Raw genomic sequence first — 144,179 nt, forward strand, 5'->3', positions numbered from 1 at the left:
TAACTATTATGAAAGTTTGAAGCCAGCTCCTTATCTTAGTCCCACCTTCCTGGCGTACATAAAGAGGAAATTGATGGCCAACCTATTTGGCTGACTTCCGACTCTGGCTGACCAACCATCTTGGAAATACAATGGTAATGCTTTAGGTAGACTTTGCAGTTATAAGAAAGAGGATTTTTCACATCTGATATGCAAATGTTTCTATCTTTATACAGCTCGTGTTAGCTTGCAAAAACAAAAAGGCTTGAATGCCGGAGGTATTCACACATGTAGGGAAGCAATAATAAAAAGATTTGATCCAGCTAATCCCCAACTGAACACTAAACTGATGAAATATTATTTGTTACATGAACAATCAATTCCCAATCATTGCAAGGGGAAAACAACAGTGTGCCAGGAGTAGTATAGTTGTTGGTTGATTACCCTAGGCAGTCTTTCAGCTGGTCGCTATGGTGACTTCACCCTGTTTTACTTTCATCAATGGTTACCTTTGTTAGGATGATTAGTATTCAAAAACTGATGTTAAGTGAAGGAATTAGTATATTTTAGTGGTTTTATAATATATGAATGATTTTGTTATTATTATCTGTATGAATTTATGTTGATTGTCTTACTGCACAATATATTTATATTATGTGCTCCATGGGTTTTAATTAACTAAACAATAAAGGTTTGATTTCATTTGATCTGTCTTTCCTGTCTAGGCTCCATCCTCACTACAGGGGGTATGCAGCCCTTTGTGTGTGGACAGGACACAGCTTATTCAGGTGTAAATGAGTCTCTGGCCAGCTCCTCCCTCCCATCCTGCCAGGATGGCACACCTAAGATCCCACCCTGTGTGGCTGTCTAGGGAAAATACACAAAACCCAGCTGTCACCCACCCCAGACATGTGAGCAGAGACAGGCAGAAGACACCAAATGGTAAAAGTAAGAAAATTCTGAATTTCTAAAAGTGACATTTTCAGAATTGCAACTTAAAATCCGACATCCCATTAAGTTGTGAGTTTAAATTGTGATTCCGGAGATACCAAACTTGGAGGTCTTATCTCTTCCCAATTGGAAATTACATATATAAAATGTAATAAGGTAATCCCGATGTTATACTATGGGATAGACAGGCCTTGCAGTAGTGAAAAACAACTTTTGGATTTTTTTTTTTACGATCAGGACATGTAAAACTTAAAAGTACATGTCCTGCCTTTTAAAGACAGTGCACCCTGCCCTGTGGGTTGTCCAGGACCTGTAGGGTTGATTTATATGTATGAAAAGGAAATGTTTGGACCTGGCAAAAGGTTTATTTTGCCAGGTCAAAATGACAGTTTAACTGCACACACAGGCTCTGCAATGGCAGGTCTGAGACATGGTTAAGGGGCTACTTAAGTGAGTGGCACTATCAGTCAATCAGTGCTGCAGGCCCACTAGAGGTATTTCATTTGCAGGCCCTGAGCACATGTAGTACATTGTACTAGGGACTTATAAGTAAATTAAATATGCCAATTGGGTATGAGCCAATATTGCCATGTTTGGAGGAGTGAGCACATGCACTCTAACACTGTTTAGAAGTGGTAACGTGCTCAGAGTCTTAAGGCCAACATAAATGAGGTCAGAAAAAGTGGAGGAGGAAGGAAAAACTTAAAGGTTTACCCTGCAGAAAGGGCCATTTTCCAACACTGGCCATTAACACAAATCTTATCATCAATTCAATTTAGGGAAGGACAAACCGCATCACCTCTTTTGTGCAAACATCTTTGCTTAATAAATCATTCTTCTCAAGCGTGTTGCAGTGTGCAGTTTCTCAGTACTGTCTCCTGGCTTTCCCTGCTCCTGAGCCCCACACACCCACACATGGGGCTGCATTGATTTAGAACTGTAGCAGTTCCACTTGGGATCCGGCCAGGATTAATTACTTCTGAAGCTTCACAATGCTTCCAGGGATCTGAAGACTAGAGAAATTGATTTATTGAAGCGCTAGCGATGGACGGAGATAGGAACCACATGACCATGAGGGAATGGGGAGTGGAAGAGGGAGGAAGAAAGAAAAAAGAGAGAAAGATAGATCAAGAGAGAGGCAAAGAAAGAGGCTGTGAGAGAGATAGATACAGCTTGAAACAAAGAGAGAAAAACAGATACAGAGAGAAAGAGAGAGAAAAACAGATACAGAGAGAAAGAGAGAGAAAAACAGATAGGGAGAAGACAAAAAGAAACAGAGATAGATGAGGGAAGAAAGGTAGAGAAAAAGATGTTTGTGTGCGAGCAGCTTACATCAAATGAGAAAGAAAGGACAGAGAGGCAGCAAGAGAGAAACACAGAGAGAGGGAGATGGGAACGAGAGAAAGAAACAGACGAGGGAAGAGAAATGAGAAAATGCCCGTGCGGGTGGACAGGTTAAAGGGCCCAAGAAAGATAAATATATGCCTAGGCATTAGAGGGCGAACAATGGAGAAAGACAATGAAAAATGAGCTCTTGATTTAAAATTAGAAACCAAATCTGTATAAAAGTTTTAGAAATTGTATTGCATGGGCCTAGCCTACGTTTGAAAAACATTTCTGACATATTTGGATTTCATAAAGGACTTTGCCAATGGTCCTGGTATCATCAGAGTGTTTGAGCATCCCAGAGTAGTCAAAGGCATAATTATTTATCCATCTGGGGATGTAGCAAATGAATATCATACAGGACTTAATAAATTCAATGGCCCGGTGTAATGTTAATTTGGACTATTCACCGACTTAACTCTAATTCAGTCAGGACATACATGACATGCCAACATATAACGCATGCAAAGGACTCGATTGCCCTTTCGGACAACATACTCATCTTGGAACCCCTGAATATTCAGGATGTTATGCTACATGGAAGGAGTGAGGGAACTGTCCCTGTAGTCATGTCTACTTTTGCACCTATTTAAGCCTCCTCTCTTCCCCGCCCTGATGAAAGCCTTGGACCCTTTGGACTTATGGGCTGAAACATGTCGCCTTTTATAGGGTGTATGACCATTACTTCCATAGCCACCCTTCCCTTACAATTGTTAATCATACCAGGAGCACCAAGAATAAGGGGATACTAGGTGTTCGGGGGTATTTTTATTGTAGAGACCCCGGCAGGAAAATATCCAAAGTACTATCTGGAATATGGTTGAGCCCCTCCTGGTTTCTAGGGACCAGGATGAGATCTGATGATGCGGCATGACACCAATAGGGTGTGTGAAGATCTAACAAACAAACAAAAAAGATTGTGGACTTGTGACAACTAATCTTCCATTTTATTTAGGATACCTTGTTGTGATATATGTTTAAAATGGGAGGACATACCCTAGGGCTCCTCTCTCTTCCCCATATAGCATTTGAGTGACATACTGATCTCTCCTTTCCTATATATTCTTTTGTGGTGCTAACATAGTGCACACATGGCTTCAGGCCTATCATTGCAGCCTGACTGTGTCAGTTTAAACACTGTAATTTGACCTTTTGACAGGTCAAAACATCCCTTTTAAAAATGAATGTCACCCCTACATAGGCCTTGCAGCCCTCAAGGCAGGGTGCATGGTATTTAAAAGTAGGACATATAGAAATGTAATGTTACCATGTTGTTACAGTGACTAGCACCCAAAAGCTATTTTTCACTGTGGCAGATCTAGCTGCCCTATGTGGAAGATCCTAATACTAAATCTCAGGAATGGAACGAGCTAGAAAAACAATTAAAGAACTGTTTTAATAGTTATTAAAAATCCAATTTAATGGCGTAGTCAGATTTTAATACATACTAAGGAAAAGTATTCCCTGTCTGAAGTTCCAGGAGGCTAATTTGCATTTGCTCTCAAACCTCTCCCACCCATGGATTAGCAGTTAAATGGGTGTGAAAAGCTTCCCAGGAGCAAATAGTAGCCTGACCTGAATGGGCAGAGATGACTCATTTCAACCTCACAGAATATGCAGGGTGTAGGCTGTGAGCATCCTTTTTGACATTACAGTATTAAATCCTGCTTGACGGGTCTGCTGGATTTACATGTGACATTGGGATGCGCTTGAAAGGCGGAGAACAGGATAGCAAGACAATTATTATGTATCCACTATCTAGATGCTGATGAACCCCTTTTTTCTACTAGATTTCCGTCTCACAGTTATTGTGGGAATAGTGTCTGCTTTAATCTAGATTTTAGTGTCAGGTGAAGGAGGACACTAGGATTACCATAGTATGCTCTCCACATAACCCTCAAATTTGGTGTGGCCAGACTGTCACCATCCTGAAAATACCCAGACTGGGTACAGTTGGCCCCAGGAACTTCTATCTTGGTTATGTGGTGCCCAGGAGTAATTTTCACCCAATAGCTCATGTCAGACATAAATGTGGCACCTCTAGGAACTAAGGGCCAGATGTAGGTAGCCAAAAATTTGCGAGTCGGAAATTGTGAGTCTTTGCGACTCGCAATTTCCGACTCGCAAACAGGTATCCAACAAGAAGAAGCTACTTCATTTTGCGACTCGCAAATGACGTTGCACCGCAGATTGCGAGTCCGCTGTTTGCGAGGTTGCTTTTTGCGACCTCGCTAAAAACGAACACGCAAATTGCGAGTGGGTGTCGCAGATTGCGACTGTGCCGCAAACTGCATGCAGGTGCAGCAGAACACTCTGGAAAACACCTCCTGGCTCTTGCTGATGACATCACAGCCAGGAAGTTTACAAATACACCTGGGAGGAGGGAGGACCGCACCCATTTCCAACTGCTGAACAACCACCAGGAGGAACAGCAGCAAGAATGGAGGACTCAGGCAGGAAGAGGAAACTAACATTTTCAGAGAAGGAACTGGAGGTGCTGACAGGTGAATTCTGCCAGCACCATGACCAACTATGTGGCATGGCCGCCTCAATCGTCCGCCTGGCTGTGAATACAACAGGGCTGTCACGCCGGACAGTCAGTTTACAAGTGGACATAGGCCACTTTGCAGGCGATGTGGCTCGTGGCCTGGGACGGATAAGCCACGCTGTGGACATGATGGAGGCAAGACAGGTGGCTAGGGGCACGGCAGACACACCTCAAGATAGTGAGGAGGGCTCCACTATCAGTAGTGTATCTGCCACGGACACCAGGGTATTGAGGAGTGGCAGTGCACGGCAGGGATCTGCTGACGCTCCAGGCACTAGCCATGCTGGGCGTCCCAGGCGTAGGAGTTGAGCTACGCACTTACGGACAATTGAGGCACATGAGGTGAATGTGTCCTCATAGCAGGTGGACATTGACAGCCCCTGACCAACAGTTCATTTCTATAGTTATTTGGTTCACTTAATAAAAGGTCTTGTTTGTTCCACTTCACACCTGGGCTCTTTGTGTGTGACATTCGTGTGTGTGGTGACAGGCAGCACATACCTTCCAAAGTATTGGTTTGCAATGTGGTCCCTTCTCTGTCTGCCTTGATTTGCAATGCTTCTATCCCCATGATGGCGATGTGGTAGCTCTTGCTCGTCATCCTCCGAATCTGGGTCTTCTGGGGTGAGATGTAGACCACGTCTGGTGGCAATGATGTGCAGTATAGCGCATGCGCCAACGATCTTGTATGCTGTTATTGGGGCATACTGGAGGGCACCTCCACTTCTGTGGAGGCATCTGAATCTTGCCTTCAACAGTCCAAAGGTCCTCTCTATAACATTTCGGGTCCTCCTATGTGCACTGTTGTATCGCCTCTCAGTCTCATTGCTGGGTGTTAAGTATGGGGTAAGTATCCATGATCGTAGCGCATATGCACTGTCACCTGTTTGGCAAAAATGAACAATGTTAGCAGGGCACGGATGGTTTCCACATTGACCTGTGTGTATGTCTTCAAGGTGTATTCAGCTATACCTAGGAGATATCCATCTCCAAACTCCCCACGTTCTAGGCATTGGTGTATCCCACTGTGCCTGAAAATGTAAGAGTCATGTGTACTTCCTGGAAATTTGGCTACCATGTCAGTGATGACATAATGGGCGTCACATACCACCTGGATGTTCAGTGAGTGGGTACACTTCCGGTTGCGGAACAGATATTCCAGATTTGCAGGAGGGCATATTTGTATATGTGTCCCGTCTACACACCCTATTACATGAGGGAAGTTGGCAATCCTGTAGAATTCCAACTTGGTGCTGTTGATTTCTGCCTCATTCCTGGGTAGGTATATGTATCTGGACATGTGTGTGAGTATGGCATCTAGGAAACATCTGAAGAACCGTGAGAGTGCACTTTGGGATACCCCACCTGCCACTGCAATGACCACCTGATAGCTACCCGAGGCCAAGAGGTGCAGTGAGCATAGCACTTGCACATGTGTAGGGATGGCGCTGCCGCGCACAGTCTGGCGTTGCAGCTGCGGATTGAGTAGATCTATTAATTCTAATATTGCTGCACTGCTGAGTCTGTATTTATCATATATCTCCTCCTCTGTTTGTTGGAAAAGTGTCTGCCTGGTTCTGTATATCCTCTCCTGTCTCTGGCTCCTCCTCCTCCTCTGCTGTGCGGCGTGGACTCTCCTCCTCCTTGCTATCACATTTATCTCCGCCATCTTGAGTAACCCAGATGCCTTCTGGGTCTCCTTTTATACTTTGGTTCTGGTTACCACCTGCTCTGAGTTAGTGGTAAATTGGGTGTGCAAAATGGGCTTTTTGTGACTAGTCGCAATTTGCGAGTGGCTTTTTCATATGGTTTGCGACTTGCAAATTGCGACTTCCTATTTGCGGGTCGCACAATGGGGTCGCAAATTTTGCGAGTCGGTAATGGCTCGCGTCGCTATTTGCGATTTGGAAATGGGGTTTTTGCATCCCATTTCCGATTTTGCAGGGTCGCAAATAGCGATTCAGGCCATTTGCGACTCGCAAATTTTTGCTACATCTGGCCCTAACTTCCTAACACTTCCTGGGCCTGAGGAAGAACAGAAGAGGACTGTACCTGCTGTCTGTGACCTGAGCCCTGAAGGAGCGGACCTGCTTCTTATCGTACCCAGGACAGAGAATTCAACTCCAAGCGTCATTAGCCTGACCTCTTGTTCAAGCTTCAGGCATACAATAAGCTACAAGAGGTCTTTGCTGCAACTGCCCAGCTGACCAGTTCCAACTGGACCTGGACTGGACCTGCAGTTCACCTCTGCCTGACACCCTGTGAGTCTCTAAGCACTTACCAGGATGTTGAACTCAGATTAATTTAGATACTTTAAAGGTTCCCCGTGACAATGGTTGTGTGTATTCCTTGAATCGGGTAGTCACTCACCCCAAATAATAATCCAATTTCTTACACCTTTTAACCGGTAATGAGGGCCTTAATGGCATACTTTTTTCTGGAGTAGCACTCTTCCCGTGAAACCTTTTAGCATATGTAGAGGGGAGTATTGTTCAATTACAATCAGTTTTCCTAACTCTGCTACCAGATACCTGAGGCATCTATTTGGAGCAAAATGTATTTGGAGAAATCCAGGAAACCAACAAGGGATAGTAACATAAGGCAATTTTTGGCAGATTTATAAAATAGTGTATATTAAGTGATAGCTCACCATACTTGGGGGCCTAATTTAGATATTGGCAGACAGGTTACTCCGTCAAAACGGTAATGGATATCCTGTCCGCCGAAATCTACATCCCATTATATTCTATGGGATTTAGATTTCGACAGACGGGATATCCATCACTGTTGTGATGGAGTAATCCGTCCGCCAATATCTAAATCAGGTCCTTAGTTTGGAGAGGTAGACAGTATTGTGTTTCTCATGACAGCAGGTACTGGCGTGGCGGCGCCAACAGGGACCCACTCTTTGGGACTTGAGCTGCTGTTCTGGCTTGCCAGATGGGGATCGTGCTGCAGTACATCCAAGCCCCATGGCAGGGGTTTTCCCTGTGACCCCCTCACTCAGCTGACAGACCGCGCTGTCATTCCTCTTCGTCATGAGTCTACCTTTCCTTGCCATACACTTGTCTTATTCATACGTCGATCGCATATCGGCTTCCTCCCCAGTCATGACCCTAGTCACTTTGAGGCTAGTCGTGGGAGAAACTGCCAAAGGAGGCCAAGATCAAACATATAGAAGGATTACTGCATAGCAAGTTTAAGACAATTTATAACTTATGTAAGGCCATTCTTAAATGACTTCCAGTACCTTCTATAAAAACCCCAACCCAAGATGGACATCTTCTAATTCTTTAATTTTCCCATTCCAGTAGAACATTGAGCAGCTTCCTCTTTGGCAAGTTCCTGTTTCCTCTTCAGCAATATATATGCAGCCTCACACCAGTTTCTCACTGCATAACAATGGAGAAGAGGTCCTGTTATATAACAGTTTCCTTGGTTTTATTCCTGAGTTCCAGTTTTCTGGTTAGAAATTAAGAACACCAGCCTACTGTTTTTCTTTAGACATTTTTGGAAATGAGTAACAACAATGATTAGTTATAAATAATTAACATTGAAAATGTTTCAATTCTGAAATTGTGAGACTATGAATTAAATATTGTTGAGGCCTGCGGAAGGAGTAGGGCCTTCAGTTATTTGTTCTTTAATGTTAGATATGCTTGCCCTATTTCTCTTCACATCTCATCCATCTGCACATTTTCAACATCCTCTCTCCTCTTCAGCACCCTCCTTTCACTCTCCCCGGAATGCACTCCCTGCATCTCCCTCATTTTACCACCCCAAACATACATTGCACTCATTCACATATAAGCACTTTATTTCCTTTTGCTTTTGCCTTCTAAATATTATGACCTCTGTGCATCCTCTTCACACACATTTACACTAAGTGCCAGATGTATCAAGGTTTTTTGCATTCGCAAACGGTGCGAATGCCCGTTTGCGAATGCAAAATGCCAGTTCAGAATGTAAGAAAGACATTCTGAACGCAATTTTAAGGAATCGCTAAAATAGCGATTCCTTACAATTGCGACCCTGTTTAGAGAGTTGCAAATTGCGACTCTCTAAATAAGAAATCGCAAACAAGGATTCCTTATTTGCGATTTCCTAGCACATGTATGAAGCCATTCCTAAATGTGATTTGGGCATTTAGGAATCGCTATTTACCACCAGGTTGAACCTGGCGGTAACCATGTGCAAAATTTAAAAATGCATTTTAAATGCATTTTTTAAATGTACATGTAAAGCACACATCCCTTTTGGCATGTGTGCACCTTACAAGTCCCAAAAAATAATTTTGGGGTGCAGCAGAGGGGGCTTAAGGCCCCCAGCACCCTGGGGTTTTGCATTTCCAAAATTGCGCTTTCTGGTTAAGAAATCGCAATTTTGGAAATGCAAAAAATTTGCAGATATGGGCCAACAGGCCAATAGGTGCGAATGGGGCCGGTATCGCAATTTGCGATTCGGTAATAGCATTTGCGATTTTTAAGAAATCGCTATTACCGATTCGCAAATGTGATACATACCATTTTGCGAGTCGGAAATAGCGATTTCTTAAAAATCGCTATTTCCGAATCGCAAAAGGCCTTCATGATGCATCTGGCCCTAAATATCAAATGTAACTGGAAAACGTGACCATTGTTCTGTGTGCTTTGTGAAGACGCCAACACAATGACAGGCACTTTGCTTTACCTTCAGCCTCAGCACCAGCACTCTCAAAGAAAGCCCCTCATAAACACCTGGCACGAATCAAAGTGTGCACTAGGCAAGACGGAAACAGATCATGATGAAACAGCTAACTCTCTTGGTGAAAGCAACATTAATTAAAACATGTGAAATAATAGTAACTAAATCACTTTTTAATATTCATTGTTTGAATATCAATTCATGTTTTTGGCATTAATGCTAAGGGCATGATGATAGGGACAGTTTTAAGGCCATACAGCAGATAAATGCCTTTACTGTAAGCACATATTTCTCCCTTTGTGCTTGAATCCAATATTTGGATCAATTTTGCAAGGGAACAAGAACCATGCTCGTCTTTTGGATCAATTTCATGAGGGAACAAATGCAGCACCTCCACTTCTAAAGGAGCCAGCGATTTGCAGCCAAGGCCTGGGGCATCACAGTGGGGGAGGTTAGTGTGGCAAGGGGTCTCAGTACCATAAAGATAACATAAGACTAGCATTATAACACTTACCATTACCCAAGACAAGACACCAAGTTACTCATGCTTGCATCCACTTCTACTGCGTGAGGAATGGGGGAAAGAGTGGGCTCTATGTCAGTGAATGTTAGACGGCTGGGATGAAGACGTTTCAGTGATAAAAGGTACACGTTTATTTGAGCTGCGGATTACATCACGTCATTAGTCTGCAGAAGAAATAAAACGAGCATAACGAGCCATGATAAATTACTGGAACCATTACTGCCTTTGAGAGACGAAATCACCTACAGAGGCAGTGAAAGGAGAGCAGAGCTGAGAGAACAGATTTTTTTCCTATTGTCTGTAAAAAAGATAGAGCTCCAACTTACTTGTGTGCAGGGTTGTCTTTGGCATATTTATGACTTGAGGTCTTCAGGTCACACTCCTGTCTCCCAGAGAGCCCTGGATGGAGTTATTTATTGTATTTATTCCATTTCTCTGCCACAGACTGCTTGTAATGCAGGAAAAGGGGATTTTCTTTGCGCAATGCCACATTCTTTTAATATAATGTGACCTCTGGTACGTAGACCCTTCTGATCACACCCCACCATTTGATTAAATAGGAAAGGGTGGATAATAATATCGGAGTGACATGAAGTTTTCAGAAACCCGGGCTGAACAAAAAATGCTCCAGGCTGTTTACTATCAGGGCTTCTGGTGGAGGAGGAGATAAGCCAGGGACATCACTGCGTTCTGAGAAAACGTAAGGGCTTTGAGCCCTGTCAGCCCTACTGTGCAGCTTTCAGCCACATACTGACGCAGGCGCAGTGGGGCTTTTCAAAGTGCACAACTTTCACTCGGAAAATGTTGTGCAGAAAATGTTTTACTTTCATCATGTAATTAAATATATGCTTCACTAGAGAGGCCAGAAAAGGCTAGGGGCGCAGCCCCTTAACCCTTGAACACCAGCCGCCCCTGCTAAGACCCCTGCATAGAACTGGCCACAAGGGCAGCTCGACCGCATCTGTAGTCGCATCATTCCTAGGGTGGAGTTTCTAAATTGCCCAAATGGCTCAGGGTTGGATCTGCCACGGCTGTGCTATAATGATCTAATCTGGGCACACAATGGACAGTGCATTAAAATAGTCCATTTTGGCAAGACCTGTGGACCTGATTAAATCTCCTTAGAGTGCCTTCCAAGGAAGCATTGGCAAATCCAATTGGTCTCAGTTTAATGCGCTAACACTACATGCAGTTGGGAGTGAGTCAGTTTAGAAGACAGACATGCGTTAGTAGTAAAGTAATCCCTCAGGCACCTCAATAAAACCACTTGAATAGAGGTCGAACAATACACTCAAACAGCCAATAGCATTACGTGAGAGACAATTGCTCCGCTGGGCTGAGCCAAGATGTGATGCTCAAATAACAAAGCCAGTGGCTGAAAGAAGGTGGTTGAAGAAAGCCAGTGGTTGAATGGGTAGGATATAAAGCACACTCTGTGTATACTATAAGCAAAAGGTCTGGCCGGCAGCTGCACCTTCAAAATCCAAACCTAAAAAATGTAGAAAGGTTTTTTGCCAGTGGTAGCAACAAATTAGTGGTCTTGATCACCTCATATATTTTCTTCTTCACTGAAAATCCTTGTTGAGCCATACTCCCATATCTTTCACTGGAAATGTAAGTGGAGTTTCAACGAAGAATGCGACCAAGAGAAAGACAATGTTCTGGTGGCTACTATTCACCACCGCGATAACTTCCATCCTGGCTTTGTTCAATGCCAGCCACCTGAACACTAGAGAGATTGTTGATCAGTTTAAGGTTCTGAAGTTTCTGAAGTTTTGCTTCTGCTACTTTCAGTGAGTTGCCTCCAAATCTGAATCTTTGCCATCACGGCCAGACTGGGGAACCAAAAGCAGCCCTGGCAAAAATGGCCAAACCAGCCCCATTGCCTTTGTCTCCTTGTGCAATCTCTTTCCTCCTATCCATCCATTCTCCCTCTCTACTCTCTCCCCTCCGCTCTAAAAGATTTCTCTCTTCTTTCCCCTTCATTTTCTCTTCTCTCTCTTGAAGCCTCATATGCCTCATATGCCCACTGCAATTAAACCATTAACCTCGAGGAGCTGGGGAAAGTGGCACAGGCACCAGGAGCGGCCCGAGGCTTTTTCAAAACCAGCCTCCAAGGTCTTCAGCCCTGTGAGCCATATAGTGATGATCAATTTGTGTTTTGGTGCCTGAGCGTATGGGAGTGTCAAGTGGCTGGAATGTGAAGAAGTCTGGTAAGCAGTTGGGGGGTTTTCATTGGTTGCTTTCCAAATTGTTGCTGATGTTGAACCACACAGGCAAAAACAGACAAAAAGTGAAAATGACCCTCCCAGCTTGATGATGCATGCATGCGCTAGCATCATGACTCATGTGCATGTATGCAGGATGATACTGCGTGTAAATGTTTTTTCTTTCAGCGTGTTGGCATATATGCATGCATGTGCACCTACGTAGAACATTGTACATGCACAGTTTTTAATTTACCCTTCCAAGATGGCAGGCACCCATCTTGGAACAGTAAATTAAAAATAGAAAGTGCATGAAAATGCAGTATGGAGAAAGGAGTGGTCTGATAGCAAAAAAATAGAAACATAATGGACGGGAGATCAATAGAAGAGCAAAGTGGGAAGCAAATGAATGCCACAGAGTGGCAGAGAGCGATAGTGAGCAGAGAGGGGGGAAGGCAGCAGAGGGGATGGAAATGAAAAATGTGAGAAAAAGCCAAGTGGGAAGGAGAAGGGAGGGGGAATCAGGGAACTATGGGCCTGAATTTGAATTTGACGGACTAATTAATCCGTCACAACGGTGACCGATATCCCATTCACTGAAATCTAAATCCCATTATATATTCTATTGGATTTAGATTTTGGCTGATGGGATATATGTCACCGTTGTGATGGAGTAATCCATCCGCCAAGTTCTAAATCAGGCCCTAAATGTGAGAGCCACATGGATAGCGAAAGGGGGAGGGGATATGAGGGGGAAAGCAGCACACAAGACAGCAAGAAAACACATGCACTCCCATGAAGTGCTTAAAAGAAAAGAAAAATCTTGTTTACGGAAGGCAAGCAGTGGAATGATACAAGTCATTCAATTAAAAGGATGGTAAAAAAGCTATGTTTCAAAGGTGGGACAAAGAGAAGAAAAGGAAAGAAATCATCAAGCGAATAAGATTGACAAGAAAACCAACCAATGATTAGCAATGCATTGACGCGATGGCCACTGTAACTATCGGTACAATGATTCTTTCGATAAAGCTGCCCATAGGTGAGACCTATAAAGGCCACTTCAATCTAAACTGGCGATTTAAAATGAGAGAGGGTGTGGCGTTAGGGCTAGAGCTGCCGAAATGGGGCCTAGACAACCGGTTCGAGTCCCAGCATAGCCCTAAAAAAATACGTTATGTAATATAACTGATGCTCACGTAAAAACCTCCAATGCTGCTATAAAAAAACGGCAAATAATATTTTAAAAGCCCTGCGTTTACTGTATCACATTGTTAGTCACACTGTGTTATAGGCTAACATGACACCTAAAGAATGCATTATTATGCTGGGACCCCGGATGTCCCATTAGATCCCATCCACCCGCCTGTGCCAGGACCCCGCCCCACCCGACAGCATCACCTTGGACTTCCTTCTCCCTATCACCTGCCCGACTGCCTTTAAGTGACATCAATATCTATGTGTGGTGCGTGGTTAGTGAACTAATTGGAAGGGAGGAAAGAGAACAGCCCTTGATTAATGGCATCATTAACCCTGACTCACTTTCGGCAGCGCGGGGAGGCCGGGCGTGCCCCCGCAGAGCAGGTGTACTGCCTCTTGACGCTCCCCCGTCCGAATCTGCACCCCCTACGTCAGAGGGTGCTTTTTCATTCAGCTGCTCAAGTGGCAGTACAAGGCAGTACAAGAGGCAGTACAAGAGGCAGTACAAATACATTTCCCAGCGGGTCGCGGAATGGGAGCACTTTAGTCCCTGGCGGAGGAGTGGGACGTCTTTACGAACACGTTGCAAACCGGGGTGGAGACGGTGTTGTGCTTTGCAAGGTAGGTTTTGGGGGGTGGGGGGGCGTTTTAGGATTAAAGTTTCTGACTTTTACGTGGGTTCATTGACTTTAAACTGATTTTGCTACTTCCCGGAAGGAAACGCCCCCGAAGCGCGAATGTTGTTTTACAAAAATACCCAAAGAGGGGGTGAGGTATGACTGGCACCTGTTAATACCCAGATAACTCCAGGCCAGCCACCGCCCCTCATAAAAAGGTACCCCAAGTACTCAATCTTTGACTGAAAAAGAGATTCGGGCATTTAACAGGAAGATCTCATTGAATTCCATGGAAATATAACTGTTTTGGGAGTGCTCATTTTGAAGCTAATGGATGTATTTCCGGCTTATTGGGAAGCTGTTTTCATAGAAATGGGATCCTGTTCTGCAGCCATGGTCATAATAAGCCCCTTTTACGTCGAGCCTACCTGACAGCAGGACACATTTTGATTAGCAATGAAACTGTTTGCCTTTGTGTGTCATTTGTAAAAAGTGTGTGACATAATTGTTTGCCCTTTTTAAAGTCTTTCCTTAATGGTTTAAAACAACTAAATTATTATTGTTATTTTGTTTATTGTGGTTTATAAAGCATGAACATGACCACCACTATATCAGAGCGCTGTACAGAGAGAGAGAGCTGACGATGGTTGCTGTGTAGAAAGAACATCTGTTATTTAAGATGCGCTACACATAGAATTCGAAGAGCAATGTATAACACAATGGGATACAATCTTAAATATGGTGACATAAACGTTTCAAAATAGTTCTTTTATGCAAAATATCTTTCTAGTAGTATAGCTTTAACTTCTTTAAAAGTGTGAATGAGGTGATTGCTCTCTTTAAGGAGTTCCACATTTTTGGGGCAGCTCGGGTGAGCGTGCAACCTTGAGTTTATTATTATTATTTTTTAATTTGGGTGGTTCAGCACTTCTGGAGTCCTATATGCCTCCTGCTAGCTTGGTCCTATTCGTTATGTATTTGGGAGCAGAATTGCGAAGTGCTTTGTGTGTTATGCTGCAAACTTCAGTTGTCTCCTGGCTGCAAGTGGGAGCGAGTTGAGGGCTCTGAGAGATGTGGAGCGACGTGTGCCTGTTAAATCTTGCTGATCCATTTATTGTCGCTTTCGTTGGGGCTAGGCTGGTTGTAGGTACACCTGTGAGTGACATTCCCATAGTCCAGTTTTGGGAGCACTAGAGATTGAACCTTTATTTTTGGGATTATGAAGAGTTGTAATTTTCTTAGAAGGTGCAGATGTCGTTTAGCACCTCTAGTAGCATCTTGTATGCAAGCTTGCATGTTTCGATTTGAGTCGTTTGTGATGTCTAGTGATTTTACAGATTCGCATATGGTTGGTGTAAGTTGAGCGATTTGATGTTAACAGCAATTGTTGGGATTCAAGGAGGGGAGAAAAAAATGATTTCGGTTTTCAGGGGGTTTAGTTTTCGCTGGTTGTGTGCCAGCCAGTATTGTGTATCCTCGGGGAATCACCCAGTCTCCGGATGTCCTCTTGAGAGAAGAGTTTGATGTAGAGCTGGGTATCATCGTCATACATGTTGTCTGAATTTTTTGATTGTTGAAGAATTTCCGTGAGTGGTTCCATGTATGGATTGAAGAGTGTTGGTGAGATTGTAGATCCTTGTGGAACGCCCCTGTTGATGTCTGCTACATCAGCTAGGATGGTCCCTATTGTGACTTTTTTGTTGTCGGTTTTGCAAGATAGAAGTGAACCAGTTAAGGACGGCTCCTGCTAGGCCCATTCTGAATTCAAGAGTTTATCTGAGGCATTTATGGCTGACCGTGTCAAACACCGCAGATTGGCCTAGGAGAATTAGGAGACCAGATCCGTTTTGGTCTAATGATGTTTGTATGTTCTAGGATGATTAGCGTGGGGACCTCTGTGTGTGTGTCCAGTCCTGAAACCTGATTAGTGTTTATCTAGCAGGTCGACATTCTTGATGTGTTTGTTTAGCTGATCGTGGGTGCATTGTTCTACCAATTTAGCCAGGAAAGGCAGATTGGATAAAGACGTGTTTACAACTTTCGTCAATAAGTGAGTGATGGATTGGAGGATCTCTTTCAGTCAATGTGAGGGAATGGAATCATCTAAATGTGTGGTAGGTTCCATTGTCTGAATGCTTTTCTCTGTTTCGCCCTCAGATAAATATCTAAAATTGTTTCAAAAGGCTCTGTGTTTATGTGGGACTGTTGGGGCATATTGGTCAGTATTCTGGCTGCGTGCTGTAAGAGTGGGGTTGATGGATTCTCTAGGTTGTGTACTATCTTGGCTGAGAATAGATATGCATGTGGTTGTAATTTTATCTTTAAAGAACGTGAAGAAAGCATTATAGGTGTCCATTGAGCTGTTTGCAATTGTGGGTTTGCAAGTTTTCCTGATTGTAATCGTATTTATATAGCGCTTACTACCCCTGACGAGGCGTCTAAATTGTTGTGGTATTATCTCAAAGAGTTTTCTGGGCCTGGTTTTCGGTTTGTCTTGTTGAGATTTGAAAGCTGTGGCATTCAAGATAGCCGTTTTGTATCAAATTATTTGCATTCTTTACTGCTCGTTCCAGGTATCTTAGTTTTCTTCTTTCATTATTTATGTATTGGTCGAACCGCAGTATTGAGTTTTTTTCTTCCGCCTTTTTACAAGTGGTGGAGCAGCCTTCTAAACCATGTTGGCCATATTTCTGTTGTAGAGGTGCGTCATTTCTTAATCCAATGTTTGGTCCATCCTAGGCTCCAAGGCGGTTTGGCATTGCCACACCAATTCTGTTCTGTTGATTGCATTTGTAATCCCTAATTTTTTCCCTTCTCGTTTGACCCTTGATTTTAGTTTGTGCGGATATTTGGAAGGGAATTTGATGGTGATCTGACCAGTCTGTTGGTCAGATCACTTTTATAAATCATTTCGGTATGCGCATGATTTAGTTTCATAATGTGATTGATTAATTACGACTGAATTTATGGCGGATGGGGATTTGCTTTCATGACTGCCTACTAGACAGCACTTGCTTTCATGGCACTCTTATTTGCTTAATTAATTTTCAGTGGCTTACCTTGTCCATCTTCTGTCTGTCCCTCCCCTAGAGCCTACTCTCTTTATTCATATCCTATCACTGCTCACTTTTTGGGAACTACTTTTTTCTTATCGCTTAAACGCTCTGAGAGAGTTCATGTTTTTTCCAGATGTATGCTTTTCTTCCCACACTTATGCTTGTGTTGTTTCCCCCTCGCTCTCCGTGTTGCTTCCCTCTCCGTGTTACGTCCCCTTCAGCCTTGTTGCTGCTTCCACCCTGCCTTCGGTGTTGCTTCCACCCCTGCCCTCCTTGTTGCTTCCCTCTGTCCTGCCAATTTTCCCACCTCCATGCGTGATGTGCTGCTCCGATCAATATATTTTATTTGAACTTTGGGAGTTGTAATCATATATATTTCATTGTAAAGCAGGATAAGTCCCACAATTCAAAGGACAAAACCCAGACTGGAAAAGGACATAAAAAAATGGACCTTTGAAACTTAGCATCCATGCACACTCTGTATTGCTTAATCAACAGTCTATGTTGCTTCCCCGCTGTCTTCTGTGTTGTTTCCCTGTCGCCCTCTGTGTTGTTTACACCCCTCCCTCCGTGTTGCCTCCCTCTGCCCTGCCAAGTTTCCCAAGTCCAAGTGTGATGTGCTGCTCCAGTCCAGGTTTTTTCTTTGTGCTCTGGGGCTAGTAATATTGTATAGTCCATTGTAAAACTGGATAAGACCCAGAATTCAAAGGGCAAAACCTGGACTGGAAAAGGACATCACAGATGGACCTTTGAAACTTGGCTGCTATGCACCCCTTGTGTTGCTTCTCCCACGCTGCCCCCTAAGTTTGTCCCTCGCCCCGTGTGTTGCTTTTCCTCTGCCACCCTCTGTGTTGCTTCCCCGCCGTCCTCTTTGTTGCCACTGCTCTGCCCTCTGTGTTGCTTTTCCCCACCTGGTTTAGTAAAAAAAAAAAGTCTTCTGTTCCTTTTTTTTTTTTTTCCTTCAATTTAGCGAACTGAGTTGGATTAGTAATTTTTTCTTAAAAAAAAAAAAAGTACCTGCGTCATTCTGTAGCCGAGCATGTGTGGTGATGTTTCTGCTCATCTACAAAATAATGCGTTCTCCATGAGAGTATATTTTTTCTCTTTAGCCATGCTGCATGGCATTGGTAATGCTCTACAGAATCACTTAAAACCATTGGCAAAGCCAGTATATCCCAAAGAGCAGACTATTTGCCAGTGCTTATGTGTCTGATATTGTCATTACCAACTTCCCAAATCCAACTTTAAATGAAGTGGCGGTTAGTCCCTTCAAAGATAAAAGTTTCTTAACTGTTCATATCTGTTTCTGGGGTTAAAAAAACAACAAAGAATCCAAGCTGGTAAAGTGCTCTAGTTCAGGAATGATGTGGCTGGAGTTCGCCTTTCAATATCTTAATGCGTCTCCTATTTTGAGAACAAAGAGTTTCAATTTCACTCCTCAGTATTCCTGCTGGCTCAATCTCTTCTGTGAACCTTATGTATCTGGGAACCTAGACAGCTTTTATTCATATTTTACTGTCTTTTTCATAGATATGACCTGCATCAATTGAAACCTTGGTTATCCCTCAATCCCCTTAGCATTGGTCCTCTACACAGCCATCTGGTATATCCCGAAATCCCTTGCCCAACGGGAGGGTTCTAGATGTGCTACACAAGCTTGGTTTCATCTAGCTAGCAAATGCAGACTAATAAACCCCTTCTGACAATGACATTCTCACACTTGATGAAACCCTCAACTCCTCTCGCTCTTCCACTCAGTTCACTGATCCGCTTCTGCCCTGTAATTTATATTGTTTAGCCCATTATTAATGTGGATTCACTTTGCATCTCTTGCCTTTCCCCATACCCCTTCCTTATTAGAACCTCCTTCCCTTCCTACCATGCTTTGCTTGTGTTCCCCATTTCCTGGGATCATCTGCTTGCAAGAGAAATAGAAGAAAGTCCTCTGTAACCTTGTTTAATTCTTCAATCGTTCGTTTTTAGGTTTTGCCTAAGGCAGCGTATGTGCTGTCTCTTGCAAGATATATTATTTCCTAATAGGGGGCTGCAATTGCTTACCATTAGTTTGCTTCATTGTCACTCTCATTTACTTACTTCGTATTGATCAGCTGCTATAGGCTTTCTTCCTCTGTTTGTTTGTCCCTTCCCTGGAGCCCGGACATGTTGCTTGTGTCCTTCCCCTGCTCATTTGTTTTAGGTACGCATGTTTTCTTTGTGTTTAAGTACACTACCAGAATACTTTGTTTCGGCTGTCTCCCTTGAGGAGTTTCCTTCTCCCTCTGTGTTCCTGCCCCCTGTAAGCCCTCTACTGTCCATTGTATTCTCTCACCAGCTGTTTCTCTGCTGTCTGCATTGCCCCCACTACCCTACGTCCCTCTGTTGCGTGTGTTGCCCCACCATCTGCCGCCCATCTATTGCTCGTGTTGCCATTGCCATGTGCCTTCCCTCTAGTGCCTGTGTGGCAGCCTCCATCCCTCTGTTTTTGCTGTGCTGTATCTGTTGTCCGTCGTGCCCCCAGCAACCTCCCTCCCTCTCTCTGTTGTCTGTTGCCTCTTGCACCTGCTGTGTCTCTCCACCTCTCTTTTCTCCGTTGCCTGTGTTTGCCTTGTCACCCATCCTCCTACCATTTTCCACATTACTCCTGCCCTTCCTCTGTTGCTCGTGTTGCCCCCACCACCCGACATGCCAAAAGATTGTGCTATGACACTGCTAGTGCTGGTGGTGTCATATTGCTTTTTCCCCACACCCACCATTGTCCATATTGTGCCCCATGCTCCCTTTCTCCTGCCCCAACCCTCCCTCCCGCAAGCTACAAAAAAAAATAATTGCTTTACTCTAAAGAACTTTTAAACTTTTAGTTATGCTTTGCAGCAGCCATACAACATGACTAAAAGAATTGACAAAGTGAATACCCATCGTAGGTGAGATCTATTGCCTTGCCAATGCTTGTTTAGGTTAGCCTACCAGACAGCACAAGCTGTCTGGTTGTATAAGATCTAATGATTAAGAAGCTACGGGGGCTAACAGCCTACCCATTGCTTACCAATGGCTGGATTTATTGTCACTCTCATTTGCTTGCTTCTTATGTTTTTTTTTTTTTTGTCCATCATGTTTGTCCCTCCCCTGTAGCATAGACTCTTTACCATCTCACTGTTTGGCTGACGTTTCTCCTTTCACTGTTCATTTTTGGGGAATTGCTTCTTCCTTTTTGCGTAAGCACTCCATGAGAGTGTATGGGTGTTCCAGCTCTCTCCATTGTGTACTTTGGATACCCCCTGCCAAACAACCCACGCTTCCTGTTGCGGTCTCTCTCATGTTGCTATCTCTCTCTTGTGTGCTTCTCCCCCAGGTGCTGCCCCTCTTGTGCTGCTTTTTCCCTTCCCTGCCCACTTGATGTTGCTCCCCCCACTTCCTGCTCCTCCTTTACCCTCCACGCGCACCATCTTCTGTTTTTTGAGGGGGTGTGAAGACCAGGCTGCAATTTGCTGCCTGCCCCACTGCCTTAAAAACTCTTAAATCGTATTTTTTAATGTACCAATGTACCAAAAACACAAGCCTTTGTTTGCACGCGTGCATAATGAGTGGGTATGCCATCAAAATGGCATGACTGCTGTTGGCTCGTTGCTGAGCCTTTGTTTTATAGGTTGTTTGTGTTTGGTTTTTAAACTTGTGGCCTATGGTCTTTGCCATGCTTGTTCCCAAGGTGACTGTTAGTTATGTGGTCTCCCAAATGAAATTTCCTGGCACCTGCACCGGTCACTGTATATAAGGGCAACTCGGATGATTTGTAAAGGTAGTGTGATCCCTGATATAAACAATTAATTTTGTTTTGAAGATTAACGGAGAATATGGGGTGATGTGTTTTATTGAGGAACCAGATTTTTACCAAGATGCATGTATTGTTTAATTGGAAATGCTAGAATGATTCACTTTTTTATCATACATACAGGATACATGGCATTACATAGAATGTGAAAGGCTAATTTCTCTTGCATGCCACCTCTCCTTCCCCTCTGAAAGGTCGCACACCGCAAGGAACTGGGCTTGCAGCTGCTGTGATGTAAGGTGCTATTTTTAAAGGCATGCAGGCAGGCTGACAGCTGCCCTAAAATACTGCAGCTGCCCCCATGGTTCCTCATTTAAAACAGCCTTTGTGGGAAGAGACTGATATACGCTTCCCTCTATAGCAGTCAGCCAAAGTTGGGTCTTATTACATTTTTTAATTACCTATTTTTTAGAATGTAAATACACGTGGTGCTTTGTATGTTACTGTAGATGGTCATATTTTGAACAAACTGGTGACTGGAATGCCCTGAATTCCTTTTGCACAGGCCATCTGGCCACTTTGAATTAGTCAAATGTTTTTATGTTTTAATATTATATTGGTTACTTTAACACAGCATGTCATACTTTCAGTACATATTGTACAAGCACACCAATGGCCATGGAATAAACACACTGGGGTGGCTGGTAAACTTAAAAAGTGGTGGGGAGAGCAAAGTGCCCCACCACTTCCCAAAAAATAAAATAAAACACCCCCTCCCTCCAAAAGCCCTTAATAAAACACCCCCACCCTCAAAAGCCCAAGATAATATACCCCCTCCCTTTAAAAGCCCATAATAAAAAATAAAATAAAAAAACCCTCTTTCCAAAACCCCATGTTAAGTTAAATTAAAATGTACTTACCGACCGCAGCATGTCCTCTTCGGTGTTCTGCAAACTGCAGTCTGCAGTGGAGCTCCTGTGACCAGCCAAGACACTGCTCTCATGCTGTTAACCAGTATGAGAGAACTACCTGTATTGGATGGAGCTGGCTGGCTGGACGCTCCTTCAGGCCCTGGAATCCTGTGCTCGGTGTCCACCCAGCTGTCTTGAGAGAGCTGAGTGGAGAGCTTCAAAGAGTGCATGTCACTTTGGCCAGCAAAAAACTGCCGGCCAAAGTAACATGCGTACTTTAGAGCATCCAGCTGGCCACTGCTCCAGTCCTCTGCTGCAGAAGACACCCCCCAATGTCTTTTGCCTCCGGGGCACTGCAGCGGTCACATTGGCGGTGTGCTATCTCGTAATGGGTCCGGGGGAAACATGGTCTCCGCCAGCCTGTTTGTGCCATCTTACAGCCTCTCCTCTCATATGAGTACCCAGCAATTGTTACACAAATCCTAATACTTTGAAGTCCAAGAAAGAAAAGTAAACACCTAGCTCCTTCTGCCAGTAGAACCTGACATTTGACCTCAGTCTTCGAATGCATAGCAAATGTGACAAGATAGGAACAATATTTAAAGGTCTGTTTAGGCCGTGGAAGAATACAGTAAATAGGCTATGCTCTATTGGAGGGATGAACTCCAGCTGGACAGCCTAAAACAAATAAAGCCAGCAAATGGAAAGCAAGAAAATATAAGTAAAAACCATAAATCCAATGGTCGGAATGCATTCCCAAGGAAGCTTTCACAATGGCACCAACATGTTGTTAGCAAGCCAGATTACTACGCTGTCTAGTAGGCTTCGACCTACAAATTACAAATTGCATTGCACCCACTGTAAAATATCAGTTCGTGGAAAAGTCATTGAACTGTACTATTTTTTTTTTTAAATCAATTCGATAGTCATGGCTCCCGCCACAGAAGTGAAATCCAAGCGCATTCTTGTGACTGGTGGATCTGGACTGGTGGGGAAAGCCATAGAGAGAGTGGTGGCAGAAGGGGAAGGCCAGCCGGATGAGGAATGGATCTTTCTCTCTTCCAAAGATGCTGACCTAACGTGAGTACCTTTTTTGTTCAGTTATTTTCGTTGTTACTATGCATTAACTGTACCTACTTCCCCAAAAATCATATGTCTGTGTTCGACTGACAAAATCTACATATATTTTGTTCATAATGTGCTAACATTACACAGCTTATTGACTTAAAGCAAGTAGCATAGATATACTATAAAGCAATAAATACTCCTGTTTTCTGTATTCCAGCTGAAACATTCATGTTTTCAGAAGTGGAACCCGGCCATTTTATATTGGCATTTGAAAAGCTAATAGTCTTGCCTTTTTGTATAATGAAACTGTTTTGTCACACTAGTGCAATACAACTCTCCTGCGCGTTGTCTAGTTTGGGTTAGAGGTGCAAGGTAGGCCATGCCCTTTGGGGGTTTGAATGCTTTACTGAATCATGTTACTGTATAAGCACTCACTCTTCTGTGGATCCCATTCTCTGATTGCTCCTGTCTCTACTCCGAAAACTCAAACTGATTGGAAAAGTTGCACTGAATCTCATGTTTGCATTCAGATCAGTCATGCTACTGTAAGTAATTGTACACGTATGTCCAAGTTCTGCGCTCCTTTCAAGAACGTTTATCCTAACCGTGTACTCTTACACCTACACTCAGCATTTGAAGACTTATTCGACGTGCCAAAGCTGTTCCCTGTTGTATCTTAGTTTTCTTTCTCAGACAACAAGTGTCTTCTCAGCGTTTTATCTATGTGATTAATCTATTTTCCACAACCGATCCAGTCTATTGTAGCTTCTCTGTCCCGTCTATTCCAATCGGATGTTTACTGTCCCATTGGTATGTAAGAAGAGAGACAATAACGGGCTTTGGTCCTGGCTAGGGAAGAACTTATGAGACTTCGTTAGAAACATGTACAACTTCTGTTTGCCACCCCCAACCTCCACTCCCTCTTAGAATTTAGGTTGAGGAATTCCACCCAGCCTGGAGTTTGATTATGGGTCCTGAACGTATTCTCACACCCCTTCAAATTCAGGGAGTGGAGCCTTATTTAAAGTCACTTGTTTGCATGTTGGCAGAGTCTCCTCTAGAGGGTGGAGATCTGTCTATGGTAATTATAGGGAGATGATTAAAAGTTAATTAAATTAAAAAGAATAAAAATACTTTTGTGATAAATATTAATGTAAATGAATTTCAAATATTTATTTAAATGTAGGAAAACATATAAAATGCTACAGCTTTGACTTAGTTTGTATATAAATATTTATTTTTTTATATTACATTTAATTCATTCTTTTCCCTGAGGCTCAAATACGATTTGTATTTGTTTATTATGTAGAAAAAATAGTTATGTGCACAATAGAACTTGCGCCCTAAGGTGACTATAAGTCACGCCCTCGCCATGCACAGTTTTTTCCTTCAATAATTTGAGTTCGCTAGGATTTCTTAGAGAAGAGGCTCAAAGTTTGGAAGGTAAATGCAGAGCTTTTGAAGGTGTCAGAAGGGATGGCTTCTTCAGCAATAGTTCATTCTGCTGGCTCCAGCGTATCCAATGTAGGTCAAATCCTAATGCAACCAGTTAATCATTCAGTTGATTTAAAGGCTCGGTATCACAGAACATTATTGAATTGGAGCACTCCTATCCCCTGTACTGGTATCTGTTACTTAACTAGTGCTAGTTTTCTGAAGAGTCCTAATTGAAAGTGTGGAAATGATGTTGGATTAGCTGATCCAACTTGTCTAAGTGAAAATGTATTAGCATAGGACTTGAGTTAAGGACTTAATCAAGCCTCTGGCATTATGCAGTGTCATCCAACTTCCCACAAGAAGGCTCTCTTCTCCTTTCCCTGTCCTGTTCCCTGTCCTGTTTCCTGTCTATTACTATGTGTCATCCTTCTCATACTTGTTTCAATAGTTCGACTTAAAGTGCATTGCACAGCCTTCTGTCCTAAATCTCAACAACTACACGAATGCTGTACTGGCCATAGTCTACTTGGACGGTCCATCATTTTTGCTAGTTTATGATTATCTTCACCAAACCAAGAAACATTTTAGTATCTGTTGGTCTGTCTCCTTAGATGAGACAGTGGAAAGCTAGAGAGATACCTGATCAAGTACACTTTCAAGGCAGGAGTTAAGTTTGATCAGTCATTTAAACTCCTATCTTCAGGTAAGAAAGGCAAATGTTACTCAGGGAGAAACACCGTCCATTGTTGTTGAAAGCATTCTACGCAGCGGTTCCCAACCTGTGGTCGGGGGACCCCTGGGGTCCGCGAAGCCTCCTCAGAGGGTTTGCGACTGCTTAGAAAATTAAATAATATTAATAGATTAGGTCCCCATCTTCCAATAATGACTTGGTGGGGGGGCGGTGGTCCCCGTAATCCAATAAAATTTCAGTGGGGGTCCCCGGGCACCAGTAATGATAAAGTGGGGGTCCACAGAAGTCAAAAGGTTGGGAACCACTGTTCTACGGCACAAAGCCTGTATCATGGGGAGGAATGTACACTATTATAAAATTACTTAGTAAATTTGCACCCCACCCCACCCGCACACAGCTGTCCAGGCCATGTTCAGCTCTGTACACTAAATAATGTTTTGGATTAAACATCCAAAGTAGTGTATTAATCAATCAATTGGCATTTGTATAGCACAGCTTATCACCCGGGGGTCTCAAGGCGCCATGAGGTCAAGCAGTCCTCTACTGCTCGTCTTTTAATGGACCGACAACAGAGTTTAGGCTTGCCTTCTATATTGTGAGTGTTCAGTCGTTTAATTGTTCTGGTAAGATGCCATGGCATTGCATCAACATATCTGCGCCCTTAATTTCAGGGAGAAAGCCCAAGCTTTACATTATAGTCATCCATAACAGGTGACACATTTTTCGAGTTCTTCTAAGAATGCTTGATATTCACAAGCCTACAGTGAGCTTAATCCAAAAAAAACCTGGGCATCCACAGAGGAAGATACACTTCATATTGGTATACTTGACAACAGCAATTTTGGACAGATGACGACAGATTTAACTCAGACAGATTATGGATTTCCAGATACTTTCTACAGCGAGTAGTGTTAAAACGGAGATACCCACTGAACCAAGAACAGCATGAATAAAATTGATATTTTCACCCTAAATCCCTGAACATGAGACACACATCCAGCTGGAAGCTCAAGAGCCTGACTAGACAGTTCATTATCAGTGGGGCGGCAGGTACGTGGCACAGCAGTGCCTGATACAGGGCAAGATCTGGGGGTAGGTTTATAACTTTGCATTTTTGCTCATATTTCTAAACTACATAGGCATACCATGGACCTTTCCTGCCCTTGTATATAAGAGGATAAATATCCAGGATCAAGACCGGTTCAATGGCAAATAGTTGTTAGACTGCTCTGGGTTAGTTCTGGATTGTCATTGAATGGCACTATGTATGTGGCTCAGTTCGTGGGTTCTGAGCTATTCAGGGGAGTGTTTAGATATGCCAGTTGTTCCACTGCCTTGAATCAGTACAAGATAGAAGTGTTACTGGTTTTTCTACCATGCCACTCGCTTTATCTTCAACTCTCTTGGTTTTACTTTGTTCGCTTGCTCTCACTTATCCTGCTTTCAGTACTGTAGGCCACTTTTGCTAATGTGGCATTCCACCTCACTGCCAATCCATTACTCTTCATGGTTGCTTTCGGACTTATTACAGTTCCAGGTGGTAAGCATCCACCATTGTTAATCATACTGCTCTTAGGTAGACTGCACATGCACATACCACCGCTTTCATGTACCTGTTGTTCCTCTCAGCACGCACATACATTTCCAAACAATAATCAGAACTCTCCTTGTGAATTATGCTTCCTCCCACTGTAATCTGGCCTCGTTTGACCCCCCCCCCCCACCCCCCTTCATGCATCACAAAACATTTCCTGACAGCACTTTTACTGTTATCCATTGTCTTAAACTCTATCTCAGCCCAGGACACTCTTGTAACGTGGCTACAAGTATGATTTCACCTTGCCCTTTCCTTCACCCTCTCAGAACCCCTTTCTCTGCCAACCTTTGTTAATGCCACCCATCAATCCACTGAGCAAAATTTGAGTGAGATGTTCCAGGTAATGATCAATTTCATAAGATATTACTGTGATAGTAAGTGGATTCTAAACCTTCTTTCATTAAGGAATAACACACTTAAGAGCACTAGGAATTAACATATATATTTTAAGGATGTTATTTAAAAGTCAAAATCTTAACTTATATAAATTGACACTACAATAATGATAAACAGAATGGTAGCTACAACGTATACTAAAATTACAAACAGCAACAAATACTCCAACATTTGTACTGTATAACCTTTTAACAATCCACCCCGTTCTTCTGTTTACTAAGCTTTTCTTAACACCAAAAGGAACAGCTAATTTGAGTCTTGGAGGCGGTTCACACCTGCATACCTTATTGGGCAATAAGGCTTTATATTCAATATAATAATAGAGCCTGCTATTCTCATCTTGTGCTGGCAGCTGGACTGATAAGCTCAGAAAGAGAAGGCTGAGTGCCTTTTCGTTAGCCTTCAGCCAAACTAGGTGATACGATTCTGCACGATTTGTTGCCCTGCACAAAGTTCCTCTCTAGCCCTTCACACAATGTGTTTAGTTTATTTTACATTTAGTTGTTATTGAATCTTTCAAGGTAAACAATTAGCAGAAAGTGGCCTGATACCCTCTTGTTTTCATTTTACAAGCCTGTGTTCTTTGAGCAATAACAATAAACAACATACAAATATAATTTTTACATGAAACTTTGTTCACAGCTTAATAACAATTACTTAGAACTGAAAAGTTAGCTCATATCAAATATTATGAATATATTCAAGCATTCTTGTTTACTGTTTCAAAGAAAATGACAAAAGAAATGCAGGTAACCTGTGTAAGCTAAACGAGGAATACCTAGCATAGAAAAAAAAACATAATAATCATAATACTTCCTCATCTTGAACGCTGCAATCATAATCATAATCCTCCTGGGTTGGATGCAGCCTTAATACCTGATGAAACTCTTTCCCACATGCCTCTTCCAGCTGAAAATGGTCACAGACAGCTTGTGATTTTTTTCGCCCCTAAAGAAATGGATCATAACAACATCACACAGAACCTTTTAAACTGGTTGAATAATAATTTGATCTCATTCTCAATAGTTCACAATCACATGAAAACAATGGTCAAACAAACAAACAAAAAAACACCTGCAACCTTAATTATGTGTTTGAAGTTTCCAACAATTTTGGTCCTCGCAAACATAAAGGAAAAAAGGCTTAAATATTCTTCTCACTGGTTCTCAAGTGACCCCTTTTTTTTATGTTTATTAGTTTATCAATGATATTCGAGTCTTTACTTTAGAACACTTCAATGAACAATCCATCTTTATCGCTAACGGCACCGAGCCGCATATAACTAGACAGTGTATAGCCAGTCTTCTTTCAAAGGCTGTCTCGTGACACAAGCTTATAATCATCTTTCACAAACAGTAAACATAACCATCATGTGAAAAACATAAAATTTGTGGGACTGTATGTTGTGGCAGGAAGAATTCTCTGCGATTGGTAGTGAAGGGGGAGTATCCAGATCAAGGGTACTCGGGGAATGTGGACGGCAAAACACGTCCAAGGACATTGAGTACATTTTGGCCTCTAGCGAGGTTTAAGTGTCTAGTATAGCATGTAGGATCTTCTCGGAGTGGCTGTTGAGTGTGGATTCAAGATGCCGAAAGTTATCCAAGTGTTTGGGTAGTTCAGATGTGGAGACATCATCTGGCAGCGCTGCGTCTCCCGCTGTTTTGGTGGGACGTCTTTCCCATGGCGTTACAGGTGGGGAGGGTGACCGCCACTTCACCACCACATCCAAGTCGTCCTAAAGGGAGCTCCCTCCCCCAATATGGGCGTAGCGAAGGAAGAACTACCCTACACAGTCACACCTTAATAGTCAATTGAGCCCCTTAGCCACCTCTGGGTGCGCTGACTGTAAAACCCAAACAGCAGTGGTAGTTACCGCCTATCAAGTCATTCCCATCAGGCAGGGTGTTAGCCAAATGTCTAAAGGGACTAAGGTGCTCCCCTCCTCCAATGCCCCACGTTGTGAAGGCTCTCCGGGCTAGACCACCTCACCCTCTCTGGGTGCTGCCGTATCTTCCTGGTTGTCAATGCAGTCTTTACCAGCACACCAGACACTCCCTGTTCGGTTGCCATTGCTCGGGGGTCTCACCACTACCACCCGCAAGTCTTCGCCACGTGGTCAATGGCCTCCTCCCATTCCTCGTGCTTTCTATATGCCCCCAGTGAGCCGCTGCGGCTGAAAGCGGTTGCGAAGCTCATCTCGCCTTGTCTTTCGTCCTCAAATGAGCACCAATGGATCCATACGGTCTTGGTTGGATCGCGATCCGCCTGCTGCGGCAAGCGTATCCTGTGGTTCATCGCATGGTCCGCTTCCAAACCATGGATGGTCGGGCGTTGATCCCACGCCGCCTGCACACCCACCACTGTCTTGCGATGGTCTGGTCCCGCTTTACCAAGTATCCATCGGTTCCCCACCGGCACACTCAGGACTCAGCCGAGCTGGGCACCACCTACGGACTGTGGGGTCTGTACTGCCTCTCACAGTGTGTCGTTGGCCCGAGGTCTGACGAGCCCCACTGTGCGGCCCTCTGTGCTGCTGATTCAAGCAAATTGCATAGGTAGTCTCCCTGGGCGCTTTGGGTCTCCACACTGCAACAGCGGGACCCTTCTGCTACGGTAAACATGATATTTTACTGGGCCCAGTGCAGCGCTCTCTAATTAGCGTCCGACGCGGTCGCCATCCTGGCCACACCCCTCCTCAAGTGACCTCTTTAATGAAAGAAAGTGATTATCAACCCTGGAAAACAAGTGGGAACAGATGCCTTTCTCATCAACTTATAAAACTATATGGCTTTGAGAAGGAGGTATTACTTGGAAAATATCTTCAAGACTTAGCCCAGCTACCTTAAATCTCTGGTCATCACCACCAAGAAGCACCCAAAACAGTTCTTCAACTTTGAGGCATAAAACAAGTCCATTCACACCCCAAATAAGTTTGAGAATGCTGCTCCCAAAGCTGAAGAATTTGCCAGTCAACACCATCAAACTTTCACTTCCCCACCTCGAAGACTCCTGGAATATCTCAAATCTCACATGCAAAACCAAATCAAAATCACTTACATTTGACGCTTTCAAAGAATGGTCTTTTGAAAATTATTCGAAAACGTAAGCCTTCTAATCATTAAAACGACTTGATTCTGAAGTACATTACCAGATACACATTATACCAACTTGTGCCTTACTTTAAACAGTTAGTGAACCTCTTTCCTTCCCGAAGAGTATTTTTAAAATTGGGCAAGTCTCCACTGTACTGAAGAAACAGCAGGTAAAGCAGATTTCAACAATTTTGATCCGGTCTTAGTGCTGCAGTTTTGGCGAAAGTGCTAGTGATTTGCATTACTATGCAACATACACAGCTTATTGCTCAAAATGATCTTTTCAACCATATCCAGTTAGGGTTTGGAGAGAGATGCTGCTCTGAAATTCTCCTGTTTCAAGTAGTAGCTGAAACACTTCATATCCTCATCTCTGGCAGCTCCCTACTCTTTGTGGTCCTTGAACTCTCAACAGCATTTAATACTATAAATCATTCCTTTCTAAGGAAAAGTCTCAAAGTATAACATTGGCATTGAGGGTGCTCACCTCTTATATGTCTAACCAGGTATAGCAGGTGAAAATTGGACAAATTGTCTTATAGTGTGGTTGCCCTCTCATTGAGTTTCCCACAATGCTCTGTACTCAACCTCACTCTTTTTAAGCTGTACATAGAGCATATAGGTGTTCTTCAAAATCACCTACAGACTTCCATCACATGGGTTTATCTTACCTATGGTCCTTCAACCTCAACCTTCTAGTTAACCCAGACCACCCAGTGCCATCTCAAAAGTCCAGTACTTCCACCTTCTAGGCCCTTTGCAATGGAACTTCCTTACACTACACAGTGCTATTCCCTCATTAAGAGAGCTGAAAATAGGTCTGAAAAGTCACCTTTTCAACTCCAAACAATACTGACTACTGTCCCCTCTCTGTTATAAATGTGTATATATTTAGCCTGTAATATTCTGGTAGTGAGATATTTAAAAGCACTACTCAACTAAATGTGTTATTTGTGTGTCTTCACACTATTACAATCAAGCAACTAATAAAAAAAAGAATTCTATAGAACATCCATTATTCTTAACTATGGTAACCACTCCATGTCCCTCACCTATGTACAGTCCTTGCTACTATTTAAACCACTTCTTAGCGAATTGTCAATGCTGCTCAATAAGAAAACAAACCCATTGTCTGATTGCACCATTTGATCTTAACCCCTGGACTTAAGCATGAAGTCCTATTTGGGGGTGTGATACTTGGGTCCATGTGCCCTGGGCTTTTTTACTTCACCACCTGTGCACCTGTTTGTGCATTAATTTGTCTTCTGTATCATCCTTAACAAGGATCAGTCATTTCTGCAGGGCCCCTTGCACAAGCCAGTGTTCCTCGCATGCTGAGGGTACGAAAGCAGTGAATTAACAATTGCTATTTGGGAAACTAGGTCCCCATTGCTTTTTGAGTGTTAGCATGGCTTCCAAAGTTCTTAAGCTCTAAGTTGGCATGCTCCCGGCTATGGGGCATCCCTCCGAAGATAACCATCCTCACTGGATGAGCTACTGAAACCTTGGAAACCTCACAGCCTCTTGTCATTATCTGAGAAACCTCGCAGGCCTCTGGTCATTGCTTAAGATTGTATAACTACTGTAAGATTGGGCCTAAGAGAGGCCATGATTTCTTCCTTGGGACTTCTGTTTGATGTTTGGGCACCACCTATGAGGATGTAATTGGGAAATGAGTGTTCCTTGCAGCTACTAGTCTGACTATGGTATTTTTTTTTTGTCCATCACCAGTAATGCAGCAGATACCAAGGCACTGTTTGACAAGCACAAACCCACCCATGTCATCCACCTGGCTGCGATGGTGGGCGGCCTCTTCGGGAACATGAAGTACAACCTGGACTTCTTGGTAAGTGCTTACCTTTTGCAAGGCTGGGATAATGACGGGAAAGATCCTCGCACTCGGAGAAAGTAGGAACTTGTTAGAGTTAGATAAGGGTGGAGAGGCATCATGTAGTGGATTAAAGAGGCCTATGGTGGTTTGAAGACTGCAAAACCTTGGACTTCCAAGCAGAGCGTTGGCCATCAGCGCTCATTCATTTACAAATCAAGCACTTATTTTTACTACTCTATTGGCTTGAGGTTTAAAGATACATTCATTCCAGTGAACAAGATTTTCCAACCCATGTGTTTTTCCTGTCTCTTCTTTTGCACTGTTAATTAGCTTCATTTTTATTTAAAACCTTGTTTAACTTTTGTTTTTGCAATGCTGTCTCTATTGAGTTGTGCTAGGCATACAACTTTGTGAGCGCACCACAGTATTCTTCCTACAGTGAGTAGATTTAGATCTGTGGTGTTAGGAACATTGTTGCTCACTTCTGAAGGCAGATGGCACTGGGGATAAATGCTTCTTTCTGAGCAGAGGTGATTGGCCACTTTGTGGGGTTTAGTTTGAGGGAAGTAGCTTAGGGTGTGGTTCAGCTAATTTTATGGGTGAATCTGAATTTCGATTTAATGGGAATGGAGCAACTTCAGCCTTGTGCCATCCAGTTTCTCCTATTGAGTCCAGTCACATTGCAGTATAACAAACAAACTAGAGCGAGAGAATCCATTCTCCTTATTGAGTTCCATCAAGAAAAAACTGTGAATTGATGCTCAACACATCATCGTCCTTACAGCAGTTAAGGGGAAATGTAATCTCCATCTTCCAACAAAGAATAACTAAGGAAAATAAGACAAAGTTAAGAGGGATAAGCACAAGCGATATTCCTGACTCCTTCCGTGGCTGGGGTGATTCATGCAATGACAATCTGTCCACCAATGCATGCGCGAGAGCCAGTGAGGACCGGCTGCCACGCCTCATGTTTGCACCCTTCTCCATAGGCGCTGCAGAAAGAGCGGCAAGGAGACTGAAGACTTCTGATTTCACTCTACTCTTTGGGGAGAACGTCTGCCTCCTTCTCTCTCAAATATTGTGGGTTAGTTCAGACTTTGACTGACAGCTTGTGGCTGTGTATGCTGTTTTATGAGTGCCCCAACCTTTTCCACCGTTTTCTCATTCCTCACCCACCACCCTCCTGATGAGTAGTGAATGTAGCTCTTACATGCACTCTGCTATATGATCTGCCTGGTGACCTGTACCAGCATGACTGGGGCTGCAGTGTATTGGCCCCCCTCCTGCAGGTCTGATCTGGTGCATACTCCTGCCCAGTACCCCTTCACCTTACTCTGTATCCGTGATTGCAGCTCCTCTTTATGTGCTCCCTGTCATGTGAGCACATGTCAGCTGTGTGGCCAGACGGGCACACCTATCCCACAACTCCCTCCGTATGCATGGTGTGGGCCATTCTTCAGATTTTTCTTCCCCATGTGGACCTGTTTGCTAGTCACCCTTTCTGCCCAATTTCTCTCCCTTCCAACCAAGTTTCTCCACCCCCACCTTCCCTCCACTTTTCTCTTCCCTCATTGCTACTCCTCCATGTGCATATTAGGGACTACTACGCACATGGAGGAGTAGTAGGGATTATGAGCTTTTTGCCCCTTGTGTGCACTACTCAGTAACCCGGGCATTGCTCGCATCTCCTTCGTATACATGAGTGTTGGAGGTCTTTACAGGCTCCCTGTCCTTTGAGTACAGTCCCCTCACCTGCCCCTACATTGGTGAGATTGGGGCTGCCAGGTGACATGTCTGCGATACACTCCCCCCTCCATATGCTAAGTGAACACCTCTATTTACTTCATTTTTTAACTTTTTTAAAAATTTATTTATAAACGTTTCTATAGCTCAAACATGACCCGTGATGGTATCAGAGCGCTTTACAAATGCTCGGAGGAAATGAACAAGAGTAGTAAGCAACAACCTAATCAACAGAGGTGCAGAATATAATAGCTCACAAATTGAGGAAAGATAACTCCACAGGACCAAGCCGATTAGTCATCGGACACAATTAAACTTGTGAATAAGTCATGGGTGTAGACACTATCATATTGTGTGAACTAGAGCAGAAATGTGTTCATAAATAGTACTTTAGCTTCTTTTATTAGTACTTTAGCTTCTTTTATTAGTACTTTAGCTTCTTTTTAGAATAATGAAGTTAAAGTTCACGTGGCCCAATTCCTTCCCCTTCCATAATTTAATAGTCCAGGATTACATTCACCGCCTCTTTAATCTTCCAGGCCAAATGGGGATAGACTGCTGTATTCATGTGATGGTCAGCCTGCCCTCCCCCAATGTTCCTGTACCAACCCTACAAACTCCAGTGGCATCCTGTTTTCTTGCCACAGGCACAGATTAGACTTGCTTGCTTCTGTTAATGGCGAGCCTATTTCACCCATGTAGCCTTTAATCCACTGTTCATAAACTGTGTGTTCCAGTCTGGGGCCCCTCCCCAGCTCCCTTTCTCTATGTTCAATTAATTACCCATTGGTGCAGTTTTGTGCTCTTTAGCTCAGGTAATAACATATATATATATATATATATATATATATATATATATATATATATATATATATATATATATATATATATAATAATAATATGTGTTATCGAAAGAAAAGAATGCTGTTCGCACACTCTGGGCTCAAGGAAAAGAAAAATAATTTAATCACAAACACAATGCGTTTCGACTAACACAGCAGCCTTGGTCACGTGATAATTACCACCAGTAAGCATTTGCTAAATACTATCATTTCATAGACCTAGAGATGAGACAAAAACATATAACTAAAAGAAACAAACAGACCACTACCACATTGCATATTCAAAAATAATAGCTTGTCTGACCCATAATATTAAACCTACTGCAATTATCATATCCTGGTACTTTATATATGAATGTTAATATATATTGTCCAAAAAGGGGGTGGCGGGGGAGGGGTGGGGGGGAGTGTAACATTACAAAGTTTATACTCCACTGGACCATAATATAAATAATGAAATATCGTCAATTCAAGCCCAAATGGAAATAAAGACAAGCAATGAAAAACACACCCTCTAAGCCAGAATTCCTAACCCAAAAGGACCCAGTACTGATCCTAACATATGTACTCGCAAATTTATACTAAGGGTCAATAATAATAGGACAGACTAACCATAACAATATGAATAAAATTAATTTTCTTATCTGTGAATCTGCAAAGAAATATCACCCAATAATAACGTGCAATATAGAGAAAGCGATGGCAAGCAGGTCTCAGTAGTTTTCCATCTGACCCATTATATCTGAAAAAATATATAAATAAATAACCACCACATATATACAAATCAAGTCATCTTCTAAACGCAAAAAATTAATTCATAAGCTTAATTAAACACACTAGAATCCACTATTTGTACACTCAGATGATTCACAACAACCCCAAATCCATTAACCCCTTAGCTGCTGGGCCGTCCCCCCCGTGCCCCCCAGTGCTGAGCCCTTTTTGGCTATTTGGGGTAGTTCGCGCTTAGGCCTTCATAACTTTTTGTCCACATAAGCTATCCACGACAAATTTGCGTCCTTTTTTCCCACCATCCTAGGGTTTCTAATGGTACCCAGAGTTTGTGGTTTCCCCTGGAGGAGGACAAGAAATTAGCCAAAATACAGTGCAAATTTCTTTTTTTCCCAAAAAAATTGGAAAAAAGGGCTGCCGAAGAAGGCTTGTGGTTTTTTTCCCTGAAAATGGCATCAACAAAGGGTTTCTGGTGCTAAAATCACCATCTTCCCACCTTTCAGGAACGGGCAGACTTGAATCAGAAAACCACATTTTTCAACACAAATTTGGCATTTACTGGGACATACCCCATTTTTACTATTTTTGGTGCTTTCAGCCTCCTTCCAGTTAGTGACAGGAATGGGTGTGAAACCAATGCTGGATCCCAGAAAGCTAAACATTTCTGTAAACTAGACAAAATTCTGAATTCAGCAAGGGGTCATTTGTGTAGATCCTACAAGGTTTTCCTACAGAAAATAACAGCTGAAATAAAAAAAAATTGAAATTGAAACATCAGCCATTTTTCTTTATGTTTTACTCTGTAACTTTTTCCTGCAATGTCAGATTTTTTAAAGCAATATACCGTTATGTCTGCTGGACTTCTGGTTGCAGGGATATAAAGGGCTTGTAGGTTCATCAAGAACCCTAGGTACCCAGAGCCAATAAATGAGCTGCACCCTGCAGTTGGTTTTCATTCTATACTGGGTATATAGCAATTCATTTCTGAAATATGAAGAGTGAAAAATAGGTATCAAGAAGACCTTTGCATTTCCAAAATGGGCACAAGATAAGGTATTGAGCAGCAGTGGTTATTTGCACATCTCTGAATTCTGGGGTGCCCACACTAGCATGTGAATTGAAGGGCATTTCTCAAATAGACGTCTTTTTTTACACACTCTCTTATATTTGGAAGGAAAAAATGTAGAGAAAGATAAGGGGCAATAACACTTGTTTTGCTATTCTATGTTTCCCCAAGTCTCTCGAAAAAAATGATACCTCACTTGTGTGGGTAGGCCTAGCGCCCGCGACCGGAAATACCCCAAAACACAACTTGGACACATCCCATTTTTTGACAGAAAACAGAGCTGTTTTTTGCAAAGTGCCTACCTGTAGATTTTGGCCTCTAGCTCAGCCGGCACCTAGGGAAACCTACCAAACCTGTGCATTTTTTAAAACTAGAAACCCAGGGGAATCCAAGATGGGGTGACTTGGGGGCTCTGACCAGGTTCTGTTACCCAGAATCCTTTGCAAACATCAAAATTTGGCCAAAAAAACACTTTTTCCTCTCATTTCGGTGACAGAAAGTTCTGGAATCTGAGAGGAGCCACACATTTCCTTCCACTCAGTGTTCCCCCAAGTCTCCCGATAAAAATGGTACCTCACTTGTGTGGGTAGGCCTGGTGCCCGCGACAGGAATAGATCACACAACGGTCAATGTTGGTCCTTACATGAGGCAGCTGTTGACCCTGGGGGGATCCATTCCTGACGCAGGCACTAGGTGTAGGCACTCAAGTGGGGTAGTGTTTTTATCAGGACAGGTGAGGAATCACTAGGTGGTAGGAATTTTGTGGATCCCAGCATATTCCTGTAGTTTGTCTGACAGAAATGCGAGAAAAATAGAGTTTTTATTCAACATTTCAGTTTTGCAGGGTATTCTGGGTAAGAAAGCTTTTGGGAATCCACACAAGTCACACCTCTGTGGACTCCCCCCGAATGTCTAGTTTCCAGAAATGTTTGGGTTTAGTGTGTTTCTCTATATGGCCGCAGAACCCAGGACCAAAAACACAGGTGCCTGCCTTACAAAACCAGTTTGTTTTGCGATAGATAATTTTGATGTCTCCACAATACGATTTGTGGGGTGGAATTTGGGGCTGAACTAAATTGGGGAGCTCCCAAGAGAGCGCTCTCTCTCTCCCTCCTCTCTCTCCCTCCTCTCTCTCCCTCCTCTCCCTCTCTCTCCCCCTCTCTCCCTCTCCTTGCCGCCGCATTCACCTGCTCTCTGGGTTGGGCTAACCCACTATTACCCAGTTGCACAGACTGCTTGCGAAGGGACAGCAGGACTGTCCTCATCACCTCTCTCATAATGTACTGAAAGAGGAGTTATCGAATGGGACTCCTCCGACTGAAAAATCACTCCCAGAGTCTGCGCCGTTGTCCTATCCCTCAGATGCTGTCTCAGTATCTGATGTCTCAGTCTCTGATCCTATGTCAGAGCTGTCCTCTATCACCCGAGTGACGGCAGCAGTCATCCATCAAGATGCCATCTCTGCTATTGGCTAAACTGTTGCTCTAAAACACTAGCCTACGTAGACAGTCACAAAATCGATGGTGTGTGTGAGATACGTGCAACAGTTAGAGGCCACCTTACCTGCGCTTCTTCCCTCAATCAGCACGTTCTTTCAAGACACTCAAAAAACCCCTTGTCACATACCATTCGTCACAGTCTTTAGCACCTCCTGCGCCCAGTCCAACAATCATTATTGGTGCTCCCACTCCCTCCTCCTTGGATTCCCTTATTACCACCCAGCAAAAGTGCCCTTCATCTCTCCATAGCCGCCCTCCACCCCGCACATACATTTCATTTGTATTAAAGCGCAGGTAATGGCTGACTTTACTAATGTACTCAGCTATTTACATAAAATACAGATTTGCTCTTTGCAGTAGGCATATAAACCTTCTGCGCTTCTTTATGGCACTAAAACTGCAACTAGATAAGTCTGACCCTTTTGTAGCAGAAACATAATCACAATACTTACTTGACTTTTTTATTGCTGCCTAAAAGCTACAGTTGAAAAGCGGCAGTTGAAGTATGTGCATTGCTTTGAAGACGCAAGCTGCAACTGCAAGACAACTGGTGGCAAATCTCTCTCTCTCTCTCTCTCTGTATATGTATATGTATATATGTGTGTGTGTGTGTGTGTGTATATATATATATATATATATATATCAACTCCAACAGATCCAAAAAGGCGCGCTCTTCACATGTCGGTGCCTGCATATGGGAAGGACCTATTCCGATCAATAATATTCACACCAGTTTGACAATTGAGTCAAAATTGCGGCACTCACAGGATTACAGCAGGTTACTTTTATTTCATGACAGGACCCCAAACAAACTAACACCAACGCGTTTCGACCCTCACGGTCTTGATCACGGTAATTAACCAATTCATTACAAGCACTATTTATACTAATCCTCTAAGCCATGCCCTTAAGTGGCATTCTGGGAAATGTAGTCTATACAATGTGTGTTACTTCTAAAGCCAAACACGAAGCCTATTACACCCTAACGTGTGTTTCATATACAAACAAAACTAAGAAATAAATGAAAAGAAAGACTTAGTGCACATAAACAATACTATTGAAACACAATGGACCGAACATAACAACAGCTATTCTATTCATCATTCCAGACCATTTTTTGTACCACTTTACACTTTGCTTGCAATCCCCCGTCAACAATGTCCAATTTTTATTCCAAATAATTTCTCTTTCCCCATTGCTCTGTAGGGATTCAGTTCCCAATTACCATTTCACTTATTCAATTAATACACCTCATTCAATTTTCCATTAACAATGGGAATTAATCCATGTTATACAACCAGGTTTTAAAGATGACAATAGAGTTCCTCATCGTAATTTATCCCAAATGGCATCTTAGTCTTTAACCTAATAATGTATCTGGATTCCAGCCGTCTTAATCTTTGAACCCTGTCGCCACCCCGTTCATGTTTTTGTATTGTTGCAACACCATAATACTTCATGGACAACCAGTTGAGTTTTGAGTGAGGTTTTTAAATGTTTGGTCATTGCATATGTGGTATCCTCATTACAAACCGCCCTTATATGTTCCAAAATACGCTTTCTTAAAGGGCATACAGTACTCCCTACATACCTCAGACCACATTGACATTCCAACACATATACCACAAAAGATGTTTCACATGTGATTCTTGCTCTGATTTCAATTTCTCTGCCTCTGTAATCTATTACAGCTTTTTTATTCCATCCAATTCTACATGCTTTGCATTTTTTGCAGCAAAAGAACCCCTTACTGCCCTCTGATAACCAATTGGGAGATTTTGGTATCGGTAGGTGACTTCTCACTAACATATCTTTCAAAGGCGGTGCTTTCCGATATGTGATTGAGGGGCAGATACCCGCTCTTTGTCCAATGTCACTATCTTTTTGAATCAAGTGGCAATATTTCTTCAATATTTTCACAATTTGTCGGTTTTCCTTACTATAGTCAAGAATTCATCTAATCTCATTCTTTTCCCACATAGACTCATCTGATGCATTTCTATTCATCAGCACCTGTTCACGGGTCTTATTTCTTGCCTTCATCTCTCCCTGTTTAACCCATGTTGATATGTATCCCCTAATCAGGAATCTTTGTCTGGTCTCATCAAATTTCTCATTCATGTCTTGTTCATTTGGACAATTTCTCTTAATGCGAATAAACTCCCCATAGGGAATACTTTTGATCAATGATCTGGGATGAAAGCTAGTTCCATGCAGGATACTATTGGTTGCTGTGGGTTTCCTATATAATGTGGTCTGTAATTCTCCATACACAATATACACCGATACATCTAGGAATTCAATTGAACTCTCACTTATCTTGTATGTAAATTGTAATCCAACATCATTTTTACTCAAAATATCAAAGAATTCCTCAAATTCTTCCACAGTTCCCTGCCAAATCAGGAACAGGTCATCTATATATCGTAACCACATGACCACTTTATCCATATATTTGTCGTTCTCTTGACTCCAAGCTATGCATTTCTCCCACCATCCCATCGTGCGGTTAGCATAGCTAGGAGAAAAGGATACTCCCATCGCTGTCCCGCAGACTTGTTTATAAATCTGATGGTTAAACAGAAAAATGTTGTTATTGAGGCATAATTTTATCATTTCTAATAGCATCTCAGAGTGTTTTAGGAAATGAATGCTTTTTTGCCATAGAAAGAATTTCCCTGCATTAATCCCTACTTGATGTGAAATTGAAGTATATAATGAAACCACATCTATTGTTACTAATAAGTAATCAGGAGACTCACCCCTTTCTTACGAGGCCTTCCTGAAACTGTTTCCTGGCCCCCGATCGCAGCTGTGCTGCGGTCGGGGGCCAGGAAACCTGAAAGTGTTTCTTACGAGGCCTTCCCGAACGTGGGGAAGGCCGTTTGTGGCCGTTTTCCCCATCGGAGCAGGAAGCGCCACAAGGCTGCTTCCTGCTCCGATGGGGAAATCAACATTGTAATGTCAGCGTGCCTCACGGTGCGCTGACATCACAAAGGGGCGGGTGGTGCGGGGAGAGACACGGAAGAGCTTCCGTGTCTCCCAGGGCTAAAAAAAATTTAAAAAAAAATCCTCGGGTGCAACGCACCCGAGGATTTATTAACCCCCTCCCTGGTGTCGGCCACTGGTCGTGACCCGCACCAGGGAAGTAGTGTGGGCGTCGGCCAGTGGCCGACGCCTGCACTTAAGCGGTTAATGATCAGTTCACAAGAACCTATCTGGACTTTCATTATCTCATTAATTATCATATAAATGGGTGTTCAGTTCTTCACCCGTATTCAATCCTTTTGGTATCTTAGTCTCTAAATCTAAGATATATTTTGACTCTTTTTTTCCTCAATGTCAATTCTCTATTACCTCCTCTGTGATATGAAGGTACATGTTCAATACCAAAATAGGATAACAGAGTGCAGTCAGAATTGTGTTTATCTTTGAAGTGCCTCGCTACCGGGTACTGTTCGTCTATAGATGTGATAGCTCGTATATGTTCCAAAACCCGTTTCTTAACACTGTGTTTGGTACTGCCAACATACCATCTTAAACATGGGCATTCAAATATATAGATCACAAATGGAGTACTACATGTTATAAATTGATTGATTTGCGTAACTTTCCCAGGTTTACATAAAGCATATTGCTTTTTACATGATATTTTAAGATCTAATGATATTACTACTATCCCTCAACTTAGATAATCTACAAGGTTTCTTTCCTTGTGGACGTTGCAAGGCATGTCATAATAGTGTCATGCTGAAGCAATATGCTTTATGTAATCTCGATGCGGTCCCAGTGGATGGATATGGCCATGCGCCTGCCGTAGAATAGATCAAGGAGCCCATCAAAGCCTTCAAGGCGATAGGCTGGGTCATCCCAACCCCCCCCCCGTACACCATTCACTTATGGCCACTAAATGCGCCACCATTAATAGGCATAGACATCTGACACACCCAGTCCAATATCAAAGGCAGTTTCACACGCTGTAGTAAATGCCATGCGATGGGGCTTTCTGGCCCACATAAAGGAGGTACGTTTATAAATTAGGAAACGGAACCACACCGCGAGATTAGATGAGGATTTTTGGACATAATGTATAAATAGGAGGAGGCACATGATTTTAAATAATGCAGTACGACCTATGGGATTGAAAGGTAGTCGGTTCCTTGATGGGACGTCTGTACCTCTTGAGCGTGCCCATGTGGTGGGAGGCAGAATCCACCAATTCTTCCCAGGTTTGCAGGCTAGAACGCTGGTCAGGTTGGTTCTGTAATCTTTCTCAGAGGTTATGCCTTACCCTTCCTCTCACCTCCTCCATACCTTCCACTATTACCCCCTCAAGCGGCTGACTGAGGACCATCACTCTATTTTGCAATATGAACTGCAAGCCCTTTTGGCCAAATGGACTGTTGAGAGAGTGCTAGCACCAGAAGGAGGACGTGGTTCATCTTCCCACAACTTTCTGGTGCCCAAGAAGGACGAAGCCCTTCGTCCAATTTTAAACCTGTGCTCTCTCAACGCCTTCCTCCTAAAGGAGAAATTCAAAATGCTCACCCTGGCCCAGGCCTTGTCTGCTCTCGACTCTGAAGACTGGATGGTTGCGTTATACTACTGGATGCCTCTTTTCATTTACCTGTCATGCTGTCCTATTGACTCTACCTGCGGTTTGTAGTGGGGCATGAGCATTTTCAGTTTGCTGTTCTCTCCTTAGGTCTCACCTGCGCCACTTGGGTGTTCATAAAAGTGATGGAAGTGGTAGCGGCACACCTTTGGAGGCCACGGGTGACAGTCTTCCCCTACCTGAACAGCTGGCTGTTGAAGGCAGGCTCACTCCAGGCAGTCGTCAAACACCTGCAGACTACTGCAAACCTTCTGTCATCTTTGGGGTTCACAATCATCATCCCAAAGTCAAACCGGACTCCTCCTTAGATGCTCCCCTTCCTCTGAGCTATTCTGGAAATGGAACGGGTGCCTTTCCCACGGAGAGAGAGTTCAGGGAACTCTAGCTATGATCTCAATCTTTCAACCTCTGTCTTTGTTTTTAGTGAGGTTGACTCTGAGGTTGCTGGGACTGATGGCCTTCTGCGTCCTGCTAGTAGAGCACGCTGGGTGACATATGCAGGCTTTGCAATGAGATCTGATGTTCCAGTAGATACTGTGAAAGACCTGCAGTAGTGGTTGCTTGAATGCAATTGGGTCGGCGGGAGACCCCTCTACCCAGAACTGACAGTGGTGACCGATGCATCACTTTTGTGTTAGGACTGCCATCTGGGAGAGGTGGAGATCAGAGGCCTTTCTTCTCTGGCCCAGCTCCACATCAACCTTCTAGAGCTGAGGGTTATCCACTGGGTGCTGAAAGCCTTCCTTCCATCGATCAAGAAGAGGCTGGTTCAGGTGCTCACAGACAACACCACCATTATGTGGCATTGCAACAAACAGGTTGGGTTACAGTCCTGGATCCTGTACCAGGATGTGCTGAATCTCTGGAAATGGCTGGACCATAAGGGAATGTTCCTGGTGGCAAACCATCTGGTCGGTTCTCTTAACGCCATGGTGGACAAACTCGCTGTCTCACCTAGCGGATCCTAAGTGGCAATTACACCCGCAGGTGGCGTAGGGCCTCTTCCACGAATAGGGAGAACCTTGGCTTGATCTACTTGCCACCACTGAGAACTCGCAATGCCAGCACTTGTGTGCATTGGAGTTTCTAGGGCATCACTTGCTTGGAGACGTTTTCCACCTCGAGTGGAGCTCGAGACTCCTGTATGCCTTTCTGCTGATTCCACTCCTGCTTGAGTTCTCAAATAGATCAGGACTGAGTGACTGGGCCCCAAGTCATCCTAGTGACACCAGATTGGGCATGTAGGGTATGGTATCCAGAACTCTTGGACTTGAGCATGTGTTCACCTTTCATGCTGCAGTCACAGCAAAAGGACATGGTTCTTCACATGTGCCTTTGTAATCTCCACCTTCATGCCTGGACATTGAGGGGCAGTAGCTGAACACCTTCAACCTTCCTCCGGAAGTGGTTGAGGTCATTTTGGCAGCCAGGCATCCAACGGTGAAAACAGTATATGCCTGACTGTGCAAATTTGTGACTAGGTGTAGCAGACCTTGCCGTGGCCCGTCGTTCGCAGCACGCCTCATTCTGCAGCAGAACGGGAAGAAACCCAATGATGAAGGATGCCACCAAGGGGTAACCCTGGTGGGTGAGGGTTTTTCTAACAAAAAAACTTTTTTTCTGTGGAAGTTTTTCCCCTCTGGGTTGGGTCTCTACGTTTACTGAAGCTTCAAGGAGGATAGACCCTCCCCTTTAACCCTCCTTCTCCTCCCTTTGTTTAGCAGGTGCAGCACAAGTCAGTTACCCCACTCCAGGCCAAGTTATCAGCCGTTCTGTTCTTTTTCTGTCTCTTGACCAGAAAGGCTTTGCTTTGGGCACAGTTATGCCTATGTACGATTGCCAGATCAGCGTTCATTTTTTAAGTCACTGGTTGTGATGCAATTTTTGAAAGAGATACAACATATGTTTCCCCTCTTCCTTTGTAAGGCCCTATTGGGACCTTAATCTGGTCCATGCGTATTTGTTGTGCACGTCCTTTGAGCCACTTCACAGCTATCCCTTATGGCTCTTCACAATCAAGACTGTGTTCCTCGTCGTCATCGCTTCCGCACAGCGAGTGACCAATCTCCAGGCTCTGTGTCAATCCACCATACACTACCTTCTTCCCAGACAAACTGGTTCAGCAGACACAAGGATCATTTCAACCAAGTGTTGTGACACTTTTCCATGTCGGTCAAAACAGCACCCTCGCGGCATTCTGTGCTCCACCTCACTCCTCTAACGATGAGGAGACGCCCCATTGCTTGGATCCCAAAACAACTCTTAACTTTTACTTTGATCGTAGCGAAGAACACTGAGTGGACGATCAGCTCTTGGTGGGGTTCTCTGGAACAAAAAAAGGCAACGCAGTGCAAAAGAGAGGCATCTGCCGCTGGATTGTGCTCTGAATTAAGGTTTGCAATGCATTGGCCAAAAAGCAGCCTCCAGAAAGACTGTGTGCTCTTTCTACCAGAGCCAAAACTTCTACCTCTGCGTTAGCACACAAAGTCCATCCTAGACATTTGGCAGGCAGCTGCGTTTTGTGTACCTCCGTATGTTCACGAAACATGATTGTCTGGTGGCATGGAGCACATTTTGCCCAAGTCCCCCAGGACACACTGGTTTGTGTCCATTCACAGACCCACCTCCAAATAGGTGCTGCACGGGCGTCTGTTCAAAAGTGGGGAATCTGTGGCTAGAAGTTTCTATCAGAAGAACAAGTTACTTAGCTTTGTTACCTTCAGTAACGCTCTTCCTGGTAGAGATTCTATCTAGCTGCAGGTTCCTCACCCCTCTCATCCTCCTGGTTTTGTGATTGGACTCTGTTAATTAATAAGATCCCAAGTCTAGGAATCTGCACCAATTAGATCTGGTGGACAGACTATAGAGGGCTCTGCATGTCATTTCTGGAGCTGAGTAGCGTCTGTGTAGAGCCACATGATGGAGCACTGAAGTTGAGAAGTTTCCGAATCCATTCTGACGCCTGGGAGATATTCAACAGGTGAGGAATCTCCGGTCAGATGGAGTCTCTACCAAAAAAACAAAGGTAAGTAACAGGCTCATCAGTAACAACATGTGTTGCATCCAACAGCGCGTTATTAAGCACCACATACAACCTTTCAGGGTGCTCGACGAAGAATGAAATAAAATTGTATATTTCCACAATTATTTAACTGATAAACATGTACTCCTACTTTGAGCCCTATCACGTTTTAGCACATTAAGCAGCCAAATATAACAAAACACTCCACCGACAGGTAAATATTAGCATCATGTTCAAATATGTGTTAACATAGCTCATCCTGTTTTTAAATGCCCATTGTGTCAATCTGCTTGGCAGCTGAGCTGCAATTCATAAAGGACTACAAGGCAGTCACTTAGAAGAAGAACACTTTTCTGTAGTTTTCTGCTTTTAAAAATAAATACAGACAGGAAACATATTGTTTTCTGTCTATATTCATCTGCTTAAATCAGTAAACACGGAAAACTGGAAGCCTTAATTACAAAGTGAACCTGAACTGTTCCACTTTTAAGAGTTTCCCAACTGCGTATTCTTTGCTTTACATCTCAAGGAGCGTTTTTGGGCGTCCCAGTCTGGTGCCTTGTACCCCTCTGGTTAAGTGTCCGTGTTTCATGCTCTCACCAACGTTAATTGAGTCGAATTGTCATACGAAGGGCGGCGGTTTCTGCAGGGGTACAGTGTGTAGCTAAATTCTGCAGGTGTTTGTAGTCTTGTCCTCAGAAGCAGGCCAGCTTTAGGTTGGTGCAACAGGTGCGGCCGCACTGGGCGCGGACATGGAGGGGGCGCGCTGACCTCTGGGGGTGCATTTGAAAGCACCTGCTGCAGAGTTCCTTGTGGTCCAGCTTTCAGGCAGCAATAAAAATGTCATAACTCTTGGTATTAATGTTCCTGCTGGAGCGAGAGATATGAATTTTGTCTAGAGGCAGTTTTGACTGTGCATAAAGTACGTAGAGAGTTAATCTGCCTGCTGCAAACTACAGATCTGTATTTTGTGTGGATAGCTGAGTGGATTAGTAATGTCAGCCTTTACCAGCACTTTAAAACCAATGACATGTATGTGAGAGAGGGGCTATGGAGAGATGAGAGGCACTTTTGCTGGGTGGTAGTGAGGGAGTCCGAGGCGTATGTCATGGGTTGGTGTTTACAGAGCAGGGGCCGCCAAAAAAGAATGTCTTACTGGGCGTCACCAGCGCTACAGACGACCCTGGTCCAAAGGCTTAGTGGCTGGTGCAGAAACCCCCGATAGCCAGTGCAGAGCTTCCAGAGCAGGCATGAGGCGGTTGCAGTCCTTCCTGGCTGCCTGTGTCTGTACCCCTGGTGGCCTGCAACGAAGCCAGCATGGTTGATGCTTCAGCGCTCCAGTTGAGGGTTGTCCTCATACACGCAACACATGTGCGTGGGGATCTCCGTAGAACCCGTGCGTCCGAGCCTTACAGCAGCACACGAATAGCCAACATTAAATGGTTCCCTTGGCATCCATCCAGCAGACATCTCAGTAGATGTGAATTGTGGTTCTCAAACACGCACTGCCTCAAGTTACCGCGTATTCATACAATGTGCTGGGTAACGCGGTTGCTAGATAGTCCACCCGCATCCAATGTTTGTGCTGACCCCCTACCGCGCCCATCGTGTACTACAGAACTCCCTGATGCATCTTTCATTAAGGCCGGCTTCCTGGAAGCAGCAAAAGCCCCCCAAAAGACGAAGGGGGACAACTTCATAAGTGTAGCCAGTCTGGCCTCGTTAAAAAAAAACATCAAACCCACAGTTTGAAGCTGCAATGACTCGGTTAGCGCTGCACTGCCGGTGGTGGTAGGCGCTCAATACAGAAGAAGAGTAAAACACCATAACACCGTCTATGCAGCAGTAAAGAGGCGCACCGGCTCACCTTGCTGCGAATGTAACCATGTCAGGCAGGATGTCACCACAACACACGGCGCCTTTACATGGGGAAGTTGGAGTTCTCTTTCCTGCTCGAGTCCGGAGCCACATGTCCATCTAAAACCACAACTTAAGTGCTATATAACGGTTGTTACTTCTAACCGATTTTACTGTTTGGCAGATGTTTATCTTTCAGACATAGATGCGTAAGGAAAGTTGCAGTTGTTGGGGGCCAAGGGTGGCGGGAGGTCCGCATTTTCTGTTGGGCTCTCTTCTCTGTGAAAATGTCCCTGCAGTTCACATCCTGCGCACAAGATGGCAGGAGAGTCTAAGAGTTGACAGCGAAAGCCAACCCTTGGAACAGCATTAGAAGTGCCCATCTTCGGAGACATGTTCGTCAGTGAATTAATTCCTCATGTTTTTGCTCATCGATCTTTTATTATAGCCGTGATTAATAATTATGTTTTGCACATCGGCAGCTGAATCGTTCCTGAGGTCAGTGGCATTCGTTTGATTGAATCTGGAAGGATGTAGAGCTGAGTGTGCCCTACTTGGATTCCATCCTGTGTTGCGAAGCTCACTGTGATGTTTGACCGGTTGTGAGGTGCAGTTCTTTGGACTTGGCTTCCAGATTAAGCCCCCTGTTTTCCCCAGAAAGTTGTACTTTAGAGTGGGCGCAGCCTTACAAACTGCGAATTGGTATTTGGCCTGCAAAGTGTTGTAATAAAATGTATAAGTTGCCTGTATACATCATGGGCGTTGTCGACGACGGTCAATGGTTGGAGGCAGGGCAGCTTCAGGGCGATGCGACAGGTGTGGCCGCACTGGACACTGCCCTCAGGAGGGGCCCTGTGATAACCAATAAGATACCATTTAAAAGCACGTGCTGCCCAGGTTCTTGTGCGTCCAGCAGCTTTCAGGCAGCAATAAAAATGTCAAGCTAACTCTTGGGATTAATGTTTGAGAGAGATGGAGTTTTGCCTACTGCCAGTTTTCACTCACCATAAAGTAGAGTAGAGGGTTAATGTGCCAGCTGCAAGGAACAGATCTGTACTTTGCGAAAAGCCGAGTGGATTAGTGAAGCCAGCCTTTACCAGCGCTTTGAAACAAACAAACAAACTAATGCATGTGAGAGGGGCTATGGAGAGATGAGGTGTACTTTGCCACGTGGTAGTGAGGTTACCCGAGGAAGGGGGGAGGAGGGCGGGCGAGGTGAGTCAAAAGATTGTCTCATTGGGCGCCGCCAGCTCTAAAGCCGGCCCTGGTTGGAGGTCGGTGGAATAAATCTCATATGACTGTGCTGCACACCGTCATCTTGGTAGGAGATGTCCCTTAGGAGCTCCCCTGGGCATAGAACCTATGCTTCGTTCAACGCATGACCACTGGGATTTAGTTACAGCTTCACAAAGCCACATTCTTCTGCTTGGAATTTGGAGTTTTGTGTTTGTAGCTTTGCGTATTTGCTAAGTGGTCCAATGTCGTGGCTCGTGTGTGACACCAGCCAGTCCCGACTCTTTATCCGCCTGCACGTTTCACACTGTGACTTTGGTTAAATGCGCTCCAAGTACAAGCTTTCAGTTCCCAGCATGCATATCGCTGTTAACTAAAATGCTTTGCCTGCTTGTAGGTGGCCCAAGTGACGTGGGCAAAGTGGCAGCTGTGCCATGACACATTTATTGACCACTCAAACCGATTTCAAGCTTGTTCCCAATCCAGCCTGTTCTTTCAGCACAGCTCTTCCACTTGATATGTACGCTCCGAGGATAACACACCTCTGGTTTACAGCGTGTAACCTGTTAAAAAAAAAAAAAATCAGTTATTAAAGTGCACCTTGAGTGCATTGCAACCTAGAGTGCCGCAGAAAGGGGAAAGGAGGTTTAATCCAGAATGTCTGGTGAGAGGCACTGTATTCTCATCTGTGAAAAACTAAAATACCCTAAATTGATGATTTAAATTCTATAATGTTGTATACTGTTATGAGTCTGGCTTTAGAGGATATCTTAACCTTCTTCAGTACTTTAGAACCCTCAGCTCAGAAGTTAACCATATATTTCTTCCCTTCCAAGTCACCCTGCAGAAGCCAGCAGCCCTGGCCACTGTAACAGTAGAGCCTCAAACTGGTCCTTCTGCCTGGAGTAGCTTTAGGTTATCTGTCATGTTCCTAAAGTGAGGAATACATTTGGGGAATCCATCCTGTCTACGTTTTTAGCACTAGGGGAAGGAATTAGTAGTGCATATCATGGGTCAGTCTCACATACCAGTGTCCTAAAGAGAATTGCTTACGTTAATCCATCATCTTTTGGTTTCTGATAGGTAAGAGATGCAGTGGAATTAACTGTGTTATCGTGGTCTTCACAAGGAGGTGCTGGAGAAGGGGGGGCAAGCGGTACAGGGGCTCCGAGTACAACGAAAGCAAGGATCCAGCACAGCCCTGTGTAATCTAGGCCAGGCTTCTGCAAAGTTGGTCCTGGAGAGCCAGGTCCATGCCAGATTTTGAGCATATCCACATTTAAAAAAGAGTTGTTTCAGAAATCTACATTTCTCTAAATGTGGATATGCTAAAAATCTGTCCTGGACCCGGCTCTCCAGGACCGACTTTGCAGAACCCTGATCTAGGCTATAAAGTAAGGAAGTCAAGGTCAAAACAGAAAGATTGAACAATTTAATTATAATTTGGCTGTGAAAGATTACTGCAGACTAAACCAGTTCCTACAGCTGTCTGTTAGGGACATGCAGACATGAAGTGTTGCTTCTTTACCTCACATTCTAAGATGTAAATATTTTTCTGATTTGCCTGTGTGCAGAAATCTGCAAGTGTAGTTTTAAAATTAAGCTGCATTGTGTCTAATGATCTCTTTCTTTGGTAGAGGAACAACCTTCATATCAATGATAACGTCCTTCACTCTGCATACGAGCTGAAAGTGCAGAAGGTGGTCTCCTGCCTGTCCACCTGCATCTACCCAGATAAAACCAGCTACCCCATTGATGAGACCATGGTGAGTGGGTTACTTCTTCTCTTTGGCTTTCACCGTTTTCCCGTGATAGATACCTGTCCTCTTGCCCCGGGATGGAGTGGTACTCGCCAGGCTTCTTGCCTTCTGCGCATGGAACCCCCCTCCCCCTCACTTCCTTCTGGTTGAGATCACTTGATGTACTCTAGCCCAGTTGTAATGCACATCCTTGTCACCCCTCATGTGTCTCCTTCTTCTGAAGGAGGATCCTTGTGGCATTCCCTTGCTGCATTTAAGTTTGGATTTTAGTATTTCACACTGCCCCTCCTCTCCTCTCGCTGCCCCCCTATTAGCCCTCAGCATCTGCATTGATGTTGCTCCTGCCACGGAAGTCCATTGGGAGTAGCAGCATCTGTACTGCATCTGCCAGGAAAAGTTACTTGCAGTCTGTGTTCTGGCCCTGCCTCCGCCAAGACATCCATGTAATCCCCGTCCTGGCACTGCCTCTGCCAGCAGATCCTTGTAATCTCTGTCCTGGCTCTGTCTCCTGAAGAAGATCCTTGTAATCTCTGTCCTGGAACTGCCTCCTGAAGAAGATCCTTGTAATCTCTGTCCTGGCACTGCCTCCTGAAGAAGATCCTTGTAATCTCTGTCCTGGCACTGCCTCCTGAAGATCACTGCGCCATCTGCTGGGGAAACAAAAAGGTCTTTGGAAGCAAAAGTGGAAATGTACATCAATGATTCTCACAGAAGCTGCAATCTCAGTTGTCTACATTGTTGAATGTGAATAAAATGAGTCTGCAATATTTAGCCTCCCCATGCCTGTCGCATACCTCCGCCTTCTTGTACCTCCCTATTCAATGGTCTTCAGCCCACCTTCCAGGCACCCCTCTTCAAACACTTTTGTGTTTACTGATGTCAGATTGTCACTCACATTCACACAGGTACACACCTTCTCATCTTCCCTTTGTCCTCATACCCAACCCCAATAATCTCCTTAAACTCACGCCTTATTGTACCTCTTTAGAGGACAGATCTGACTTCCTTAATATATGAAGGAATTAGTGAGGCTTCCCTATAGAGCCTCGCCATGCAGGTGCCCACTGCATCACTCGCAACAACTCTGCTTAGATGCAAATATAGTGAAATGGCCACTCAGTCAGGGCCCAGCAATGAGGGCAGAGCGAGAACAAATCTGCAATAAGTTACAACAAATCTGTGCTCATTATAAATCCAGAATTGTGGGCGGTCATCCTTGAATTTGCCTTTGCTGTCTTTTCTGCATAGAGAATACCCTTGCAATCCAATATTGTTGCCTGTCCTTCTGTTGAGTGTCCTTGTATATAATGTTGCCGCCTCTTCTCCCATAGGATACTTTGTAATCAAATGTCCCAGAGAAGATCCTTGCAATCCAATGGCACTTCCTCTTCTCCCATACAAGATCCTTGTAATGCAAGTCTGCTGCTTCTCTTCCAGTGACGGGTCTTGCTAGGCTCCACTTACTATGTTGTTTTATATATTTGACTGATTATCTGAAGCTTAATCCTTTACTCTCCATGTTGAACGCTCCTTGCCATGTGGCTTCTAAACTTAATGACCTAATAATGCTTTTTTTTTCCTTTCAGCTTCACAATGGTCCACCACATAAGTCTAACTTTGGGTTTTCTTACGCCAAGAGAATGATAGATGTGCAGAACAGGTACTGACCTAACACTGCAGACATGGACTGGGTGCTATGGGACACTCAATATCAATCGAAGTGGGGGGGTGGTTCACATTGGCTTGTTAACAATGAAGGGTTCTTTGTGTACATGTTATTATCGAACATACTTAATACTGGTGAGATATTAATTTACTGTTAGGAAGCAAGGAGAGCCAGCGCCTTATGCTACATACTTGCAGGCTACCCAAAAGGCCTGCATCGCACTTACTAAGCTGCTTGACCTTCAAAGGCTGTGTAATATCCTGTCTTCTTGCCTAGCCTGGTGTGGAGTGTGTGACTTAATTAGCATGAGTGCTGTGTCCCTGTCCCTTTCAGTTTGGTGCTTAGAGTTGAGCTGGTCAACTCGTAGCTCTTTGTGATATACCTAACCTTGAACTAGTTCCTGAGTAAATATCTGTACCTGTTCCTGCTTACTTCCTGGGTCTCCTTACTAGTGTGCAACTTCTCAATGTAACAGGCTGAAAGTTCTGCATTCTTCTTAGTCTGCCTCCCAGAATGCATGTGACCCCAGACCTACATGCTCTTCACTGGCTGCCTGTAAGGCAGAGAATCCCCTTTAAAGCACTAGTTTTAGTCCACAAGGTACTTCATCATACAGGTGCACGCAGCCTTGGGCAAGAATCAGCTTGTACGCCCCCTCTAGAAACCTGCGGTCAGCTAATAGCCTTCTGGCTAGGATTCCTAAAATTCCCTGCACTAGAATTGGAAGACAGCCCTTCTCCTATCTTGGGCCATCTGTCTGGAATTAACTCCCTCTGGAGTTACGCCCTGTGGATGATGTCTGTTCAAGAAAATGCACACAAAAAAGGGTCTTTTTAAGCAAGAATAAACTGTCCGACTACATTCCTTGAGGTGGGCAATAAGCACAGTGCTGGGACACTCCTTTGAGTAGCTGTGCGCTTTAAAAGTTGCATTTCATTCATCCAAAATCCAAACAGTTAAGTATTTTTATGTGGCACCTACATCTTCCACAGCTTTATTCGCTAACCTAGGACAAGGGCGAAGAGCTTAGCCCTCCCACCTTTCAGATGTTGGCCTATTCATGTTCATTTGACGTCCTTCACTACTATCTCAGCAGTTTACAGTGGCACCACCCGAGCCCTGTGGTCATTCTGTTTCCAGACTCTGCATCTCTGTGTATAACATGCACCCCAGGGAAAAAGACTTAATGTGATTGGCTTTCTAACAGGTGATGAGCGCTGAGCTCATAAAGAATGTTAAATTCCTGCTAAAAAATATTTTTAAGCAGGAAAATATTTTGTGTACAGAGAATTGCTGTGCAGCTGCTGTAGGCGTTGATGTAACTTCACATAAACACATTTATTCTGTTTCATTTGCTTCATTTTGAGAAATTTCATAATCTCAACATATCATGTATGTGACGGCCTTAGATTCATAGTGTCTGGATACCCTACTGGGTGATAAGCCGTGCTTTACAAATCCAATGACATAATACAACAGAGTTGTTTGAACCAAAAATACCAATCGGCGTAACACAAACAGGAATCTAACAAACTGCATTTTCCTACTTCCATTTTGTTTTTCATACATAATTAACTACTCTTCCAATTTAATGTTCTTTTTATTTAGTGTACGTGTTCTAATGATGTTTCCCTTAAGGTGTCTAGCTCTCATGAGCAGGTTAGAATCCCATATTTGACGCTAGGGACCGTCTATCTTGTGAAAAGCACAGGTTAAGTAGCACTGCATCTGTAGTAAATGGGATGCATTACTATGTTGTCTTTTGTGAATAACCACCTGTCCTCAATATAATCAATTCCATGAAGTCTCCCATTTTCTCTTCAGTTTCCATAGATCAGGTTGATGGGTGGAAGCAACAGAACTAAAAGTGCAGTTAGTGCCTTTCTGACACTCGCCAACCATTCACACCCTCCGTTTTTACTCTGAATGTTCTTTCCCTTCCTTTGGCTCAGTCTGTTTGCACCTCCTTTGTATAATATAGCGGACTTTCTCTTGTTTCCCCGCTCCCTGACTCAGGGCGTACTTTCAACAGCATGGCTGCAAGTTCACCTCTGTGATTCCCACCAATGTCTTCGGGCCGTACGATAACTTCAACATTGAGGACGGACATGCCCTTCCAGGGCTCATCCACAAAGTGTACCAGGCGAAGAGTAAGTATTTAAGTTAATGGATGCACTGAGCAGGTGGTAAATGAGAGCAGAGGCTTCTTTCTGAGGTGGGGCTCAGGATGCGGGTTTGGGGATGGTCAGGGAGAGAAGGGGAAAAGTGCCCTGGGCGGGGTGAGTGAGCATTGCATTTTCCCACTTCCACTAGAAGGAGGTTGGACGAGGACAAGGGCAGAGGCTGAGCTGCTGTTGCAGTGAAAACCTCATTGATTTTTCCAAGCTGGAATTTCCAGCAAGTAAAATTTCATTCCGTGCCCCTACACACGGACAAACCGGGAGCGGGAACACCGGACCAGTCCTAATACTGCAGAATGAATTCCAGACACATCAGGGGGTGAGTGATTCTGTCCAATTTGTTCAGGAGAAATTTTCTTGGATAATGCATTGCTATTTGTGGATGTTGGGCAGTTTAAACCTCTAGAAGACACTGCGTTCATTGCATTAGAAACTTGCAAGACCATGAGCATGTACAAGTAAAAAGAAAACCATTATTATTTTAGGATAGTCTTAAGAAGTGGTTTTCAGTTTAAACTTTTTCTGGAAACATGTTAACATACAGATAACTAACAGATGTTGTTTGAAATGTCTGCAGAAAATGGCACCGCACTTTCCATTTGGGGTACAGGGAAACCCCGAAGACAGTTCATCTACTCCTTGGTAAGTAGGTGTCTGTGTGTGAGTTGCCATCGCTGTTTTATATTGTTGAAGCAGATCCTCCATCTTCCATTGCACTTCCCACATACTACCAGAGCAGCAAATCTGCAGTCTCTTATCTGTGATCCAGTCTGTATCTGCTTTCTGCGTCATATCTGAGTGCACAACCAACCAATATGACCCCTGAAAACACAAGAGAATGAACCCACAGGAAAAGACCTCTGTGATGCCAAGGACCCTTAAGGCAAAGTGTAAGAGTCATTTACTGGCTGCAACTCTTGTTTTACTTTTGTAGTTACCACTGCTACTATGCATGTACTACAATCAAATGCTTCTAGAGTGCCTCGCTCCAGGTCGTTACAGATGCTGCTTCCAGGCGTGGACTATTCTGTGATAACTAAATGCATTCTGGCTCTTGTAGTCTTGTTCTTCCATTCAGCTAATCAGACTTACACACCATTGAACAATGAGTTATACGTGAAACGTTCAGGACTGGAGAAAGCATCTGTAATGACCTTGAACTCCGTGGTCAGCCTAAATGTGTTTAGCAGTCGGTAGGCTGATTGTGGAGGTTCAGCTGGAATCCTGTCAGATAGGGTGAATTGGAAGGCCTAGAGTATACCACAGTATCCACCTGTTCTGAGAGAGGTCATTGTGTTTTTTTATTTTATGATGAGCAATGAAATATAATAATGCAACATGGCTACTTGGCATTCTGATATCACTAGTGCACATGCAAACACCTGGCTTAAAGCGAATTTAGTAAGCCTTTGTGAAGAAGTGGGGGGACAGCACCCCTCTTGCCTTTGGACAACTTGATGCTAGCTTTTGTTTGCCTCAGGTTGCAGTTGAGTGGGTACAATCCAGGGATAAATCTAACAGACTTCTCTTGCGGTACATTGAATCCAGCTGGCAGTGACACTGGCCCCAATGGGCAGGACAGACGGTGCAACTCCGTTGTACTTTGCTCATCTGTCACATCTCCCCAACTCACTTGTATACTGAGCTGACCGATCGGGCATGTGTGCGGGGGATGGGGAGTAGGTGATGGGGGAGAGAGAGGCCTCTTCATCTGCATACACTGCCATTCAGATCTGAACTGACTGCAGGTACTGCCCCAAGTATAGCAATGAAGAGCATTGTTGGGGTGCTTAAAGCCCTCGAGAGAACCCACCTTTGTTCAGCATTACTACAGTCCGATATGTAGCAGCAGAATAACAGCACACATTGCATTCATGCTGCAGAATGGATGTTGCACTGCTCCACCAGCTCCAAGTAACTTGTACACAATAGAGTCATTCGATGCTCAGGGTTGGGGTGCTTCTTCTGCAGATCCTGCTACTTGGGTCTGATCCTGCCCATGTGCTGCCTTGGGGATAACGCACTATCCAAAGTGATTACGGAAAAATGAATTGTCTCAACGCTGAGGCCTTTAGTGGACACATTCTGCCATATCCCATTTTGCAAAAAGTCTTATTTCTTTAATGGATTGTAAATGTTCTCGAAAACGGTTATTACCAGACGAGGAGAAGAAAGAAGTGGAGCTTCTTTGATTTAAAATAGGTTTTAGTTTCATTTTTTATGAAGGTCAAAAAGGTTGTTGGCGCTGCAGAAGAGCTGTGAAGGCTAACCCATAACTGTCTCCAGTCGCTTAAAATGTCTGCTCTTGCATTTTGTTCTAGGGGTTGAGAGGAGGTTGAGTTGTTAGTGGAGAGGTCGGAGGGTGCTGTATTTCTTGACTTTGTTCAATATCTATGCTGGTGTGGGCCTTCCAGATTTAAACGTGAGACAGAGTATTTTGAATGCGGTTTATCTTTCAGTGGGGCCAGAATATATTTCTAGAGTGCTGGATGATGTTCCATCCCACAGATGAGGCAAACTGCAGCATTTTCTACTTGTACCTAGAATATTGAATGCTAAAGAGCCTCGTAGGTCCAGATGTTCAAGATGAAGCAGAAGTCACCACTTCTCAGTCCTTCACCAAACGAATTATTTCAAACTGGTCCTCTTTCTTCTCAGTCCAAAGCAGATGCAGAATAGTTACATCAGTTGTTATAATATCAACCTAAATGTGGTGTGTGAATAAAGTTAGAATTTTTGCACTTCAGTCCGCATCATGATCAGGTTCTGTCCTACTAGGGCACTTTATAGCAAAAGTAAATATTTTTTGCCTCCTGTATTGTGTTGGAGCCAACCTGTTCCAACTCAACTACTTTGAGATCAAAGCTGAACCCCAGCCTTTACTGTTAGAGAGTATCTTCCATATCCTTTCCCATCAAAGAAATGATGCAGCAAGAGTTTCCCTTCACAAATAGCTTCAAAACAGAAGAGCACTTGACCAGACAGAGGCTTTTGTGTAAGACGGACTGTTGAAGTAGCAGTTTTTTGTTGGGTTAACGGGGTAGGGAACTGGTGACCAGCACAATCTGTAGCCAGAAGCACGTGGTGCAGCACAGAACTATAAAATTGCCTAAAAAAGTGTGGGCAGAGCTGTCCATAAAAGTCCTTAAGAATTTATAGATTGTCACTAGGACTCTGCCAGTGTTAGTCTATCAAGCAGATATTAAATAGGAGTAGTTCTTGTTCCTGTTCATTTTTAGCCAAAGAAAAAACATGCTTACCAGGCAACCTCATATTTGAATGTGCATCTGAATGTCACATCTCCACCACCATCATTCAGTTGGGCTATTAAACTTATTTTTTTTTTCAATAATACAATGAAGGTATCTTGGGGCAAAAAAAAAAAAAAGAAGGTATCTTGGAGCAAGAAATTAGTTTCAACAAAGTTGTTTTCCATTCCCTTGCAATCCATGCTCCATCTTCATTTTCTTCAGCGATATATTCCTACTAAGGAGAAATGCAAGTCTTTGAAGAAATGCTCAGTTTGATATTGTAGATAACTGGCAGAGAGCCTTGATTTTCATGCTAAATTTATAATGTCTCAATCAGTGGCGGCTCCTCAGCTAAGGCGGAGGAGCGTCACCCCACTGCTTTATGCAGTGGAAGAAAGGGAAAAATAAAATGATAATAACGTAACATTATTATCATTTTATTTTTCCTTTAGAGCACAGTTAGGACAGGGTGGGGCTGGGCTGGAAGAGGGCTATGTGCACATAAGTGCGCATGACGCTTTGGCTGGCCATGTTGGGCAGGCAAAACAGTCATGCGCACTTTGCATTTCTCCACCTGGCTGTATTGAACAGCTGGGAGGAGAAAGTGCACAGGGCCTTACTTCCTGTCTGAGCGCCAAAGCACGACGCTCCGACCAATGAGGATGTTGCTGTCATGTACTTGACAGTAGCGTCGTGATTGGAGAGGAGTCTGGAAGCCTGTGTGCTCCCGGGAGTCCAAGGAGGAAGGAGAGACAGAACCGTCTCTCCCAATATCAAGGTAAATTGTGGTGTTTTTTGTTTTTTTTTGTTTTGTGTTTTTGTTATTTTTTTTTTTTTAATACCCTGTCACCCCGGTTGACAAGTGGCAGGCACTGCAGACAATGGATGCATAGTTGAAGTGGTATTGGAAAACGGGATTGCTTTACAGTTCATAAACTTCATCTTCAGTTCTTGACACATTCTCTTTACTGATAAATACATCACTCTCCTTCAGTCATCTGAGATTGACATCTGTCAGTTGTATCTGAATTGTCAAACTATTATGAGATTGCCGTTATTTTTAAGAGAGGACTTGCACTATTTTGTCTGGTTCACGCATGCATTGTTCATATAATATCAATGTTTGATGGCATGTGTGGCTGTAGATACACATGCTCTGCATACTTCTGAGAACTAGTATTTGGTTCGGAAGGTTGCAACTTTTTTGTCTTCGAAAAGTCTTTCGAGTCATGAGGTGTAGTGATTCCTCCTTTTGCTGGTAATGCGCATGGACATTGATTCCATATTTAGATTGTTTTCTTCTACTGTTGTTCTGGCTGTGTTTCACCGAGCTCCGGGTTGAGACCATCTTTTCGGTCTCTTTCCATTTGCTGTCCACAACTTATTGTATGTCTTATCGAACATGCACCTCCATCCTTTGTGCTTCGAAACCAGGAAAACATCACCCATTGGATCAACATGCTCCAACAGAGCTCCTCTGCGCTGTGCCCTTCGAGCTGCCATTTTCTTAATTTGTCGGACTCCCTTCCCTTTCTATCCTAAGTGCCACACAAAGGGGGTCATTCCGACCCTGGCGGTAAATACCGCCAGGGCCGGGGACCGCGGGAGCACCGCCAACAGGCTGGCGGTGCTCCCTTGGGCATTCTGACCGCGGCGGTTCGGCCACGGTCAGAACAGGAAAACCGGCGGTCTCCACTGCGCCGCCATGGGGGATTCCGACCCCCTCACTGCCATCCTGTTCCTGGCGGTTCCGCCCGCCAGGAACAGGATGGCGGTGAGGGGTGTCGTGGGGCCCCTGGGGGCCCCTGCAGTGCCCATGCCAATGGCATGGGCACTGCAGGGGCCCCCGTAAGAGGGCCCCACTTTGTATTTCAGTGTCTGCATTGTAGACACTGAAATACGCGACGGGTGCCACTGCACCCGTCGCACATCCTCCACTCCGCCGGCTCCATTTGGAGCCGGCATCCTCATGGAGGGCTGTTTCCCACTGGGCTGGAGGGCGGCCTTTTGGCGGTCGCCCGCCAGCCCAGTGGGAAACCCAGAATGACCGCTGCGGTCTTTTGACTGCGGTACGGTCTTCTGGCGGTTCCCTCCAGGCGGGCGGCTCCCGCCGCCCGCCGGGGTCAGAATGACCCCCAAAGTTCCTGCGGACCAGCCAGCACCAAGTCTGCAATCTGTTTGTCTCCCGACCAGAGAACGGAGGACTTTGAGGCTTGCCAGTCCTTTCGCTCCAAGAAAACTCTACGGGACTGAAGAGCATGCCGAAGAGAAATGCAGTGATAAGAGATCGAGGAAACACCCGACATCTACGAACAACAGGATGTTAAGTCGGTGGAGGAAGAAGAACTGCAAGAGGCCTTTGCGGCTGAGGAGGATCCTTTTTCGATCGAGGACACTGAGTCCGATGTAGACACAGTCCTCGCGATAAGAGATTGAGAGCTCTCCCTCCAGAGCAACATACTGTGATTTATAGATGCCTCCGATCTGCCCAGGAAACCACCACCTCCCTCCGAAACAAAGGCTACCAGGCCACCCCTGATGTCAGGCCATGGTCGGCTCCAAAAGACAGATTTGGATGCCCTGCCCTTGGGCTTGGAACTGATACACAAGCCTAAGCTGTCTGTCTCAGCACCAAGCCGACCATCTCCAGCTTCGGGACCGACAGCCTCAGGCTCACAGTGAACACTGACCACCTCGGCGACTAAAAGACCCTCTCAAGCAGCCTTGGCACCAAATGTTTAATCTCTGAAACACAAGGGTGCTTCAGCGCAGAAGCAACCAAACCATCACATTCAGAACTGAGCCTCTCAGTTAAGCCTATTCTCAATAAAATGAAAGAGCATCTCAATGCTAAACAGAAACATGTCCATATACAGCCAAAGACTGGCCATATCTTGTTAAAGTCTGCTTTCTTTTGCAGAGGCCCTTGATGTACCTGTGCTTGCTGCCAAGAAAAAGAGGATGGATAAGGACTCTGTTACTCCACACCCTCCTGTACCTGCCTCTCCTCCACCACCAATACCACCTCCACAACACTCATCTTCACCTCCTCATTCACAGGGTTACCCACATGACATCATCCCTCAGGGGTCTCCCCAGTCTTTTGCGGGTGATCAGGGAACAACAGAACACTTTCGATTTGCCCCAACGCACAGACCCTTGGTCAATCTACAATGTTGATCCGCACACTGACACAGACGTCTACCCTGCTAGACCGTCTACTCCAGATGATGCCGCATCTTTTCAAGAACTAATCAGTCGGGCAGCCACATATCACCAGGTACCCTTAGATAAGGAGCCTTTTGGGGATGATTTCCTGTTTGAAACCCTCTCAGCCTCTCATAGGCCAACACAGTATCTCCCAATGCTCAAGGGAATGCTGGGGTACTCAGGCGACATGTTTTAAGATCCAGCTAGGGCATACTTCAGTAACTCAAGACGGAGAAGCCTTCTATTTCTTCTCCATGCATATCTCATTTTTATCAGAGGCTAGATTCCCACCCGATTCGCTGGTGGTCTCCAGTGCTGGAAAGAGGGCCAACACTTAAACCGCCATGATGCTGCTCCTCCTGACAAGAAGAGCAGGCTTATAGATGCCTCCGGGAAACAGCTTTACAGCCCAAGCCACCAACTGTTGACATATAACGAACACCCAGGGGCTGTTAGCCAGAGATAACCGCGCCCCCTATGGCGATATGGAGGAACTCCTCCAATACCTCCCAGAGGAGCACAGGAAGAGATGCCAGGAGATAGTTAGCGAGGGATAACTTATCTCCAAAAATTAAATCCGGTGTGCTTGGATTCCGCTGACACAGCTGCCAGAGGTATTAATACTGGCGTTTTTTTTATGCTGGCAATCATGGCTATGCATATCTGGTTTTAAACCAGAGGTTCAGCCGACCATACTGAATGTCCCCTTTGACAAAGAGCACCTCTTTGGCCTGCAGGTCGATCAGGCACTCGAAAAAACTGGGTGCCTTACAAACCCCTAATGCACGTAGGTCCTTTCACCGGCCATCATATAAACCGGGCTCCAAGACCACAACCACAGAAACCTCGTCTTCCGATCATTGGAATCAAGGTCAGCAGTCTGCCCTTGTAGGTTTCTACAGAGGCACATATAGGGGGAACAGCACAAAAGGAAGGGGCAAAACAACCTCAGCACGTGGCTCTTCTGCTGCCACAAAGCAGTGACTTCTTCTTCCCCCTGACTACTCAACACCTGTCAGGGGATGTCTACAGCAGTTCCTTATAATATAACAACATCAGATCAATGGGTGTTGGATATTATCCAACATGACTGTTGCCACACCTCCAAACATTCCCCCTCGCATTCAGACACTCCCCAGAACATGTCATCCTGCTCAGACAGGTGGTTCAGACTGTCCTACTCAAAGGAGCCATAGAACCCATTCCTGCACACCATGGAGGGACAGGAGTATGCTCCCTGTACTTTCTGATTCCCAAAAAACGGCGGATCATTAAGGCCGAATCTAGATCTGCAGCTGTTAAATTATGACATCCCGTCAGAGCATCTTCACATGGTAACACTCCAGGACATGATCCCGCTCCTTCAGCAATGTGACTTCCTCTCAGCATTAGAGTTGAAGGACGCCTGCTTTCACATTCCTTTACTCCTAGCACATCACAAATACCTCAGATTTGTGATAGCAGGCAACCACTGCCAGTTCAAACGTCTCCCATTCAGGGCATCTACTGCACAACGGGTGGTCACAAAATGTCTTGGGGTGGTAGCAGCACATTTACGCAGACAGAACATTCACATTCACATCTTTCCATATCTAGACGACTAACTCATCAAAGCCAGCACTCTCACACTTTGTCTAGATCACATCATAACTACCATAGACGTGCTGCATCAATTAGACTTCACTATCAATTTCCAAAAAAATCTCATCTTCAGCCTCTTTAGATTCAGCCCTGCCTCGGAGCTGTTCTAGACACGCAGCTGGGTTTAGTATATCCTAGTGCAGCAAGAATACAGACCTCAAACACAAATATTGTGTTTTCGCCCCGATCAGCAAGTCGCAGTCAGATCTTTCATGAGACTACTAGGTATGATGGCCTCCTATATCGCCATAGTACCAAAGTCCCGTCTCCACATGCATCCATTGCACGAATGTGTAGCATGTCAATTGTCTCAGTCCCAGGGTCATCTGGAGGATCTACTGTTGGTAAACAGCTGCACCCTTCTCTCTCTCTCTCTCTCTCTTTTTTTTGTGAAGGGGAGGCCTTTTCTAGACCCTATTCCTCAGGTGCTTCACAGACAGGATGAGGTGCTCACCTTAAGGATCTCACAGTCTGCACATCAGCTATCGAGAACTTCTTGCTGTTTAGCGCTGAAAGCATTTACACCTCACCTGACCAACAAAGTTATCCTCATCTGCACAGACAACATGACAACCATGTATTATGTGCAGAAAACATGGGGGGGGCACATTCTCTGCAGCTCTCTCTCCTATCACAGAAGATCAGGTGTTGGGCCATTTGCCACACTGTCCATCTACAAACGGAACATCTTACAGGGGCAAACAACAATTTTGCCGACCTCCTCAGCCAGATGCGGCAGCAAGTCCATGAGTGGGAACTCCACCCACAAGTCCTGTTCCCCTACTTTTAAAAGTGGGGGTTCCCGGACATAGACCTATTTGCAACAAACGTAAACACAAAATGCCTAAACTTCACTTCCAGGTTTCTACACCCTCAGTCCAAAGACAATGCCCTATGGATGAACAGGTCAGGAATATTTGCTTACACTTTTCCACCTCTCCCTCTCCTTCTGATTCTGGTTCGAAAGCTAAGGCAAACATTTCTCACATTGATTCTGGTAGCTCCCACATAAGTCTGCGAGAAAACAATCAAACAGTGGAATCCATGTCCATACGCATTACCAGCAAAAGGAGGGGTCGCTACACCTCGTGACCCGAAAGACTTTTCATAGACAAACAACTTGCAAACTTTTGGACCTAACAGTAGGTAGAAGTATGCAGAGAATGTGAATCTACAGCACTACATGCCACAAACAGATGCTTACTGGGTAAATAACATTTTCTTTATGGTGCTGAAGAACTATAAAAAATAAATGTCAATAAAGTGTTATATTGTTTTTCATATCTCTGTAGGATCTTGCAAAACTCTTTATCTGGGTGCTTCGGGAATACGATGAAATAGACCCCATCATCCTTTCAGGTGAGAAATATCAAGTGTAGACAATTACTAAAAGTTGTAACGGCAAATCCAGTTTAAAAAACTGTTTTTGACAACTTTTCAGAGGGCAGCATCAAAGCATTTATTTGTTAAAGTGGGTTGAAATAGGCATTGACACATCACCATCAAGAAGAAAAGTGGATGAACAGCTGAAAAAAACAGTCATCTGTTTGTGGGCAAAATAAGAGTAGGAGTCTTACTCAATGATCGGAACAGCCGAAAACTTAGTGAACTTAACTCCTTTCTTCAACAGAGTAGCTATCTCTTTTCAATAGTGTATATGTTCCACGCTTCTCACTGCCTAATATCGATGTATGGACTGCTGGCATCTATTAAATATCTAGCTGCGCTGGGTCACATGTTCGTTTGATGTTTCAGTTCTGTCTGTATTTAAGAGTGCCTGTCTCTCTTTCTTTCTCAATTCAAAGAGTTATGCTCAGCATGAAACCCTGTTTCAGCTGTGCAACTATAATTCTCGACAGAAACCTGTGGGTTGAGGTTATTCAGATCACATGCTATATTGCCTGTGAATCTTTGTTGCTGAGACGGAAATTCCCTGAAAATGTAAGTTGTTTCTTGGCTTATTTTCACCACCTTCTACTTTGACTATGATGTGATATTGATACAGTTTATAGTAATTTCTCTAGTTCTGCTTGTTCATTAGCACCTTCCATCAAGGTGATATTATATGAGAAAACTACTGCTTGTGTGGAGTTTTTGTGTCAATGACTATCCCAAGGTTCTTGGCATGTGGCATAGAGGTAAGTCTCAGTCCTAGCTCTGTTAACCACCAGGCGGGGTCCCATGTTGAAGTGCTGTTCCTGAAGATGACGACTTTGGTCTTGTTGGTGTTCAGCTTCAGACAGCTGGTCTTCATTCAGTGGGCAATGCCAGTCGTCCACGCATTGAGCATGATCCGGGTACTGATTGTCTTGTTCGTGAGGGAGATGGTGTTGAGTGTTGTCGGCCTAAGAAAGGATGTTGAAGTTGCGGAGCAGATGATGCTGGCTAGAGGGATCATGTATGTGTTGAAGAGGGTTGAACTCAGGGAAGAGTCTTGCCGAACTCCACAGATGAGGTTGTAGGTTTCGAAGGTGTACAGTGATATGCTGACTGACTGGGTCCTTCCAGTTTGGGAGGAGCTGATCCATCTGACTGTGTGTCCTTGGATTCCAATGTTGTGTAGGCATTGGATGAGGAGAAAAACGTGTCATGCTGTGAAGAGGTCCTTGGGGATGAGGGCCTCTGCATCCCCTCTATCCAGAGCAATGTGGATGTCTTCCGTGGCTGTGATGAAGGCAGTATCCTTGCTGTGGTTGCGTCTGAAACCAGACTACGTGGTGTCAAGCAGTTGGTGGCCATTGGGGTGTCTGTTGAAGATTTTCTGTAAGTCCTTGGCTGGGGTAGTGGCAAGAATAAGTTCATTAATGCAGAGTTTGAAGTTGATATAATTAGAATATCAGCCAGGAGTTTGATCCAGATAGGAATGCATAGTTTCAAAATAGAGTGTTACTTTAGTTGCTGCAGGCATTCAACGGATGCTATGAGTATGTTAATCATCAAAGGTAGGCAGCCCTCTTGGACTGTTACGTAAAACATCAGATATGGTTCCAGGTATGCACGCTTGTGTTAGCTTCATGGTGTGAAGGAAAACCTCAACAATGGTGGCTGTATGGTCATTTTCTCTGTAGAGCAAATCACTCTGTGTATGAGTGAATAGTTTCATCGTGTGATCAGAAAAGAACAGAAGTTGCCTCACTTGTTCGTATCTGTTCATAACTGTTGTTCATTCAGATAATGTTCCCTGGACTGGACTGAACATGGTCCCAGGCATGAAGGTTAGACACGCTGTATAGTACCCAAGGTAGGTCAGCAGGGTGAGAAGAGCTAGAGGACGCCTTCCCCCTTTAACATTGGTGAAACCTTGAGAGTATGGTACGCATAAGCTGCTGCCTTTGGAATTGGGTAGAAGGATTTTGTGCAATAGCAAGATGGTGGAGCGGCAAGGGCGAATGGTGGTTAGTCCACTCACAAGGCTTGTGAGTCAGTGGTGCAACAGCTTTTTATCCAGGTGCAGTGAAATTCTTCAGGTCTAGGAAAAAATCTCAGAAACTTTGGAGGAAGCCCAGTGGAAGTTGACTCCTTGTACCCTCTCTTTTCTCCCTTTGTTTCGGAATGGGAGCTTTAAACTTTGGTGAATTAGTGGGGGCCCGTTTGCTTTGTGTGACTCATTGGGAGCAGTTCCTTGGGATGTGCTCTGAGGGTATTAAGCTGCACATTGGGACACTGGGGCTACCTTGCTTGCTGGTGAAAGCTACTACAAGAGCTGACCTGTTAGAGAAGCTCACCCAAGGGCAGCTGTGTACTTGAAGTGCCTGTTGGTGCTGTCCATCCCACCTTTTTGCAGACTGCCTAATCAAGGCAGACTTAGTCAGCAGCAAAGTCTTGTTCAACATCAGAATCCCAAAGCCCTCAATTTCGCGATTTGGCTAAACCTGAAAGTGGAGTATCTCCATCTCCTAAGGAATGTATGTCTATTCTTGAAGTTACACTCCACCCAGCTGCTACTGCATGTTGCGCAGCAAAATGGAAGCACTTTTAGCACTATTGCACTTCTCTACTTATTAGAGACAGTATAGGCAGCTATCTAAAATGTGTTGCAAAAGCTTTCATCAAACTGTTACAGTGGATTATTTCTTTGTGAATTACTTTTGCAACATTATGTAAGCTAAACATAGTCCTTACAGAAGTAATAGGATTACAGCTTGAACACAGTTGTGCTCATTGCAACAGTTCATGTGGTCTTCTTAGCAGTCGTAACTTTTCTTGGACTTGGCCTTCTCTGCAGAGTCATCCTCAAACGTTTTGCCTTTACCCTCCTGTTTTCTGAATCTGTTTTTGTTAGTGTTTAGGACGCTCTTCACTTTACCACTGCTAACCAGTGCTAAAGTGCTTGTGTTCTCTCTTTTGAACATGGTAAAATTGGCTTACACCGAATTGACACATTTAATTTACTTGAAAGTCCCTAGTAAAGTGGTACTGCATGGACCCATGGCCTGTAAATTAAATGCTACTAGTGGGCCTGCAGCACTAAATGTGACACCTACATAAGTACCCTCGTACACATGTCTCAGCCCTGCCATTGCAGCCTGTGTGCAGTTTTAAACGATTTTTCAACCTGGTAAAATTAACCTTTTGCCAGGTATAATTCTTCCTTTTTTTATACATATGACACTTGTAGGGTAGGCACTAAACAGCCTGTAGGGCAGGGTGCGTTGTATTTGAAAAGTTGATCATGTTTTTTTAACGTTTTCCATGTCCTACTACAGAAAAACTTTCAAATGTATTTTACACTACTCTCCCATAACATATTATTGGGTTACCCTATTACAGTTAATAATTGATAACTCTTGATTGGGAGAGGGTGGGAGAGGTATGTCTGGTGTTTGAGGAGTTGTAATTTAAGACCCTTTTTAATGGTAAAATCAGGTTTAAGGTCACATTTCTGAAGATGCCACTTTGAAAAAGTTTAGTATTTTGTTGTCCTAACCATTTGGTGCCTGCAAGCCTGTTCCTGTGTTACATGGCTGTGTAGTCTAGAGACAGTAGGCAATGGAACTGGCTGGCTAGCGACAAACAACCTAGCCCAACCTGCTCGGCTGAGACACTTTCTATTAGGAAACTAAGTATCTTCAAGCACCTTATAGCCGTGCTGGAAAATGACTCTAAGCTGCTACACACATTCCTTTGATGCCCTGGGTAGGAGTTATAGCAGCCAATCTCCTTAACTCTGTTGTGAGAGACGAATGACTGTAAGCACTTTAACTCTGACAAAGCACTTTAAGGTACTGCTTGTATTTACTTACCTCTGCTGCATTTCTTGTTTTCCCCAGGTCCATCAGATTTTAAATTCCGCACTTTAATACTTGTTTTAATGAGGCAGTTAACCATTGTATTTTTATCTTCTAATGCACTTTGGATTCTACTGATTTTATGCCTGTGTTTTACTACTTGGATTATTGCAACATTTTATATTGTACAGATTTTAATTAATCATAAAATAAAGGTATTCTAGTTTTAAAAAAAACAACAAAAAAACATTAGATTATGTGCAGATGGCCTTTGTGTATTCCTTACAGACAGTATCACAATATAGAGGGTCTGGATGTTGGCAGGATGGGCACACTCACAAAGGATCTCACACTAGCCTATTGTGTACCCAGACAGACTGGGACCAGGGCAGGGAAGCAGGAAATTCTTAGCATCTCAGGCCTCAAAATCTACTCACCCACTCGCTATGGCAAGACTGTTTTTTATCAGTTTGAGCTATTTTTGGGTCCTAATCATCCCTTCTAGCAAGTTGACAAAGAACAGATGTGCTGTTCAGTCAGAAAGTGAAGGAGCAATACAGACGCTTTAAAATCTTGTTATCTTGTCACATTTGCTCTGTATTCAGAGACGGAGGTCAAAAGTAAGTTTGTCTTCTTACAACTACTTTCCCTTCTGACTGCACAGTTCCAGGATTTTGTAAGGTGAACTGTCTAACCTGCTGCACAAAGAGTGTGAAATGAAAGACTGCAGGGTGTCAGATGTTTCCTAACACTCTGCATTTAAATAAGTAAGTCAAATGTACAAACATTTCAGAATATATTTCAGTAGTTGTGAAAGCCCATTTTTTCTACTTCTGTGTGATAAAATTGTTTAATAGGATGAAAACAAATTGGAACACTTTACTTGGCGAAGTGCTAATGATAAATATGTTTTCTGAAACCCAATTTTCACAGATTGCTGTTAAAGCACTATAAAGTTTTATCAGTAAAGCTGCAAATCAGTGGGAAGGATTTGGGACATTTCTTGGAAATTTACTGTCTGTAAATGGCAGTGCGCTACCACTTTACGCTGGGTAATATATTTATTAAAAGTGAGTGTTTAAACATAAACTGAGAAACACCCCTGCCCTGATGGCAGTGCTAAGTAAGAGACAAGTCATGGATCATATGTATGCTATATGTGGGCTAGAGTCTTATTATACATGGAGCAAACTGTTTTATTTGTACAGCAGAAATGCTGAACTCACATTTGAAGGTGCAGTCACTTGAACCCACCAGAGTTGACTCAGAGAGCTCCAACACTCTTGAACCATGCACTTGGACTCCACTTACTGTGACCCCTCCTCCCCCTCCCTCCTTGGTGCCTACCCAGTCCTGGACCCTTGGAACTGGGGATAAAGGTGCTCTGCCAGCCCAGCTCTGGCCCCCATCACAACCAATGCAGCATGACGAAACTCGACACGGACCTCACATTGCTCCACCGAACTGCTGCTGCACAACTCCCAGCATCCATGACATGAGGTACAATTGTCAGAGGGTCCAGCCTGGTCCCTGTATTGTTCAGGAAACTGCCAAGTGTTTGTCAATCTAAAAAAAAAACATGACTAAAGGCAAAAATGTTTTTGACGGCAAAAAGCACACACATGACCATAGTACTCCTCAGTGTGAAAGGGCAGCATGCTGTAACTCATTGTGAATGCAGCCAGTGGCTGAATGAGCTAACACATTGCCCCTTGATGGATGCTTGAGTGAGTGGGTGAAAAGTGTTAATGGCACAACCACAGTAAACTGATGAGGTGTGGCCAAAAACTCATTGAAGTAACTGTCATGCACATCATTTTTAAAAATGTGAAAGGTTTTAGCTTACATTGACCTAAAAAAGAAACCAATTGTTTTTCCATTGGCTGACAGCTTCTGGAATTTGAGGAAGGAAGGAGAAACCAAGAAAGAAGGAAGGACAGACAAAGAAAGAAGGAAGGAATTGAAACGAGGGAAAGACAAAAAGAAGGAAGGAAAGAGAGAAAAAAAGGAAGTAAAGAAAGCACAAAAGAAAAGGAAGCAAGAAGGATGGACAAAAAGAAGGGAAGGAAAGAAAGCTAGAAATTAAAGGAAGCAAGAAAGAAAGAAAAAAGTAAAGAAGGCAATGAAAGAAATAGGAAAAGAGAAGAAAAGCGAGAAAAAAGAGTCAGTAAAGAATAAAAAATGGAAGGAAGCAAGAAAAAAAAGCCAATGAAATAAGGAAGGACAAAGAAAGGAACGAAGGAAGGAAACATGGAAAAAATCAAGAAAGGTAAAAAGAAAGAAAAAAGGAAGGAAAGATGGCAAAAAAAAGGGTAGGACGAAAAAGATTAGAAAGAAAGCAAGGAAAGGGAAAAGAAAAAAGAAGGAAAGAAAAACATTAAAAAAAGGAAAATGAAAAGAAGGCAACAGAGAAAGAAAGATCGATAGAAAGGAACAAAGAAATAAATATTTTTAAAAATAAAATAAAGGCTGATTTTCTTCCTGGTCAAAGTTAATTAAAGAACAGTTAGTGAAATTGAGTCCAGAATAAATGTTTTCTGAAGAATAGTCCACTTATGAATTCACATATAATACTGAGTGCATAGTAAAAAGAGGATAACTCTGTACTAAACAGTTCGAAATGTATGCAGTCTGTTGTGCTGTGGAATACCAGTAGTCTGATAAACAAAGGACACTTCTCAAGGAATTTACAGCAGCATTGGCAGGAGACAGGAAATTATAAAATGTGGAACGTTGCCTCTGCTCACATCCATTAGAAAGGTCCCACCTTCACTTCAGGCTCTTAACACAAAGGCAACAGAAAAGTAATTGTAAATTAAAAACAACAAAAACACTGGCACCGAAGGGAGTTACCTTGTGTGTGGATGTGCTGGCTGTGAAAGAGCAAAATGCAGTCACTCAAAGTAAGGTTAAGCAGCGGCTGAAATAGGCTGACTCTTCGCAATGTGCTGTGTGCTGTAGTGGGCGAAAGCAAAATATGAAAAACACAACAGCAAACCAATGAATAAAAAGTGGCTGAAAGCCCCTTTAAGTAAGTACATTATTATACATATAATTTTAGTAAAATCAAAAACTCTTGGCTAACGTCTGACCTAAAAATCATAATTTTCAGAAGTCGATTTAGGAAATGGCCACAGAATGAATCTGTGTACTGTTGTAATATTTATCAAAATTCAAATTCAGTGGTGAGCGTAGATTTTGTTACATATACTCCCGAGATGATATTATTAAAAATGTATTTTCTGTTCCTTAAAGCCTAGACAGTAATTCACCCCGGCAGGGTCTCCACCCAAGTTCTCTTGGAATGTAAGGGAGAGGGTGGGAACTACAGATGGTATCCCAATGACAGCATGTAGGGTCCAGTACTGTATATAACAAAAGGGGCCTTAGAGAGGAAGACCTTTGGTGGCATGGACCCAACCAAGCTTTCTTCAATCACAAAAAAGGGAAGACCTGGCCTTTTTTTTTTAAAAATAGGACAGGGCCCGGGTGGGAATTCAGAGTCCACACAAACCGTGGGATCCCGGCATCTTAAAAAGACCCCCAGAACAAGGTTTCCTGGGAATGGTTACAGTAGAGTTGGAACTCTAATCCAACCCTAAGACAATTCTTACAGCCGAACCAGCCTGTTTTGAGCATTTCCTGTCGGCTCACAGTAAACTCACGGGATGTGCTGCAAAAAAAGCCCGGTTTGGCGATAGGAAGTGTTTTAGGATCGGATGGCTTCCCGCCCCCAGCATTTCAGGCCATTACTGGACCGGGAGGAAGAACAGAAGAGGAGGAATCTGTTGCTCTATCTACCTGGAGAAAGACTGAGGTCTGGGCATGCTTACCCTTGTTTGTACCCCAACTTCTCAGGTACCAGACTCTTGTGTCCTCAGGCAAAGGAAGAGCATCTTGGAAGAGGAGACAACAGACTAGTTGGGACTGGGAACAGTTCTGGAAGCCCTGGATGGAGAGAGCGGTGGAGCTCCTCGCCACCTTTGAAAGCCCTAAAAGTAGCCAGCCAAGCGTTATCTGGCCAAATGTTGTTCAATGCTTGGACAAAGCGAGAACCTGCCTTTGGCTGGATGTGCCCCGATGGGGAATTAGTAGTCCCGTCCTCGGCATGTATTCTGTGAAGTTCGTGAAACATTTGATTGTGTCTCTTGGAAGCATTCTGCTCCTGTTCTTGCAGCTTTTGTGGTGGAGGAGTGGTCTCTGGTGGTCACGTTTAGTAAAGCAAGTAATCTAACATGGGCTTTAATCTCCAGTTGTTTCCTATGTGTGTGTCTGACTTTTTCTTCAAAAATGAAAATATCCTTTGACTCCCAATTTGAGATTCCATTTATTTATAATCATCAACTTTAGTTTTCATTTTACTGAATTGCTTTAGGTTTACAGACTGAATTCTTGACTAATGTGTTTTCAGCGCTACTTGAATACTTCATTCCCATTTCTGTGTTTAAAACCTTGTCACTTTGTTTAATTACTACGAGGGATAAATCAAGGGTTTGTCATTCATACTGTAATATTCTAACAAAGCGCTGGCCTACATGTGTGAACACACCCTTGTCCTCTCCTCAGTTAATAATCCAGAATCTAACACCAACATTTCTCGATCAGTCCACAAAATCTTTGAGAACCCATAACTTACACTTGATGACAAATGACCTCTTGTGTATTACATTAACCAGACACCCTCCGTTTGCAAGGCAAAGTGGCTTTTTATTGCCAATCCTCTTCCACCTTTGAAAATCCAATTTCTAAGCAGTGATAACCAGGTGGGTTGTTAAATATATTACACTTTTTATGAAGAGTAAGCACTGGCTCACTCCACACACAGGAGAGGATTCACAATGACTGTTGTTCGGATCATACAATGAGCTAACAGCTGCGCTGCAGCTACTTGGACACCTGCTCACACTTTCACGAAGCACTAGTATGTGCATAATGCAGACCAGGCAAGAAGCACTAGTTGGCCAAACAGTCTCCAAAGTGTTAGTTATAACCACCAGTGCTTTCACAAGGCCTCGGTGTAGAGGGTAATGCACTGCAGTATGGGCACAGGATGTGTTCTAAAACGACACATCATAGAAACATGAACATTACTTGTCTGTAACAATGGGTTTGCAGCATGTAGTTGTATACATTGACATGCGGGTAGCTAGCCTCCCTGGATGCTGGAATTTGGTCTAATTGTATCAAACTCTTTACATATCTATAGTTCGCACACGTATAAAAACCTACATTTCAATGGCGAGATATCTAATATAAGGTTTATTCACTGTGGATTTCCAGGATATGACTTTTTTCGATTTACACCTGAAATTGTAATATTCATGACCAACCACTAGGTGGCAGGCGAGTACACATCATGGGAATGCACAGCCCTATAAACTGCTGAAAGGTTGTCACAAGTATATGGGATAAATCGGGGCCATCCATTTTCATTGTTCTTGTATTTTCTTCAATTCCAGTCGGCGAGGAGGACGAAGTTTCCATCAAGGAGGCCGCCGAGAGCATAGTGAAAGCCATGGACTTCAAAGGCGAGGTCATTGTATCCTTTCATTAAAATCCGTGCGCACTGGTTGTGGTCTTGAGCCCATGACCCAAAGCGGGAGTGGGGGAGGGGGATGGAAATTCAGCGCACAGGCAGTGTGACCGGTGACCTGAGAAGCACGGATTCCACTCGGATAGAATTTAAACGCAGGACCTGAAATCAGGCGGGTGCCACGAGGCCTAAAAAATGCGACCACTATAAAACCGATGGCCTGCGCCATCCTATATGACCATTCTGAAAAAATATATATAATTGAAAACGGTGCGGTCACATTCCATCAGCTCGTTTCTGAAAGTATTCTCCTTGGCTGTAGCTAAGTGCATATTTGGGTCTGGTTGCAGAGAAGCACTGGTTCTTGCCTTTTTTAGGTCATTGGAACTGGTGATGCCTCTTAAAATTACTGTTTGCTTTGACAAAAGCGAGTGTAAGTAAATTGCATTCAGAGTGAAACCCACAAAACTGGTGTGCGAGCAGCAAAGGGTGTGATGAGTGGGGCCCATTATCACGTCACCCAGGGGCCCCTACTGTGAAACAGGGTTGTATGGGTAGAAGTGCAACACACTTTGTGCTGGGAGATGTAGCGGGCAGTATTTAGGGGCGCTCTCTTACGGGCTCCTTGGTGCTGCTATGTTGAGATGGGGCTTCATTATTTGTTGGCTGGGCAGGGCTGGGGTGCTGCATTTCTTCCTTAACTGTTGTCGCCTTCAGTTTGACACTACCAAGTCGGACGGTCAGTTCAAGAAGACGGCCAGCAACAGCAAGCTGCGGAAGTACCTGCCAGACTTTAAATTTACCCCCTTTGTGCAAGGTATGTTTAGTAGGACTCAGTGGTGCGAAATGAAATTGAACAACAGAAGTGTATTAAAAAAAAAAAAAAAAAAATCGCTGACCTATGAAATAACAGTCAGTAGTAGTAAAGAATGTGGCATTGAGATTGCTGGGGTGCGTGACAAAGCCCTGAAACTCCCTGCAGGGGAATATTGGCTTCTCCATCCACCCTGGTCGTAGGTGATTTATGCCTGGCTGTACGAACCAGCATAAGATTAGGCATTTATACAACACTGGACTCCTAGCGCCTTATATAGATCAGTGCCTCTTAACCTTTTGACTTCTGTGGGCCCCCACTTAGCCATTGCTGTAATCCGGGGACCCCCACTTAACTATTACTGGAATTGGGGGATCCTCACTGAGTCATTATTGGAATTTGCACCCACCCCCCAAGTCATTATTAGAACCTAGGGATTCTCCCACTGAGTCATTATGGGAATTTGGGATCCCCCTGTCATTATTGGAATCTAGGGATTCCCCCGCTGAGTCATTACTGAAATCCGGAGACCCCCATTCCACCCCAATGGTCATTATTGGGACCCCCACTGAGTCATTATTGGAATCTGGGAATCCCCAGTGAGTCATTATTGGAATCTGGGAACCCCCCACTGAGTCATTATTGGAATCTGGGGACCCCCCACAGAGTCATTATTGAAATCCGGGGACCCCGGTCTAAGAGATGTTGATGATTGTAACTGCAAAACAATGCAGACAATTATGGAAACAAGGATTCATCAAACTAATTCACATGCTAATTCTTTATGGATACACTTCATTAACCTGTTAATATTATATATTTTTTGTTTTCTAAGCTTTTGCGGACCGCCTAAGTGGGTGTTGCAGACCCCAGGGTCCCCGGACCTCAGGTTAAGAACCACTGGCAAAGACTGTCCAGTGATACTGCTCGTTCTTAACATTGAAACACCCTTTTGCATGCTAGAACGGAGTCATCTCTTTGCTCCTTAAAGATGATCTCGGGCCCTGTCTGACTCTTGTGGGAACAAACCATGGCCAGTGTGAGGGAGGGGGAAGTTTTATCCCATCATTCCCAGTTGGTAGCGGCACACGGCTGGAAGGTCCTCTTTTATCCTCGCTCTAGGCGGTAGCCTCAGACCCATTGGCTAGAGGGATTACAGCTGATGATCAGGTGCTGGGCTTTGATTGGTCTCCTTGTGTGAAGACCACAGTTCACTGTTCGCAGAAGATATGTTGGATCAGAGCCAACCAGAGCAGTCTGGGTCAAAGGGGATTAAGTTAATCGGCAGATTTGGCGATTTACCTGCTCTCCACATTAAAATTATGAACAGGTGCTGAAGTCACCCAATTGGTAATCCGACCTTAGTCGCGGCATCTCCCCCACATTGCTTTACTTCCGCCCAGACTACCCGTATGCGATTGCGGGGAGCTTCTTCCAGGAAATTTGACTCAGATTTGCACTTTCTTCTGGGCGAGTGAGGTACCTCGAACCTGCTTAGGTAAATGCTTCCATTTTCCTTTTGATGGTTGTCTGGGTTAGCCTGTCTGAGATTGTGTGTTAAATTACTGCCTTGGCAGCAACTGCGATGACCCTGTGACCCTCCCTGGCATCCCAAGTATCTTTATTTCAGTTTACCTGTATGACTGGTAGCAAACATGCCATATTGAAGATGCTATACACATGTCTCAACACAGGAATTCACTTGCATCCCAGCTGGTTTTAGTCTACTGTGAGGTTTCATCACTCCCAGACCATTTGTCATCTGGGTCAGGTCAGCAGGTTCTTTAGGGCTCAGATAACCTTATTCAAGCCATAGCTTTCAGAAGCTCTTTCCGGTCTGTTCCATCTGAATGAAAACCAGCCCAGAAAGTTGGAGTGGTTCCAACTTTGCTGCATGGCCTTTCCAGAAAGCAAATTCAAGTTGTTTCCTCACTTATCCGAAATAGTTCCTCAAAGGATTTTCTTTGTTTTTTACTTGTTTACATCTTGATTTTAAAAAAAATTGGAAAGTACAGCCTATGGTAAAAAATAAATCCTACCATTTGTGCGTAAACAATATGATGAAACGCCTCCTACTACAAAAATGCCATGCAGAAGTTAGAGCTTTCCTCAGAGATCATATCTTTCCTTCCAGGAACTGGAAATATGTTCCATTTGTCTTTGCAGAACTCTCTAGCTAACTTTTCTGTGATGATATCGACAACTGGAGGTCCGAGTAAGAAGCCACCAAAGATGCTATTACTCCCTTAATCTTTCCTTTACAGGTTAATTCGCTTGTTAAGAGAAGCCTTTGTGTTGCCACTGTCGGCAGGGTTTATACCGCCCTAGTCTCCAGCACACTAGGAGTGTGCTACTGGATAATAGCACAGCAAAGTAATCATTTTTTTGATTTCAGTCTGATTAGCAATAATGCAAAACAAAAAACGTGTGTTCTGGGCAGACTGCATCGAGGGATATGGAAGCAAGGTTACTAGCTGCCAAGGTTCAAAATTAGAACTAGGCAATTTTCGTTAATTATTTTAATATATCAGAAAAGTAAGCCTTGAGTTTACAGTAGTTACTATGACAACAACATTCTGCTATCTAGTTAATAACGAAGCCTGTTTGTAGCTGGGCTGGTTTTCTGAATTTTTGAATTCTAATAGAGTATTTGTTGGATATTCGCTTTGCTCACCTTTCGATGACCGCTTAATATTCTGATCTCCTCTCGGAGCGAGTCCGCAGCACATGCATTGAAAGTAAATAATATAAAATTTTAACACAGTGACTGAGACGGTTTAGCATGCTTCATACCACAGCGGAAATGCAAAATAAAGAGTCATAAACAAAACCCTGTCATTCTGTTTTTTACTAGGGCAGATAGCTTCACTCCAGTGCTAATAGTTGCTGATTTTAAATGGCCTTAATTGTTTAAGGCTAAACGGTGCTTCGGTTATTTACAAATAATCTTCAATATTCTTAGGTCTTCCTCCTCTTCACCTCAGTCCTCAAACAGTAACACATACCCTCTCCGTGGTGGAGGTTGACTGAACCACGCATGCCTTTACTCTGCGGTCATTAGGTTGACCACAACACTACCACGGATGTGTTTACAACAAAAATTTAGTTGTAGATCATGTTTGGTAAAGTCATATGCGTAGTAAAACTTTGTGTAAGTATATTGTGTGTGTGTGTGTGTGTGTGTGTGTGTACAAACCCATACCCACCATTAAACCCTAAAAAAACACTTCCCACACAAAAGCCCATACTCGCACTAAACTCTAAAAAAACACTTACCAACCAAAAACTCATATCCACCCTAAAATCAACAAAAAAAAACACCCACAAAAAAAACACCCAAAACCTCATACCCACCCTAAAACCTAAAATCACCCTTTCCACGCAAAAACTTATACCCACCTTAAACCTTAAAAATAACATATATAAATATACATAATATATATATCACTCCTGCACTATTGGTGGAAGCAGTACTCAACCTCCGTGTTGGCTGTGGTGATGGTACCACACTCACCTGCTTAGGGTGAATCAGAATGGCGAGGTGAATGGTGTCGGGCCAGCAAAGGAAGCTATTTCCTAGTTCAGGCTAGAGTCCGTCCGGACTTTGGGCAGGAATGAGAACAAAGGATGCAGCACCAGTCTCTGTGGAAAGGACTTGAGGTTGGTCGATGACACACTGGTGACCACTTCCCTGCAGAAGCGAGACAGAGCCCAGTGCTATCCAGCCTCATGCAGGAATATGTGGATGGTTTCTTATGGGATGTAGGATTGAAGATTGGATCAGTATGAATGGATTTTATGTCTTCAGAAGCTGTGAGGAGAGATAGTGGAATTGAGGGTGCAGAGGTGTAACTGATAACCTGGAGTTGATGGTTGATAACCAGTTGGAGGTGCAAGCACAGGTGTGGGCCAGTACTGAGATGCTGCAAGAACAAAACATTTTGTTCCAAAACAAGCAGGAGGGTGTCAAATACTCCAGACAGAGTATTATAGGGTTCAGTGGTGTTCCGAAGGAGGAAATATCGAAGTTTCATCAACATCCTCTCAGATGCTCCACCCATCAGTCAGACTTGACTGCACACATAGAATGCAGCTGCAGGGTCACAGGAGGGATATACCAATATTTCTTAACAAAGGTGCCCTTTTTTAAGATAAGGATCTGATCTCAAGGCATATCAGATGAAGATGAAAATCCATTGTGGCAATTAAAGCACATAAACTATAGGAGATCACTTTACAGAAACGTCAGGTTTCTCAAAGAACGGCTAAGGTAATGTAAGTAGATTGTTAGCACAGAAAGGCTGCAGTGCTCCCTGCTCAGATACTGGCCCCTCCACATCAACGCAGAAGCTGCCGCAGCACACTAACCCATTTAGAAGAACTAAGGTAGTCCTACTTTGATACAAGAGTCTTGTCTCCTTGCATAAAGGAGACAGCAAGCAAGTGGTCATGTAAAGAAGTGGTCCTCTGAACACAGGCCGGAGAGATAAATAGAGCAGTCACTGACAAAGCATGGACATTTCTTTGGTCCAGCATCCTTAAAGCTTAAAGGGCATTACATTAACCAAGTGCTCATTTGTGTTTCTTGTTGTTTCATTGTGTTTCCCATGTTTTCTCTCCATCATTGCACTTTGATGAATTTCCTCATGAATCCTGCTTTAGCCTCGTCTCATTCTTGTCTGGAGCTGCCACTCGAGCCTTACCCTCAGTATATGTCGTTGTGTTACATTTGTTAAGGGTTCTGTCATTTGTTTGCCTTTTAACAGCCCATATGGCCCAATAAATATGGCTTCAACTTACTAAAACGAGAGCCATCGGATTTCCATGCAGCCCCCCCAGGAAAGCCACATATAAGGTGATCTACCACTGTAGATGACATTGGTATTCCTGTATTCAACCGCGCTGGAAGTTTGCTGGTGAGGTCTGTATGACCGAGGAATCTTCCTTTGTATTTGGTCCTCCTGCTCCTAGTCCAGATGTTTTCCAAGGAGACCTTAAGCCATATCATGGGTGTCTTGAGATTCCCCTTTCCAGCACTGCTGGTGGTTGCCATCTTGGGCTAGTGGCCAGAAATCCTTGAAGGGGTCCGCTCTCACGAATGCCTTTTACACTCTCATATCCTGGCGGTAGCGGCGAGGCAGCCCATCACTTTATTCTGGAGAAAGGATGCTCAACTCATTGCCCTCTGGTTCATTGGACTGTGGTAAATGCTAGCATTGGAATAGCCAACACTTAATATAAACCAGTCACAAATTGACAACGAGGGGGGCTCCATTAATACAACATTTTGCCAAATTGCAGCATCTGTTTTTCTCCTCCTAGTGCTCTCCAACTGCTCTGACAACTGTCTTAGACCATCTTGGGAACAGTATCATTTTACCTACTGTATTGAAACCCATGTAGGGGGATTCAACACAATCAGTGTCTCCCATTGTCTTGTCTCTTCACGCCGCACTGGACCCGAGTCTGTTCTTCAGGAGGGGACAGGGGATGGATGTCAGTATTTTAATCAAGTTACTATATGTTACACAGCCCTTGTAGCTGGACTTTCTTTGTAGCTGATGTGCAATGCTTTGTAGCTTAGTTAGTGTTAAAGTCAAGAAAGATAAATTAGGCAAAATAAAGTGCTGGCAAGGTGCAGCCTCGCCTTCTAGTTTTTATGGTGAATGGTGGCCTGTCCTTCTCGTTTGAATTCTAAATATTCAGTGCCTCACGCTGTGTGCGAATAGGAGAATTTTCACATTAATCGGGAGCTAAGCAGTGGGGTAACCCGTTGTCCATAGAGTCTAAATAAGAAACACAGCAGTTCTCCTCTCACCTAAGAATGCTTGAGCACCACAAACACTAACTCAAGTGTAAAGTTCAAAAAGTGTCCATTAAACACTTTTTCCAATACAAAGTCTAGCATTTTTACAGAGGATGTAGTTGTTTTCCTTCTGACAACACGTTTTGTTTATTCTGCAATGCACCCCAAGACTGCCTCACAGAATAAACACTAATAGTGTACCTTGTAGTTCCCACATTGCAAAAAATATTTCAGTTAAATTGTAGTACTTAATACGTTCTCACTGGCAAAAATCAAAATGTAAATGCTTAAAAGAAGCATTGCATAGGCTTCCCACCATCCCTGTCCCACATGGAGTAGGCGCATTTCAAGAAATGAAAGTGTTATACTGGGTGGTGCATAGTCCAGCGACTGTTTTTAGGAAAGGGATTGTGCCTTTAATATTCGAGAGTTGAGGCTTAAAGTTAGTTATCGTCATGATAGGGCAAAAAGGTCCTTCTGGGTTAGGGATGAATATTTTGGCCTTAAACAGTGCAGATTTATTCCCAGAATATTCAGCAGTGTCTTTAAAAAGGAACTAGCTCATTGGGTCGGTAAGTGGTCTCCAAATATTTTTTGTTGTTGCCTTCCAAGTTGACCCTTTCTCAATGGTCTTTAACCTCCGTGATAGTGTCCTATTTAACTGTGCTTGTTGTAAATGTGACTCGGCAGTGTACATTCCTCCACCCTTTTAATGTTGCTCTTTTCTTTAAGATGAGGTGAGGGGCACTCATGAACAACTTTGTGTAATGTTTTCATTAAAATATATGAAACTGGAAGACAGATATGTAACTCTAATCTATGCCTGTGCACTCTCTCTGTTTCAGCGGTTCAAGAGTCTTGCGATTGGTTCAACGCCAACTACGACTTAGCCAGAAAATGAAGGAAAGCCACCAGTAAGATGCTGGTTTCCTTGGCCGATGGATTCTTACCAGGGCTCCAGTCCCAGAGGACTGGAGTGGTCAGTGCAGGCCGTGTTGGTGCTGTGTCGGTGAAGGGATACATCTGTTGCTCCCTGTAGAGTGAATTCTAGCAATTGGAAAACTCAAATGCTGCAAGTACTTTGGTGATGGGAAACTGATCAGGACTTTGTTGCTAGTCTGCTTTTTGTGGCTAGGTGTTCCTTCTGCCTATGGAGGTCTTCTTCTGGCCTCTGGTTCAGAAACCACAAGCTCTAGGGTGAGACCACATCACCATTCTCACCCTCAGAGGTTGACTAAATCTTTGGGATTGGTAACAGATGTAGTACTCAGATTTATACAATCACAAATCAATGACATGAACCATAAACAATTTTAACACCATGAGCAATTTAAACTCCAATGAAAAGTCCAATCTGAATAAGTTACAAAGCTTGAATACAATCCCAAAACCAATGTCCGGTAAATGGGTGTGCAAACTAAATTATCAACATACATGAAAACCATTGGCTGACGAAAACATCTGAAAAGATTCAACCAACTAAACATTAATACTATTAAACATCCCAAAAGAATGATATAGATTAACAACACAATATGAACATTATTATCAGATTTCAAAGCAGGTGACCACTGTCATCAGTAAATCGTCAAAGTACAGTTTGATCAATCAATTTAAAAGCTGGGCCATCCTTATTAACCAAAATTGGGCTTGCACATGTGTGACAAACTAACACGTGGGCAAAAGCGAAAATAAAAGAAAGACAAAAATAATTTGGAAAAAAACATCTAACTTGGGCTTCTAACTCTAAAAGTAATGCTGGTGTAAGTGCCTGAGCTAAAAAGGAAACGAGAAACCACATTTAGTTATACCTGTCCTCATGGGACAGCAGACAGTAGTAGTTCACCAGGCAGAGCGGTCACCTTCTGGCGTCAATTGAGAGCAGCACCAGGATGGTGCAGAACACAACTGCACATAGGACAAATCAGCCATTCAGAATTAGTAGGGCATATTAGTATTGAAACTGCATTGGGCAATTATGCCTGTGATGCGAAAACTCATTAGGGGACTTGAAGATGAGAGGGTGACATCAGACTAGACAGACGTGGACAAGGTTCTGGATAACTTCAAGACCAGAGAGAACTAACTCCAGTTTCAAAGTTATTCACTAATTAAAATATGCACAATTCATTCATTGGCCCTTCAGGTGGGCACACTCTGGGCGTTGATTTCGGCATCCAATGGCAAGCTGTGATACCACCAAGTTTGCAATTTTTCTGAATCTTCTCAACAAAAGTGCGTTGTTAGCTGAACTTCTTCCTTTAATTCCGCCAAAATATTACATTTTCTAATAATTTTTTACTTGAGGACATACAATATACTAATATTCTTTCACATGCGAACTGCAAGTTTCCTGTCTTATTCAACAGCTACAACAAATACTGCAACATTGTTAAACCTAAAACATGCTCTTTGCCTACAATACAAAATGACATTCAACATTACAGTAGTAACCTAGGGAAAGAATTCAGGTCAGAGGAGACAGAATAAACAAGTGATCGTCCATTGCTGCTTGCATAATGAAACTTCAGGCCTAGTCAAGCTAAGAAAGTCTAAATGCACATTAATACAATTATACATTAATAAACCTATTGTGCACCTTACAATTCAAATCACATATGCAAACATTATTTAATTTAAAATGTTATTTGTCATGTTAAAGCAAATTTAAACGTACATTTATTTTCTGCACAGATGCAATTTGCACTAATAAATCAATTTAATTCAATATAAGTGTATTTAATTCATATTCATTTGATACTCCTATTTTATTTCTACTGTTTCTACTTGAAAATAATACTTTCAGGTTAATATTTATTAATAATTCACTCAGTTATGTATCCACAATGCCTTCATGTTAAACGTGATATCAAAATATGAGTGGCAGCCACAAATGTACACCAGTATTTAAACATGTGCAATTTACATTTCTAGTTACTTTCTCTGTTAGGCCTTTAAATGTAGGATTTGTAAGTCGCAGTATGCTAACTTCTATGCCACTAATTTATTAGTAAAACCTGATCTCTATCATCCACATTGTAGTTAACACTGTCTCAAAGGGATGCTTGGACCATGTGAGGCAAAATTGGTGGCAGGATTCACTGTACTCCCCTGCAGACCTCATAAACCTTAAATGGAAATATGATTGTCTCTCCAGTTCACATAGAAAAGAATTCTCCACATCATCCAGCCTTCCTCTTTCCCTGACTAATTTATAACCTTCAACTTCCAGCCGAAGCTTGACATGAACACTTACATCTATTGGTCAGTCACTGACTCTTTGCTGATGGATTATACTTGGAGATATATTGAGTGCTCCAAAAATTGAAGGTCCAAAACCATCTTCTCTGTACCCAGCCACAGACCAGGTCCTCTCCAAGTGAGCCTAGTAAAGTGGCTGACTAGGCTGGGCGAGCTCGGGGGCCCCACCAATCTGCTGCGATGACATCCACACCCTTTATACTCCTAGAAATTCTGGCCCAGATTTAAGATGGCCTAGCGCCATTCCAGCGCCACATTAGCGTCATTTGACGCTAATGTGGCGTTAGAAGGCCAAAAACGGCGCGCCATATTTACAAAGTGGTGCAATGCTTGCATTGCGCCACTTTGTAAACCCTTGTGCCACATTATGCCTGCGCCAGGCATAATGTATGCAAGATGGGCGTTCCGGCGCTAGGGGGGGGGGCGTAAAAATGGTGCAAAGGAACCTAAGAGATATCTTAGCAGGCATTAAAAATGGAGATAAAAATGACGCAAAGAGCAGGTGTTAAAGGGAGGCTCCCATTGTTTTCAATGGGCCTTTGGGTGCTTTGCAGGGTTAGCATCCATTTTTGACGCTAATCCTGCAAAGTGCCGGACTAGCGTAAACAATTATGACGCTAGTACCCCTGACTACCCCATGGTGCGCCCCTTTTAAATACAATGCACATATGGTGGTGTCAGGGGGACACTAAGGGCGCAAAAAAAAGCGGCGCTGACCTAGGTGCAGCGCCACTTTTCATAAATCTGCCTCTGTGTCCCTCAGGATGCACTGCTTCACATGGTATGCTGGAACTGAAAGCAGCTGTCTTGGTCCCTGGGTACATCCTGATTGTAATTGTATTTATGTAGCACTTACTACCCCTGATGAGGCGTCAAAGCACTTTTCGGAAAGTAGCACACTACTCAGAACCCAAAGAAGAATAGTGATGGATTAGTATAGGGAGATGTGAGTTATTTTGAGCGGTGTCAGGTTGAATAAGATAATGGAGGGATAGAAGAAAAACAACATGAAAACAACTGACACTCTCCAATGCACTACTCTGTCTCACCCAATACCTCTCTCCATATGTCCTCTGCCTCCGCTCTCCCAAACCTCATTCTACTACTGTGATGTTTCTCTGTGGTAAGAGACCAGGTCGGTGGAAAGTCTTCCCTGGAGGCGTGCAGTACATTCAGATTAACATTCGGCTCGGATTGACACACACAAAAGAATTCCCTGTGCAATGGAGCCGAAAGGGAGGAGTCACTCGGTCCTGTGACTCGAAAAGACTTCTTAGAAGAAAAACAACTTGTAACACTCCGAGCCCAACACTAAATGGCAGGAACATTGCACAGCATGTGAATCTGCAGCGCAACATGCCACAAACAGATGTACACTGGGTAAGTGACATTTTCCATATATATATATATATATATATATATATATATATATATATTTGGTCAAATCGGAAACTTCTGGACCTACAACTGCACTCTGTCAGAAGGACTCCTGCGCTGCCCAAAGAACTCATCTGGACTGGTTTTCACTCCTGCTCGTTTCCCTGCTGCTCCCAGACTCTGTTGGAAGGGCTTTGCCTTCCCCCACAAAGTGATCTTCAAGGGCTTGAACTGAGCTTGCCTTCTGTTAAGAAGTCTCAAAGCCATCAAAGACTTCACCAGAGAGAGAAAAAAATCCACTGCACCATAAAATCAACGCAACACCTGCAAGCATTGACGCAATTCCTGCAGAATTGACACAGCACCTGTATGGCCACTGGAAAATTGACACAACACCTACCGAATCTACACAGCACCTGTTTTATCCTCGCAGCGTGTTTTGGATTTTCAAAGCATCATCCCTGGGCGTCAAATTATCCCCGCACCGCAGTAAGGAGACAGACCTGCGCACTCGGAAATCGACACATTACCTTGCCCGTGAGGAAAGAATCAACACATCACCTCTGCCGTTCCTGAAAAATCAACAAATTGCTTTACTTTGACTTGACACATCCCAGATACTTTGTGCAAAAAAAGATACATCCATTGATTCCTATGGTTTAAGACTTAATTAAACTTCTAAAAATTTATATATTGACTTGTGCATATTGGATTCTTGTCATTATGGTCTTATTTTATTCAAATAACTATATTATCTATTTTCCTAAACTGGTGTGGAGTAATTTTTGTGTTGTTTTCACTGTTACTGTATGAGTAATTGCACAAATACTTTCCACATTGCTTTCTAAGTTAAGCCTGCCTGCTCTGTGCCAAGCTACTGGAGGGTGAGCACAGGATAATTTAGTTTGTGTTGTGATTTACCCTGACTAGGATTGTTCTCCCTGCTTGGGCAGGGAGCATATCTATGCCAACTAGAGACCCAATTTCTAACAGATGACTACCTGCAAGTCGTCAAAAGGTCAGGGAACATTTTGACACCACAGACCAACACTGAAAGAATATATATATATATATATATATATATATATATATATATATATATATATATATATACACCCATAAACAGCAACCACAGAAACGTAGATAGTAACGTTGTTTCACTGCTTATTTTTGAAGCAATACATGAATTTGTACATTTCAGTGAACAATACTGATATCGTTCGTCCATCCCTCCCTCCCACGTCGTGTTTCTTAGCCCAGACTGAGCTGCCGTGGGCTGGCTGGGCTGGTGCTGGTGCCTTAGCTCAGCCTCATCGAAGAATCTCACAGGTCTTTAAAAGACCATTTACTTATTAACAAGGCTTTCTTGTGTTTTTACACTGCTTGCCAGACCCCTGCGTCCCCCCTCTGCCTATTCATTACATTTGTAAATTACAACCGCTGCCACAGAGGACATTTGAGGGGCGGGGGGCAATCTGGCCGGGTTTCTAAGGGGGAAACGGTACGGTATATGCAAAACTATCTAACGCTGGTTACTTTTAGATCCTATTTGTACCTACTTTAACCAGCAAATATAAACGGACATCACCTTTAAATGTGCCCTAGAGCCGTTTTAACGAGCCCCAACTAACAATTGGACAAAGGCTAAAAACTCATCTTACAAATGAACTAATACAATATCGTGCAGGACTTAAAGACTCTTAAAACAACAAATCGCCAACATTTTTCTTTTGTAAAGGTGGCAGCCCTATTGGACTACAGGACCAGTAGAATTATGCGGCAGGAGTTGAGTAAAATAGGAGTCGAGAAAAGACAAATCATGCAGCATTATACTGCACACGTTGTGATAAAATTACTTCAATATTTTGCAAGTTTTAAACTTAACACTGTCTTGGCATTAGTTGCACCTTTTTGGTAGCGGTTTAACACCCAAATATAGCAATAACCTACAGAAAGTTGACCGGACAACCTTTGCGAAGGGCCATCCACTGTGCAGCAACAGGTGTTGCTGCATCTTTAGTAACTTTTGAACCGTTTGAGCTGTAAACAATTTTTTTTGTTTCAATCTGCAGATTATGCAGCAGATGATGTATTATGTGGCAAATGCACCAAATCTATAATTATGTGGAAATTGCCTAGGCAACGCACTTGCATAATTCACGTGGCCCTGCCTAGAAGGCATTTCAAGAGGCTGAAAGTTTGTTGCAGGATCCGCAAATCGTTTGTTTCGTCCTCCCTCTTGCCTGCTTGATGCCATATTAGCAATAGTTTAAATTATATCTGAAACCCCACTCGCCAAACGTGGATAACATGCTGGGATATTCAGTGTCTGAGGATGCTTCCTGCTTTCAGGAATCTCACCCATCATTCTCACTGCTCACCCTCCGCCTTGAAGCTCACCCTATGCTCGCGGTGATCACACTGTACTTACACCACTCACATGCACTCACACCGATCACACTGTACTACACCACTCACTCACAGCGATCACACTGTACTAACACCACTCACTCACAGAGATCACACTGTACTAACACCACTCACCGTGCACTCACAGATATCACACTGTACTAACACCACTCACCATGCACTCACAGCGATCACACTGTACTACACCACTCACAGCGATCACTGTACTACACCACTCACTCACAGCGATCACACTGTACTAACACCACTCACCGTGCACTCACAGATATCACACTGTACTAACACCACTCACCGTGCACTCACAGATATCACACTGTACTAACACCACTCACCGTGCACTCACAGCGATCACACTGTACTAACACCACTCACATGCACTCACAGCGATCACACTGTACTAACACCACTCACATGCACTCACAGCGATCACACTGTACTACACCACTCACAGCGATCACTGTACTTAGACCACTCACCCTGCACTCACAGCGATCACACTGTACTACACCACTCACAGCGATCACACTGTACTACACCATCACCATGCACTCACAGCGACCACACAGTACTACACCACTCACAGCGATCACTGTACTACACCACTCACAGCGATCACTGTACTACACCACTAACAGCGATCACTGTACTTAGACCACTCACAGAGATCACTGTACTTAGACCACTCACCCTGCACTCACAGCGATCACACTACTAACACCATCACCATGCACTCACAGCGACCACACTGTACTACACCACTCACCATGCACTCACAGCGACCACACTGTACTACACCACTCACCATGCACTCACAGCGACCACACTGTACTTACACCACTCACCATGCACTCACAGCGATCACACTGTACTTACACCACTCACCATGCACTCACAGCGACCACACTGTACTACACCACTCACCATGCACTCGCAGCGATCACTGTACTTAGACCACTCACCCTGCACTCACAGCGATCACACTGTACTACACCATCACCATGCACTCACAGCGACCACACTGTACTACACCACTCACCCTGCACTCACAGCGACTACACTGTACTACACCACTCACAGCGATCACTGTACTACACCACTCACAGCGATCACTATACTTAGACCACTCACCCTGCACTCACAGCGATCACACTGTACTACGCCATCACCATGCAGTCACAGCGACCACACTGTACTACACCACTCACAGCGATCACTGTACTACACCACTCACAGCGATCACTGTACTTAGACCACTCACCCTGCACTCACAGCGATCACACTGTACTACACCATCACCATGCACTCACAGCGACCACACTGTACTACACAGCACTCACCATGCACTCACAACGATCACACTGTACTACACCATCACCATGCACTCACAGCGACCACACTGCACTACACCACTCACCATGCACTCACAGCGATCACACTGTACTACACCATCACCATGCACTCACAGCGACCACACTGTACTACACCACTCACCATGCACTCACAGCAACCACACTGTACTACACCACTGACCATGCACTCACAGCGATCACACTGTACTACACCATCACCATGCACTCACAGCGACCACACTGTACTACACCACTCACCATGCACTCACAGCGATCACACTGTACTACACCACTCACCATTCACTCACAGCGACCACACTGTACTACACCACTGACCATGCACTCACAGCAATCACACTGTACTACACCATCACCATGCACTCACAGCGACCACACTGTACTACACCACTCACCATGTACTCACAGCGATCACACTTTACTACACCATCACCATGCACTCACAGCGATCACACTGTACTGACACCACTCACCATGCACTCACAGCGACCACACTGTACTACACCACTCACCCTGCACTCACAGCGACCACACTGTACTTACACCACTCACATGCACTCACAGCGATCACTGTACTACACCACTCACAGCGATCACTGTACTAGACCACTCACAGCGATCACTGTACTACACCACTCACCGTGCACTCACAGCGATCACACTGTACTACACCACTCACAGCGATCACTGTACTACACCACTCACAGCGATCACTGTACTACACCACTAACAGCGATCACTGTACTTAGACCACTCACAGAGATCACTGTACTTAGACCACTCACCCTGCACTCACAGCGATCACACTACTAACACCATCACCATGCACTCACAGCGACCACACTGTACTACACCACTCACCATGCACTCACAGCGACCACACTGTACTACACCACTCACCATGCACTCACAGCGATCACACTGTACTTACACCACTCACCATGCACTCACAGCGATCACACTGTACTTACACCACTCACCATGCACTCACAGCGACCACACTGTACTACACCACTCACCATGCACTCGCAGCGATCACTGTACTTAGACCACTCACCCTGCACTCACAGCGATCACACTGTACTACACCATCACCATGCACTCACAGCGACCACACTGTACTACACCACTCACCCTGCACTCACAGCGACTACACTGTACTACACCACTCACAGCGATCACTGTACTACACCACTCACAGCGATCACTATACTTAGACCACTCACCCTGCACTCACAGCGATCACACTGTACTACGCCATCACCATGCAGTCACAGCGACCACACTGTACTACACCACTCACAGCGATCACTGTACTACACCACTCACAGCGATCACTGTACTTAGACCACTCACCCTGCACTCACAGCGATCACACTGTACTACACCATCACCATGCACTCACAGCGACCACACTGTACTACACAGCACTCACCATGCACTCACAACGATCACACTGTACTACACCATCACCATGCACTCACAGCGACCACACTGCACTACACCACTCACCATGCACTCACAGCGATCACACTGTACTACACCATCACCATGCACTCACAGCGACCACACTGTACTACACCACTCACCATGCACTCACAGCGACCACACTGTACTACACCACTGACCATGCACTCACAGCGATCACACTGTACTACACCATCACCATGCACTCACAGCGACCACACTGTACTACACCACTCACCATGCACTCACAGCGATCACACTGTACTACACCACTCACCATTCACTCACAGCGACCACACTGTACTACACCACTGACCATGCACTCACAGCAATCACACTGTACTACACCATCACCATGCACTCACAGCGACCACACTGTACTACACCACTCACCATGCACTCACAGCGATCACACTTTACTACACCATCACCATGCACTCACAGCGATCACACTGTACTGACACCACTCACCATGCACTCACAGCGACCACACTGTACTACACCACTGACCATGCACTCACAGCGATCACACTGTACTACACCATCACCATGCACTCACAGCGATCACACTGTACTGACACCACTCACAGCGATCACACTGTACTACACCATCACCATGCACTCACAGCGATCACACTGTACTACACAACTGACCATGCACTCACAGCGATCACACTGTACTACACCATCACCATGCACTCACAGCGATCACACTGTGTACTACACCACTCACCATGCACTCACAGCGATCACACTGTACTGACACCACTCACAGCGATCACACTGTACTACACCATCACCATGCAGTCACAGCGATCACACTGTACTACACCATCACCATGCAGTCACAGCGACCACACTGTACTACACCACTCACCATGCACTCACAGCGACCACACTGTACTACACCACCACCAAGCACTCACAGCGTTCACTGTACTACACCACTCAGCGATCACTGTACTACACCACTCACAGCGATCAATGTACTTAGACCACTCACCCTGCACTCACAGCGATCACACTGTACTACACCATCACCATGCACTCACAGCGACCACACTGTACTACACCATCACCATGCACTCACAGCGACCACACTGTACTACACCATCACCATCCACTCACAGCGATCACACTGTACTACACCACTCACCATGCACTCACAGCGATCACACTGTACTACACCATGCACTCACAGCGATCACACTACTAACACCACTCACCATGCACTCACAGCGATCACACTTTACTACACCATCACCATGCACTCACAGCGCTCACACTGTACTGACACCACTCACCATGCACTCACAGCGACCACACTGTACTTACACCACTCACCCTGCACTCAGAGCGATCACACTGTACTACACCATCACCATCCCCTCACAGCGATCACACTCTACTACACCACTCACCCTGCACTCACAGCGATCACACTGTTCTTACACCACTCACCCTGCACTCACAGCGATCACACTGTACTACACCACTCACCATGCACTCACAGCGACCACACTGTACTACACCACTCACCATGCACTCACAGCGATCACACTGTACTTATATCTCTCGCCATGCACTCACAGCGATCACACTGTACTTACACCACTCACCATGCACTCACAGCGACCACACTGTACTACACCACTCACCATGCACTCGCAGCGATCACTGTACTTAGACCACTCACCCTGCACTCACAGCGATCACACTGTACTACACCATCACCATGCACTCACAGCGACCACACTGTACTACACAGCACTCACCATGCACTCACAACGATCACACTGTACTACACCATCACCATGCACTCACAGCGACCACACTGCACTACACCACTCACCATGCACTCACAGCGATCACACTGTACTACACCATCACCATGCACTCACAGCGACCACACTGTACTACACCACTCACCTTGCACTCACAGCGACCACGCTGTACTACACCACTGACCATGCACTCACAGCGATCACACTGTACTACACCATCACCATGCACTCACAGCGACCACACAGTACTACACCACTCACCATGCACTCACAGCGATCACACTGTACTACACCACTCACCATTCACTCACAGCGACCACACTGTACTACACCACTGACCATGCACTCACAGCAATCACACTGTACTACACCATCACCATGCACTCACAGCGACCACACTGTGCTACACCACTCACCATGCACTCACAGCGATCACACTTTACTACACCATCACCATGCACTCACAGCGATCACACTGTACTGACACCACTCACCATGCACTCACAGCGACCACACTGTACTACACCACTGACCATGCACTCACAGCGATCACACTGTACTACACCATCACCATGCACTCACAGCGATCACACTGTACTGACACCACTCACAGCGATCACACTGTACTACACCATCACCATGCACTCACAGCGATCACACTGTACTACACAACTGACCATGCACTCACAGCGATCACACTGTACTACACCATCACCATGCACTCACAGCGATCACACTGTGTACTACACCACTCACCATGCACTCACAGCGATCACACTGTACTGACACCACTCACAGCGATCACATTGTACTACACCATCACCATGCAGTCACAGCAATTACACTGTACTACACCATCACCATGCAGTCACAGCGACCACACTGTACTACACCACTCACCATGCACTCACAGCGACCACACTGTACTACACCACTGACCATGCACTCACAGCGATCACACTGTACTACACCATCACCATGCACTCACAGCGACCACACAGTACTACACCACTCACCATGCACTCACAGCGATCACACTGTACTACACCACTCACCATTCACTCACAGCGACCACACTGTACTACACCACTGACCATGCACTCACAGCAATCACACTGTACTACACCATCACCATGCACTCACAGCGACCACACTGTACTACACCACTCACCATGCACTCACAGCGATCACACTTTACTACACCATCACCATGCACTCACAGCGATCACACTGTACTGACACCACTCACCATGCACTCACAGCGACCACACTGTACTACACCACTGACCATGCACTCACAGCGATCACACTGTACTACACCATCACCATGCACTCACAGCGATCACACTGTACTGACACCACTCACAGCGATCACACTGTACTACACCATCACCATGCACTCACAGCGATCACACTGTACTACACAACTGACCATGCACTCACAGCGATCACACTGTACTACACCATCACCATGCACTCACAGCGATCACACTGTGTACTACACCACTCACCATGCACTCACAGCGATCACACTGTACTGACACCACTCACAGCGATCACATTGTACTACACCATCACCATGCAGTCACAGCGATTACACTGTACTACACCATCACCATGCAGTCACAGCGACCACACTGTACTACACCACTCACCATGCACTCACAGCGACCACACTGTACTACACCACCACCAAGCACTCACAGCGATCACTGTACTACACCACTCAGCGATCACTGTACTACACCACTCACAGCGATCAATGTACTTAGACCACTCACCCTGCACTCACAGCGATCACACTGTACTACACCATCACCATGCACTCACAGCGACCACACTGTACTACACCATCACCATGCACTCACAGCAACCACACTGTACTACACCATCACCATCCACTCACAGCGATCACACTGTACTACACCACTCACAATGCACTCACAGCGATCACACTGTACTACACCATGCACTCACAGCGATCACACTACTAACACCACTCACCATGCCCTCTCAGCGATCACACTGTACTTACACCATCACCATGCACTCACAGCGATCACACTGTACAAACACCACTCACCCAGCACTCACAGCGATCACACTGTACTTACACCACTCACCCTGCACTCAGAGCGATCACACTGTACTACACCATCACCATCCACTCACAGCGATCACACTCTACTACACCACTCACCCTGCACTCACAGCGATCACACTGTTCTTACACCACTCACCCTGCACTCACAGCGATCACACTGTACTAACATCTCTCGCCATGCACTCACAGTGATCACACTGTACTAACATCTCTCGCCATGCACTCACAGTGATCACACTGTACTAACATCTCTCGCCATGCACTCACAGCGACCACACTGTACTAACACCACTCACCATGCACTCGCAGCGATCACTGTACTTACACCACTCACCATGCACTCGCAGCGATCACACTGTACTGACACCACTCAGAGCGATCACACTGTACTTACACCACTCACCATGCACTCACAGCGACCACACTGTACTAACACCACTCACCATGCACTCGCAGCAATCACTGTACTTACACCACTCACCATGCACTCACAGCGATCACACTACTAACACCACTCACAGCGATCACACTGTACTTACACCATGCACTGACAGCGACCACACTGTACTAACACCACTCACCATGCACTCACAGCGACCACACTGTACTAACACCACTCACCATGCACTCACAGCGACCACACTGTACTAACACCACCCACCCTGCACTCACAGCGATCACACTGTACTACACCATGCACTCACTGCGATCACACTACTAACACCACTCACCATGCACTCACAGCGATCACACTGTACTACACCTTGCACTCACAGCGATCACTGTACTTACACCACTCACCATGCACTCACAGCGATCACACTACTAACACCACTCACAGCGATCACACTGTACTTACACCATGCACTCACAGCGATCACACTACTAACACCACTCACCATGCACTCACAGCGACCACACTGTACTAACACCACTCACCATGCACTCACAGCGACCACACTGTACTAACACCACCCACCATGCACTCACAGCGATCACACTGTACTTACACCATGCAGTCACAGCGATCACACTGTACTTACACCATCACCATGCACTCACAGCGATCACGCTGTACTAACATCTCTCACCATGCACTCACAGCGATCACACTGTACTAACACCACTCACCATGCCCTCACAGCGATCACACTGTACTAACACCACTCACCATGCACTCACAGCAATCACACTGTACTAACACCACTCACCCTGCACTCACAGCGATCACACTGTACTACACCACTCACCATGCACTCACAGCGATCACACTGTACTACACCACTCACCCTGCACTCACAGCGACCACACTGTACTTACACCACTCACCATGCACTCACAGCGATCACACTGTACTAACACCAATCACCCTGCACTCACAGCGACCACACTGTACTAACATCACTCACCATGCACTCACAGCGATCACACTGTACTAACACCACTCACCCTGCACTCACAGCGATCACACTGTACTACACCACTCACCCTGCACTCACAGCGACCACACTGTACTAACACCACTCACCATGCACTCACAGCGATCACACTGTACTAACATCTCTCACCATGCACTCAGTGATCACTGTACTTACACCACTCACCCTGCACTCACAGCGATCACACTGTACTAACATCTCTCGCCATGCACTCACAGCGAGCACACTGTACTTACATCACTCACCATGCACTCAGTGATCACACTGTACTTACACCACTCACCATGCACTCACAGCGATCACACTGTACTAACACCACTCACCATGAACTCACAGCGATCACACTGTACTAACACCACTCACCATGAACTCACAGCGATCACACTGTACTTACACCACTCACCATGCACTCACAGCGATCACACTGTACTAACATCTCTCACCATGCACTCACAGCGATCACACTGTACTTACACCACTCACCATGCACTCACAGCGATCACACTGTACTAACACCACTCAGCCTGCACTCACAGCGATCACACTGTACTAACACCACTCACCATGAACTCACAGCGATCACACTGTACCAACACCACTCACCCTGCACTCACAGCGACCACACTGTACTAACATCTCTCACCATGCACTCAGTGATCACACTGTACTTACACCACTCACCCTGCACTCACAGCGATCACACTGTACTACACCACTCACCATGCACTCACAGCGATCACACTGTACTACACCACTCACCAAGCACTCACAGCGATCACACTGTACTACACCACTCACCATGCACTCACAGCGATCACACTACTAACACCACTCACCATGCACTCACAGCGATCACACTGTACTTACACCACTCACCCTGCACTCACAGTGATCACACTGTACTTACCCCACTCACCATGCACTCACAGCGATCACACTGTACCTACACCACTCACCATGCACTCACAGCGATCACTCTGTACTAACACCACTCACCCTGCACTCACAGCAATCACACTGTACTTACAACACTCACTATGCACTTACAGCGATCACACTGTACTTACACCACTCACCATGCACTCGCAGCGATCACACTGTACTACACCACTCACCCTGCACTCACAGCGACCACACTGTACTAACACCACTCACCATGCACTCACAGCGATCACACTGTACTAACACCACTCACCATGCACTCACAGCGACCACACTATACTAACACCACTCACCATGCACTCACAGCGACCACACTGTACTAACACCACTCACCATGCACTCACAGCGTTGACACTGTACTTACACCACTCACCATGCACTCAGTGATCACACTGTACTTACACCACTCATCATGCACTCACAGGGATCACACTACTAACACCACTCACCCAGCACTCACAGCGAACACACTGTACTAACACCTCTCACCCTGCACTCACAGCGATCACACTACTAACATCTCTCACCATGCACTCGCAGCGACCACACTGTACTACACCACTCACCCTGCACTCGCAGCGATCACACTGTACTGCACCACTCACCATGCACTCACAGCGATCACACTGTACTTACACCACTCACCATGCACTCACAGCGATCACACTGTACTTACACCACTCACCATGCACTCGCAGCGATCACACTGTACTAACACCACTCACCCTGCACTCACAGCGATCACACTGTACTACACCACTCACCATGCACTCACAGCGATCACACTGTACTACACCACTCACCATGCACTCACAGCGATGACACTGTACTACACCACTCACCCTGCACTCACAGCGATCACACTGTACTTACACCACTCACTATGCACTTACAGCGATCACACTGTACTTACAGCACTCACCATGCACTCGCAGCGATCACACTGTACTACACCACTCACCCTGCACTCACAGCGACCACACTGTACTAACACCACTCACCATGCACTCACAGCGATCACACTGTACTAACACCACTCACCATGCACTCACAGCGACCACACTATACTAACACCACTCACCATGCACTCACAGCGACCACACTGTACTAACACCACTCACCATGCACTCACAGCGTTGACACTGTACTTACACCACTCACCATGCACTCAGTGATCACACTGTACTTACAACACTCACCATGCACTCACAGCGATCACACTACTAACACCACTCACCCTGCACTCACAGCGAACACACTGTACTAACACCTCTCACCCTGCACTCACAGCGATCACACTACTAACACCACTCACCATGCATTCACAGCGATCACACTGTACTAACACCACTCACCCTGCACTCACAGCGATCACACTGTACTTACACCACTCACCATGCACTCACAGCGATCACACTGTACATACACCATGCACTCACAGCGATCACACTGTACTTACACTACTCACCCTGCACTCACAGAGATCACACTGTACTACACCACTCACCATGCAATCAGAGATCACACTGTACTAACACCACTCACCATGCACTCACAGCGATCACACTGTACTACACCACTCACCCTGCACTCACAGCGACCACACTGTACTAACACCACTCACCATGCACTCACAGCGATCACACTGTACTAACATCTCTCACCATGCACTCAGTGATCACACTGTACTTACACCACTCACCCTGCACTCACAGCGATCACACTGTACTACACCACTCACCATGCACTCACAGCGATCACACTGTACTACACCACTCACCATGCACTCAGTGATCACACTACTAACACCACTCACCATGCACTCACAGCGATCACACTGTACTTACACCACTCACCCTGCACTCACAGTGATCACACTGTACTTACCCCACTCACCATGCACTCACAGCGATCACACTGTACTAACACCACTCACCCTGCACTCACAGCGATCACACTGTATTACACCATCACCATGCACTCACAGCGATCACACTGTACTTACACCACTCACCCTGCACTCACAGCGATCACACTACTTACACCACTCACTCTGCACTCACAGCGATCACTGTACTTACACCACTCACCATGCACTCACAGCGATCACACTGTACTTACACCACTCACCATGCACTCACAGCGATCACACTACTAACACCACTCACCATGCACTCACAGCTATCACACTGTACTAACACCACTCACCATGCACTCACAGCGATCACACTGTACTTACACCACTCACCATGCACTCACAGCGATCACACTGTACTTACACCACTCACCATGCACTCACAGCGATCACACTACTTACACCACTCACCCTGCACTCACAGCGATCACTGTACTTACACCACTCACCATGCACTCACAGCGATCACTGTACTTACACCACTCACCGTGCACTCACAGCGATCACACTACTAACACCACTCCCCATGCACTCACAGCGATCACACTACTAACACCACTCACCATGCACTCACAGCGATCACACTGTACTAAAACCACTCACCCTGCACTCACAGCGATCACACTACTAACACCACTCACCATGCACTCACAGCGATCACACTACTAACACCACTCACCATGCACTCACAGCTATCACACTGTACTAACACCACTCACCATGCACTCACAGCTATCACCCTGTACTAACACCACTCACCATGCACGCACAGCTATCACACTGTACTAACACCACTCACCCTGCACTCACAGTGATCACACTGTACTTACACCACTCACCCTGCACTCGCAGCGATCACACTGTACTACACCACTCACCCTGCACTCACAGCGACCACACTGTACTAACACCACTCACCATGCACTCACAGCGATCACACTGTACTAACACCACTCACCATGCACTCACAGCGACCACACTATACTAACACCACTCACCATGCACTCACAGCGACCACACTGTACTAACACCACTCACCATGCACTCACATGGTTGACACTGTACTTACACCACTCACCATGCACTCAGTGATCACACTGTACTTACACCACTCACCATGCACTCACAGCGATCACACTACTAACACCACTCACCCTGCACTCACAGCGAACACACTGTACTAACACCTCTCACCCTGCACTCACAGCGATCACACTACTAACACCACTCACCATGCATTCACAGCGATCACACTGTACTAACACCACTCACCCTGCACTCACAGCGATCACACTGTACTTACACCACTCACCATGCACTCACAGCGATCACACTGTACATACACCATGCACTCACAGTGATCACACTGTACTTACACTACTCACCCTGCACTCACAGAGATCACACTGTACTACACCACTCACCATGCAATCAGAGATCACACTGTACTAACACCACTCACCATGCACTCACAGCGATCACACTGTACTACACCACTCACCCTGCACTCACAGCGACCACACTGTACTAACACCACTCACCATGCACTCACAGCGATCACACTGTACTAACATCTCTCACCATGCACTCAGTGATCACACTGTACTTACACCACTCACCCTGCACTCACAGCGATCACACTGTACTACACCACTCACCATGCACTCACAGCGATCACACTGTACTACACCACTCACCATGCACTCAGTGATCACACTACTAACACCACTCACCATGCACTCACAGCGATCACACTGTAATTACACCACTCACCCTGCACTCACAGTGATCACACTGTACTTACCCCACTCACCATGCACTCACAGCGATCACACTGTACTAACACCACTCACCCTGCACTCACAGCGATCACACTGTATTACACCATCACCATGCACTCACAGCGATCACACTGTACTTACACCACTCACCCTGCACTCACAGCGATCACACTACTTACACCACTCACCCTGCACTCACAGCGATCACTGTACTTACACCACTCACCATGCACTCACAGCGATCACACTGTACTTACACCACTCACCATGCACTCACAGCGATCACACTACTAACACCACTCACCATGCACTCACAGCTATCACACTGTACTAACTCCACTCACCATGCACTCACAGCGATCACACTGTACTTACACCACTCACCATGCACTCACAGCGATCACACTGTACTTACACCACTGACCATGCACTCACAGCGATCACACTGTACTTACACCACTCACCACGCACTCACAGCGATCACACTACTTACACCACTCACCCTGCACTCACAGCGATCACTGTACTTACACCACTCACCATGCACTCACAGCGATCACTGTACTTACACCACTCACCATGCACTCACAGCGATCACACTACTAACACCACTCCCCATGCACTCACAGCGATCACACTACTAACACCACTCACCATGCACTCACAGCGATCACACTGTACTAAAACCACTCACCCTGCACTCACAGCGATCACACTACTAACACCACTCACCATGCACTCACAGCGATCACACTACTAACACCACTCACCATGCACTCACAGCTATCACACTGTACTAACACCACTCACCATGCACTCACAGCTATCACCCTGTACTAACACCACTCACCATGCACGCACAGCTATCACACTGTACTAACACCACTCACCCTGCACTCACAGTGATCACACTGTACTTACACCACTCACCCTGCACTCGCAGCGATCACACTGTACTACACCACTCACCCTGCACTCACAGCGACCACACTGTACTAACACCACTCACCATGCACTCACAGCGATCACACTGTACTAACACCACTCACCATGCACTCACAGCGACCACACTATACTAACACCACTCACCATGCACTCACAGCGACCACACTGTACTAACACCACTCACCATGCACTCACAGCGTTGACACTGTACTTACACCACTCACCATGCACTCAGTGATCACACTGTACTTACGCCACTCACCATGCACTCACAGCGATCACACTACTAACACCACTCACCCTGCACTCACAGCGAACACACTGTACTAACACCTCTCACCCTGCACTCACAGCGATCACACTACTAACACCACTCACCATGCATTCACAGCGATCACACTGTACTAACACCACTCACCCTGCACTCACAGCGATCACACTGTACTTACACCACTCACCATGCACTCACAGCGATCACACTGTACATACACCATGCACTCACAGCGATCACACTGTACTTACACTACTCACCCTGCACTCACAGAGATCACACTGTACTACACCACTCACCATGCAATCAGAGATCACACTGTACTAACACCACTCACCATGCACTCACAGCGATCACACTGTACTACACCACTCACCCTGCACTCACAGCGACCACACTGTACTAACACCACTCACCATGCACTCACAGCGATCACACTGTACTAACATCTCTCACCATGCACTCAGTGATCACACTGTACTTACTCCACTCACCCTGCACTCACAGCGATCACACTGTACTACACCACTCACCATGCACTCACAGCGATCACACTGTACTACACCACTCACCATGCACTCAGTGATCACACTACTAACACCACTCACCATGCACTCACAGCGATCACACTGTACTTACACCACTCACCCTGCACTCACAGTGATCACACTGTACTTACCCCACTCACCATGCACTCACAGCGATCACACTGTACTAACACCACTCACCCTGCACTCACAGCGATCACACTGTATTACACCATCACCATGCACTCACAGCGATCACACTGTACTTACACCACTCACCCTGCACTCACAGCGATCACACTACTTACACCACTCACCCTGCACTCACAGCGATCACTGTACTTACACCACTCACCATGCACTCACAGCGATCACACTGTACTTACACCACTCACCATGCACTCACAGCGATCACACTACTAACACCACTCACCATGCACTCACAGCTATCACACTGTACTAACACCACTCACCATGCACTCACAGCGATCACACTGTACTTACACCACTCACCATGCACTCACAGCGATCACACTGTACTTACACCACTGACCATGCACTCACAGCGATCACACTACTTACACCACTCACCCTGCACTCACAGCGATCACTGTACTTACACCACTCACCATGCACTCACAGCGATCACTGTACTTACACCACTCACCATGCACTCACAGCGATCACACTACTAACAGCACTCACCATGCACTCACAGCGATCACACTACTAACATCACTCACCATGCACTCACAGCGATCACACTGTACTAAAACCACTCACCCTGCACTCACAGCGATCACACTACTAACACCACTCACCATGCACTCACAGCGATCACACTACTAACACCACTCACCATGCACTCACAGCTATCACACTGTACTAACACCACTCACCATGCACTCACAGCTATCACCCTGTACTAACACCACTCACCATGCACGCACAGCTATCACACTGTACTAACACCACTCACCCTGCACTCACAGTGATCACACTGTACTTACACCACTCACCCTGCACTCACAGTGATCACACTGTACTGCACCACTCACCATGCACTCACAGCAATCACACTGTACTTACACCACTCACCATGCACTCAGTGATCACACTGTACTTACACCACTCACCCTGCACTCACAGCGATCACACTGTACTAACATCTCTCACCATGCACTCGCAGCGACCACACTGTACTACACCACTCACCCTGCACTCGCAGCGACCACACTGTACTAACACCACTCACCCTGCACTCACAGCGATCACACTGTACTACACCACTCACCATGCACTCACACCGATCACACTGTACTACACCACTCACCATGCACTCACAGCGATGACACTGTACTACACCACTCACCCTGCACTCACAGCGATCACACTGTACTTACACCACTCACCATGCACTTACAGCGATCACACTGTACTTACACCACTCACCATGCACTCGCAGCGATCACACTGTACTACACCACTCACCATGCACTCACAGCGATCACACTATACTACACCACTCACCCAGCACTCACAGCGACCACACTGTACTAACACCACTCACAGCGACCACACTGTACTTACACCACTCACCCTGCACTCACAGCGACCACACTGTACTACACCATCATCATGCACTCACAGCGACCACACTGTACTTACACCACTCACCCTGCACTCACAGCGATCACACTGTACTACACCACTCACAATGCACTCACAGCGATCACACTGTACTTACACCACTCACCATGCACTCACAGCGATCACTGTACTAACATCTCTCACCATGCACTCACAGCGATCACACTGTACTTACACCACTCACCCTGCACTCACAGCGATCACACTGTACTACACCATCACCATGCACTCACAGCGACCACACTGTACTAACACCACTCACCCTGCACTCACAGCGATCACACTGTACTTACACCACTCACCATGCACTCACTGCGATCACACTGTACTAACATCTCTCACCATCCACTCACAGCGACCACACTGTACTAACACCACTCACAGCGACCACACTGTACTTACACCACTCACCCTGCACTCACAGCGACCACACTGTACTACACCACTGACCATGCACTCACAGCGATCACACTGTACTTACACCACTCACCAAGCACTCACAGCGACCACACTGTACTAACACCACTCACAGCGACCACACTGTACTTACACCACTCACCCTGCACTCACAGCGACCACACTGTACTACACCACTGACCATGCACTCACAGCGATCACACTGTACTACACCACTCACCCTGCACTCACAGCGACCACACTGTACTAACACCACTCACCATGCACTCACAGCGATCACACTGTACTAACACCACTCACCATGCACTCACAGCGACCACACTGTACTAACACCACTCACCATGCACTCACAGCGACCACACTGTACTAACACCACTCACCCTGCACTCACAGCGATCACACTGTACTTACACCACTCACCATGCACTCACAGCGACCACACTGTACTAACACCACTCACAGCGACCACACTGTACTTACACCACTCACCCTGCACTCACAGCGACCACACTGTACTACACCATCACCATGCACTCACAGCGACCATACTGTACTACACCATCACCATGCACTCACAGCGACCACACTGTACTTACACCACTCACCCTGCACTCACAGCGATCACTCTGTACTACACCACTCACCATGCACTCACAGCGATCACACTGTACTTACACCACTCACCCTGCACTCACAGCGATCACACTGTACTACACCATCACCATGCACTCACAGCGACCACACTGTACTAACACCACTCACCCTGCACTCATAGCGATCACACTGTACTTACACCACTCACCATGCACTCACAGCGACCACACTGTACTAACACTACTCACAGTGACCACACTGTACTTACACCACTCACCCTGCACTCACAGCGACCACACTGTACTACACCATCACCATGCACTCACAGCGATCACACTGTACTTACACCACTCACCATGCACTCACAGCGATCACACTGTACTAACACCACTCACCATGCACTCACAGCGATCACACTGTACTAACACCACTCACCCTGCACTCACAGCGATCACACTGTACTAACACCACTCACCATGCACTCACAGCGATCACACTGTACTAACACCACTCACCGTGCACTCACAGCGATCACACTGTACTACACCATCACCATGCACTCACAGCGACCACACTGTACTAACACCACTCACCCTGCACTCACAGCGATCACACTGTACTTACACCACTCACCATGCACTCACAGCGACCACACTGTACTACACCACTCACCCTGCACTCAGTGATCACACTGTACTTACACCACTCACCCTGCACTCACAGTGATCACACTACTAACACCACTCACCCTGCACTCACAGCGATCACACTGTACTAACACCACTCACCCTGCACTCACAGCGATCACACTGTACTTACACCGCTCACCATGCACTCACAGCGATCACACTGTACTTACACCATCACCATGCACTCACAGCGACCACACTGTACTTGCACCACTCACCCTGCACTCACAGCGATCACACTGTACTACACCATCACCATGCACTCACAGCGACCACACTGTACTAACACCACTCACCCTGCACTCACAGCGATCACACTGTACTTACACCACTCACCATGCACTCACAGCGACCACACTGTACTACACCACTCACCCTGCACTCACAGCGATCACACTGTACTAACATCTCTCACCATGCACTCACAGCGATCACACTGTACTAACATCTCTCATCATGCACTCACAGCGATCACACTGTACTACACCATCGCCATGCACTCCCAGCGATCACACTGTACTACACCACTCACCATGCACTCCCAGCGATCACACTGTACTACACCACTCACCCTGCACTCACAGCGACCACACTGTACTAACTGTACTACTGTACTAACACCACTCACCATGCACTCACTGCGACCACACTGTACTAACTGTACTACTGTACTAACACCACTCACCATGCACTCACTGCGACCACACTGTACTAACACCACTCACTATGCACTCACAGCGATCACACTGTACTACACCACTCACCATGCAATCACAGCGATCACACTGTACTACACCACTCACCATGCACTCACAGCGATCACACTATACTATACCACTCACAGCGATCACACTGTACTACACCACTCACCATGCACTCACAGCGATCACACTGTACTACACCACTCACCATGCACTCACAGCGATCACACTATACTATACCACTCACAGCGATCACACTGTACTTACACCACTCACCATGCACTCGCACGGTTCACCCTCCTCTCACCCTGCATTTACGACACTCCACTGTCACTCACTGCTCACCCTGCACACACAGCGATCACCCTACTTCAGAGATCACACTGTATTTACGCCACTCACCATGCACTCACGCTGTTCACTCTTCTCTTGCACTTGCACAAGCACACCGCTTATCCCTGCACACACACTGTACCCTCTACTCACCTGTCACTCTGACCGCTCACCCTGCACTCTCAGCGATCACACTACTGACACCGCATGCCATGCACTCATGCCGGTCACCTCTCTCTTACTCTGCAATCACACGAATACACCACTCATCCTGCATTCACTACACTCACTCACTGTCACTCTACTCACCCTGCAACCTCATCACTAACCCTGCACTCTCCCAACAAGCACATTACTTGTCATGCACTCAATCTAACCACTCTGCACTTTCACCCGCGCTCAAATGGGCACATCACTCGCCCTGCACTCGCATCACTCGCCCTGCACTTGCATCACTCGCCCTACGTCACACGGGCACATCGGTCACTCCCAGTTCAACCTTCACCCCCTTGGGCACACCACTCACTCTGAACTTCCTCCTCCCACCCCGCACTCAGAGGCGCTACATTCACCCATCACTCACAGCTCACCCTGCTTGCACACAGGCTCAGTAGTCTGTCAGAACTCACTGGGACACATCACTCATCGTCTGCTAACTCCTCTCATCATGGCTCACGAGCCGCTCATTCTGCACTCACATAGGCACACCAATCACCCGGCAACTACACCGTTCATGCTACTCACCTTACACTCATTCCTCTCTGTACTCACTTCTCTCACCCAGTACTCACACGAGCCCTCTGTTCACCTTGGACTCCTGCACCTCACCCTGCGCTCACATTGTCACACTATTCACCCTACACCCGTACTGCTCACTGCATTCACTCACAATGTCCACAATTACCCAGCACTTACATGTGCACACCTCTTATCCTGCGCACGTGGCAAGCACTGGCAAAGCACCTTGTCATATACAACACATCGTACAAGTGAGAGTGCGCTCAAGCACAGCATGCGCTGTCGCAGGCGAGACCTAAAAATGACCCAACTCTCATGAATATACTCATTTCTACAAAGGCACCCACAGAATGCCTGCTCTTTCTATAGCACTGGATCCCTGGTCACTTCCATCTGCAGGTACGTGGCGGGTGCAAGAGGGGAGAGTGTACTGGGGATGTGGGATCACCAAAGGAGGGAGATTGGGGCTGAGGCTTCGGAGGAAGGTGCAGGGTTTAGGATGGGTCTAAGGCTGTGGGGATGAGCTGGGAGTGACTGGTTGTGTGGTACAGAAGGAGAAAGCAGCTAAAGGCTGCAGGAGGCGGAGGGAGACCCCACAGACTGAGAATGAAGCAATACAACAGATGCGGGTCAGTGAGGGAATCGATGGGGACTTCAGGCATAGGGTGCGTTGTGGTCGGGGAAGCAGCACTGGCTCCAGAGGAACTTTTTAATCCTTCAGCTGGGCCCCCCTTGACTTAAAATAAGGGCCTGGTGTTTTAGTTGCTGCATGGCATAGATCAGTGTTTGGGCCCTGTTGGCCTGCATGATGGCAGTGCTCTGTGGAAACAGGTACCACAGTGGAGAGCTGTCTGAGGCTGTGGGCACCAACTTATTTATTACACTGGGGCTCAAGCCCCAACAATATCTTGGCTAAGAGGCTGGGACTCATGAAAGCACACCAGAGCCTGGGCTCTGCATGGGAACACGGGCTCCAGCATTGAGGTTTACTGTTCATCTTCTCAGTTCAGATGTTCAGTTGCTGCTGGTACTCAGCATGACCAAAGGAGGGGTGGGGGCTGCAGGTGATGCTGTAACTTTGGCTGTTCAGTCCCACGGGCTGTCATTGTGGTAGGCAGTCATGTTTATAGCAAGCTCCAGTGTTTTAGAAGAGTTTGAATGTGTTATCGCGTTAATTCTAACATCTGCAGATGCAATGCAATGTTCGTCCTTTCAACTCTTCACTGATTAAACTTTGTTTCCAAAAATATAGGCTGAAAATCAGAGACTGAAACTTTTTACATAGTTACCCATTGTGTTGTGTGACACTATCAGCCAGTCCTGGCTTTTCATTCACCACAATGCTTCATTCTGGAACATTTATTTCTTTTAACATTATAAATTGGGTCTGAAAATACCAACATGCAAAGTGTTACTGGATAGGAAACATGTTTGACTCCTTCAGCAATCGTGTCATAAGATCAATTGGATGCTGTGACATTCATTTTTGAAAAGTGGATATGTTAATTTCCTAAAGTGTTGCTGCTTGATTCACATGTGAAACCAAATAGGAGTCCTGTACAGCTATTTTAAGGAAGTGCACATTTTCATTCACATTATGCTTGTCATAAGAGACCTTGTACTCGTTTTATAGGGGGTGCTGATGACAAAATTCTGTCCATTGTATACCGCAGGTAATTTTTGAAGGTACCCATGACTATTGGGTGGAGTATTCATGGATCCATGGCAAAATTCTGGCACTGGCATAGTGTACTTAATCCCTGGCAGAAGGGGCTCACCTATGACAAAATGCTGACCTTTGCATAGTGTTAGTAATTTCTGACTTACGGCATTTGAGACCAGCATTAGCAGAGCCAGTAGGTCTCACCAATGCAAGAGCTATTGGCTTTGCCAATGTGTTTTAGCCATGTTGCTTATCAGCGTAAACTAAACATGTGCCCTCGGAAGACAGCGCCTGACATTTGACACGGTCTTTGAATACACAGCAAGTGTGCTGAGATAACAAGATTTATAGGCCTGTTTACAGAAAGGGATCACGCGGCAGCATTCTGTAAATAAGGTTTGGGGAAGGAAAGATACGAACTCAAGCTTGACAGCTTAAAACAAATAAAGCTAGCAAATGGAAAGGCATGAAATGTATTACAAACCACAAAGCCAATGGTAAGCCACGGGCAAAATGCATTCCTAGGTCAACTTTCTGAATGTCCCCAAGATTTCTTTAGCAATCCAGGCAGCTGTGTTGCCTGATAGGCTGCGACCTAAAACTGCAGTCTGCTCATAGGAAAGGCCAGGCTTCTCTCCCACACCATGAAAGCACGGAAATGTTTCATAAATGCCATTTCAGGGTCAATGGTGTTTTAGCAAATTTGACCCAAATTGGTCCATGTGGTCCAGGCTATTCCCAGAACTCTGAATCTGGCTCCGATGGCTGAGGGGAGCTGGCCATGTGCAGGCTGCTGCAGATAGGGGTGGGGGAGGGGGAACTGAGAGTGTGTTGGTGCAGGAGGAAGGGTCAGCAAGGAGCTGTTGAGGCTACAGCAAGTGGCATGCCTGTCAGTTCTGGGATGGGAGGACAGACCCAACTGCTTATTCTGCACGGCACAAACATAAACATGATGGAAAAAACATGCACAGATGCCTTTGCAGCATTGTTGTAGTTGCTGCTGCCATTTTGAAAGAAGGAACATCCTTTTTAAGAAGCTCTATTTGTCAACGGGATTAGCCTCAATAAAAATATGGTCCATGCTGTAGCTAGAACACAGTGAGCATGTCATGGTGCGTTAGCAATATTATTGGCATGGTAGTCTTCCCATTGCAAATTGTCTCATCATTACGTGTTTTCTTTGTTTTTTTTTAGCTGACCATATTCCACTCTGTAGCCAACAGGAGCACAAAAGCAATATTTCTCGATGGTAACACACATTGGGGGTCATTCTGACCCTGGCGGTCGGTGACCGCCAGGGTCACCGACCACAGGAGCACCGCCAACAGGCTGGCGGTGCTCCTAAGGGCATTCTGACCGCGGCGGTTCTGCCGCGGTCAGATGCGGGAAACCGGCGGTCTCCCGCCGGTTTCCCGCTGCCCTGCAGAATCCTCCATGGCGGCGGAGCGCGCTCCGCCGCCATGGGGATTCTGACACCCCCTACCGCCATCCTGTTCCTGGCGGGTCTCCCGCCAGGAACAGGATGGCGGTAGGGGGTGCCGCGGGCATGGGCATGGGCACGGGCACTGCAGGGGCCCCCGTAAGAGGGCCCCACTCAGTATTTCAGTGTCTGCTATGCAGACACTGAAATACGCGACGGGTGCAACAGCACCCGTCGCACCTTCCCACTACACCGGCTCAATTCTGAGCCGGCGTCCTCGTGGGAAGGTTGATTTGCCCTGGGCTGGCGGGCGGCCTTTTGGCGGCCGCCCGCCAGCCCAGGGCAAATCCCAAAATACCCTCCGCGGTCTTTAGACCGCGGAGCGGTATTTTGGTGGGGGAACTTCGGCGGGCGGCCTCCGCCGCCCGTCGAAGTTAGAATGACCCCCATTATCTGCTCAAGCAACTACTGAGACAAGCCACTCTCAGGTGTTCTCCTTAAAGCTCCTTTTCATTTGATAACCTAAGGTCAGGTGATTGCTGCAATGTGAATCCAGACCCAGAAAGTACATCTCTAAATAACAGAAGTTGTGAAACCCATCCATTAACAATGGCATTTTAAATAAAGTGCATCACAGCACTATACAAGTATCTTAACTTTTCCAGACCACCACATGGTTTTACATTGCATGTTGCCATGATACAATTCATTACTAAGAAGCAGGCAGTGCTGTAGTTTTATAACATTCCCAGTTTTATTCAAAATCACTTTTTCATTTCATGCATTTGTTGCCAATAATTTTGCACAGTTTCTAACTGCCACCAATTGTGCCTTTGACTCCCATTTGCAATCTTAGTGAATGACAGTGAATACATGAAACTAGGTAGTGCACAGTTGTCTTCTCGGACTATATATCCTTTCTAGTAGGGAACATATTTATGCAACATTATATTTTTCCTAAATTAATAAGGGCTCTTCTATTGTTTGTTCACTCCATACATGTTTACTGAACTCCACTAAAAGCATCATTGCATGGATACTAAACTGATGTATGTTTTTGTCTTGATGTATACTCATTAACGTATAATCATCAAACTCCATATATATTTATTCCAGTAATTGCCAATGTTTTTAAGGTGCACACCTACGCAAATAGCCACATCTCATCCTGTAACCTTTATATGGTGAGCAGCATGGATGTTTACTTTTCTTCTGAAGAATAACACAGGAGTAGGCAGCAGGGAAAGCTGACTGGTGCCAAGATATCTGAAGCCTGCCTTGCTTCACAGGAACCTGCCCTATGTCTTATAGAGATGACATATGGCTGAAGAGCAGACCGTACTCAAGAGATCGGAGATCTGAACCGGAAGAGCTGACAATTGCCCTCAAGAGCACAAGAACAGACAGCCTAGAAGAGTTCACATAGAAAAAAGGGTCTTCTAATCACAGCACCTGTAATGGAAGTACTTTAGGGCATCCTGATTCCTTGGTAGCACAGCCAAGGCTGTGTACCTGGCACGCCTGAATGACTTCCAATGCTCAAAATGATTTTTAGATTCCCCCCCGGCTTCCCTCTCCATTGCTTAGTTACAATTTCAGCAGTGCTGCGTAGTTCACTAGAAATCAAATTATGAAAGCAACCACTCACCTTTAACCTCCTGACCACACAGACCTTTATCAAGGCTGCAAAAGACCAGCATGATCAATGCCAGACCCATGTCCTACTCATATGAGCAAGAATATACTCATTAATAGCTCTTCAGCTAATCCAGTCAGAGATGGCAACAACTCCTTGGATAAAGGTTTCTTCTCAAAATAACTCCCTAAAACAAAGAGGCCTTCAAACAAGGGCTCTTTCTAACTTCTGGCTAGTGACCAACTGTTTCTAGTCAAAAAGACTGAAAGATCAGCGTCAAGAGAAATAGCTACATTCATCAAAGAAAGTAACCTTCTCATAGATTACCAAAACAGATTCTGATACGGCTGTGGCACAAAAGCAACACTGACTTTTACAAGGGATGATTTAAAAAAACAGCAATGGATTTAAATGGAGTACTGACATGCCTTTTACTTGACCTCTGTCGTGCCTTTGAAACTATTGATCTCTACGGAATCTTGGAATTGGACAAAATCTTCAAAATAACTTTGTATCTGTAGTTAGCTAGACCTCTAACATTGAGGCTGACACCTCTGCCCCTAATACACCCTACAAGGCAAGCTTTTTTTTTTTTTGCCAGAACATCAACATCAGCCTGGGGATTTCCTACATGGATGTTGTAAGGAAATGCCTCCTTGGCATGGTTACCCCCTGACTTTTTGCCTTTGCTGATGCTAAGTTTTGATTTGAAAGTGTGCTGAGGCCTGCTAACCAGGCCCCAGCACCAGTGTTCTTTCCCTAACCTGTACTTTTGTTTCCACAATTGGCACACCCTGGCATCCAGATAAGTCCCTTGTAACTGGTACCCTTGGTACCAAGGGCCCTGATGCCAGGGAAGGTCTCTAAGGGCTGCAGCATATATTATGCCACCCTGGGGACCCCTCACTCAGCACTGCTTGCCAGATTGTGTGTGCTGATGAGGACAAAACAAGTAAGTCGACATGGCACTCCCCTTAGGGTGCCATGCCAACCTCACATTGCCTATGCAGTATAGATAAGTCACCCCTCTAGCAGGCCTTACAGCCCTAAGGCAGGGTGCACTGTACCATAGGTGAGGGCACCAGTGCATGAGCATTGTGCCCCTACAGTGTCTAAGCAAAACCTTAGACATTGTAAGTGCAGGGTAGCCATAAGAGTATATGGTCTGGGAGTCTGTCATGCACAAACCCCACAGCACCATAATGGCTACACTGAAAACTGGGAAGTTTGGTATCAAACTTCTCAGCACAATAAATGCACACTGATGCCAGTGTACATTTTATTGTAACATACACCCCAGAGGGCACCTTAGAGGTGCCCCCTGAAACCTTAATCGACTATCCGTGTAGGCTGACTAGTTCTAGCAGCCTGCCACACACCAGACATGTTGCTGGCCACATGGGGAGAGTGCCTTCGTCACTCTGTGGCTAGTAACAAAGCCTGTACTGGGTGGAGATGCTTATCACCTCCCCCTGCAGGAACTGTAACACCTGGCGGTGAGCCTCAAAGGCTCTCCCCCTTTGTTACAGCACCCCAGGGCACTCCAGCTAGTGGAGTTGCCCGCCCCCTCCGGCCAAGGCCCCACTTTTGGCGGCAAGGCCGGAGGAGATAATGAGAAAAACAAGGAGAAGTCACTGGCCAGTCAGGACAGCCCCTAAGGTGTCCTGAGCTGAGGTGACTCTGACTTTTAGAAATCCTCCATCTTGCAGATGGAGGATTCCCCCAATAGGGATAGGAATGTGCCCCCCTCCCCTCGGGAGGAGGCGCAAAGAGGGTGTAACCACCCTCAGGGCTAGTAGCCATTGGCTACTAACCCCCCAGACCTAAACACGCCCTTAAATTTAGTATTTAAGGGCTCCCCAGAACCTAGGAACTCAGATTCCTGCAACCTAAGAAGACGAGGACTGCTAAGCTGAAAAACCCTGCAGAGAAGACGGGGACACCAACTGCTTTGGCCCCAGCTCTACCGGCCTGTCTCCCCACTTCTAAAGACACTGCTCCAGCGATGCTCTCCCCAGGGACCAGCGACCTCTGAAGCCTCAGAGGACTGCCCTGCATCTAGAAGGGCCAAGAACTCCCGAGGACAGCGTCTCTGTTCACCAAAGACTGCAACTTTGTAACAAAGTAGCGACTTTAAACCAACACGCGTTTCCCGCCGGAAGCGTGAGACTTGGCACTTTGCACCCAACGCCCCCGGCTCGACTTGTGGAGAACAATCACTTCAGGTAGGACTCCCCGGCGACTGCGAGACCGTGAGTAGCCAGAGTTGCCCCCCCTGAGCTCCCACAGCGACGCCTGCAGAGGGAATCCCGAGACTCCCCCTGACCGCGACTGCCTGCTTCTAAGAACCCAACGCCTGGTAGGGACTCTGCACCCGCAGCCCCCAGGACCTGAAGGATCCGAACTCCAGTGCAGGAGTGACCCCCAGGAGGCCCTCTCCCTTGCCCAGGTGGTGGCTACCCCGAGGAGCCCCCCCTTGCCTGCCTGCATCGCTGAAGAGACCCCTTGGTCTCCCATTGAAACCTATTGAGAACCCGACGCGTGTTTGCACACTGCACCTGGCCGCCCCGCACTGCTGAGGGTGTACTTTCTGTGTGGACTTGTGTCCCCCCAGTGCACTACAAAACCCCCCTGGTCTGCCCTCCGAAGACGCGGGTATTTACCTGCTGGCAGACTGGAACCGGGGCACCCCCTTCTCCATTGAAGCCTATGCGTTTTGGGCACCACTTTGACCTCTGCACCTGACCGGCCCTGAGCTGCTGGTGTGGTAACTTTGGGGTTGCTCTGAACCCCCAACAGTGGGCTACCTTGGACCCAAATTTGAACCCCGTAGGTGGTTTACTTACCTGCAAAAACTAACAAACTCTTACTTCCCCTAGGAACTGTTGAAAATTGCAGTGTGTCTAGTTTTAAAATAGCTATATGTGATTTATGTGAAAACTGTATATGCTATTTTGCTAATTCAAAGTTCCTAAAGTACCTACCTGCAATACCTTTCATTTGAAGTATTACATGTAAATCTTGAACCTGTGGTTCTTAAAATAAAGTAAGAAAATATATTTTTCTATACAAAAACCTATTGGCCTGGAATTGTCTTTGAGTGTGTGTTCATTTATTGCTTGTGTATGTACAAAAAATGCTTAACATTACTCCTTTGATAAGCCTACTGCTCAACCACACTACCACAAAATAGAGCATTAGTATTATCTCTTTTTGCCACTATCTTACCTCTAAGGGGAACCCTTGGACTCTGTGCATACTATTCCTTACTTTGAAATAGTCCATGCAGAGCCAACTTCCTACAGATGTGGCTCAATATACTACATATATCGTCACTGCTCAATGTGGTGTGCTAACAATGGATTTTTGTCTAGTGTAACACAGATGTGTGGCAGTGCATTTACAGACAACAGTATTACCAACTCATTGGCACACAAGTAACTCAGGAAGAAGAATTATATTTTTGTTAATTACATTTGTGATTTACAGTACCCCAACTAAACATGCGGTAACACAGTAAGCAGTCCTTAATTTGTAAAATTATAAATTCCAGGCCCAAAGTCTTGCTCAGGAGGCCGTGCCCGGCAATTTCAGGTATCTGGAGACTTGAATGCCAGGACTGCCTAGATGTAATTCTACCATGGGCCACTTTCATCCACCACCAGGCACTCCCTGCCTTTTTATCTCACTCTCGTAGGTACTTTTTTCATCTTTGCTTTCTCCCTTTGTTACAATTTTTCCATCTTTCTCTTCCTTTCCTCCTTTTGTGTTTTTTTTCTCCCTCTTGTTCTGCACCAAGGGCTAGTGAGGAACCATAAAAATGAGTGCAAGTATGCTCCACCTGAAACCACCCACTCAAATCACACACTACCAATAAGCCTAACATTTTGAGAACTGTATATAAGGGCACCCTCACCCTTGACTATTTTGCAGCATCCATTAGGATAAACTTAATTGTACCTCCAGTCATTAATGGGACAGGAGTATTTTACTGGACTTGCCATGATAAATACTTCACAAGCACATTATCCTATCACAGAAGAGATCAGTGAATTGGCAAAAAGGGTGTTGTCTTGAAATAACTTTGCGGAAACGTGTCTTTAGTAGACGCTGTTTTTTAGTTGTCAATGCGCTTTGTCCCGTTTTTAAGGATCACTTAGACTAGCCTAGGAACAGTGTCAAATCTACAAAAACATGTTTGTAATAACATCAGTTATGTCAAATATATCTAAATTGCACAGTTTATCATTTCCTTTTCACATATTGCCAATGCAGACAGTTCTAACCACACTTCTGCAAATGCTTGTCCTGACCCATATGTTAGAAATGTGCCCCCCTCCCCTACAAAGTTTGTGTCTAGTTGTGTCCCTGGTCGGGAGCCACTGCAGTTCTGCTGTTCCTGAGGAAAAGGGCTGCTGCAGTGCCTGAACCTGAGGCCGGGATCCGGAGTGCGGCCTGGGGTTCTATTGCTAGGACCCTGCAGAGGCGGTCCTGAACGCGCTTGGCTGCTCTGGATCCACAGTGCTGATCTGGCTGCGGTTCCCCCACCGCTGCATCGAGCATCACTGCTGCTTAGAAGGTCCTGGGGGCACCGGGCACATCCATGCGGTGGGTCCTTATGCTACAGTCTGGGGAGCGGGAAGGGTTGAGGAAACACCCGAGTGCTTTGGCCATGAGGTGGTGCCGCCCGCACCTGTGGCTGGGTGGAGTGGCTGGTGCAATGTGTGGTCTTGCATGGATTGACCTCAGGGGATCGATGGGGGCTGCCTCTTATCCTCCTACCTGAAGGGCCTCACCAAGTCCACTCCAAAGACTCACCACGGGCACAACTAGGGTTGGCCAAGGGCAGCACCTACTGGGACTATGGGGCTCCCAAGACACTACCACTACTGTGAAATTCTTGAAGGGGAGACCTGCACCTTGATTGCCTGTCTTGCCTGGCTGGTGACCACCTGCCACAGTGCCCTGCCCTACAAAGAGCCAGGTAGGGTTTTGGCACCAACCGTTTGGGGGAGGGGACCTTGGATATGAATTGGCAAACAAGGGGAAAAACTACCCCCCCCCTCCAATCAAAGGCAGATAGACGGCCCCACAGCTTCATGGCAGACACAGGTCTCCATGGCAGTGCTCCTACAAGCAATCCAGACCTCCCAAAAGACATTAAATGGGAAGATTGGGGGGGTCAAACTGTCCCTGCTCCATCAGGAAGTGAGAAATTTGGCTAAATGCACAGCAGAATAAGAAACCCATATCCCCACAGCCAAGAATGAAATGAACTTCATGTCTCTGGCCCTCAAGAAACGCACAGAGACATCAACACTGCTTGAAAAACACATTGAAGATGTGGAGAACCCGTCTTAGCAATCAGCACCTGGTGAGACTTTGAGGGGGGACAGAAAAGTTCAATCCAGTGCCTGTCCTACAGACAAAGTTTAAATCCTGGGAACAGCTATCATCCTGTTTTCTCCTAGAATAACTACACAGATCACTATCCCCAGGCCTCCTCTCGAGCCCCTCCCGACCAATAATAATGAAACTACTGAACTATGCTGACCTGGACTTAGTTCCCCCTTTACTTGGGCTGTGGAAAGGCTTATGATGCGAATACTACAAAGTATGACTATTCCCCAAGTACACTATGAAAGTTCATCAATCTAGGAAATCCTTCCAGGGAGTCAAACCAAAACTCAAAGCTTTGCGATTAAGCAGCTTGTTGTTATGCCCTTCTAGGCTGAAAATATTGCATCAAGAGAAATCCTTCTTTTTTGAGTCCCCAGAAAAGGCCTGGGAATGGGTAGAGGAGGAAGTAGACCATGCGACACCTCGCAGAAACGCATCCAGCGGTCAACGAAAAGATAAATGCCCCTAGAACTAGCCCTCGGAGTAAGAGACACACTCGGCAGACCTCACTCAGGCGGAGGGAGTGATCGGGAGACACCAGGGCCTCCAAGTCCAGTGAAGAAGACTCCCTTTTCCCTTTGTTGTCACTGGCATACCCCTGGCCCATTGTCATACTATCCCACTGGCTAAAGCACTTATTAGTGGCTGCACCTTATCTGCAATCCATGCTGTGGGAGGGACACCTGACCAACACATCCATACTCAAAAGGGACATGCACCACCATGGTTGAAGTGACGACTCAGGTTTGGAATGCTACGGCCCAAATGGAAGTCATAATGTTTAATGTTCAGGGTGACAGATGCTTCATGTTGAGAAGTATAGTATGGGGGGTAGTTGTGTCGCGTGGGCTCTCATTATTCTAAATGAGACTACTGGATTTCTAGGTAGCAGGATCGATAACGGTGTGGGGGACTGAGTATGACCCACGTGTAAAGAACTCTGTCACCCTAAATCCGGTTTTTGCTCCGGCTAACTAGCAGGGCCTCATTTCTCCCATGTGGAAGGAATGATTTGGCAGCCGAGCGCATGACATCTTTGGAACTTCTCAGGGAAGTCGTGGTTACTCAGATCCAAACCAACTCTCTTATTTCCAATATGATCTCATATACAAATGACAAAGACAGTATAAGTTTTATATTATGTTTTAATAAAACGACTGTATTTTAGATATTAAGGCGTGAGCCGCAATAACCAGAACGATACAACACAGTAGGATTGTAATAGTTACCAGGAGAGTAAAACATAAAAACAATGCTATCATATTGTCAAACAGTTTCTACTCTCCCTCTGCTTGTTCTATCTAGAGCACAGCATGTTAAGCTCCTAGCTTGCCTATTAGAATCACTGTGGAGATATCAGCCCTCATACCTGAGCAAAGACCTGTGATCTTGGTTCAGCATCTGCAACGAGGCAGTCAGCGTCAAGTTGTGGTTCCCTGGTCGGAATCTCCCTCTTGCGTGTATTGGGACAAGGAAGTGATTTTATAACTAACATGTCATCGTGATCACAAAATGTCCCTACGGAGGAATGTCAAGTCTAAACTCTTACCACGTCTATCGGCAATGTACCAGACTGTATCCTTGACTGAAGCACAGAGTAAATATGTTATGGAGAACTCCAGTGCTGAAGTAGGCAAAACAGTGTGATATGAATAAAAAACAACACCGTAGAACTGGCTATTTGAAAAATAACAGTACGAAGCCTAATAAAAAGCATGTAGAGCAAAGTGCACAGAGGCTCTAAGCTGTCAGCAAATGAATAAAATATATTCAGGGCAAAATGCACAAAGGCCTAAAGCCTGAAGCTAAAGCGCAATGAATACGTAAAACTAACCACACTACACCCTCCCCTTGTCGGTAGCAAGTGGTTCCAATAATATAAAAGGATGCCCTAAATATAAACAATACCTAAAACAATTATTTCGACAAGGTGAGAAGACAACAAAGTCATAAATTTAGGTAACATGTGATCATAAAGCCAAATTCAATATAGTGTCAATTTCGTAAAAATCCAATCGTCAGATAGAAGCAATAGAACGCAGGAGTTCCTCCACTTCGATATATGTCAATATCGGAAGATCCACGGCACAAAGTACCATGGAGCAGGTGTGATCCAAAGCCCCAAAACCATTCAGGGCGGCACCCCGTGCAGGGCCTATGAAAGAGACAATACCATCTTCCTCCAGGAAGGGAATCTCATAAACTGCCTCACGAAGCAAACGCATCCGTAGTGCACAAGTCTGGGAATGAGCCCTAATCGGGAACATCAACAGATCAGTATCAACCATTGGAGGGCGCTGCAATGAGAGACAGAGAGCCAGTGCATGTTCAAACGAGCACCAAAGGCATCGAAACACGGGTTGCACACAATCCAAAACCGGTCTGAATGACAGTGACCAGTCACACTCCAAATGTCCCAGGAGTGTTGCTCCAAAATGCTGCATCATGCGTTCACGACACAGCTGCGCTGATGGGAGCAGCAATACACGATCTCGTCGTGACGGGACAGCCATTGCGAAAAAATAGCAACAACAGCAAGACTCCAGCCAATAAAGCCAAAGTAATCGGGAAACCCCCAAAAATGCTTCCGAAAATAGAATGTATAGCCGAAGGTATCAAACCGAATATGGAAGAGAAGGTATGAGCAAAACCAACACCAACGACTTTGAAAAAATGTGCAATACCAGCAGTGCTGGATGCATTAAATATACGTCCCACAAGTTCACCGAAGTGATTCGGAAAGTTAATATTCAAAAGGGACTGTATCTCCGCCGATGACCTTGCCACCTGAAGTGCGTAGGTCTCACTAGCAGATGTAAGGGCCACATGCTTTTGAAACAATAAAGCTTTTAGCCGACTCAACTTGTCGAAATCAACCTTGGAAGTAGCAATATGAGGCCAGATGTCCGCTACCTCCCTAAATTGAGTGGGGGGAAACAACACATTCCCGCAGCACGTAACGGCCTTGTTGACAACGACGATGTAAACTATTCCGGCACGCATGCCACAGCAGCGTTCGCTGTTAAGAACAATGTAACTGCCGTTAGAAAGCACCTGGAAAGTGTTTTTAATAACTGGGACTGGAACTCCCTTCAGATAACAAGCTAAGTTAGCAATCGAAGCGTTACACGCCCCGTGCAAGGACAGCTGTTTACAAACCATTGAATGGCTGACAGAAGCTTTGCATTCGCTGCCGCTAAGAAAAACCTCCTTCAAACCATTAACACATCTGTACTGAAAGGGAAGGTCCCACACCTCGTGTATGTAACTGTCTCCCAATAGTTCATATCTACCCACCGGAATGTGCTTCAAACACGAAGTAAATTGCAAAGTAGAGATAGGCAAATTAATAACCCCATGGATCAACCATTCAGCTGACGGAATCTCAGCTACTGTGAAAGGCAGTTTCTCTAATTTCTCAATATTTAACATAACATATGTCGCTTCCTTTTTAGCCATCAGTTGTTGTTGACGAGTTAAATTAAAAGAGATAAAGATCTCTCTGGCACGAACGTGCTGCCATGGAACGCGACCCGCCTTCAAGGTCTGAAGAGTCCAACCCAGCTGCATGATGGACCGCGTCTGACTCTGCCCATGATATAAAGAAGACATGTCCGATTTAATAATGTCAATGGCAGAGGAAACAATGCTGTCAATCGTGTAAACACGTTCAGAAAGGGTATGCATGCCATTATCTACAACAGACAAAGTCTGCATCAGATTTTTTTGATCAATCTGCCTCAACCGGGCTGCAGCTTCTTGTTGTGAAAGCTTCCAAATTTCATTATAAACCTCGTATAAGAACCTTTTCTTCCGTGGTACTCTGGGACCTGACAAAAAATCTTGTAAATCAGTATTATTAGACAGTAACATGAGATGTGACTTAACTGCATCCAGCGTGGATGACTTCAACCATTGCTGACAAAGCTTCCCCACACTGTATGTAGTTATTATATCAGCATGTTCTGGTGAAACATAACGAGGGTCTGCCCTACTAGTCCTGAACCCCCCTGAAGAGGTGACAAAACGTTGATGACACTTATTAGTGTCTACAGGCCATAATAACCACCCGTCTGGATGTAACGATGAAGTGTTAAGCGTACCATTCTGGACCCAATGTGTAAAGTCACTGAAAGTAGCATTCACATAGTGCTGCCAATTTTTTAATTTAGAAGGGACAGGTATACTAGGCAAAGTTAACTCCCTAATCGTCGCTAAGCCCAAACAGCTAGTCTGTTGTACTGTGTCATTGAGGAAAATCATCTGCACAGGGATAATACATGCTCTAAATAACGTGTCCCTGCCTTGCATTTGCCAATTTTTCGTACCCCAAACACTTTTCAAGTCAACAGTTTTAAACCAGTATTCATATCCCTCGACCGACAGTTTAGATACAAACAAATTGGAATACAGTAATTTAGTATCGGTCAATAACATTTGCTTATTAGAATACGGTGTAACTTTAAAATAGTAGGACCTAGCATTACGTGGATCATGCCCAGCAAAATATGCAAATTTTTCATAATACGTTTTTGAACTCCCTTGTGGAGGAGTCGAGCAATGTTCCCATTGCACATAATTAAACATGGGCTTAGGGCTACTAGCTTTGTGAATAAAGTGGTGTCCATAATAGTTGTAACAAAACATGTCACCATGATTATCTCTAAACTGGTAAGCATCTTCATCGTCATAGACAGTATAATATTGCAAATCCGTTAGCATAGAATCTACTGTCTTCACATCCCAATCATCAGAAACAATGCCAGGTATAACAATATCATTCATTGATAATTTGAGGACATACAGTATTTGAATCAATTCAGTGGGACCATATATATCAAACATTACTTTATCCCACACAATTCCATCCGGAACTGGTATAGCAGAAATGTTCACTGTGGACAAGTCTCTTCGAACCATATGAGACGAAAAATGTGGTTTTAACACAGTCTCCACGTGCTCAATGTCAGATCGATCAGGAAGAAAATGACCATGTATTATCAGAAAAAAAGTAACCACAAATCCCAACCATAATAAAATAGTCATCACGGCCAAAAACAGCCAAAAATAGTTCCAAGGAAAAACAAAATATGTTCGTTTAAGCCATCCCAGCAGCCGTCGTGGACCGTGGACAGAAGACATCGAAGACGAGGAGCCGGACCCATCATTATCAGCGTCGTTGAAGCAGCCAGAAGCAGTTCCAGCAAAAGGTGCAACTGTGAACGAAGAAGCAGACGGAGGCTCTCGCCGTGGCACGCTATAAACCACATGTTCAGAAACGTCAGTAGAACGTACAGCAATTTGATCACAAGATTCCATATTAATCGCCGTCGGTGGAACAATCGCAAGATCATCATCCACCCTCCCCAAGCTCGGAGAGGAAACAGTGTCGGTGAAAATCACCTGCAGCGGGACTTCTTCCCCAGTAGTGAGAGGGATTCCGGAACTACTGGGTGTCCCTCTTGGTCTGCTGTGCAGAATCGGCCACATGTTGTAACTTGACATTATCAATGGAAACAAAGCGATTTCCTTTGGCCCCTCTCAGCGGCGGTAAAATCACAGTTCTCGTGCCGCTCACCCCCAACACAGGGACAGGTTCTCGATAAGAAGGACCAAATTATTTTTTAACTGCGACCTTTTCACGCACTAGATCCCCAATCCTGGGTATCCAACCAGTAGGAGTTACTGGCTCATCCTTAATTCCTGAGGAGGCAGCACTGGCAGAAGAGTTATCTTCATGGAATTGTTGTAAATCCTGCAAAACAGTGACACGATCATTTATGTCAAAGGGCGTATCTGCCGCCTCCACACCAGGACCATCTAGATCAGGAACATACATTCGTGTTCCAAACAGGCACTCATATGAAGTACGACCCCCCAGTGACCTTCTAGGCAAGTTATTAAGTGCTCTTTGTACTCCATATAGGTGGGCTAGCCAACCACGACCCGTACCTATAACTCTGGCCGTTAAGGACTGCTTTAAATCACGATTTAAACGCTCCACGACAGAATTTCCCTCGGGATGAAATGGAGACGAGAATTGGAGTTGGACCCCCAACGAAGCCATGGTGTCCCTGAATGCCTTAGAGGCAAAAGCAGGGCCCTGGTCCGAATGAAAAGCCGCAACTGCAAATATATCGACAAAGATACGCAAATCTTTAATAACAGTGCGAGCGTCAGCCGAGCGTTGTGGCCATACCCATACAAATCTGGAGCACGAATCTACAGCAACCAATATATATTTGTATGCACTATCTGGTGTCAGCGGACCACAATGATCCAAGTAGACACACTGTAATGGTTTATTTGAAATCAGAAGGGGCGTCTGCTGCGGGCGTCTAGCCGACGACTCTTTAATTTGTTGACAAACGTCACAACAAAGGACATATTGCTTCGTCTCTTTATAGAGACCAGGCCACCAGTAACGAGCCTGTAAAAGTGAAATTGTGGCAGCCACCCCAGCATGTGCAGAAGCCACCCCCTCATGTGCTGCAGAAATCAATCGAGGTCTCTCAATTTTATTGGGAATTTCACGTACACCAATGCCTGGAATTGTAACAGTAGCATTTAGCGCACCATTCAAGCAGTAACTATATTTTGAAGGAAATCCTTTAGGAAAAGGCGTGCCATCAGCCGTAGCCTTTATGGCAGCTGAAATTTCTGTGTCTGGTTTGGAACTCGAACGAGTCACTGCGGCCACAGTGGTGACAGCCACTGCCGATTTCGCGGCTTCATCAGCCAAAGTATTACCAGCAACGTGTATTCCAAGGCGCTGGTGTCCAAGTGTATGCACAACATGGACTTTAGGAAGCGTGTCCTTCAGATCCGCAACCTTACCCCACAACATTTTATGCTTAATGGTGTTGCCTTTAGAATCTCTGAACCCATTCATCTTCCAATAGTGTAAATATTCGTTGAAAGACTGCACACAGTAGTAGGAGTCACAGACCAGCAAGGTTAAAAGTGCCGGATCCGCATGCTCCAACGCTAACAATAGAGCTTTGAGCTCAGCCAGCTGTGCCGTGCAATCTCCCAAGGTTTTAGTATAAGTATGTCGGGGGCAGAACACTTCCCCCTCCATAGTGCCGCTCACCACCGCACATGCAGCAGAATACTGTTGTTTAGTCCCAACCGCTGGTTGCGCAGAGCCATCTGTATACATGACCACTTCATATTGGTCAATAGGCAATGTACCAGCAGGAACAGGGTATTCTATTTCGTATTGAAGAAATTCCTGAATCTGCAGTTTAGGGTCAAATACATAATCTACATCAGTGGCTGTCAAAGACGTAGCCCATTGTATCCATCGCGGGTGTAAAGCTTTCGAATTAGGAACACTCGCTTTTGTAACAGCCTCTAAGGCCGGAACCGGGGAAACGACAACTATGCGTTGACCCTGGGCCAGCGGTCTTTCTTTAATAACAGCCATCTGTACTGCAGTGAGAATTTTCTCAGTTTGTGCAAAACGTTGCTCTGCAGCAGAATACAAGTGAGACTTGTATGCAATCGGGACAGTCTCCCCTTCATTAAAGGTGACATAAGTAAACCCAACAGCCCCAGGTATCACCCTGATCACTAAATGTGTCTTATTGTCCCGTGTGTGTAAGTGTTTTACTGCTAAGAGATCACTCTGCAATTCTCGCAGTATGTGTGTATGTTCAATCGTCCAAAATTTACTCGAAAAATTCGGGCAAATCAACTTGTATAAGGGTTTTATACACGTTGCATAATCAGGAATGTAAGTTCTGCCAAAATTCAGAAACCCCAGCAATGACTGGAGCTTCCGAACCGTATTAGGAGGCTGCAATAAAGCACATTTCTAAAAAAAATGTGGCGCTAGGCTCTTGCCCTCACTCGACAACTCATATCCCAGGAAAATGACACTGAGGAAGGCAATCTTTGATTTCTTAAAATTAAACTTATAGCCAATATCAGCAAACCCCACAACAATGCGCGATACACGCCTTAGATGTTGCAGAATCTCATCATCTGTCAGATATATGTCATCAACATATGATAATGCTTCAGGGTCGAACTCATGCAGCATTTCAGTTACACGAGCCGAAAACAGTCCTGGGCTATTCTTATACCCCTGAGGCAAACGACAAAAAATTTTCTGAGAGCCAAACGCACTGAAACAGGTGTAGTCCCGACTCTCGGGCGCTATATTTTGGCAGAAAAATCCATTCGAGATATCTAACGTTGTCTTGTATTTTTTACGCACTATATTATTCATAAGCGCTGCGCTGTGTGAATTCTGTATTGCATATGTGCGTGTATGACTATTTAAATGTCGGTAATCCACCACTATCCTATATGAATGGTCCGGTTTAGCAACCGGAAACAAGGGATTATTCATCGGCGAGACACAGGGCTCAATTACACCCTGATACTCCAATTGTGTAAGAATTTTCCTAACCGATGCCCTAGCTTCAAATTTGATAGGATATTGCGGTTGTGGCTGAGGTTCGCCCTTTATCGGTATTACATGATAAGGTGATTGTCTGTCCCACCCCACGTTATTTCTATACAAGGCGGGAGCCTGTGCTAGAGCCCATGATTTACTATAGGACTCTGCGAGTTCTCTCGGAACAAGTGGTGAGAAGGAAGGTGTAATAACCTCCTCCCCAACTGGACAGTCGCGAACAAAGTCAGGTGGCCAATCTTGTTCGGCCAACAGAACATCATATGATTTTACCACATGGTCCCAAAAAATGGCGTTTATAACACGGTCAATGTCCCCTTCCAATCGCATAGTCACTTCATATACTCTATCAGGATCAGAGACACGCATATCCGCCGTCTCGACTTGTATGAAGTCATCAGTTGCTTTCACCTCCAGATGCTCTAGAAGACTCCGGCGAACTATTGTGACCTCTGCCGCGCTGTCTAACAGAGCTAATGCCCATGTCTTGTTCGTCAAGAGAACTCTCTTCTTGAGCGGCATGTCTAACTGAGACAGCTGCCACTTTCTTCTTTTTAAATTGCTGTTTCTGTTGCAGCGGTTTCTCTTCTTGTTTAATAGAAACCTCCGCTGAGCGTTGTGAATCCTGTCTCGGTTTCACGTACTCCGTCCTCCGCTCTGACCGCCCACCTCTCTCACTTCTCTTTTCCGAGGAGTCCTGAAAGGAACGAGATTGGCGTGTATCAGTATATTGATATCTATCAGGCGTCTTCAAAGTATCCCTATTCCTGAGATTATATTTATTCTGTGCGGTCTCCGGTTGCGGAGACTGCCCACCATCTTTCTTCGGTGTTTGCTGTTTCTTTTCCCAGCGCTTTTTCGAACCCTCAGGTTGTTGCTGTTTAGCATTTTCTTTATTATTTTTACCCTGTAACTGGGGTTTTTGTGGCCTAGCCCCTAGGCTATCACGACCAATACTAGAATATGTTTCCGCTATTATTCTCGGAAGTTCCCGCTCCTGATTAAGCAGCGGTACATCCCGAAGACGCATACGCACTGCTAGTGCTACTGCCTCTCCTTTGAGATTACTCAAAATAATAGAAGAAACTGTGGCAAAATTGCCCAGCAACTGTATGCCCAAATCCAAGGCAGGGGCAGCCCCATATTCATCCTGAATCTGTTTAAGTACGTCCGGTAAATTAGCTAATGTCGGTGTACCGTGTGCCGTAGTGTAGAGCGCGGCAAACACCGTGCCCCAGGTATTACAAAGGTCCACCGGAGGAACCATCCCGTACGGCAAACACATCGTCAAAATTCTATGTTTATCCTGAGGTCCCGTATGGGGAAATACTGCTTCCAGCGTATTAATTTTTTGCGCCAGCCAAAACGGTGTCTCCTCACGTTTAGCCGGTACTTTACCCATAACTGAGTGTACAGTGGCCGGATTAAGACCCGGAACCACAGCCTGTGGGTGCGCTGGAGCAGCACGCGCTGCATTCGTGTTTAATGTCTGCATCACAAACCTCAACTAATCGTCTATATGTAGCCGTTAATTCTGTATATAAACGACGAACTTCAACCACTGCCAATTGAGCAACCGCAGGATGTGGTGTATATGTAGCCAATAAAGGCCAGGTAGGACCATCATTACTCAGTGGACCTAACCTAACTTGTGCTATTGAGTGTGGGAGGGCGCCATCAAGCCAATTATGGTGTTCTTGATAAGATAGAGGTATTTCTAAATAAGCGTAAGCCCTGTATTGTCCAGGGACATTCGCAACTGTGTATTCGTGAAAAGTATTTGTTCCCCCATCCACTGCTGGAAATGCGACCCAAGAATAAAAAAGTTCCGTTCTATAGGCTGCATGGGCGTCCACCACAAAAGTGACTGGACCCCCCTGGACTGTCAGTCCATGTGTCAATAGATGTCCCGTGAGCGGATGTCGCATATTAATTGCTATGTTCACTACATTAGGATTCGCCATTTTATTAAAAAACAGCTGCAGGTCAGAGAAGGCACACCAATATCGGGGTTTTTTCCTTTCAAAGTTCAAGCTTGAACAACCAACCACTAAGCAATAGGAAGCACCTATGCCGTGGCGGCGGAAACCCTCAGCCCCACGGACGTCTCCGTATACGGAACCGAGGAGTCAAAATATATATGAGACCAAGAGAGTCAGTCGGACCTAATCATTAGAGCCAGACCAAACGTTGGCGGCGCCATGTCGCGTGGGCTCTCATTATTCTAAATGAGACTACTGGATTTCTAGGTAGCAGGATCGATAACGGTGTGGGGGACTGAGTATGACCCACGTGTAAAGAACTCTGTCACCCTAAATCCGGTTTTTGCTCCGGCTAACTAGCAGTGCCTCATTTCTCCCATGTGGAAGGAATGATTTGGCAGCCGAGCGCATGACATCTTTGGAACTTCTCAGGGAAGTCGTGGTTACTCAGATCCAAACCAACTCTCTTATTTCCAATATGATCTCATATACAAATGACAAAGACAGTATAAGTTTTATATTATGTTTTATTAAAACGACTGTATTTTAGATATTAAGGCGTGAGCCGCAATAACCAGAACGATACAACACAGTAGGATTGTAATAGTTACCAGGAGAGTAAAACATAAAAACAATGCTATCATATTGTCAAACAGTTTCTACTCTCCCTCTGCTTGTTCTATCTAGAGCACAGCATGTTAAGCTCCTAGCTTGCCTATTAGAATCACTGTGGAGATATCAGCCCTCATACCTGAGCAAAGACCTGTGATCTTGGTTCAGCATCTGCAACGAGGCAGTCAGCGTCAAGTTGTGGTTCCCTGGTCGGAATCTCCCTCTTGCGTGCATTGGGACAAGGAAGTGATTTTATAACTAACATGTCATCGTGATCACAAAATGTCCCTACGCAGGAATGCCAAGTCTAAACTCTTACCACGTCTATCGGCAATGTACCAGACTGTATCCTTGACTGAAGCACAGAGTAAATATGTTATGGAGAACTCCAGTGCTGAAGTAGGCAAAACAGTGTGATATGAATAAAAAACAACACCGTAGAACTGGCTATTTGAAAAATAACAGTACGAAGCCTAATAAAAAGCATGTAGAGCAAAGTGCACAGAGGCTCTAAGCTGTCAGCAAATGAATAAAATATATTCAGGGCAAAATGCACAAAGGCCTAAAGCCTGAAGCTAAAGCGCAATGAATACGTAAAACTAACCACACTACAGTTGGAGGGGTGGGTTTATCTTAGTGTTTATTCTACCTGCAGGAGTGTATCAGCCAATGTACCAACATCCACTAAACTACATGTCACAAATGACCAATACATGGCCTAATGCTGATATCAAAATGAGGAAGAAGGTTAAAAGAGGTGTGATCATCCATTATTCCAAGAAATGCACCCTCATATCCTCCTCCTGCAGGAAATCGATTGATTGGGCACACCGTGCTGATACGGAGACACCAGGGTTTACCGCTCAGGCCTCTCAAGGGCCTCCAGTGGAGTGGCTGCTGTCCTGCACAAATCCTTCCCTATGTCAGTTACTGAGGTATGACATGACTCCTTGGGTAGATACGTGCGGTGCTGGGTGTGTTGGAGGGAGGCTTTTGGTCCCTTGTAAGTGTGTACATTCCCTCAACTGTGGTGGCAAATACCCTTGGGCTCTCTCACACTTACTCCTTGATCTAGCCATGGGAAGACTGGTGGTCTGTGGAGACTTTAACTCTGTGACGCATCCAGAACTTCACACCCTGGGAAGGTCAGCCACCCATCGCACTGATCTCTCTACATGGACGACCGCACTTTGGCTCAGTGACGCCTATAGAATCCTCCATCCCAAAGAACGCATATTCGCATACCACTCTGGGGCTCATCGCTCACACTCAAGGCTGAACAATCTCCAAGTTCCTGCCATCAACTTGCAAGTGGTGTCTGCGGCCAGAATTCTGCGCCGGTGATAACCAGACCACCCCTCCATTAAACTCACACTTAAAGCTACTCGAGACGGGTCACAAGGGCACTGGAGATTAAGCCCCTGGTGGCTCATGGACAGCCAGTTCTCAGACAGGATCACCAAGGACATAGATGTCTACTTTCAATTGAACAGCCACTCTTGTCTCCTCGTCTCTCACCCTGTGGGAGGTTAGGAAAGCTACGGTCAGGGACACCATGATGTCCTATATGGCAGGTGCAGGAATATAGAGAAGGGCATCTTAGACCTAGAGGCCTCACTAGATGACCTAAACAAGTGCTTAGTCACAAACAATGATGAAATACATAGGAAAATTGACAGACTACGCACACCCCTCAAGGAGAAACTAATGGATGCGGCTAGATGAAAACTGATTGAGACACAGCATACAATATAAGAACAAGGAAATAAAAAGGGAAACTGGTGTGCTGGCTGGCAAACCAGGACATTGAACTTAGACTAGAGGTTAAGTTAATTGATCTGAACAAAGGCCCATGTACCACATCAAAAGATATCACAGACTTTTTCACTACTGTAAGGAAATGCCTCCTTGGCATGGTTGCCCCCTGACTTTTTGCCTTTGCTGATGCTATGTTTACAATTGAAAGTGTGCTGAGGCCTGCTAACCAGACCCCAGCACCAATGTTCTTTCCCTAACCTGTACTTTTGTATCCACAATTGGCAGACCCTGGCATCCAGATAAGTCCCTTGTAACTGGTACTTCTAGTACCAAGGGCCCTGATGCCAAGGAAGGTCTCTAAGGGCTGCAGCCTGTCTTATGCCACCCCGGAGACCTCTCACTCAGCACAGACACACTGCTTGCCAGCTTGTGTGTGCTAGTGAGGACAAAACGAGTAAGTCGACATGGCACTCCCCTCAGGGTGCCATGCCAGCCTCTCACTGCCTATGCAGTATAGGTAAGACACCCCTCTAGCAGGCCTTACAGCCCTAAGGCAGGGTGCACTATACCATAGGTGAGGGTACCAGTGCATGAGCATGGTACCCCTACAGTGTCTAAACAAAACCTTAGACATTGTAAGTGCAGGGTAGCCATAAGAGTATATGGTCTGGGAGTTTGTCAAACACGAACTCCACAGCACCATAATGGCTACACTGAAAACTGGGAAGTTTGGTATCAAACTTCTCAGCACAATAAATGCACACTGATGCCAGTGTACATTTTATTGCAAAATACACCCCAGAGGGCACCTTAGAGGTGCCCCCTGAAACTTAACCGACTGTCTGTGTAGGCTGACTAGTTCCAGCAGCCTGCCACACTAGAGACATGTTGCTGGCCCCATGGGGAGAGTGCCTTTGTCACTCTGAGGCCAGTAACAAAGCCTGCACTGGGTGGAGATGCTAACACCTCCCCCAGGCAGGAGCTGTGACACCTGGCGGTGAGCCTCAAAGGTTCACCCCTTTGTCACAGCCCAGCAGGGCACTCCAGCTTAGTGGAGTTGCCCGCCCCCTCCGGCCACGGCCCCCACTTTTGGCGGCAAGGCTGGAGGGAACAAAGAAAGCAACAAGGAGGAGTCACTGGCCAGTCAGGACAGCCCCTAAGGTGTCCTGAGCTGAGGTGACTCTAACTTTTAGAAATCCTCCATCTTGCAGATGGAGGATTCCCCCAATAGGGTTAGGATTGTGACCCCCTCCCCTTGGGAGGAGGCACAAAGAGGGTGTACCCACCCTCAGGGCTAGTAGCCATTGGCTACTAACCCCCCAGACCTAAACACGCCCTTAAATTTAGTATTTAAGGGCTACCCTGAACCCTAGAAAATTAGATTCCTGCAACAACAAGAAGAAGGACTGCCCAGCTGAAAACCCCTGCAGAGGAAGACCAGAAGACAACAACTGCCTTGGCTCCAGAAACTCACCGGCCTGTCTCCTGCCTTCCAAAGAACTCTGCTCTAGCGACGCCTTCCAAAGGGACCAGCGACCTCTGACTCCTCTGAGGACTGCCCTACTTCGACGACGACCAGAAACTCCCGAGGACAGCGGACCTGCTCCAAAAAGACTGCAACTTTGTTTCCAGAAGCAGCTTTAAAGAACCCTGCAACTCCCCGCAAGAAGCGTGAGACTTGCAACACTGCACCCGGGCGACCCGACTCGGCTGGTGGAGAACCAACACCTCAGGGAGGACCCCCGGACTACTCTACGACTGTGAGTACCAAAACCTGTCCCCCCTGAGCCCCCACAGCGCCGCCTGCAGAGGGAATCCCGTGGCTTCCCCTGACCGCGACTCTTTGAATCCTAAGTCCCGACACCTGGGAGAGACCCTGCACCCGCAGCCCCCAGGACCTGAAGGACCGGACTTTCACTGGAGAAGTGACCCCCAGGAGTCCCTCTCCCTTGCCCAAGTGGAGGTTTACCCGAGGAAGCCCCCCCTTGCCTGCCTGCAGCGCTAAAGAGATCCCTTGATCTCTCATAGACTAACATTGCGAACCCGACGCTTGTTTCTACACTGCACCCGGCCGCCCCCGCGCTGCTGAGGGTGAAATTTCTGTGTGGGCTTGTGTCCCCCCCGGTGCCCTACAAAACCCCCCTGGTCTGCCCTCCGAAGACGCGGGTACCTACCTGCAAGCAGACCGGAACCGGGGCACCCCCTTCTCTCCATTCTAGCCTATGCGTTTTGGGCACCACTTTGAACTGAGCGGCCCTGAGCTGCTGGTGTGGTGACTTTGGGGTTGCTCTGAACCCCCAACGGTGGGCTACCTTGGACCAAGAACTGAACCCTGTAAGTGTCTTACTTACCTGGGAAAACTAACAAAAACTTACCTCCCCCAGGAACTGTGAAAATTGCGCTGTGTCCACTTTTGAAATAGCTATTTGTCAATAACTTGAAAAGTATACATGCAATTGAAATGATTCAAAGTTCCTAATGTACTTACCTGCAATACCTTTCAAACAAGATATTACATGTTAAATTTGAACCTGTGGTTCTTAAAATAAACTAAGAAAATATATTTTTCTATAACAAAACCTATTGGCTGGATTTGTCTCTGAGTGTGTGTACCTCATTTATTGTCTATGTGTATGTACAACAAATGCTTAACACTACTCCTTGGATAAGCCTACTGCTCGACCACACTACCACAAAATAGAGCATTAGTATTATCTATTTTTACCACTATTTTACCTCTAAGGGGAACCCTTGGTCTCTGTGCATGCTATTCCTTACTTTGAAATAGCACATACAGAGCCAACATTGGTGGATCAGCGGTGGGGTACAAGACTTTGCATTTGCTGGACTACTCAGCCAATACCTGATCACACGACAAATTCCAAAATTGTCATTAGAAATTGATTTTTGCAATTTGAAAAGTTTTCTAAATTCTTAAAAGACCTGCTAGGGCCTTGTGTTAGATCCTGTTTAGCATTTCTTTTAGAGTTTAAAAGTTTGTAAAAGTTTGAATTAGATTCTAGAACCAGTTGTAGATTCTTAAAAAGTATTCCAACTTTTAGAAGCAAAATGTCTAGCACAGATGTGGCTGTGGTGGAACTCGACACCACACCTTACCTCCATCTACAGATGAGAGAGCTAAGGTCACTCTGTAAACTAAAGAAAATAGCAATGGGCCCCAAACCTACCAAAGTACAGCTCCAGGAGCTTTTGGCAGAGTTTGAAAAGGCCAACCCCTCTGAGGGTGGCAACTCAGAGGAAGATGATAGTGAATTGGAGGAAGATTCCCCCCTACCAGTCCTATCTAGGGAGGACAGGGCCTCTCAAGCCCTGACTCCAAAAATACTAGTCAGAGATACTGGCTCCCTCACAGGAGGGACCAGCAACTCTGAAATCACTGAGGATAACCCCAGTGAAGAGGACATCCAGTTAGCCAGGATGGCCAAAAGATTGGCTTTGGAAAGACAGATCCTAGCCATAGAGAGGGAAAGACAAGAGATGGGCCTAGGACCCATCAATGGTGGCAGCAACATAAATAGGGTCAGAGATTCTCCTGACATGTTGAAAATCCCTAAAGGGATTGTAACTAAATATGAAGATGGTGATGACATCACCAAATGGTTCACAGCTTTTGAGAGGGCTTGTGTAACCAGAAAAGTGAACAGATCTCACTGGGGTGCTCTCCTTTGGGAAATGTTCACAGGAAAGTGTAGGGATAGACTCCTCACACTCTCTGGAAAAGATGCAGAATCTTATGACCTCATGAAGGGTACCCTGATTGAGGGCTTTGGATTCTCCACTGAGGAGTATAGGATTAGATTCAGGGGGGCTCAAAAATCCTCGAGCCAGACCTGGGTTGACTTTGTAGACTACTCAGTAAAAACACTAGATGGTTGGATTCAAGGCAGTGGTGTAAGTAATTATGATGGGCTGTACAATTTATTTGTGAAAGAACACCTGTTAAGTAATTGTTTCAATGATAAACTGCATCAGCATCTGGTAGACCTAGGACCAATTTCTCCCCAAGAATTGGGAAAGAAGGCGGACCATTGGGTGAAGACTAGGGTGTCCAAAACTTCCACAGGGGGTGACCAAAAGAAAGGGGTCACAAAACCTCCGCAGGGGAAAGGTGGTGAGACAGCCAAAACTAAAAATAGTAAAGAGTCTTCTACAGGCCCCCAAAAACCTGCACAGGAGGGTGGGCCCAGAGCCTCTTCACAAAACAATCCTGGGTACAAGGGTAAAAACTTTGATCCCAAAAAGGCCTGGTGTCGAAACTGTAGTCAGTCTGGACACCAAACTGGAGACAAGGCCTGTCCCAAGAAAAGTTCCACTCCAAACTCCAATCCAGGTAACACTGGAATGGCTAGTCTCCAAGTGGGATCAACAGTGTGCCCAGAGCAAATCAGGGTCCACACTGAAGCTACTCTAGTCTCTGAGGGTGGGGTGGATTTAGCCACACTAGCTGCCTGGCCGCCTAACATGCAAAAATACAGGCAGCAGCTCTTTATTAATGGGACAAGTGTAGAGGGCCTGAGGGATACAGGTGCCAGTGTCACCATGGTGACAGAGAAACTGGTTTCCCCTGGCCAATACCTGACTGGAAAAACTTATACAGTCACCAATGCTGACAATCAAACTAAAGCACATCCCATGGCAATGGTAACTTTAGAATGGGGAGGGGTCAATGGCCTGAAACAGGTGGTGGTCTCCTCAAACATCCCAGTAGACTGTCTGCTTGGAAATGACCTGGAGTCCTCAGCATGGGCTGAGGTAGAACTAAAAACCCATGCAGCCATGCTGGGTATCCCTGAACTGGTGTGTGTAAAAACAAGAGCACAATGCAAGGCACAGGGTGAAAAAGTAGAGCTGGAGTCTGGAAAAATGGCCCAGCCTACCAAGAGAAAAGGAAAGTCAGTTGGGAAACCAACTGCAACACAGTCAGAAAAAGGGAACCTCTCTTCTCAGGAAGACGTTCTGCCCTCTGAGGGAACTGAGCCTTTGGAGCTTGAACCTTATCAGGTTGAGCTCTTAGGCCCAGGGGGACCCTCAAGGGAGGAGCTGTGTAAGGGACAAGAAACCTGTCCCTCTCTTGAAGGCCTTAGGCAGCAAGCTGCTGAAGAGTCCAAGGGCAAGAAAAATGGAACACATAGGGTCTATTGGGAAGATGGACTCCTGTACACTGAGGCCAGAGACCCCAAACCTGGTACCACTAGGAGAGTGGTAGTGCCTCAGTCGTTCAGAGAGTTTATTCTGACCTTAGCCCATGATATTCCCCTTGCTGGGCATTTGGGACAAACCAAGACGTGGGAGAGGTTAGTCAACCACTTCTACTGGCCCAATATGTCCCAGAAGGTTAAGGAGTTTTGCCTCTCCTGCCCCACCTGTCAATCCAGTGGTAAGACAGGTGGGCACCCAAAGGCCCCCCTCATTCCACTTCCAGTGGTGGGGGTCCCCTTTGAAAGAGTGGGTGTGGACATAGTTGGTCCACTGGAACCTCCCACAGCCTCAGGAAATATGTACATCCTAGTAGTAGTGGATCATGCTACTAGGTATCCTGAAGCTATTCCCCTTAGGTCGACTACTGCCCCTGCAGTAGCCAAGGCCCTCATTGGTATCTTTACCAGAGTGGGTTTCCCTAAGGAGGTGGTGTCTGACAGAGGTACCAACTTCATGTCAGCATACCTAAAACACATGTGGAATGAGTGTGGAGTGACTTACAAATTCACTACACCATACCATCCACAAACTAATGGCTTAGTTGAGAGATTCAACAAGACATTAAAAGGCATGATCATGGGGCTCCCAGAAAAACTCAAAAGGAGATGGGATGTCCTCTTGCCATGTCTGCTTTTTGCTTACAGAGAGGTGCCACAGAAGGGAGTAGGATTCTCACCCTTTGAACTTCTGTTTGGCCACCCTGTAAGGGGACCACTTGCTCTTGTTAAAGAAGGCTGGGAGAGACCTCTTCATGAGCCTAAACAAGACATAGTGGACTATGTACTTGGCCTTCGCTCTAGAATGGCAGAGTACATGGAAAAGGCAACCAAAAACCTTGAGGCCAGCCAACAGCTCCAGAAGTTTTGGTATGACCAAAAGGCTGCACTGGTTGAGTTCCAACCAGGGCAGAAAGTCTGGGTTCTGGAGCCTGTGGCTCCCAGGGCACTCCAGGACAAATGGAGTGGCCCTTACCCAGTGCTAGAAAGGAAGAGTCAGGTCACCTACCTGGTGGACCTGGGCACAAGCAGGAGCCCCAAGAGGGTGATCCATGTGAACCGCCTTAAGCTCTTCCACGACAGGGCTGATGTAAATCTGTTGATGGTAACAGATGAGGATCAGGAGGCAGAGAGTGAACCTCTCCCTGATCTTCTATCATCAGACCCAAAAGATGGCTCAGTAGATGGAGTGATCTACTCAGACACCCTCTCTGGCCAACAGCAAGCTGATTGTAGGAGAGTCCTACAACAGTTTCCTGAACTCTTCTCCTTAACCCCTGGTCAGACACACCTGTGTACCCATGATGTGGACACAGGAGACAGCATGCCTGTCAAGAACAAAATCTTTAGACAGTCTGACCATGTTAAGGAAAGCATTAAGGTGGAAGTCCACAAGATGCTGGAATTGGGAGTAATTGAGCGCTCTGACAGCCCCTGGGCTAGCCCAGTGGTCTTAGTCCCCAAACCTCACACCAAAGATGGAAAGAAAGAGATGAGGTTTTGTGTGGACTACAGAGGGCTCAATTCTGTCACCAAGACAGATGCTCATCCAATTCCTAGAGCTGATGAGCTCATAGATTAATTAGGTGCTGCCAAATTCTTAAGTACCTTTGACTTGACAGCAGGGTACTGGCAAATAAAAATGGCACCTGGAGCAAAAGAGAAAACAGCATTCTCCACACCTGATGGGCATTATCAGTTTACTGTTATGCCCTTTGGTTTAAAGAATGCCCCTGCCACCTTCCAAAGGTTGGTGAATCAAGTCCTTGCTGGCTTGGAGTCCTTTAGCACAGCTTATCTTGATGATATTGCTGTCTTTAGCTCCACCTGGCAGGATCACCTGGTCCACCTGAAGAAGGTTTTGAAGGCTCTGCAATCTGCAGGCCTCTCTATCAAGGCATCCAAATGCCAGATAGGGCAGGGAACTGTGGTTTACTTGGGCCACCTTGTAGGTGGAGGCCAAGTTCAGCCACTCCAACCCAAGATCCAGACTATTCTGGACTGGGTAGCTCCAAAAACCCAGACTCAAGTCAGGGCATTCCTTGGCTTGACTGGGTATTACAGGAGGTTTGTGAAGGGATATGGATCCATTGTGACAGCACTCACTGAACTCACCTCCAAGAAAATGCCCAAGAAAGTGAACTGGACTGTGGAATGCCAACAGGCCTTTGACACCCTGAAACAAGCAATGTGCTCAGCACCAGTTCTAAAAGCTCCAGATTATTCTAAGCAGTTCATTGTGCAGACAGATGCCTCTGAACATGGGATAGGGGCAGTTTTGTCCCAAACAAATGATGATGGCCTTGACCAGCCTGTTGCTTTCATTAGCAGGAGGTTACTCCCCAGGGAGCAGCGTTGGAGTGCCATTGAGAGGGAGGCCTTTGCTGTGGTTTGGTCCCTGAAGAAGCTGAGACCATACCTCTTTGGGACTCACTTCCTAGTTCAAACTGACCACAGACCTCTCAAATGGCTGATGCAAATGAAAGGTGAAAATCCTAAACTGTTGAGGTGGTCCATCTCCCTACAGGGAATGGACTTTATAGTGGAACACAGACCTGGGACTGCCCATGCCAATGCAGATGGCCTTTCCAGGTTCTTCCACTTAGAAAATGAAGACTCTCTTGGGAAAGGTTAGTCTCATCCTCTTTCGTTTGGGGGGGGGGTTGTGTAAGGAAATGCCTCCTTGGCATGGTTGCCCCCTGACTTTTTGCCTTTGCTGATGCTATGTTTACAATTGAAAGTGTGCTGAGGCCTGCTAACCAGGCCCCAGCACCAATGTTCTTTCCCTAACCTGTACTTTTGTATCCACAATTGGCAGACCCTGGCATCCAGATAAGTCCCTTGTAACTGGTACTTCTAGTACCAAGGGCCCTGATGCCAAGGAAGGTCTCTAAGGGCTGCAGCATGTCTTATGCCACCCTGGAGACCTCTCACTCAGCACAGACACACTGCTTGCCAGCTTGTGTGTGCTAGTGAGGACAAAGCGAGTAAGTCGACATGGCACTCCCCTCAGGGTGCCATGCCAGCCTCTCACTGCCTATGCAGTATAGGTAAGACACCCCTCTAGCAGGCCTTACAGCCCTAAGGCAGGGTGCACTATACCATAGGTGAGGGTACCAGTGCATGAGCATGGTACCCCTACAGTGTCTAAACAAAACCTTAGACATTGTAAGTGCAGGGTAGCCATAAGAGTATATGGTCTGGGAGTTTGTCAAACACGAACTCCACAGCATCATAATGGCTACACTGAAAACTGGGAAGTTTGGTATCAAACTTCTCAGCACAATAAATGCACACTGATGCCAGTGTACATTTTATTGCAAAATACACCCCAGAGGGCACCTTAGAGGTGCCCCCTGAAACTTAACCGACTGTCTGTGTAGGCTGACTAGTTCCAGCAGCCTGCCACACTAGAGACATGTTGCTGGCCCCATGGGGAGAGTGCCTTTGTCACTCTGAGGCCGGTAACAAAGCCTGCACTGGGTGGAGATGCTAACACCTCCCCCAGGCAGGAGCTGTGACACCTGGCGGTGAGCCTCAACGGCTCACCCCTTTGTCACAGCCCAGCAGGGCACTCCAGCTTAGTGGAGTTGCCCGCCCCCTCCGGCCACGGCCCCCACTTTTGGCGGCAAGGCTGGAGGGAACAAAGAAAGCAACAAGGAGGAGTCACTGGCCAGTCAGGACAGCCCCTAAGGTGTCCTGAGCTGAGGTGACTCTAACTTTTAGAAATCCTCCATCTTGCAGATGGAGGATTCCCCCAATAGGGTTAGGATTGTGACCCCCTCCCCTTGGGAGGAGGCACAAAGAGGGTGTACCCACCCTCAGGGCTAGTAGCCATTGGCTACTAACCCCCCAGACCTAAACACGCCCTTAAATTTAGTATTTAAGGGCTACCCTGAACCCTAGAAAATTAGATTCCTGCAACAACAACAAGAAGGACTGCCCAGCTGAAAACCCCTGCAGAGGAAGACCAGAAGACAACAACTGCCTTGGCTCCAGAAACTCACCGGCCTGTCTCCTGCCTTCCAAAGAACTCTGCTCCAGCGACGCCTTCCAAAGGGACCAGCGACCTCTGACTCCTCTGAGGACTGCCCTACTTCGACGACGACCAGAAACTCCCGAGGACAGCGGACCTGCTCCAAAAAGACTGCAACTTTGTTTCCAGAAGCAGCTTTAAAGAACCCTGCAACTCCCCGCAAGAAGCGTGAGACTTGCAACACTGCACCCGGCAACCCCGACTCGGCTGGTGGAGAACCAACACCTCAGGGAGGACCCCCGGACTACTCTACGACTGTGAGTACCAAAACCTGTCCCCCCTGAGCCCCCACAGCGCCGCCTGCAGAGGGAATCCCGAGGCTTCCCCTGACCGCGACTCTCTGAAACCTAAGTCCCGACGCCTGGAAAAGACCCTGCACCCGCAGCCCCCAGGACCTGAAGGACCGGACTTTCACTGGAGAAGTGACCCCCAGGAGTCCCTCTCCCTTGCCCAAGTGGAGGTTTCCCCGAGGAAGCCCCCCCTTGCCTGCCTGCAGCGCTAAAGAGATCCCTTGATCTCTCATAGACTAACATTGCGAACCCGACGCTTGTTTCTACACTGCACCCGGCCGCCCCCGCGCTGCTGAGGGTGAAATTTCTGTGTGGGCTTGTGTCCCCCCGGGTGCCCTACAAAACCCCCCTGGTCTGCCCTCCGAAGACGCGGGTACCTACCTGCAAGCAGACCGGAACCGGGGCACCCCCTTCTCTCCATTCTAGCCTATGCGTTTTGGGCACCACTTTGAACTCTGCACCTGACCGGCCCTGAGCTGCTGGTGTGGTGACTTTGGGGTTGCTCTGAACCCCCAACGGTGGGCTACCTTGGACCAAGAACTGAACCCTGTAAGTGTCTTACTTACCTGGGAAAACTAACAAAAACTTACCTCCCCCAGGAACTGTGAAAATTGCACTGTGTCCACTTTTGAAATAGCTATTTGTCAATAACTTGAAAAGTATACATGCAATTGAAATGATTCAAAGTTCCTAATGTACTTACCTGCAATACCTTTCAAACAAGATATTACATGTTAAATTTGAACCTGTGGTTCTTAAAATAAACTAAGAAAATATATTTTTCTATAACAAAACCTATTGGCTGGATTTGTCTCTGAGTGTGTGTACCTCATTTATTGTCTATGTGTATGTACAACAAATGCTTAACACAACTCCTTGGATAAGCCTACTGCTCGACCACACTACCACAAAATAGAGCATTAGTATTATCTATTTTTACCACTATTTTACCTCTAAGGGGAACCCTTGGACTCTGTGCATGCTATTCCTTACTTTGAAATAGCACATACAGAGCCAACTTCCTACAACTACATACCATGAATCTTTATACAAGGCAGTTGCAGCTCTCAGGGAAGAGGTAGAAAAAAAACATGATCTGCCCTTAACCACACTTGAGGACTCAGTGAGAGAAGCCTTGGATTTCCCAATTGACAAAACTGAGCTATTGATGGCGATTTTGACCTCAGGAAAGACCCCATGCCCTTGCAACTTCCCCTTTGAATTCTTTAACAGAAACTCAAGTAAACTAGCAGGCCCACTCAATGACATGTTTAAGAAGTCACTCCAACACAATGAATGCCCACAGGATCTCAGCAATACCCCGATAGGTGGGGACCAGAACAGGTTCCTTCCAAACAGAGGGACCCTACACTGCATTAGGCAACTTAACGTGGTTCTTGCTAACATTGTCAAATTGACAGAACCATCAACAGTGATCCTATTGGACTTATAAAAGGCCTTTGACTCCATATCTTGGTCCTTCCTTCTACAAGTGATCAAATGTCTGAATTTTCAGACCCCAATTTTAGGCATACCTATATCTCTTATATACTCCAAGCCCGGCCAGGGTCTGGTTTAAGAGTCTTGTCCTATCCTTTCCCTATGGCAAGGCTACCTGGCAGACATGCCCCTTCTACCCCTTGCTCTTTGGCCTTGTGGTGGAGTCTCTGAAACAATGGATCTGAGTGGATGACCAGGTATAGGGTATCAAATGGGGTAAGAGGATGAAGGATAGAATGGCACTATAGGCAGACGTCCTGCTGTTCATGCAGAGACCACAGGACCTTATCACAAGATTAATGCATATCCTCTGTATCTATGGAGCAGCATCAGTACTAAGGGTAAACTGGGACAATTTGAGAATTATTCCTCTAACTGACACAGAGTGCTTTCCTCCCTTGGTCGGGGGCCTTTCAATTCCTGGGAATTTATATCTCCCAACATCATGATGAAAGCTGGAATTTGAATATCACACCCCAATAGGCCAAGCTAAAAGCCCAAACCAAGGCCTGGGGCAAACTACCACTTTCCATAATGGGCAGAGGCGCCCTTTGAAAATGATCTCCCTTCCCCAAATACAGTTTATAATTTAACACTATCCTTAACAGCTACCCCACAATTTCTTTCAATTACTAAAGTCCACTCTCACTTCCTACTTGTGGAATGGAGGCCGCCCTAGGTACTCTACGCCAAGGGCGTACAATCACCATATGAAGGAGAGCTGGGCATTTTCGACCTACATATTTACTATTGAGCAGTTCAGATGTTTCCAATTAATGAATGGTTATTTGGGGAACAAAACGATCTGACCTTTCAGCTCCAGTTGAGCAAACTGGATGGTCTGGGAGACCTAGCCCAACTGTACAGCAGGGGCAAAGCTGACTTCCTCTCCCTGTCTACCAAACGTAAACTAACCAGTTGGTACAGAGCTCTGTGATCAATGGCAGGATATCAAAAATTGACTAGAAAGAACTCCCTATGGGCTGGCACCTGAATCCCATGGTCAATGGGTTTAAGGGCTTCCAACACCATTGGAAAGTCTAAAATCAGTGATGTATGTGCTGCAATCCATGTGAAATCCTACACAGACCTAACCATCGAATATGACCTACAAAAATCCCAGTTTTTCTGATTTTCGCAGGTGTGGCATGCTTAAGACGCCTAAAAGCACAGACTGACTCTCCTGCTAGACTTCAACCTACTTGAAGCCATATTGACCATGACAAAGATGGAAACAAGGGTAGTTCCAGTTTATACTGGACGCTATTCGACAATGCTCCAGATCCCCTGAGAGCTCTGATCAAAATGGAATTCTGACATGGGTGACCTGGGCGAAGATGACTGAGGAGATGTGAAAATGGCAGCTCAGGAATTTGCAATTTTGGCCCAACTGAGACTCATACAATTCAAATACTTCCATAGAGTATATCACTCTCCCACTAGATTATTCCACATTGGGAGATCCCCATTTTCTCACTGCCCTTGATGTGAAAGCCCCCTCATCCAGACATACTGGACACAAATCAACAAGGTCATCAGCAAAATTGTGGATATTACAGTAGACAATGTTGTAGAACACTGTAGGGTGTTCTATTGAGAATTCAAGCCAAGTGGGATGGTAATAAGAGAGACAAGATGCTGATTTCCTTGGTCCACCTAGTTAGAAAATGAGACGTGGCGGTCACTGAAGATCCCACGGGCTCCCTCCCCCCAAATCAGATGGATTCAAGGAATGGACCTTCTCTGTCTGGTGGCAGAGAAGGTAGTTTGCAAAAATAGAGGTGACACAAGTGAGCACTTTAAGATCTGGGGGAAATGGTGGGATTAGTTCCAAATGAGCTGAACTGCCCCACGACCTACAGGTCATCCCTCTACCAGGGAGACATCCATGAGCCAGACACTAGGCCACATTTGCTTGTTCCAAAGAAGGACATAATATATACCCATGTGTATTGTGTTGTTAATCCAGTGATGAAGTTGGACTTTCTTGCAAATCATGCAGGATATTGTTTATCTGTGTTTCATAGGAAAAAATTAAATAAAACATAATTTAAAAAAATCCGGCATTTGCAAGTAACTCCCAAGGTTGCAGCTGCAGTGGGAAGAGCGACCTCTTTTACAAAATGTTATTAATGTACCAGGAAGATGTTACACAAGTAATGAATGCCCATCTGTTTGCTACGCCTGAAACATTTGCTGGATGAGGGTATAAATACCTGTTCTTAGAGAGTTTTTTTGTCCGACATCTTGCTGAAGCTCCATGTCATGCAGCTAAATAAAACCTCACTTTCAAAGAACGATCCTACTCATGAATTCTTGAGCACTGAGATCACTGTAGTAAAACGTGACAGATTGTTCTGCTTTATAATACACTTCTTCAAAATAACATTTATTTGGCGACACATATTTTCAATGGTGTGTCTGTCTGTCTATCTGTCTACCCATCATATATATATATATATATATATATTTCTTTTTTTTTTTTTGAAACTGTGATCAAGACCAAGAGGTTGAAACGCATTGGTGGTGTCTTTTTATACTTCTTTGGATAGTTAGCAATAAAACTCTCCTGGAGTGCAACGAATCAATTGTTTGACAATTGTTGGTTTTGGAGATTGCAGAGGAATGGTCCTTTCCTCACGTTTGCACCCGTAAAATTTGCGCGCCACAAGGTGGACCTTTGGATGGTGTAATATATATTTATGTGTGTAATATATCACTTAGTGGCGGTCAACACTGGGTAGTTATAGTTAGGGCTGCCCAGTTTGGCGAATCTTCACAAAACTTTCCAAAAAAAAGTTCATCCACCTCAGCTCCTTCCTGGAAAGTTTTGGGGAGAGCCATCAAACAGGGGCAGTGAAAAATGGGGGTCCCAAAACGCAAAATCCAGTGCATTTTCCTTAGACTTCTTCAGGCAAGGCTACAGCAAAAACTGCTGAACGGAATTACACCAAATTCAGCAGAAAGCTGGATCTTGGTCCACAGATTGTGATTTGGTGTAAATCTGTTTAGTAGTTTTTGAGAAATTAAGGGGCATATTACAAGGAACTGGTGCATCGGCTCTGATGCACCAGTTTCCTGGCACTGCCTGCCCCTCCCTAATGGTACCATGGTAGCACTGTATTTACAATACAGTGCACCATGGCTCACGTTAGCACAATAACATCAACATTTTTGACACTATTGTGGCGCTTTGCTGGACTAGCAGAAACATTTTTTACGCTATTCCAGCAAAGTTCAGAGAGGCCCATAGGAAATAGCCGAGCATCACTTTAACGCCTGGGCAGCCTCAAAAGAATTATGCTAGAATGGCACGGTGAAAACTTGTACATTTCACTGCACGATTTTTTGTGGCCTCCCTGCGGGGGAATGCCCCCTTGCATACGTTATTCCTGGCACAGGGCAAAGGGTTTACAAAGTGGTGCAATGCTAGCATTGCGTCACTTTGTAAATATGGTACAGAGTGTAGGACAGGTTAGTGCCTCTGTAGCGTAAAAAATGACGCTACAGAGGCGCTAAGGGGTGCAAGGGGCTTGTAAATATTCACACAAGAGCGCAGAATAAAAACTGGAGTCCTGTGATTTTCTTGTGAGCCTTCAAGCTCTTGCGAGTCTAGCAAGGACTCTGATTGGCTGGCTTTTGGAATGTTAGAAATGAAATGACCATCATTGTTTTCTGTGACAAATTGGAGGTGGTGTGGAAATGAAGTAAAAAAATCTATGTAAGGTGCAGGATAAGAGCATGCTGTCCCCCCCCCCCTAGATTTAGAGAGGCGGTGTTTAAGTGATAACTACTCTGAAGATTATATATTATTTTAACTAACTATTACAATCTCGCTGGACTCTTGTGGGATCCTGAATAGTAAAAAAGTG

At 45.5% G+C, this 144,179-nt stretch overlaps 1 protein-coding gene across 1 annotated transcript; it reads left to right on the top strand.

Annotated features, from left to right (window-relative positions):
- The first annotated feature begins 13,953 nt into the window (after positions 1–13,953).
- On the top strand, positions 13,954–82,370 carry LOC138282897 (GDP-L-fucose synthase-like). The gene is made up of 11 exons (XM_069220908.1): positions 13,954–14,095; positions 22,751–22,904; positions 31,840–31,954; positions 50,186–50,314; positions 51,895–51,968; positions 53,991–54,124; positions 54,732–54,796; positions 63,549–63,615; positions 72,944–73,023; positions 73,735–73,834; positions 80,483–82,370. Exons 2-11 carry the CDS (start codon positions 22,753–22,755, stop codon positions 80,536–80,538), a joined length of 972 nt encoding a protein of 323 aa, XP_069077009.1. The 5' UTR covers positions 13,954–14,095; positions 22,751–22,752; the 3' UTR covers positions 80,539–82,370.
- The last annotated feature ends 61,809 nt before the right edge of the window (positions 82,371–144,179 follow it).

The sequence above is a fragment of the Pleurodeles waltl genome, chromosome 2_2 (assembly GCF_031143425.1).
Source record: "Pleurodeles waltl isolate 20211129_DDA chromosome 2_2, aPleWal1.hap1.20221129, whole genome shotgun sequence".
Taxonomy (NCBI): Eukaryota; Metazoa; Chordata; class Amphibia; order Caudata; family Salamandridae; genus Pleurodeles; species Pleurodeles waltl.

Bases quoted from the DNA above. Each gene is read 5' to 3' on its own strand.
- LOC138282897 (XM_069220908.1), top strand. From the start codon at position 22,753: ATGGCTCCCGCCACAGAAGTGAAATCCAAGCGCATTCTTGTGACTGGT. The intron at 54,797-63,548 runs GTAAGTAGGTGT...ATATCTCTGTAG, and splicing joins GACAGTTCATCTACTCCTTG to GATCTTGCAAAACTCTTTAT. The intron at 63,616-72,943 runs GTGAGAAATATC...CTTCAATTCCAG, and splicing joins AGACCCCATCATCCTTTCAG to TCGGCGAGGAGGACGAAGTT.